General features: G+C 39.6%; 2 protein-coding genes across 4 annotated transcripts; one reads left to right on the top strand and one right to left on the bottom strand.

The window, feature by feature from the left end:
* Positions 1–4,844: 4,844 nt before the first annotated feature.
* Positions 4,845–44,145, bottom strand: SKP2 (S-phase kinase associated protein 2). The gene is made up of 10 exons (XM_055422171.2): positions 43,940–44,145; positions 43,171–43,442; positions 30,285–30,396; positions 27,857–28,000; positions 25,404–25,538; positions 23,153–23,251; positions 21,814–21,944; positions 14,560–14,611; positions 14,279–14,386; positions 4,845–7,433 (listed from the first exon to the last, which is right to left on the bottom strand). The coding sequence occupies exons 1-10, from the start codon at positions 43,981–43,983 to the stop codon at positions 7,220–7,222; spliced, it is 1,311 nt and encodes a 436-aa protein (XP_055278146.1). The 5' UTR covers positions 43,984–44,145; the 3' UTR covers positions 4,845–7,219.
* Positions 44,146–44,319: 174 nt separating this feature from the next.
* On the top strand, positions 44,320–106,550 carry LMBRD2 (LMBR1 domain containing 2). Of its 3 annotated transcripts, none has more exons than XM_055422176.2 (18): positions 44,320–44,671; positions 60,482–60,711; positions 60,967–61,064; positions 64,018–64,113; positions 66,964–67,131; positions 68,034–68,244; positions 79,188–79,262; positions 81,671–81,784; positions 82,144–82,327; positions 82,717–82,898; positions 83,457–83,590; positions 89,924–90,029; positions 90,843–90,940; positions 94,070–94,173; positions 95,482–95,528; positions 96,733–96,838; positions 99,615–99,744; positions 100,668–106,550. In XM_055422176.2, the coding sequence occupies exons 2-18, from the start codon at positions 60,538–60,540 to the stop codon at positions 100,726–100,728; spliced, it is 2,088 nt and encodes a 695-aa protein (XP_055278151.1). In that variant the 5' UTR covers positions 44,320–44,671; positions 60,482–60,537; the 3' UTR covers positions 100,729–106,550. The 3 variants fall into 3 exon arrangements, with proteins under 3 accessions (XP_055278151.1, XP_055278149.1, XP_055278150.1); XM_055422174.2 differs by having other exon boundaries at positions 100,644–106,550; XM_055422175.2 differs by having other exon boundaries at positions 44,320–44,888; positions 100,644–106,550.
* Positions 106,551–121,807: the final 15,257 nt, after the last annotated feature.

The following is a 121,807-nucleotide window of genomic DNA, read 5'->3' as shown; positions in this document are numbered from 1 at the left end:
TCATCACTTCAGTTCAGTCGCTCAGTCATGTCCAACTCTTTGCAACCCCATGAATCACAGCATGCCAGGCCTCCCTGTCCATCACCAACTCCTGGAGTTCACTCAAACTCATGTCCATCGAGCCGGTGATGCCATCCAGCCATCTCATTCTCTGTCGTCCCCTTCTCCTCCTGCCCCCAATCCCTCCCAGCATCAGAGTCTTTTCCAGTGAGTCAACTCGTCGCATGAGGTGGCCAAAGTATTGGAGTTTCAGCTTTAGCATCAGTTCTTCCAATGAACACCCAGGATTGATCTCCTTTAGAATGGATTGGTTGGATCTCTTTGCAGTCCAGGGGACTCTCAAGAGTCTTCTCCAACACCATGGTTCAAAAGCATCAATTCTTCGGTGATCAGCTTTCTTCACAGTCCAACTCTCACATCCATACATGACCACGGGAAAAACCATAGCCTTGACTAGACGGACCTTGGTTGGCAAAGCAATGTCTCTTTTTAATATGCTGTCTAGATTGGTCATAACTTTCCTTCCAAGGAGTAAGCTTCTTTTAATTTCATGGCTGTAGTCACCATCTGCAGTGATTTTGGAGCCCCCCAAAATAAAGTCTGACACTGTTTCCACTGTTTCCCCATCTATTTCCCATGAAGTGATGGGACCAGATGCCATGATCTTAGTTTTCTGAATGTTGAGCTTCAAGCCAACCTTTTCACTCTCCTCTTTCACTTTCATCAAGGGGCTTTTGAGTTCCTCTTCACTTTCTGCCATAAGGGTGGTGTCATCTGCATATCTGAGGTTACTGATATTTCTCCCAGCAATCTTGATTCCAGCTTGTGCTTCCTCCAGCCCAGTGTTCCTCATGATGTACTCTGCATATAAGTTAAATAAGCAGGTGACAATATACAACCTTGACGTACTCCTTTTCCTATCTGGAACCAGTCTGTTGTTCCATGTCCAGTTCTAACTGTTGTTCCTGACCTGCATATAGTGGACCCAGTAAATCAAAATCATATTACATGAATTGCTGAACTGGAAAGAATTATTTTAAATGCAGTTTATTCCTTAACATTAACCATGAAGGATTAGGGTATAAATCAATAAGAAGGCTTATATATAAGTTTTTTACATGAAGAAACATGAAGAATATTTAAGTGTCATAGGCTATATGATAGATTTTTTAGAAAATTACTGGCTAAACGAGGAGCTAAAAGGAAAAAATGGAAAGGATGGTTTAAGTGAACTTGAATATTTTATAGGCTAGCAAAGGCACGGATTATAACATTTTTTTCTCCCAGTTTTAACAATCATCAGTGGTTAAAAAAAATTCAAAACTTGGGATCCTGAAAAGACTATTTAAGAGCTCTATCTGAACAATACCCACCTTTTTATACCAGAAGATCGTGAGTTCACTGGGAGTAGGGATGTGTTTGATTTGTACTTGAAAACCTGCATAGCTCGAGAAGAAATCTGTTATAATAAATGATGGTTTTACATGTTGAAACAACACTGTTAGGGAGTCTGTGTATATCAGGGGGTGATGTATTGATAGTTGCAGTAAGTAGGACAGTATTTGAGGAACTTTTTTTTTTTTTAACCATTCTTTTAAAATGTTTTCCCCAACTGCAACTTTTTTTTTTTCTCCGTACACCTATTCTCTAAATGATTGAAGAAATGGTTTGTTAGGTTGTCATCATACTAGACTGGTTCTTTGCTTTCACAAGTGGCTTCCCTGGTGGCTCAGATGGTAAAGAATCCGCTTGCAGTATGGTTCGATCCCTGGGTTGGGAAGATCCCCTGGAGAAGGGAATGGCTACCCACTCCAGTGTTCTGGCCTGGAGAGTTCCATGGACTGTATAGTCCACAGGGTCACAAGCAGTCAGATACAACTGAGTGACTTTCACAAGAAAATCTATTTTTAAAATACCTTTGGTAACTAAGCTTTGTTACATAGCTATTTCCTCCTGCTTCAAAGCTTTCCTTCAAAGCATCATTTCATGATAAATGATTTTAACAAAATCATTCGATTCATCTTTGAAGTATTTCCATTAGTCTTTAAAATGGGTTGTTATGGATTATCCACTTACCATGTAGTTTTGGATTAAAATATCACCAAAGTCTTAACCCCTCCATTTTCTGGTTCTTGCAGCAATACCACTGCAAGTTAGCTTACAGTTACTATCCTGAGTAGTAATAATAGTTTTGAGTAAAAAGACATTTTAAAAGTCAATGTAAATGACCAGGTTTTGTTTAAAACACAACATGAAATGCATGGTAATGGTTGGGATATGATCAATTCCAGTGTGCCTGTTAATTTTAAAATGTGTGTCTATGGAAAAAAGTCTGCCTTCTTGTCTCTCATCAGTCACAGCCCCTGCCATCTGAAGACCTTACATATAGTGATTTTACTGCTCAAATGTACAAGGTAGATATTTTGATATTTGGTTTAAGGAATACCAAAATATCAGTATCTTGATATTTAGATTCACTAAAAAGTAACTTGAACACTAGAGCAAAACAAATCCATAAAATGAGTTTCGGCTTTAGGGTTTCAACCTGTATAAGGAGTTAGCGTCTTGGTGGAGAGAGCTTTTTGACATTCTGGGACCTTTGGCCAGGTGGGGATGGGGAGAGGAGAGGTAATGGGAGAGAAGGTTGCCTTCTGTTTGTTCCAAGGTCAGGTTATCCAGTGGAAAGGTGTTTCCAGATTTCCTGGACCATTTAGTGCCTTTCCTCATGTTCTAGACCTTGCCCTGTCCTCTACATTGTAGATCATTCGTCAATGTTGGATTGTAGTTAAGTTCGCCATGATAGAAGGGACACAGTCACTTTATCCAGAAATAAATATTTTGCATTTGGCTACAGTCTGCCTAATAATCTTGGGAACTTGAAGCTAGGGTATAGAGGAGGAATCAAGAGCCACAAGCAGACTGTTAACATTGTTGTTCAGTCTCTTAGGTCGTGTCCGACTCCTTGCAACCCCATGGACTACAACACACCAGGTTTCCCTGTCCTTCACTGTCTCCCGGAGTTTGCTCAAACTCATGTCCATTGGGTCAGTGATGCTATCTAACTGTCTCATTCTCTGCTGCCCTCTTCTGCCTTGTCTTTCCCAGCATCAGGGTCTTTTACAATGTGTCAGCTCTTTGCATTAGGTGGCCAAAGTATTGGAGTTTCAGCGTCAGTCCTTCCAATGAATATTCAGGGCTGATTTTCTTTAGAATTGACTGGTTTGATCTCCTTGCTGTCCGAAAGGACTCTCAAGAGTCTTCCTCAACACCACAGTTCAAAAGCATCAGTTCTTCAATGCTCAGCCTTCTATATGGTCCAACTCTCAAGTCCATAATGACTACTGGAAAATCCATAGCTTTGACTATATAGACCTTTGTTAGCAAAGTGCCGTCTTCTTTTGAATATGCTGTCTAGGTTTGTCATAGCTTTCCTTCCAAAGAGCAAGCATCTTTTAATTTCATGGCTGCAGTCACCATCTGCAGTCATTCTGAAGCCCAAGAAAATAAAATCTGTCACTGCTTCTTTTTCCCCTTCTATTTGCCATGTAGTGATGGGAACAGATGCCACGCTCTTAAGTTTTCTAAACGCTGAGTTTTAAGTCAGCCTTTTCACTCTCCTCTTTCACACTCATCAAGAGGTTCTTTAGTTCTTCATTTTCTGCCATTAGTGATATCATCTGCCTATCTGAGGTTATAGATATTTCTGCTGGCAATCTTGATTCGTGAAAAGAATGAAAGGCATGTGGTGTGTGCCTCTTGAAGACAGTAATACTGCTTATCTCCTTGCTATGATGTTCAAAAACACCTTGACAAACTAAGCCTCTCAATCAGGGTTTCTCAACACTGGCACTGAGGTTTTGGATCAGATGATTCTTTATTGTGGGGAGCTGTCCTAGCTATTGTGGGATGGTTAGCAGCATCCTTGGCATGTACCTGCTGGAGGCCAATAGCTCCTCTCCACTTGTGACAACCAAAGCCGTTTTCAGATGTTACCATTGTCTCTTGGGTGGCAAACTCACTTTTGGTTAGAAGCTTTTTGCTGCTAGATCTGACTACCAGTTTATGGAAATAGGGGACAAATGAACCTGTTAAACATTATTCCAGGGACGGATCACATCAGTAAAATCCAGAATGGGGAACACTGGACAAGCAACCTGGTTTCTTCCATACATAAATTGTAAGGATAATAAAGAAGAGGTACACTAAGATTAAGAGACTAAAGAAAATGTCAATGTCAACCAAATGCAAAGTATGATCTGTGTTTGGAGCCTGAGCAAAACAAATCTATGTAAGAAAACAGTTTTTAGATAGCAAGGGAACTTTCAACATCATCTTGATCTTTAATGTTTCAGAATTAAATCAGAAGAATATCCTTCAGAGGTAGATACTGAACTATTCATGAAGTCATGGGTCTCGGTTTTGCCTCAAAAATGATCTTGTGAGCATGAGATGTCCATGGGATGGGAGATGGGTGAAATGAGATTGGTTATGAGTTAATGACTTTTGAAAGCAGAAACTGAAGTTCATCATCTTTACCTTTTGCATTTGACATTTTTGATAACAAAAAAGGAAGCATGGTATTGATATTAAAAAGGAAGCAAAAAACTTGGTAATATTCAGGAAGAATCACCATTCTACCATTTGAATGTGTTCGAAAGGAGTTAATTCCGAGAAGATCTCTGAATATAGGGTAAACTATTCAAATAGTTTGCTAATGAGAATAAAATGCACAGCGTAGGCTAATCAAGTCTATTTAAAAAGTGCTACGAGCTGTTTTTATCGATAGTACTTGATACTTTATTGATAGTACTTATCACTTAAACTCAAATGTCTTATAAAATATGTTAATACTTTAAGAAGCACTTTAACCATAACATGCCTGTATTTAGTACCTTGTCAAAGAATTATAAACATTTTAATTTGACAACATATGAAGTAGATGGGACACAAGGGACCATGTTACGGCTTGTCTTAAAGTGCTTTGTTCAGAGGGTTGGGGCTTCCCTCGTGGCTCTGTGATCAACAATCTGCCTGCAATGCAGGAGATGCAGGTTTGATCCCTGGGTCAGGAAGATCTCCTGCAGAAGGAAATGGCAGCCCTCTCCAATATTTTTACCTGGGAACTCCCATGGACAGAGGAGCCTGGCAGGCTACAGTACATGGGGTTGCAAGAGTAGGACATGACTTAGCACACACACACTTTCAGAGGGCTGAGATAAATCTCACGCCATACCTAATGCTCGTTTTAACCAGAGTGCTTAAGAAAAACAGAGAAAGAAAAAAGGAATACAACTTAGCTGAAGTATTCATTTTTATAAAAATGTGTTTTATTTTAAAACAAGTCTATAAAAGTAGAAATCACATACAAAAATACAGATTACTCTGACGTGTTAGCAAAATAGCTTATGGCTGGACTTGAGTTTGGAAGTACTGTATGTGTGAGGGCATCTGGAAATCAGAAGCCAACCAGATTCTCCCTCCAGCCCGTGTCACTAATCTGTAAACAATAATTTCAAGTAGTATGTAGCACTTTTAAACTTCTACAAAATTGAAACCTAATCATTTCCCGTGTAACACTACTTTATAAAAATGTTTTTCCTTAGGTTTGAGCAGATAAGGGCACTTCATACCATTGTTTCTAACATTTGAAATATTTGATTTTTTAAAAAAGCAATGTTAATAGAAATGATGAGTTTGGGCTTTATGCTCCATTTTGAATATATGGGAAGGTCATTGATTTAAACAAGAAGTTAGTGTTTTGTGTGTTTTTTTTTAAGTAGAATTCAGTCCTTTTGCTTCTATGTATCATTAAAAAAAACACCACTGATGCTATCAAAAGGTTCAGCACCCAAGTCTTAACTTTTATGCATGTGCCAGCTGTGCTTATTGCTCTGAAACTGCACGGAACATACTTCTTCTTCTAGTGTATATTCCTAATTGAAAGGAACATGCAGTTCTTAGGGAACTCCAGGTCCAGAACTTTATAAAACGGGTTGCTAGAAACAATCATTGTGTGAGGCCATTAAAATAAAAAAAAGACAATTTAAAATACTTGATTACAGAGTAAAAATAACTTTGAGAACCTTAGCGAAAAGGAAAACGCAAGCATCTGCGGTTCAGGATTCCATCCAACATTTCAAGAATCAAAGAATGACTGGTTCCTACCTCTCTAAAACAAAATAAGTCATTTTAAAAGCTAAAGAACCCATGTTAACATAATTTGATCATAAAGTCCGAAGTCTACAATTCAATTTCCTCAGCTAATTCAAAACACTGCGAACACAGTACATAAAGGAAATAAAAGTATTAGTCGCTCAGTCGTGTCCAACTTTTTGCGACCCCATGGACTGGAACCCGCCAGGCTCCTCTGTCCATGGGATTCCCTAGGCAAAAATACTGGAGTGGGTTGCCATTTCCTCCTCCAGGGGACCTTCCCAACTGTATATAAAGGAGACTTCATTAATGTGCATTAGAGGATACCCCAGGTTAACCTGTTATAGAAAACTGTCTCTTGAGTCTTCAAATTCTGTACCAATTCTATACCTCTGGTTGGCCGATTGCTTGTTTCTTTATTTAGGTTTTAAGGTGAATGACCTGGGGCTATCTGTTTCCATCAACCTGACTGTGAATCTAAAGGCACAGTTGAAATGTCTATTTTTCTTGCTATCCTCAGAAGAGATTGCTGCAAATCTACTCTATGATTCTCATTCTTTTCAGCTTACAATACAAATAGCTTATTATTTTTGCAACCTATATCTTATAATAAAGCAGTGCTGAAAAATTAAATAGAAGAAAGTTCAGTTGCCATATAGGCTACGAAAATGATTTGCTGGTGATGATTTTTAAGCTTGATTCTAAATAGATTTATGAAGAATGGCACCTGGAAAGACGTGGCTCAAATTTGGCTATTTAAGGTATCTGGAAATTATAGGCTCACTCTCCCTAAAATTTCAAAAAGTGTAGCGCTTAGGCTTTTAAAGGTATAGCAGTGATAAAAGCTTTCATAGTCATTTTTAAAAAGCAACACTTCATAGTTTTCTGTCTCCAATGGTTCTCTAATATACTTGTAGAAGTAAGGCAACAGAAAACCAAGAATAAAAATAGCTGAGCTCTCCACAGTTGGGGTTCCTGCTTACTTGCCCTGTTCAAAGAAAAGAGAAGACACCATCTTGCAACAGAGGCTTCACAGACAACTGGGCTTCTCCAGTGAACAGAGGCTTCATAGACAACTGGGCTTCTCCAGTGACAGCCGGCATTTGATGCCCCATATCTCCTGGGTCTTCTTGTTGCCAGTGGTCGGCCTGGCGATGGTGGTGAAATGGGCGCAATTAATCTGTAGATGAGGGAGGGCTTCCTTTAACAGCTGAAGGGTACCATCTGGCACGATGCCAAAGACTTGTAGTGTTTTTAATGTGGGAATCTCTCCAAGTTCACTGGGAAGGAAAAGAGAGACTTTCAGAGTAGCAGTGTCTATGGTAACTGTGCCGCTAGAGCTACATGATCCAATTTTTACACACTGTATCATATTTTATACAATACAAACTGAAGACATCATTTGCAATCAGTGATTTAAGGGAACAGCAAAGGTGAATCAAACCACAAAGCACGGGCCACAGCTTGGGCAACATGGCCTTAGGAAACACACAAGTGCATTTCGTTGAATTTCTAATAACCAAAAAACTCCTAGGTTTATTTAAAATTCAAACATATTTTCTTTTTCCATTCCTGGTTTATATTCTCCCCCCCACCCCCCGCTTGGTTTATACTGAAAAATGTCACCATGTTGGGAGGGGAAGCCAGCAAGCTAGTGATGGTAAAAGTAAATGTTTTACCATGGCGTAAGCTGGAATCACGAAAGGTTACATGCAACTTAAGGATATGGACTTGATCTTTATTTGAATGAGGCCTGCCCTCTTGAAAGGAGATGTGAGCAGAGTCAGTAACTTCCAAGTAATGGTTAATAGTCAACAAGTCCATTACATATGATGAAACCTCACGGTGACTTCATGATACTATTTTAAGGTTGTGTGTCAGGTGCAGATATACACAACAGATATTTTACTTCTCTACATATTCGCTTTTTTTCTTTCTGTCACATGGAAGCCAGTCATCTTCCTAGGTATTTCACATTAAGTGAAACCTAACTATGTCAACAGTGATATTCTGGTCCACAAAAAAGGGAGCCTGTTTTCCCAAAGCAAATATGCTTTGGTAATGATTCTTTTTTCTTAACCTAGGTCTACAGGCTTAGAAATTCATCTCTCTGATCTATATTTACACCAGGTTGGGACACACAGTCCAAAGTCTCAGGAAAGGGAATATTTAGTTTGGAGTTTCAACAAAATCCCACAGCAGATCAATGAGAACATCAATTCCCTAGAATCAGAAGCATCCTTTATATTTTCATGCTGCCAATAATTACTTAAAAAATATCCCTTCCTTATAGTAATTGTCATCTTGCCTCTAATCTTGCCTCCTTTCAGCTTAGTCTATACACTGACGACCAAGGCATCCTCATAAAGCCTAGCTCAGATTAAGTCCTTCCCCTGTTTGAAATCGTTGATGCCTCCCTCTTTACAGAACTCAAACCAACTATTGGCCTTAAGACCTTCCATGCTAATCCCGCTCTCCCACTCTTCCCACTCCCCATTTAAGTATATTTATTCTACATTTAGGAGAGTTTTAAACACCACAGATGTTAACATATACTGGTTGAATACAAGAGGAAGGGTAATTTAGAAAATAAAAGTACTAACCAAATGAAATAAACATGCTTGGTGTTCCTAAGGGGGCAGTCAGATCTGGATGTAAAAGAAAATCAGCAAGAACAAATTGCTATTGTTCATAAAGTAAGCTAATCTCTGAAATGGAAACAAGAGTATAAGAAGTCAGCATACACAGATGTTTGTACTTATCATCACTGAAGATGACAGCAATCTGGCCCAATCTTAAATTTCTTTTATATAAAATCTGAATATATGAGAACTTTGTAATATCCATGAGAATCCTGATTCTGGGATCTCTAGATTAGCCAAGTTCTAAGACATTCTGCAGTGGAGAGTATTTAAAAGAAGAAACTAGAGGTGGGAGTGAAGAGGGGTGGCAGATGACAGAAAAGGAACTGTTCTTGCAACAGCACTTTGTAAGAGCCTTGGTGAGGAAGGAAATTATACTAGACACTTAGAAGACACTCAGGTGTCACACGTGAGAAAGGAGTGAGTGGAATATGATGAGATGGTGGATGAATGATCATTCCCAAGCCAAAAAGCCCAGGAAATCTTTAAAATTTTAAGGAGACCCCCCACCTCCCAAAAACAAGCCTCTTGTACGTGTATCACCTGTAAGACAGCAGAGAACGTACCCAAGTATCTCTTTGAAACTTCAATGGAAGAGACTGAAAAGTAAACTAAGGGAGAGTAAATAGAAATGAATAGTTTGAGAGCCACTATTTCTAACAAGCGTAAAATGACACTGATGTCTTAAGTGTCTCTATTTAGTTCTAGTAAACAAAAGGTATTTACAAACTGTTTCACCAGGTTCACTCCTTTGTTGTTCGCTGTTCAGTCGCTAAGTTGTGTTCCACTCTGAGACCCCATGAGCCTGGAAGCATGCCAGGCTTCCCTGTCCTTCACTGTCTCCCAGAGTCTGCTCAAACTCATGTCCACTGAATCACGTGATACCATCCAGCCATCTCGTTCTCTGTCGCCCCTTTCTCCTCCTCCCCCAATCTTTCCCAGTATCAGGGTCTTTTCCAGTGAGTTGACCCTTTGCATCAAGTGACCAAAGTATTGGAATTTCAGCTTCAGCATAAGTCCTTCCAATATTCAGGGTTGATTTCCTTTAGGACTGACTGGTTTGATCCCCTTGCAGTCCAAGGGACTCTCAAGAGTCTTCTCCAACACCACAGTTCAAAAGCATCAATTCTTCGGTGCTCAGCTTTCTTTATGGTCCAACTCTCACATCCATACATGACTACTGGAAAAACCATAGCTTTGACTAGACAGACCTTTGTTGGCAAAGTGATGTCTCTGCTTTTAAATATTCTGTCTAGGTTTGTTGTAGCTTTTCTTCTAAGGAGCAAGTGTCTTTTAATTTCATGGCTGCAGTCACCATCCGCAGTGATTTTAGGGCCCAAGAAAATAAAATCTGTCATTGTTTTCATCTTTTCCCCATCTATTTGTCATGAAGTGATGGGATTGGATGCCGTGAGCTTTGTTTTTTTGAATATTGAGTTTTAAGCCAGCTTTTACACTCTCCTCTTTCACCCTCATTGGAGGCTCTTCTGTTCCTCTTCACCTTCTGCCATTACAGAGGTATCATCTGCATATCTATTGTTGATATTTCTCCCAGGAATCTTATACTCCTTATAAAACCTTAAATTCCTCAACTTACAAATTCTCCTGTTAGTATTATTATTTAGTTTCTCTTAATCTCAGATTACTATCTCCAGCTTCAGTTTTTTCCGTTAATGAGAAATACAAGAGAAATCAGACCAATTAATAAGGAAGGGAATAAATACGAGGAGGGTGTGTCCTGAGGATAAAAAATCTAGTTTCCCAAGTATTTCAAAGCATTATCATTACAAAAGAAAGACACTCAAATTTTATGTTCCCACTTCTGAGACAAGAAATGAAAATTTTTTAGCATAAATAGCTTTTTGGAAACTATTGTTGAAGATCCTAGAATTCTTACTATGCATTTCATATACATTTTGCCTGGAGATACGTTTAAGGATAGGGTACCAGCAAACTCATCTTAATGAATTCACAAGGTAAACCAGTATACCATTCACTTTATGTCTTAAGAAACATACTCTTTTACCTTAAGGTTCAAGGATAGCATCTTTCTTCTGTTCTCACTTTATTCTGATGGTCTGACTTGTACTAAACTGATACCTGTTTCCCTTATTTCAAGATAATATTTAGACAAATTGGTTACAGTGCAGTCAGGGTTCGCACCTAGGTCTGTGACTTCAGACCCATGCCCTGACCTGTCAAGTCACATTGCCTGCAGATGACTGTGCAAGCTGTGGGAACTGGATATAAATATAAAAATATGAAGGCTCATAGCCTTCCCTTAGCTTCTGCTGAAGCGAATAGGTATTTCCTGCTTAACGTCTTACTCTTTGGAGAGAAAGAACAAAAGTAAGACACATAAATAGATTCCCTGAGAAAAGCAAGCAGAAAAGAATGATCAGTGTACTCCCAAGGGCGCTGCACAGACAGTGCAGCGAAAGCTCAGATGGCTGGTAGACACTCCAGGCTCCTAGGAGTTCTGGATGCTAGAGATTCAAGCGGCAGGAGATTTCAATAAGAGTTGCATGTATATGAATTTAGGCCCCAACATCTGAGAGCCCTGAAGCTAAATATTGGCATCCCTTCTAGGCAGTGCTTTTCCAAATGAGACATCAGCTCAGACCCTGAGCCCTAAGGATTAACTACAGTGCTTTATTAAAGATGTAATTACTGGATTCCCTAATTCTACGAGTTACTCTATATAGCTGAAGTGTCTGATTTATTCATTCTTTTTAATTCTGTTTCTTTAAATTGCAATATAGTTGATTTTTAATGTTGTGTTTGATTTTGGTGTACAGCAAACTGATTCAGCCATATATACACATCAGTTCAGTTCAGTTCAGTCGCTCAGTCGTGTCCGACTCTCCGCGACCCCATGAATCACAGCACGCCAGGCCTCCCTGTCCATCACCAACTCCCGGAGTACACTTAAACCCATGTCCACAGAGTCGGTGATGCCATCCAGCCATCTCATTCTCTGTCGTCCCCTTCTCCTCCTGCCCCCAACCTTTCCCAGCATCAGAGTCTTTTCCAGTGAGTCAACTCGTCTCATGAGGTGGCCAAAGTATTGGAGTTTCAGCTTTAGCATCAGTCCCTCCAATGAACATCCAGGATTGATCTCCTTTAGAATGGACTGGTTGGATCTCCTTGCAGTATAAGGGACTCTCAAGAGTCTTCTCCAACACCACAGTTCAAAAGCATCAATTCTTCGGCGATCAGCTTTCTTCACAGTCCAACTCTCACATCCATACATGACCACAGGAAAAACCATTGCCTTGACTAGACGGACCTTGGTCGGCAAAGTAATGTCTCTGCTTTTTAATATACTATCAAGGTTGGTCATAACTTTCCTTCCAAGGAGCAAGTGTCTTTTAATTTCATGGCTGCAATCAGCATCTGCAGTGATTTTGGAGCCCAAGAAAACAAAGTCTGACACTGTTTCCACTGTTTTTCCATCTATTTCCCATGAAGTGATGGGACCAGATGCCATGATCTTTGTTTTCTGAATGTTGAGCTTCAAGCCAACCTTTTCACTCTCCTCTTTCACTTTCATCAAGAGGCTTCTACATATATATATATACACACACACACATTATGAAATATGTGTCATTAGGGGATCCTCATTAGGGGATGAAAATCTGAATCATTTTCAGATTCTTTTCCATTACAGGTTATTATAAGAAACTGAATATAGTTCCCTGTGCTATACAGTAAGTCCTTGTTGATGATCAATTTTATATATAGTAGTGTATATCTGTTAATCTCAAACTCCTAATTTATCCCTCTCCCTCCACCCTTTCCCTTTTGATAGCCATAAGCTTGTTTTCAATGTCTGTGAGTCTGTCCCTGTTCTGTAGATAAGTTCAGATGTATTATTTTTTTAGATTCTACATACATGTGATATGATATCTGTCTTTGTCTGATTTACTTAGTATGATAATCTCTATGTCCATCCATGTTGCTGTGAATGGCACTATCTCATTCTTTTTTATGGCTGAGTAATATTCCATTGTATATATGTTCCACATCTTCTTTATTCCATCTGCTGATGGACATTTAAGTTGCTTCCATATCCTGGCTACTGTAAATAGTGCTGCTATATTCATTTTTTTTCTTTTTTGTTCCAAACCTTAAACTTTTTATTTTGTATTGGGGTATTGTATTGATTAACAATATTGTGGTATAATAGTTTCAGGAGAACAGCAAAGGGACTCAGCCACACATATACATGTATCCATTCTCTCCCAAACCCTCCTGCCATCCAGCCTGGCATGTAACACTGAGCAGAGTTCCATGTGCTATACAAAAGGTCCTTGTTGGTTATCCATTTTAAATATAGCACTATATACATCACCTTCCCAAAGTCCCAAACTATCCCTTACCCCCAGCACCCATAAGTTCGTTTTCTCTATTCATTAATACTTGAAACTAACTTATAAGACCCAAACTAGTAATTCAAGGACTACATAAATTCTGTGCTCAAATTCACCACCTTTCTTTGGTAGGAATCAGCTTGATTACCTTCATGTGGATAGTGAGCTTAAATAAGGTCAGCAGCCTCATTTAGGGGATGAGGAAGGATACCAGGCCAAATCCAAGATACTGACTTCTTGTGGTTTTTAATAAAATTGCTATACACTTGTATTTGACACAAGGAAGAACTCTGCAGCCCTTTGAAATATAGGAAAACTTCTTACAGCTAAAGAGATTATATTCCCAGAATGACTTGGGTATGGCACTTCTTAAAAGCAAGATAGATCCGATTCCTCTTTTGTTAGCATTGCTTTGATTTTGTGGAAGTTGCTGAGCAGTACAAAATCAACCCCTCAGAGAGCTACCAGATTAAACTATTCTGCACGTGTCCAAGAGACATGTGTACTGGGAAGTACATCCAGTTCAGTCAGTAACTCACTATTCAGCTTTGGGTAAGTTGCTTCACTCCTTTGGATCTTAATCTCCCTCCTTCTCAAAGAGAACATCACTCTTACAATATTTACTACTTAAAATATTTTTATTTTTCCCCATTCCTTGAATATCTGGGATAGACACCACTAGGAGACTTTCCCTTTAAGCTCAGATGAAGGTTTTTGGACTTAACTAGTTGATCTGAAAACTTTCAGAAACACATATACACACAGTCTGCCTCCTCCCGTTATACTCTGAGCTTCCTGGGACTAAAGACTGTCTTCTCCTGCTTTTATAAGTACTCCGCAAGTACTAACTAGAACAGTATTCTTACACCAGTTCACAGCCAAATAAATGTTTAGTAAACTACCTCAGTCAACTCAACTTTTCCACATGTTTTAAGCAAAACATTTTGCCTTGGTTCTTCTATTTTGCTAGTCCTTCCTAACTAGTTTGTGATACATTAATTTGATGTTTAAGCTTGAAACATCTGCTGCTAATAATAACGGATTTTAACACCAAGTGACATCTCTTTTGGCCCCTGCCCTCTGCTCATTTTAAGAAACAAGAGTACTCACAGTAAAGTTTCAGGTATTATGTCATAGCACCGACTGAGTGATAGGTGTTGGAGGTAGTTGAGTTGGTAAAATTCTGGAAAGCAGTCATTTTTCAGCATGACACTATCGCTGTAACAGAACAGAAGAAAAATTAAAAATCTATCCATCAATCCCAGATGAAGATAGGAACAGCTTATCATTCAGTTCCTTCAATTGAACATATTAAGATTCTTTCTTCATTCAATAAAAAATCATGAATTTTCATTAAATTTTTTTTTGTTTGAAAATAAATAAAAACGTACCTTAAGTCTAGGTGGACAAGATTGGGACATCTTCCAACTAAGGTAGAGACATCTAGCGAAAAAATAAAAATAAAAAGATGTCACTGTCAAATGAGGAATCACAGAAGGATACTTGCTGTCCATACATTTCACATTATGCTAGAAATTCAGGGTAGTACAACTAGAGTCATTCACTATTAGAAAAAACAAAATTATCATCTTGCCATGTAAGACTTTCTACCCAGGAAACAAGTAATCATCTGAAAAACTACTAGAAATAGTAAGAGAACTAATTGTGTAAAATGACTGGATAAGAAACTCCATAGCTTATCTATGTGCCAGCAATAGCTGGATGGAAAGATGGGGGGAAAGTCCTGTTCACAATAGCAAAAAGCAAAATCAAATAGCCCACTCTATAAACAAATATCAAAAAGTAGCACTCCAAACCAGTGAAGGAACATCACAGATTATTAAAAAATAATATGGCTACTACAAAAGAGAAAATTTACTTCAACTCAAATAAAATATCCAAATGAATTAATTCTACATGTTATTAAAAACTTCCAAATGCAAAAATGAATAATTATTCATTGGATCTTGGGATCAGTGAGGAATTTCTAAACATAAAAAAAAGGAGACAATGATAATTTACTACATAAATCTTTAAAAACTCTACCATGTTAAAACAAAACAGAATACAAGCAGAAAAAGAGTGGTATCAGAAAACGGACTAAATGTTTCCAATAGAGTTAATGCTCTTATTATATTAACAGTATAAAAAATAGTATATTAAGAGTATAAAAAAATAGAACATGGGTACAAAAATATAAAACTACTGCATAAAATATAGACACAATAAAAATGGAGCAAGAAATGCAAAATAAAATATTCTTTTTGTGCTATCACATGAAAAACAAATCCTATTACAATACCCAGAATTGATGAAATATCATAAAGCAGGTGCCCCTACACTAAAAGTACGTATTGAATTTTATGCAGCTTTTCAGAAGACCTCATTTTTTGAGGGTGAACTGATCTTTTAAAAGAAAGTTTTCAGGGCCTAACACACTTTGCTCTTTGGCTCAGTAATTCCACTTTTAGAAAAGTAATCAGAGATCCCAGGTGGCACTAGTGGTAAAGAACCTGCCTACCAAGGCAGGAGACAAAGAAACACAAGTCGATCCCTGGACTGGGAAGATCCCCTGGAGGAGGGGAAAGCAACCTACCCCAGTATTCTTGCCTGGAGAATCCCAAGGACTCTACAGTCCATAGCGTCGCAAAGAGTCAGACATGAATGAAGCAACTTAGCACGCATTCATACATGCACTAAGATATTCACTGTAGTGACAGTTATAAAAGCCCCTTTCCCTCATTAAATAGGTCGACCTTCATCCATTCTATGGAACACAATGCTAATAACAGCCATTAAAAAGCTATTTAATAACATTTTACAAAATGAAAAAATAACTCAGGATATATTGTATAGTGAAAACAAAATATATATAATGCATGATAATCTCGATTTAAACACACAAACATATATATTTACACACAAATTTACACACAGAAAGGAGGGGGTTGGGGGTTGGAAGGCTGGAAGAAAATATATCCAAATGTTAAGTGCAATTACCAAGGGTGGTGGGATCACAAATACCTTTTCAGAATTTGGAAGAAAGTCCCATGAGATACTTGCAATCAGAAAATGCATCAGTGAGTGTTATTTACTTTAAAGAAAGAGGCAAATTTTATTTATGTTTGAGGGTTCTTTTTTTCTTTCTCACAGCTACATCTCCAGCTGCATCCCCTCGTCTGAATCCTAGACTTGCATTTTCAACTGCCTCCTCAACACACTCGCTGGGCTATGTGATAAGCATCTCACATTTATGCCTAAAACCAAATGCTTGATTTCTCCCCTCAATCTGCTCCTTCCCCAAAGTCTTCCCCATCTTAGTAAGTGCGAACTTCATCGATTGCTGGGGCCAAAACCCTGGGAGTTGCACTCAAACTGTTTCCTCACATGGCACACCCCATCTGTTCCCCAGTCCTGTTGGGTTAGCTTTCAAACGGTGTCTGAAATCAATCACTTCTTACTTTCTCAAATGTGACCACCAAGTCTCCAGCAGCCTTTCCCCGGCAAGGGGACTTTTCAAAGGTGAGTCAGATCATTTCATTCCTGTTCAAAATACTTCAATGGCCTCCCGTCTTACCCAGGAAAACAAGGGAAACAGAGCTTCTGCCTTGGCCGAGAAAGCCCCCAGCTATCTCATCTCCTAACACGGGGCTCCCTGCTCCCTCTCCCACACTGGCTTCCATACTGAGAGGGAAAAAAAACCCTCAAACATTAATAGAGTTTGTCTATTTTAAAAAATAAATAACATTTATTGATTCATTTTCTGATTATAAAGTGGCATACGTGGCTTCCCTCCAAAGGTACTCGCTGGTCCTCAGTTCTAGAATGTTCTTTCCTTACGTATCTACATATCCTTCAGGTCTGTGGTTAAATCTCACTTCTACAGGGAGCTCTTCTCTTTGGCCATTCCATCTGAAAACAGCCCCCTTCCTGGTACACTCTACCCGAGCACCCTGCTTGAAACTTTTCCTCCTTGTGTTTCCACCTCCTTTCATCATATTTAGTTCCTTGTTGATTGTCTGGATTCCCCACCAGAATGGAAGCTTCACAAGGATGACTTTCTCTGTTTTGTTCAAGGCCACATGTCCCAAGTTTAGAACTGGGTTTTGTGCATTATAGCGGCTCAACAGACATTTGTCTCATGAGTTACTAAAAAAGGAATAACTGCACAACATAATTCTGAGTGACCCATCACCTCACTAGCCAACCACAAAATCCACAATCAGATACCATCTTCCTTTGCCACCACCTGAGAATTAAACCTTGGGGGATGAAACTGGTTAGTCTCTGTCTCCAGCCCTTGTTTAAGTCCCGTCTTTCTTTGGTGGGTAGAGTTAGGAACCAGTAGTGACTGCCAAGATTCCTCTTCACCGTCTCCTTCATTTCACTTGAGTTAGAAGGGATCTTAGAAATTACCTAATCTAACTCGTCATTTTAGAAGAGAGACATTTTTCGCTAGAGAAGTCCAAGTAAATCTAAGACCCAAAGCTAGGTCCTCCAAACCTCTTTCCATGCTCATCCACTGTTCCACAGAGAGGTAGTGATGAAGGAATGTAAACACCAAGAGCCAACAATTACCGAGCTCTCACTATGTGCCGAGAATGATTAAATGTCTTGTACATGTATTACATCATTTATTGCTTGCTCTAATGTTAAGAGGTAAGGTACTACTATTATCTCCATTTTATTGAGAAATGGAGGAACAGCTAGGTTAAGCAAATTGCTCAAGGCTACCCAGTGAATGACAGAGTGGGTACTTGAATCCACACGGTCTGCCACTGGTCTTGGAGGTAAAACACAAAATTTGTATTGTCTTCTACACAGTGAAATAGCGTATGCTATTGTTAAAGATATCCATTTAAAAATTCTTGAATTCCTGTTGTACACTTAAGGAAACTAACACTTCAACTCCTACTCTGCGTCCTATCCTCGCCCTGAATGTGTCCAGCAAGCGGGATTTTACTACCTATCATTCCTGCCAAAACTTGGTAGAAAGGCGATTTGTTCTTTTTCAGAGGAACACAGAAAAGAGTTTTAAGCCAAACGTGGAAACAATTTACAGTAGTTTGCCTACAGCTGAGTTTCTCGACCTTACACCCAGAACCTTGGTTCATTACAGAAAAACTCTGAATAAAGAACTGGGAAGTTCAGGTATGGGCAGAAATGTACACAAGGTTCCCTTGGGGTTGAAGAGGGAAGAACCACGGGTGAGATTCAATGTGAAGAGGATGCTCCCTGGTGGGAATTTAAAGTTCTTGGAAGGCAACTTGGCAACAACTATCCAAAGCTTGAGGATGAAGCCTAATTCTTGGCCTGGCAACTCCACTTACAAATGCACTCAACAGTTTGCTTCTGTCTCCTTGTTTATAAAAAGGAGAAACTGTAAAGACTCTAAACATTCGTTACAAGGAGATCAACTAAGTTATGAATGAATCAATAAATTATTCCAAATATATGATGGAATATCACATAGCCACTGAAAATGGCAGGAGGAGAAGGGGACAACAGAGAATGAGATGGCTGGATGGCATCACCGACTCGATGGACATGAGTCTGAGTGAACTCCGGGAGTTGGTGATGGACAGGGAGGCCTGGCGTGCTGTGATTCATGGGGTTGCAAAGAGTCGGACACGACTGAGCAACTGAACTGAACTGATAGCGACTGAAATGGGGTTATTTGAAATAAAACCATACTATAAAGTACTCCATACACTATGTCCCATTTTTTAAAAAAGCCACTTTTTAACAGGAAAAAAAGACTAGTAAAATGTTAGTAGGATTATTGATATTTGTGTTTTTACATATTTTAGGCATATTTGGGAATGACTATATACTACTATAACTAGTTATTTTTTAATTTTTATTTTTAATTGGAGGATAACTAATTTACAATATTGTATTGATTTCTGCCATACAGCAACATGAATCAGCCATAGGTATACACATGTCCCCTTCCTCTTGAACCTCCCTCCTAAACAGATTTAAAATTGTGTTTAAAGGGAAAAAATGCAGACTAGAAATACTGTGTGTGGAGGGGAGTGGTTAAGAAAAGCACTACTGCTGCTTTTGCAGATCTCTAAAGAAAGCCTTCGGGCTTCCCTGGTGGCTCAGAGGTTAAAGCGTCTGCCTCCAATGCTGGAGACCCGGGTTCGATCCCTGGGTCGGGAAGATCCCCTGGAGAAGGAAATGGTAACCCACTCCAGTATTCTTGCGTGGAGAATCCCATGGACAGAGAAGCCTGGTAGGCTACAGTCCACAGGGTCGCAAAGAGTCGGACACGACTGAGTGACGGAACGGAACGGAACGAAAAGAAAGCCTTCACTTTGTTATCTGGGTTCAAGCACCTGCAGAAGATTCCAACCCCTGACTACTTAGAAGAATCTGCTCCTGTCTTCTACAGTCTCAGATATGTGACTCACAGAGGACAGGTCATGTCCTGAAGGAGTAATTTTCAAATACTGCTTAGATTTTAAGAAGATACATTCTGCAAATATTTGGCTCAAATCTTTTAGAGTATGTTAAAAATTATAAGAAAAACACTTATACTCAGAGGGGCTCATACCACCATCAAGACATGAGGTTAGGGCTGAGGTGTGCACTGGCTTAATGAGGCTTTGTGTAGGCTGCCTGAGATCATGAGGGCAAGCTATTAAGTGAAATAAGTCAGGGGACTTCCCTGGTGGTCCAGTAGCTATGACTCCATGCTCCCAATGCAGGTGGCCTGGGTTTGATCCCTGGTTAGGGAACTAGACCCCACATGCCACAAGTTAAAAGTTAGTGCACTGCAACTAAAGGTCCTGCATGCTGCCAACTAAGACCCGGCACAGCCAAATATATAAATAAAAACAAATATGAAAAAAAGGGACAAGAGCAACTACTATATGATATCGCTTATATAGGGACTCTAAAAACTACAACAAATAATGGGTGGTGGTGGTTTAGTTGCTAAGTCATGTCTGACTCTTGCAACCCCATGGACTGTAGCCTTCCAGGCTCCTCTGTTCATGGGATTCTCCAGGCAAGAATACTGGAGTGGGTTGCCATTTCCTTCTTGAGGGGATCTTCCCGACCCAGGAATCAAACCCAGGAATCCTGCATTGCAGGCAAACTAATGGATATAACAAAAAAGAAGCAGATTCACAACAAATCAGTGGTTACCAGTGGGGAGAAAGGAACAGGAGAGGGATTAAGGCAATAAAGGGGAAGGTGATTAACAGAGACAAACTACTAAGTATAAAATAAGCTACAAAGATTGTACAACACGAGGAATACAGCCAATATTTTATAACAGCTTTAAGTGGGGTATAACCTTTAAAAATTGTAAATCACTCTTCTACGCCAACAAAGGTCCGTCTAGTCAAGGCTATGGTTTTTCCAGTGGTCATGTATGGATGTGAGAGTTGGACTGTGAAGAAAGCTGATCGCCGAAGAATTGATGCTTTTGAACTATGGTGTTGGAGAAGACTCTTGAGAGTCCCTTGGACTGCAAGGAGATCCAACCAGTCCATTCTAAAGGAGATCAGTCCTGCGTGTTCATTGGAAAGACTGATGCTAAAGCTGAAATTCCAATACTTTGGCCACCTCATGCAAAGAGTTGACTCATTGGAAAAGACTCTGATGCTGGGAGGGATTGGGGGTGGGAGGAGAAGGGGACAACAGAGAATGAGATGGCTGGATGGCATCATCGACTCGATGGACGTGAGTCTGAGTGAACTCCGGGAGTTGGTGATGGACAGGGAGGCCTGGCGTGCTGTGATTCATGGGGTCGCAGAGAGTTGGACACGACTGAGCGACTGAACTGAACTGAACACCTGTAACTTATATATTACTGTACAAAAACTACACTTTAATAACAAAGAAAACCCTTGCCATTTGTACCTATCTTTGCAAATCAAGATTCGGTCAATATTAGACAAATAAAACAAAGCACGCATAACTGAATGTTCAGGCTTATAAAGAATTTAACTGTCACACATCACCCTTGATTTTAAATGCCCGTGTTCATCTGAAAAACACCACTGTCCTCTTAGATTGAACTGAAAAAAGTTATAAATATGAACTCAGAAGGTTTATTACAGGGTGTTTCAACCTTGGCAGTATTGATATTTAGGACCAGATTCTTTTTGATGTGTTATTCTGCTGTCCTGTGTGTTGTTCACCAGCATTCCTGGCTTCTACCCACTAGATGCCAGTAACCCCACAGCTGTGACAATCAAAAATGATTCCAGACCTCGCCAAATGTCCTCTTGCAGGCAAAACTGTCCCCAGTTGAGAACCACTGCTTAATACTAATCAGACACTACATCTGTCAATTTTTGTGTTGGGGTTTTACCTAAATAAGTTAGTTAAATAAAAGAAGCCTTTCTGCTTAAACATAAATCATTTTAAAGTATAAAGGTTTTCACTCATGCATTCTGGATTCAAACCTTGCCACTAACCCACTAGCTGTCTGCATTTACCTGACCCTTCTGATCAGCTAGCTGTTACTTCATCTGAAAAATAGGAATAAGAACACACACACACACACGCTGGATTAAATGAGACAGTTTATGGAGGATCACGCCTAGGAGATGCTCGAGAAATCAAACCTGCTGTTATTGTTGGGGTTGCTGTTGTTAAGGGCCCAACAGCCAAGAGGGTCTTACCTGATCTCTGCAGATTCTTTCGGTACCCGCTGAGATTCAGCTGGGTGAGGGTCTCTGACACATGTGCAACAGCCACCTGTACATGCTTTTCAGTGAAATCATAGCACCAAGAGAGGTTCAGTTCATCCAATCTGCACATAAGAGGGGTGACAAGGACAGCGTGAAACCATTACCCAGAATGAATTTTCTATGAAACCCTGCCTGAAGCTGCAAATCAAGAAAATACAGGGCCGTTGATTCCTTACCATTTTCTACATAGAACCTCAGCTTCTCTAAGCCGCAACATTTGCTCACCTGAAACTGCTTTCTCCATCTCGGTCCAGTTTGTTCCAGAAAGTTTCCAAGGGATATGAGCCAAGAGCTTAGTGAATGCTGCCCTCTTCTGGAAGAGAAGGGAAGTACTCTCCTCTCCTGCTCATACCTCATTCCAGGACTAGAAGGAGAAATTCTAGCTTCTATGCTTTTTTTCTCAACCACTTGGGTTGTAGGAAAACAACTAACAGTATGAGCTTGAGATGTTTAAAAAACTGATAGGTTGTACCAGGAATTCCTAGTAAAGAGATGTCGACATCACAAAAATTCACTTTATCTTACTGGGCCTCTACTAGCTAAGTAAATGAGGGCTTCAAAAGAAAAGTCCAACCACTAAATTATACATCCCATTCCTGGCATTGCTGAGAAAATATAGGGCTACCATTTTATCTCATTGGTAACATTCTTATACAAAAGCAATCTTTTGTACAAGATCATTAAGAAGAAATAAGTACAATGCTATTAGCACAGAGACCAAGGGATATTAAAAAGGACACTCACAGTGCTGGGCATTCTGTGAATCATGTCCCCCCTCACTTATTAATTTCTGTAACTCTGTGACCTTTATATGCTGACAATAGACATTACTACCGAGTATAAAAGATGTTTTTAATGGAATCACCCAGATTCATGGTATATTTTGCAATAACAAACTTTTGACAAATAAATAGTCAAACCATTAAGTTAGGTCTACAGATATTACAGGGAAAAAAAACCTGACAGTATAGTCAGGTATAAAAGATACTCTTTGTACATACTGTTGATAAACATATTACCACAGTTTCCTTATTTTAATAAGTCAAAGGGAAAAAAAAAGGGATCATGACACAAGTAATCTTTGCAAACTTAATCGATTTGGCTCCTGAGTTTGGACAGAAAGTTTGGATGGTAAAGGGTACTGAGTTCTCCAACTCAAGAGCTCAAAGAGTTAGGAAAGCTTAAAAATGTTACCTGATTCTATCTTGAAGTGAAAGATAACTGTATGTTTGAAATCACAGTTCTAATTCAAATCTCAAATCTATCCTACCTGGAACAGCTGCTCAGCAAAGTCTTCAGGGCAGATTCAGAGAATCCAGAACACCCAGAAAGGTTTAGTCGCAGTAAATTTGTGTTCTGAGCAAGATTACTGGAAAAAGAGGACAAAGTTGTAACAATACTAACCAGACCCTCTTATTCAACCAACAAGAATGAAGCTAAGGGAGGCAGTTACAAGCCCACAGGCCTTTGAGTCAGAAGTGAGCTTAAATTCACATCTTACCATCTAGATGACACCAAGTAGGGTGCTTTGCCTCAGTTTACTCATCTGTGAAATGGCAAGATCAGTATCTTCTTGGTAGTGTTAAAATTAAATGATATAATACAAGAAAGGCCTCAGTACAATGCCCAGCACAGAGAGTAACTACACAATAAACACTTGGGAAATAGATGGGGAAACAGTGGAAACAGTGTCAGACTTTATTTTTGGGGGCTCCAAAATCACTGCAGATGCTGATTGCAGCCAGGAAATTAAAAGATGCTTATTCCTTGGAAGGAAAGTTATGACCAACCTAGATAGCATATTAAAAAGCAGAGACATTACTTTGCCAACCCAGGTCAGTCTAGTCAAGGCTATGGTTTTTCCAGTAATCATGTATGGATGTGAGAGTTGGACTGTGAAGAAAGCTGATCGCCGAAGAACTGATGCTTTTGAACTGTGGTGCTGGAGAAGACTGTTGAGAGTCCCTTGGACTGCAAGGAGGTCCAACCAGTCCATTCTAAAGGAGATCAGTCCTGGGTGTTCATTGGAAGGACTGATGCTAAAGCTGAAACTCCAATACTTTGGCCACCTCATGCGACGAGTTGACTCATTGGAAAAGACTCTGATGCTGGGAAAGGTTGGGGGCGGGAGGAGAAGGGGATGACCGAGAATGAGATGGCTGGATGGCATCACAGACTCGATGGACATGAGTTTGAGTGAACTCCGGGAGTTGGTGATGGACAGGGAGGCCTGGCGTGCTGTGATTCATGGGGTCGCAAAGAGTCGGACACGACCGAGCGACTGAACTGAACTGAAATATACTTTTAAAACTGAAAAAGAACCCACCAATGACCTAAACATATTTCTAGTTCACCCACAATTGTAATTAGTTTGTAAGTAAACGTCTACTTATGAAGTCACCAGGTTCCTTCAATTAAACATCTCTCAAATTGCCCACTCCTCTCCATTCCTAAATGCCTCATGTTAGTCAAACAGTGATTAAGAGCAAGAGTTCTGGAATCATACTGTATGGCCAGGTTCAAATCTTGGTTTTTCTACCTAGCTACTGTGTGACCTTGGACAAGTTATTCAGCCTCTCTGTTCCTTAGTTTCCACATCTGTAAAAAGGGGAATAATAAGAACATATTTCAGGGGGTTGCTATGAGGATTTACTCAGAATACCTTTAAAGAGCCTAGTTCAACAAATATCAAGCAGATATTATCATTATTCTTTTCTTTTCCCCATCAAGCTTCATCATTTCTTACCTGAATGGATACAACAGTATCTTAACTAATCTACTGAATAGTTTCTTTCACGTGTAATCGATTTTCTGAGATGCCCAGTGAGTTAATTTTCTGAACTTGTTTGTTCCATTCTCAGAACCATGCTTCTCTCTTCACCATGCTTCCCTCTTTACAGCCCACAACAAAGCCCAGAGTTCTTCCAGCGTGGCAGGTACCCACGAGATGTGGTCCCTGCCGACCCTCACCTGTCACCTCCCTCCACACTCCATCAATTCGTGACCACTTCGGAATTCAGAGGCACAAAGGCACCTTCACCTGGACTGCTTCCTTCGCCACATCACCTGGAAAACTCCTACCCACATACTTTCAATACTCAGCTTCAGAGTCACTTCCTCTTGAGACGAGAGGGCTGCCTTCTCGAAATGTAATTAGGTCTCTCTGTGTTGCCACGTATTCACCAACGCAGCTAGCAAACACACTGCACTGTAATTATCTGCCTCTCCCTTGAATGAGGGAGCAACCATGCCTCAATTCCTCCTTGTGCGTCTAGAACCTAGCATGAGACCCAGCAACATTTCAAGAGTTAGTACACAAACTTAGGTTGTCTGGGTGAGCAACAAAACCTCCTGGAAGGAGGAACCAAACCTCCTGGAAGGTTCTGCAGAGGCAGGAACACTGGATTGGCTATTTTCTGAATCCAGCTGCATGTGGACAGGACATCCCACATCTACTCGAGAAACAAAATTAACAAACACAAAACGAGTGCCCTTGTAACACGTTTCCAGGTGCCACTCACTCGACAATGGGATCTGAAAGTCGGAGGCCTTCCAGGCTGAGATTCTGCAACTTGGAGCAGTGAGACAGAAGGCCATGCAGGGTAGACACATCGATCACAGAGTTCGACAGGTCCAGGTGCTGTAGACGAAAAGGGCTGAACACAGAGGGAATAAAAAGAGGCTCCACAAGGTGGCTCACACCAGTATGTCCAGATTAGATCTGACCCCTTCTCCTCCCGTCCTGGGCAGTCCATCGAAACAAGACCCTAAACACGCATTTCAAGTATTAGCTATAGTTGTAGTCATAAAATAAATTGTTACTGACCACCTTCATTTGTTTTAAAATTCAAAAGCATTTTTTTTTTTTTGGCCAAGTCCAGACATTGTGCCAGCACAGTCCAACTTAGAAAACGAATTAATGAGCATCAGGAGAATGAGTTGGATGTGGGTGACAAGGAGGTCACGCCTACAATGACTCCTGGCAAGGATGAGTGGGTGGATGACCAAACCAGGGAAGACCGTGGAAAGGCAAGTTGTAAAGGGAGGCTAATACCAAGGTTCTTGGAATGGACATGCTAATACTAAGGTACTTGTAGGAAATTCAGCTGTGGTAGTTTTAAGGTAATTAGAAATAAGAGTTTGTTTGAAAGAGAGGGTTGGGCTAGAGATGAGGATGTGAAAGTCATGGCATAGATGTGGGTGTCTAAGACATAGCTTGTCTGAAGACAGAGTGTGGGTCGGGAGAGAAGGCAGCCAGGGACAGACCCTAGAGTGACAGAGCAAAGCGGGCACTTGAAGGAGACTGAGAAGGAAGAGCTGCTGAAGAAACACAAAACACCCGTGGGAGAGGAGTGCTGTCACATGACCGCAGCGAGAGGGTGAAAAGGCCTCGAGTCGGGATGCGTGTTGTATCCTAGCTCCGTTGCCTTTAGCTGATTTTTCTGTTCAGTATCCATTTATTCCACTCTAGCATGAGATGACTGGAGAAGGAAATGGCAACCCACTCCAGTGTTCTTGCCTGGAGAATCCCAGGGACAGGGGAGCCTGGTGGGCTGCCGTCTATGGGGTCGCACAGAGTCGGACACAACTGAAGCGACTCAGCAGCAGCAGCATGAGATGACACTAAACCACACTGCCAAAATATCAGTAAGAAATACATTTTCAGAAAGTCTAAATAACACCAAAACAGAGCATCTTTTTCAGGATGTAAATTGGCCTGTGACAAGATCAGGAACCCAGGGTGACAAAATCTGAAAAGACCCCTCACATTTTTTCCTTATCAGAAATAGGCAGTAGGGCTAGAGAAATGTCAATCAAAACTACAATGAGGTATCATCTCACACTGGTCAGAATGGCCATCATCAAAAAATCTACAAACAATAAATGCTGGAGAGGACGTGGAAAAAAGGGAATCCTCTCTTGCACTGTTGGTGGGAATGTAAGTTGATAAAGCCACTGTGGAGAACAGTAAGGAGATTCCTTAAGAACCAGGAATAGAACTACCATAAAGCCCAGCAATCCCATTGCCGAGAAAACCATAATTCAAAAAGAAACATATGTCCCAATGTTCACTGCAGCACTGTTTACAATAGCCTGAACATGGAAACAATCTAGATGTCCATCAACAGATGAATGGATAAAGAAGCTGTGGTGTGTATACATACACAATGGTCCTAAAAAGGAACACATTGGTTCTAGTGAGGTGGATAAACCTAGAGCCTGTCATACAGAGTGAAGTCAGAAAGAGAAAACAAACACCATATATTAACACATATGTGCGAAATCTAGAAAAATGGCCCTGATGAATCTATTTGCAGGGCAGGAAAAGCGATGCAGACACAGAGAACAGATTTGTGGATATAGCAGAGGACAGAGAGGGTGGGACAAACTGAGAGAGTAGTGTTGAAACATACATACATTACCATATGCAAAACAGATAGCCAGTGAGAAGTTGCTGTATAATACAGGAAACTCAACCCAGTGCCCTGTGACAACCTAGAGGGGTGGGATGGGATAGGGGTATGGGAGGGAGGCTCAAAAGGGAGGGGACATATGTATACTTATTGCTATTCATGTTCTTATATGGCAGAAACCATCAAAATATTGTAAAGCAATTATCCTCCAAATAAAAGTACATTAAATACATTAAAAAAAAAAAAAAAGAAATGGCCATTGGGGGAATAGCTTGGCTGCATGGCATCTGCTGGCGAGGACTCTGCTTGGCTCCTGCCTCATAGGATACTCAGGACACCCTCAGACACTGGGAAGAGCCCAAGAGCAGGCCTAGGCTAAAACGGGAATGATGTCACTGAAACCTGTGCCATGTCTCAACACAAAGGCCACATGGCAACATACACAACCAACGTCCCACGCTGCACAGATGGCCTGTCCTAGGGCATATAGCTGGAGAGAGAGGAAAGACATTTCGATCTGTGTTCCTCCCCAAGATTTTCTGGGGACTTTTCTTTCTTACCTGAAATGTTCAACTAACGGTTGGTCCATAAAGGATCGTGGACAGCGGAAGGCAACCACCCCTCGGGACAAGAGCCGACCAACCACATCTGGGTAGAGGTTTCTGCCCGCGAGGTCTACAGTCTGCCAGAGAGACTCGTCAAACCTGGAAAAGAGGTGCTCCGTTTGGTGAGTCAGGGCACCAGTTTCTGGAGGCCCTCGACGCCGCTACGAACAACAGGACACAGCTACTCAGCTGCCCTGAAGCAAATTCTAAAGGCATGTTTGTTTCTGACTATACAATTACCTATATTGTTAAGGCACTACTGAATATTTCTTGGTCCCATTATGGATAAGCTTTCATCTTCCTCTTTACATGGATTTCATAGCTAGTTCAATGCTACCATGAGCCCTGCAATGATCTGGAACAGGAGAATAAAATTTCAGCATTCAATTCAATTCAATAACTTTAAGACTGTTCAAATCACTCAACTGATTATTGAACCAGTAGGTAGGTTCATAATAACCTCACTTGCCATTTTTGTGAAGCAAGAGCATGCTACTGCAATTACCCTAAAAAATGTACCTAAAAGAAGGAAAGTTTGTATGACTTTATTATGAGATACGGTTAGCAAATATCTATTAGGAAAAATCATAGTTCAGCTCCATTTTACAAAACCTTAAAATAAATGCATAGAAATACAGGAATACCTATGAACTAACGTGAAGAAAAGAGGTAAAAATGTTTATATTTGTGTTTCAAAAGCAAAAAAGCGGTAACAAATATAGTAAACAACATAAAGAAGTTTGAATACCCATAGATTAATTCAATTTAACAAAAGAAAACATGAGCTCAAGCCCGTCAGGGAACATTTTAAATGTTTACAAGAATTTTACTTTTTAATCCTACTTGAGATAAGCAGACCACTGGCTGGAGCTTTGAAATAATTCTGCATAAACAAATTGTCAACCTCTATTCTTAAGAAGACAGGACTGCCGTGCCTGGCATATAACAAGTTCAGGTATGCCGACCTCTCTGTAGTTCTTCTAAGCAAATATAGTCAGCCCTCCCTATCCACAAGGCTTCCCAGGTGGCACAGATGATAAAAAATCCGTCTGCCAATGTAGAAGACGCAGGTTCAACCCCTGGGTGGGGAAGATCCCTTGGCGGAAGAAAGGGAAACCCACTCCAGTATTCTTGTCTGGAGAATCCCATGGACAGAGGAGCCTGGTGGGCTACAGTCCATGGGGTCATAAAGAGTTAGACATGACTGAACAAGCACTCCCTATCCACGGGTTCCACATCCACAGATCCACGGATCCAGAGCCAGACTGTCCTACCCCATTTTATACAAGGGACTTGAGAATCCGTGGATTTTGGTATCCACAGGGGGTCCCGGAACCAATACCCAGTGGGTACCATGGGATAATTGTAGCCAAGTCCTGTAAATATCTGGAGTGTATTATTTCCAGAACACCTGTGAATGGAAGGGCAGGGGTTCCTGCGTTCTCACAGTGAGAGTCCTAGATGTTTGGAGGGAGAACAGAGCTAGATGGCCTTAAGCACAGAGCAAAGGCTGGCCAGAGCTGATGAGTAGGAGAAAAGGTGCAGATGGAAAAGCCCGTTATCGCCTTCCCAGCTCACCAACATGTCCCATGTGGAGCTCACCGTTCACATATTGAGAAGTATGGCCCCAAACCCAACAAAACCTGAACAATGAGCTGGGCACCACTTGAGCATCTTCATATTTCATGTTCACAAGGGCCATCATGTGACCCACCGGAAGTGACTTACCCCATTTGGAAAACTTCTATTTCCTGTATTCAGCAGAGCTCATGTTTATTGGATGCTGGGCCAGGCAGTATACCAGGAGTGACAGGGATACATGAAGGTATAGCTGGTTCTCATACGCCCAGTGGGCTGGGTATGAGTGGTGGGAAGAGAACTCGGGACTCTGTGTGGGACCCAAGTGGGAAACCAGCCACTGCTACTTAGGCTTCATGGGACCTGAGTGAGGGTCTGAGTCCCAGTTCCCTCATATATAAAATGGGATGATGGTGTATCCCCAGGCGGTGTGAGTGGTAAAGAATCCGCCTGCCAATGCAGGAGATGTGCATTTGATCCCTGGGCTGGGAAGACTCTCTGGAGGAGGAAATAGCAATCCATTCCTTAATTCCCTCCTGGAAAATTCCATGGACAGAGGAGCCTAGTGGGCTACAGTCCATGGGGTCGCAAAGAGTTAGACACGACTGGGCACACACATACACCTCCAGTAGACTCCTCCCTTATCTGTGAAATAAGACGCTAATTACTATCAAGAATAAGAAAATACCTAGTGTGCTTTGTGCTACTATATTCTTCTTGGTTTTCAATGTCAGCAGACCCAAATGAATAAAAACCCTTCTTTTTTCCTCCTGCACATACACTAAATGAGGTGAAAAATACTTACGCTAGATGATACCATCTCTTACAAACACTGGAGACTTTCAGGAGTTCAGGGAGGCACAGACAGGAAAAGATTCCTAAGAGCAGCTCGTCTGGAAGGGAGTCCCAAGAAACACCTTGGAGGGGGAAAAAAAAAGAATTGCTTTCCTTTTACCATTCTTTTCCCCTATCAAGTGTACTGAGCTTTTTCCTGCACTTAAAGATATACAACATGTAGCTTAAAAAAGGGAATTTTATGCTAAGTGAATTCCTCATCCTCATAATTCTTTTTCTGTTCACCCATGGTCTATGTTTCCTAAAGTGGGTATTGCTCAGCAAAGGAGAAAAGAGTATCAAGAATACTTTTCATAATATTCTTCTCTTTAGTACCCACCAGCCAGTCTCAGGCCTCTCACATCTTAGACGACAATGTCTAAGATACACGATGCTTCTGGGTTGCTAAGGAATACCTCACTCCTCTCTGAAGTGGATTCAGTGGTGGATTTATCAAGTAGTGACCTTATTTAAAAGGCAAACTAATCTTCCTCCCTCTTCTTCCAAGTTTGAGGGTGGACTCAGAAGTCCATTTACCTAAAAGTATAATATCAAAAGGCTGTTCTCATCTCTTAATTCAACAGACATGTCCTGAGTGCTTAGTTTGATGCCTGGGATGGGTTAAGGTGTTGGGAGAAAGCAGGTAACGCATGAGACAAAACACTTTTTCATGGAGCTTATGTTCCATTGGGGAAACAATCACATGATATTAGAAGACATGTTAAAAACTGTTCAATATTTTTAAAAAATTAAGTGATATGTTAACATTGCTTTTAATTTGATGTATTAAAAATAAAGAAAATGAGGAAGGTGTTAGAAAGTTTAAACACACAGCATACATACACACACACACACTCCCTCCACCATCAATAGCAATAACCTCCTTGTTCTGTTTTTTGTTTGGGGTTAATAATAAATTATGATAAGGGTTATATATTCAGTTCTTTGATTAAAACAACTATTTTCATTCTATTTTGACTCAACTCTATTTGTTAGTCTACTGAAACTCATCATTCATAGTTAAGGAGACTAAGTCTGTATTAGTAAAGATTTGGTCAAAATATCTCCTTCCACATTTTAAAATAAATGCCTAATACAAAATTCTGTAATAGTGAGTAATTGTGACGTGAATTTCACCACAATGGTGGTTCCTCTAATAACTGTGAAGTTTTATAGCTGGAGTTCCCCCCCAAACTTTTTAATACATTTGCTGTGTTTTCTTATATTAAAAAAAATATTGCATTCTTATTGAGAAAATTCTTGAAGAAAAGTTCAGTTACTTAAAAAGTATAAAACAGTTCCATTTTTCAGAGATATTTTTAAGTTATCTGGTGCACTTACATCCATTTTGTAAACATACAGTTTCCCAAACTGGTATTTAAAGAACATTCTTCTGAGAGATGTTAATATCTGTTCCACTACAAACAGTGGTTTGTGGTGTAAAATGGTATAAAACAATGGGGAAGGCCTTACTGAGCTGGTGATCATTGAGCAAAAGCTGAACACAGAGAAGGGGCTGGCCCTGTGAGTCCCTGGGGTGTGTTCTATGTGCAGGAGCAGCAGGTCTGTTGTGAACAGCAAGGAGGCCAGAGAAGACACAGGGAGCAAGTTTCAGGGAGCGCGGAAGAGGTCGGAGGGGGCCAGGTCATCTGGCTCTGACTCTGAAGGTGATGATGGGCTGCCAGAGTTCTGAGCACAGGAATGACAGGCTCTCATATAGGTTTTAAAAGGATCACTCTGACTGTGTGTTCAGAATAAACCGGAGGGAGAAAAGGGTGAATGCAGGAAAACCAGTTTTCTTAGTTTTTATAAAAGCAAACTCTAATTGCTATTCTACAAGTATTAAACGCTTACATATGAATAGAATAACACACAAAATCAGGATAATATGACCACAGCCTAGAAGGAAACAAGCACACACCAAAGAAACAGTGAGTGTTTTAGGTTAGAATTCAGAGTGGTTAGCGGGGTTCAATAACTTGCCTTCTTGGTCTCTCTCTAACTCCAGTCCATCTGCTACACCAGTGCTACCACTGTCCTCTCTCCCCCGTGATGGCTAATTTTAGTGTCAACTTGACTGGGCTAAGGAGTACCCAGATATTTGCTTAAATACTATACCAGGTGTCTTTGGGAGGGTATCTGGAGTGAGATCAACATCTGATCGATCAACTGAGAAAAGCAGGTTGCTGTCCCCAGTGTGTGCCTGCCTCATCCAATCCAAAGTGGGGCTGGAATAAAAGGCGGATGAAGGGAGACCTGGCTTTCTCTCCCACCTTTGAGCTGGAACCTGGGTGTCCTCCTGCCTTCAGGCCTGGACTGAAACTAACATGATCTACTCTCTGGAATCTCGGGTCTTTGGGACCAAAGATCATGGGACCCTTCAGCTTCTAGGACTACGTAAGCCAATGCCTTATTAATAAGCCTCCCTGTATCTCTTTATTTGTTCAGTGGCTCTGACAGTATTCTTGGGCTTCCCTTGTGGCTCAGCTGGTAAAGAATCCACCTGCAATGCAGAAGACCTGGGCTCGATCCCTGGGTTGGGAAGATCCTCTGGAGGAGGGCATGGCAACCCACTCCAGTATTCTTGGCTGGAGAATCTCCATGAACAGAAGAAACTGGTGGGCTACAGTCCATGGGGTTGCAAAGAGTCAGACACAACTGAGCAACTAAACACAGAACACACACCCCATTTGAAAGGTGTCAGTGTGTACTGAACGCGGACATTGCGATGGGCTCAGGGAGAAGATGATGGAGAGCTGGAGACAGCATGGAGGTGAGTAATAAGCATAAGAGTCCTGGACTCTGTGGACTCATTCCTGGACAATCTTTTGAAAACACCCCTCAATCAGATCCCTTCAAAGGTGTCCCTTGAATATTCAGTCTGAAGTCTATACTGCTGAGCATGAAATTCAAAGCTTTCTTATCGGGGCCCCACTCGGTTTTCTAGATTCATTATCTAGAAATGTGTTCCAGCCATTTGGAGCTACTTGGAATTTTCAGAATGAGTCATTCTGTGTCATATCTCAATGCCTCCGTACATGCTGTGCCCGCCTCTGACTGCTATTAATTTAACATCAAGTGGCCATTAACGCCCCAACTCCTATGGACAGCCTCCCAGGACATCACCAAAAACAGGCCGGTTTTTTAACCACAATTTTGCTATTTCCTTACTCACCTGTGTAGGCCCCCACAAGGCCACGAGATCTTGAGAAGGAGAACCTGATTTTTCTTTTAACAATCTTTGTACTCTGAGGAACTAGCACACTGTCCGGTACATGCAACCATTTATATTTACTTAACATGTGCTATCGGAGAAGGCAATGGCAAGCCACTCCAGTACTATTGCCTGGAAAATCCCATGGATGGAGGAGCCTGGTAGGCTGCAGTCCGTGGGGTCGCTAAGGGTCGGACACGACTGAGCGACTTCACTTTCACTTTTCACTTTCACACATTGGAGAAGGAAATGGCAACCCACTCCAGTGTTCTTGCCTGGAGAATCCCAGGGACGGGGGAGCCTGGTGGGCTTCCGTCTATGGGGTCGCACAGAGTCGGACACGACTGAAGTGATTAGCAGCAGTAGCAGCAGCAACATGTGCTATATGCTGAGGACTGTTCTACAGACAGAGATGAACAAGGTATGGCCTGCTCAGAGTCTGAGACACAGACAAACAAGAAATTTCAATCCAGGGTCACAACAGGCTGCAGAAGGGCTCAGGGTGCTGTGCTACATTGGGGACTGAGCTGGCACAGTGCTTAGGGAAGGAGGCTCCCTGGGAAAAAAAGAACATGTAGCTGCTCCATGAACCTCTAGAGAATCAAATAAAGGACTGAGGCTCTGAAGCCGAGGGGTAGAGGGAGGAAGGCAGACGATCCGCACTGACCCTAGACATGTTCCGGGGAGCAGCTCCTCAGTGTGGCAACTCCATCACACCACAAGGCTCCTGGGCCAAGGTCAGTGGGGGCAGAGGGTCTCCAGCATGATTCCTGCTCCACAAATTGGAACAAAGTTTTCCTTCCATTAATTCTTAACTCCCTGACCTCTGCTATCTCTTGCGTATACAGATCAGATGTTAGCATTTCATTCGGCAAAAAAAAAAAAAAAAAATTATACTTAGCCACTTTGAATCTAGTCTGTTGAGATTTTTACTATGATCTGTAATGACTACCCTGACAGTAGGTGTCTGCCCTCCATCCCCGCCAAGTGTGAGTACTGGATCGAGGAAGGAGCACAGCCCCGACTGGAGTTTGATTGCATTGTCTCCACGTCAGCAAACCTTAAGCGAGCTACTCAACTCTTCTGGAGCTCAGTTTCATCTGCAGGAAAGGGACTAAAAAGGCTTATCTTGCAAAGTTGTTCACTATGAAGATTAAATAGCTCATGTCAAGGTTACAAAGCAGAGAGATAAACTGCCTCTTTTTTGCTTCTATTCCTCTCCTTTCTCCAAAAACTCTGTATGTTTTACTTTCGTGGCCTTTTCCTTTCAGTGCTGCTTAGAATCTTCACCTATGTGAAAACATCCATCTCTGAGTAGGAGTTGGACAAGGGCTGCCTGGTATGATTTACTGAGACCCCAAAACAGCCTTCTATCTAGGTTTAATTAAAGAATTAAATTAAATTAAAAGATGTTTGCTCCTTAGAAGTGCAATGACAAACCTAGACAGCATATTAAAAAGCAGAAACAAAGGTCTGTATAGTCAAAGCTATGGTTTTTCCCGGAGTCATGTATGGATGTGAGAGTTGGACCAAAAAGAAGGCTGAGTGCCAAAGAATTGATGCTTTTGAACTGTGGCGCTGGAGAAGCCTCTTGAGAGTCCCCTGGACAGCAAGGAGATCAAACCAGTCAATCCTAAAGGAAATCAATCCTGAATATTCATTGGAAGGACTCATGCTTAAGCTCTAATACTTTGGTCACCTGATGTGAAGAGCTGACTCACAGGAAAAGACCCTGATGCTGGGAAAGATCGAGGGCAGGAGAAGGGGGAAACAGAGGATGAGATGGTTGGATGGCATCATCGACCCAATCGACATGAGCTTGAACAAACTCCAGGAGATAGTGAAAGACAGGGAAGCCCGCTGGAGTGCTGCAGTCCATGGGATCACAAAGAGTTGGACATGACTGAGTGACTGATCACCTTATCAACAACAATCTAGGTTTGGGATCCAGGAAATACTGGAAAGAATAAAGAGAGACATTGAAGGGCAGGAAGCCAATGTGGGCATGTGAGGAAGCAGATTATAACTATGGGCTTTAATCTGCAGGGGACTCCCAGGAAACATACAGCACCTGCCCCAGATGCTGGGGCGCTTAATCCGTCATCTGCTGTCAGTCATTGGATGGGGGCTTCTGGGAAGGGGTGGGAATGTTGACTCCCCAGCATGCCTGCCCAGGGAAAGCCCTCAAACACAGAGTGTCATCGATGTGGAGAAAGCCCTTGGCATAAAAGGGAATGGTGAGCTTTAAGGAGCTATGGATGGGGAAGAAGTGTCAGGTAAAAATAGTGGGGAAAGGAGATAGGGAGGCTTGTTGCCAAGTAAAGGGCAGGAGAAATCAATAAATTAATGAATGTGGTGCTTCCCACTTTAATGGGAAGACATAAGAAATCAGCAACTTAGAATAAGAGATCAGTAATTCAAATGCTTCCCAGGTGGCACACTAGTGTTAACCCGCCTGACAATGCAGGAGATGTAAGAGACGGGGGTTCGACCCATTGGTTGAGAAGATATCCTGGAGGAGGGCAGGGCAACCCACTCCAGTATTCTTGCCTGGAGAATCCCATGGACAGAGGAGCCTGTTCATAGGGTCGCAAAGAGTCGGACATGACTGAAGTCACTTAGCACACAACTCAAATGCTAGAAGGAAAAATTTGGCTCTGTGATGAATGCAGGTGTTTGCTGAGGACAGCAAAGCAAGGCATTGAAGCCACACAAGGAAGCTAAGTAAGTCTAGAACTAGGAAGGCTTTGCATTGCAATGTCCATCTTCATCTGCCCAACTCCTACTCATCCTTCAGACCTCAGCTGAACTGTCTCTCCCTCGGAGGAGCATTCCCAGGTGACCAGCACAGCCCCCACACCTAGACAGGCACATGGAGACCCAGCACAATGCCTGGCACACCACAGACATTCTCAAAATCATTGCTCAATGCAGTATACCTTTTACTGCCCCTTCACACAAACCATGAATGTGCTAATTCTGTTTCCATTGACTGATTAACCTTCCTTAACCAATTAACTGCCACACCTGGTGCCTAAGACAAACTTGGCGACGAACATTAGAAAGTGTTCAATATTTCACAAGGAATGACTGACACCTAAGAGAAGAATGCTGGCTCTATTTCACAGACAGGTAAGAGTGTGGGCCTCTCAGGACCAGTTTCCTCATTTATCAAATGACAAGGCTGGCCTAGGGCTCCACTTCAACAAACATTCCTGGGTGTCTGACTAATGCTGGAGAGTGTAAGCACAGTCCCTGTCTGTTGGCCTCACTGGGAGGCAAACTAATAAACAGAAACACAACCCCACATTTACAACTGCCATTTACTGAAAGCCCTAAAGAGTCTCATACATTTATTAATGCCTGTGAGTCTAATGCTTGCCTTGTGTCCTAGGATGTAGTGCCCCATTTCACAGATGAGGACATTTGTCTTGGTAGGTTTATTTATTAACTGCACTGAGGTGCTAGCAACTATCAGGTGGCAGAGCCAAGAAGTTAACATGGGACTCTTCTGTCCATTTCCAAACCCCACAACCTGAGGTGAAGGCACAGAGCCACAGAGGAGAGTGTCTGAAGGCTGGAAAGGTGGCACAGGGCCTGCCAAGGAATGGCACGGCCCTGGAGGTGTTCAGGGGAATGAGGCTGAAGACTGAAACCCAGAAACAAAAGCAGTGTCCTCTATAAGTCAGGGGAGGGGCTTCAAGAGATGATGTAACTCCGACTAAAGGGATAAGGTCACACAACTAGCAAATGGCCCAGTGGTAATTCAAGCACAGATCTGACTTCAAATCCTGTCCTTTGTCTACCCTAGAATTCTCTCTCCTGTTCTGACTTAATTTTCTAAAATGAAGAGATATTAAAAAAAAAAATCACGCTTTTTTAAAAGGTGAGAGTCACCTCATACAACGAGTTGACTCACTGGAAATGACTCTGATGCTGGGAGGGATTGCGGGCAGGAGGAGAAAGGGACGACAGAGGATGAGATGACTGGACGGCATCATCGACTCAATGGACATGAGTTTGAGTGAACTCTGGGAGTTGGTGACGGACAGGGAGGCCTGGCGTGCTGTGATTCATGGGGTCGCGGAGAGTCGGACACGACTGAGCGACTGAACTGAACTGAAACCTGACTTGCTCTGGGAAAAGGAATCCTTCAGGGCTTGGGAGGGAGAGCGGAGGGGAGAGGGAGTGAAACAAGCTCTCAATGGGTCAGTGAGCATATGGATGGGGCAATGGCTGGGAAAAACGCACAGCCCCTCTGAGCAGCCAAGTACCCACACCTCCACGGAGCTGATCATAGGACAACACTGATTCTAGGGCCCCTGGTGGGAGTGAAGGCGGGGGAAGGGTGTCACAGCCTGAAACTGGATGCTGTTCCAACAGATGAGACAGAAGTCTGTCTTCATACAGCTGCCCCAGTGGCCAGTATCCAGGCTTGGGATATGCTCAATCTAATTTTACTTGCCATAGTTAATTCTCAAAACACCCACCATCTGTTTCCTGGATTCCTGACTGCACTGCTGCCTGGCCTGTCTGCTCAGAGGATGACAAAGTCCAGAGCAAGTCTTTCTTCTACCCACCTCTTCTAAAACCCCCGAGGCTGCACACCAGACCTGCACAGTAAGCAAAATAATTAAGCCCATGGACTCTAATCTTCAACAACATGAAAGCAATTAAACACACTTTGGAGCCATGAAAGGTGAAAACTGGCTAGATTCACAAACTTGCTAGTCACCAGCCACAGCCACCAGCATTTCCATTCATTCCTCTGGTGCAAAGTCAGCTGTCCACTTCTGTAACCTCATCATCTCCCATGCCTCTTAAAAGTCCTGGGGAAATAATGCTTGCTTAAGAGTTTTTGATGCATGAGGTCTTTACAGTATAGGTAACGTCTTCTTACTCGACATGTTTATTTCTTGAAACATCACCCACACTCAGATTCAAACTCCAGAGTGCCCAATATTTGACTCTTAAAATTGCTCTTTTCTTTAAGCACAGATAATTGTATCTGAAGGATAAGCATGCACTGCTGTTCAAATCTACTGCTTTTTTAAGAGTGGAGGTTCACCTCCTGTTTGCTTCTGCTTGCTTGTTTTAGGTATTAACGATCCATGCTTCCTTTCTGGGAGACTATAGATTCTGCCATCTGGGATGAGGTTTCCTTCCTCTTCTATAAATCATTAAGAGACAACACTCGACAATGCTAACTCTTGGTATTTTAGCTTTTTTATTTTTTGGCTGGTTGGACAAAACTGAAAAAAGCAAAACAGGAAAAAGCTAAAATAGGGGTCCTCAATGACCCCTTCAACCCCACACTTCAATGAGAGACTTTCTCAACCCTGGGATGTGAGAAGACTAAGAAACCATGGAAATTGGGATTCAGGTAATTAGGTACAGGATACAAGGTCAAGAAGAGCAGGATCTTTGGTCTGTTGTGTTCACTGCTGGATCCCCATCTCTAGAATGATGCTCTATCAACACTGCTGAACGAATGAAAGGAAGCTACAGGGTAAACACAGGTGCCTGGGAAGGGTCCGTAAAGGCTCTCATAGAGCTGAGTTTTGGAGCTGTGGGATAAGATTGAGTGGTGAGTCATGAAATCAATTTTGTCTGATTAGCGTTGTTTTGAAAGAATGGAAGAGAATAGGAAATACCTTAGTAAGGAAAAAACTAATTTTGTGCAATTTCAGTTTAAGATATACACCCAAGATTGCAATGGAAAATATATTTGTTATTGGTTATTAAAAAAAAAAAGAGGAAAAGCATTTGCCTGGAGATACTGAAAAAGCAGATTCCCATGCTCCAGGCAGGACTTCTGGGATGAGAATCTCTGGAATTTTGCACTTTGAACACGTTCCCTTGGGGATATCAGCAGACTCTAAACTTTGGAGTCTCTAGTCTGAAAACCACTGTGGGGCCTGGAATTTCAAGCAGTTTAACAGCCATGGGAAAGCTGATCAACAAATTAGTTTGACAGCATTTCCACAGCTATCTTCTGTTTGGGAGGTCGGAGTTGGGGTTGTGGGTAGGCAGGAGAAGACAGGGGACCAGGGCAGGCATTTAACAACCATGAATAAAACGCAGTTGTTCTCTTTCTGTTCATTACTGACCTCATCACCAGGCCATTTCCTCCCAACTTCTTCCACACATTCATCCCAAGGGCCACTCAGACCTGTCCTGGTACCGGTTGGCCACAAAGTTTCCATCTTCCAAACTGAACAGATGAAGAGGATTTAGTCACCAGATGGGAGCCTGGCTTGGAGCCGGCAGAAAAGAGAGACTGTGGAGTGAAGAACCAAGAAAACCCCACATAGCCCAGGGCCACTGTCATCAGATCACTATGGAAAGCAGGTGTGGTCCGTTCCAGCCTAATCCTGCAGAGCTCTCAGCCACCTGTCCTAACAACTGCAGACAAAACTCGCTACAATGATGATCCAGCGCCGCCAGAGGCCCAGGCTCCTGATGGCCCACTGGGAACGCGCTATACCAGCTGTTCCTCACCCTGCAACCCCCCTGCCCCCCATACCAATTTACCAATCACTATGGTGCGAATTCCACACACCCGCACAGCATACCAGTGGTTTCCCTCCCTGCCTCTCTCTGAGGTCACAACAAACAGAAAAGTCATGATTTTTTTCCTCTCACTTCCGATAAATACATCTGAAGTCAATTTTAACAATCTTGACACAGAGACTGAACCGTTTCCAGGTCCTTCTCTCTCTTCCAGAGCCTCTGCTTTGCTGAAGGGCAGGAGGAAGCGTGCCCACGTGCAGTGAGGATCACCATGAGAAGCTTCGGGTCATTTTGGTACAAGGGGCTCCCTTCCTCTGGCCACCTACAGCACTTGCTACCTGAGCCACTCAGCAGCTGCTAGTGTATGAGCTGCCATCTTTGGCTGTGAGCTTCTCTCACCGCGCATCCTCTTCTCTCAACTTGTACTGCAATGTCCTAGAAGACAGCAGCCATGCCTGAATCTTCCATCTTGTTTCCTTACTGCCTTGCTTTAGAAATGTCGTTTGTCTTTCCGTCTGTGTGTGTGTGTGTGTGTGGAAGGACACAGAGGACACACAGCAATCACCCTCCACGTCAGATGCTATCAGCGCTGGACAAAGTTGTCAAAAGCCGCTCATCTTAGCAGGAAGCGTCTTTCACCACATTTGGTTAGTCAAGCACCAAATTGCTCCTGCTGCATTCCTGACACTAAAAATAGCAGGGACATTCAATTTTGAAGAAAAAAGATCTACATGAACAGGGCCAGACTAACAGGATTAAGGACAAAAGATAAAGTGAAGTAGCCTCTCAGCTAGGTATCTTTTGTCCACCAAATTAACTGGGTTTACTTACTGTTACATGCAGGGAGCATGCTAGCTGTTTCATGTGTACTCTTTCATTTAATCTTACAGTACTCTATGACGCTGGCATTACTATCCCATTGCACAAAGAAACTAAGGAACTGAGGGCTCAAATAGCTTCCCAAGGTTGGTAAACAGCAGGATTTGGATTCAAAGCCGTATCTGTCTGACTTCACCACAATCCTTACTGCCTTTCTGATTAATCCAATACCTAATATAGATCCTCAGACCATAATTTGAAAGTTCTCTTTTCTAAAGAAAGGGTCAGAAGCCAAAATATCTTTTATTCCTTTTTTAAAAAAAATTTTGTTCAAGCAAGCAAGCGATCAACCAACCTTTCTCAAAGAAAACCAGATGGAGGAATTCAGGAATATACTTAATTTACCCTGGCTCTGCAAGACTTCATCTTTATTTCTCGACTGTCTCTTCTTCTCCATCATGACCCACGCAGTTTCAATTTAGACTATGATCACTTCTGCAATTTCAAAACCTTTCTCTGTCCACTCTAATGTCAAAATCTATCCAGAAGTTGCTTAGCACCACTCCCACACCTTTGAACAAGTCTCTAAGCTTTTTCCTCAAGTCCTCAAAGTTTAGTCTCAAGACACCAGTGTATCCTTTTCAAAGGTCACTCAGCAACTCTGCTCAACTACACCTCTAGCCCAATTCTCACTACTATTCTCCCCACTGTTCTTCTACTCTTGGAATATGGATGGCTTCCTTGCTGTTCCTTGAACAAACACAACATTCCCCTGGTCCAGGACCTTTGCACTAGCTGCTCCTTCTGCTTGGGGCTCTTTTCTCCAAGATAATTGCATGGCACATTCCTTCATTTCCTTTATGCCTTTGCTCACTGTCCAAGTGAGGCTTTCTTTCAATACCCTGCAAACCAGCTTCCCATTCCAGGACCTCCTGTCCCTCTTGGCTTGTTCTATTTTTGTTTTTAGCCACAGCCCTTATTCTAACATACTACACACCAGATTTATGCATACTGCATCCTCTTTCTAGAAGAGAAGCTCCATGAGGGTAGAAATGCTTTCGTTTTGCTCACTGCTGTATCCCCAGTACTTAGAACAATGCCTAGCACAATGTGCTCAGCAAATATTTTCTGAATTAATGTTTTACATGGCTTGCCACTAAGAAAAACTGATAACCCCAGGTCAACGCACAATGTTTACCCTATGGTTCTGAGTATTCCTGGAGCTCTGATCCAGTGTGGGAGGCAGTTATACATCACTTTGAGAAGCCTGGAAACAGAGAGCTATTTAGAGGGGAATGACGTAGTGGAGTTCTACATTTCAGTCAGTCCACTCTAGCTCTGGGGAATGGATCTGGGGAGGATAAGGCTCTGAATTATGAGTCCATTCCTAAATATGAGAAATATTTAGGAGACAAGAGGGAAAGATTCAATGATTGGCTGTATGTTGGGGGGATGGTGAGAATATGACTGACCTTTAGGTTATGGGGTTGGGGAAACTGAACAGATAACACAGTGAGTAATGGAGACAGCATAAAGAATAATTCCTCTTGGGAATGGATCTGGAAGGAAAGTCTTTTCCCCTTGGCTCAACATTCACTTCAGCAGTCCCTTGACAAATAACTAAAGTGATTATGGTAAAAGGCTCAACCACGGCTACAGAGCAGCCAAATATAAACAGAAAGAATTCTATGGATCATTGCTTTGTTTCCATTTGTCAGAGGTATTGAGCTGGCCTTTAACCAGAAAGAGTCCCTTCTAAAGAAAAAGGAAGGAATGTCTTTTCACGGGTTACAAGTCAGTTCTGTCTCTGAAGACACACACATACCACCATTTCTGTAAGCACAACCAGTTGTCTGGTTTCTTTGGAAAATAACTTAAGAATTGGGCAATTTTAAAAGGACCCTATCTGGGCTTCCCTGGTGGCTCAGAGGTAAAGAATCTGCCTGCCAATGCAGCAGTCACCGGTTCCATCCCTGATCCGGGAAGAGATCCGGCATGCAGCAGAGCAACTGAGCCCCCAGAGCCACAGTAACTGAGGATGTGTTCTAGAGCCTGGAACCCGCAACTGCTGAGTCCACATGCCCCAACTACCGAAGCCCCTCCGGCCTAGAGCCCGTGCTCCCCCATGAGAAGTCACTGCAACTGGAGAAAAGCCCGGGCAACAATGAAGACCCGGGACGGACCAAAATAAATAAATTTAAATAACAATTTTTGAAAAAGGGCCCCATGCTAAAGACCCCTAAACAAAGGTTTACCGACAAAATATTTTAATACACACTGACTGGGCTTGTATTTTACCCTCATACCTTACCTGGAAAGTTCTCTCGGTTTAGCTTAGGTCTGCGGACAATCACAAAGTCCTTGTCATTCCCTTTGCTTTTCAGCCGTTTTCGTGGGGGGCTCTGTGGGTGGCCCAGGTTTGAAAGCAGTTCCTGGGGGATGTTCTCACTGTCCACCTCCTCCTTCTCCAGGGCGGAGACCCCCATTCCTGAAAGCAGTTCAGAAGTCTTGCTAGAATCCCATCCCCACGTGAAACTGGTGGTAACGTTGCTACTCTGGTCGGGTATCTCCTGGAGGTGTTTCCTGCAGAAACGCACAATAGCCCCACGTTCCTTTCAAAAACACGCCCGTAAATAATTCCCAGACAGGCCTAAAGGAAGCTGCAAGCTATGCACCGCAGAAAGCTTTCACAGCAGCTAACTGAACTGCATTTTTACATGCCGGCGGCGAGTTCCCAAGAATAAAAGAGAAAATAACCGAATACATCGAAAAGGCTTTTCGATTTCCGATCATGCAGAAGGCCTCAAGAATTCCTTAAAAGTGGAGGGAACATACAAGGAAAGAGGCAGGGCAATCACACACTGATTGAAAACAGCAGCAGGAAAGCCCAATAAGGGAAGACAAATAACATCCACGCTGATCACCGCAATAAAGCATCCACCCATCCACGTTTTCCCAAAGAGGCTAAGCAACCATTCACATTACAGCATTACTAACAATATTAGCAAGTAGCAAAACACGTGGCCTAAAAGAATTAAGATGGTCCATTCATGTTCTGTCTCCTTCTGCAATCGGTTTACCTGTGCATGGCGTCCGCAGGTTCGGGAGTTTTAAATGCGTGCATTAATTACAGAGGTGCCCGCCTCCCGGATTCCCGCTTTGGCGCGCGACGGCGCAGTGCGTGCGGCGCAGTGCGTGCGGCCACCGGCTCGCTGCAGCGAAACCCGCGAACTCTATCAACGTTCCATCCCAGCAGCGCGCGCAGAATTCTCCAGCCAGCAGACTCTCCTCCGCAGCCGTCGTCTGAGGCCCCGCTGCCTGCTGGGAATTGTAGTTTCTACCCAATCTGGTAGTCCGGCTGCCTCGCCACTACTTCCTTTCCTTGCAGCTTTGCCGCCTTCGAGATACCCACAACCCCGCGCGGCTGCGGGACCGGACGACCCACAGGGTAGGCGGGGAGGCGGAAGCGGGCGGTGCTTCGGCTGACGGGGGAAATGTCAGCTGCTTGACTGGGGTCGGGGTTTCCTTTCTCGGGGACCCCTCCCCCGGCCTTTTGGCGACTGCCACCGCTGTCGCCAAGGAGTGTGGGTCCCCAGCCCTGTAAGGCTGTAGCGGCCGCGGGGTTTCCAGGCCCTTCTGGACGCTGTCCGGCGAGATCGGACGGTGAGCCCGAGGAGGAGAGCGTGAGGCACTCTGAGGTGGGGGCCGAGCGCGGACTGAGAGAGAGGGGCCCGGAGACCCCGAGAAGCCGCCGTCGCGGGGCCTCCGTCCCAGGCAGCCGAGTGGAGGCCGTGGCACGCCCTGCCGGCCAGGTGAGAGGCCGCGGCGGTGGGCGTCACACCTGCTCCCCTCTCTGCCTGGAGCTGCGTACTCCACCCGGGTGAGGGCGGCCCTGAGGACCAGGTCTGTGGACAGGACCCTTTCCTTCCGTGTGAAATAGGCACCACGGCAACGACGCTCGATTCACAGTCGCCGCCAAATCAGAGGAGGCTCGTGAGAGCGTTTTGTAAACGAAAGCGCGGTTCAAAGGTGAGGCGGAGGTTTAATTTTAGGGGAGCAGGAGATTCCGGTGAGTACCATGGGAAAGCTGAGCATCCCCCGGCAGCCTTGACAAGCCCCATAAATGCTAGCATGAGAACAAATAAGGTGAAACTATTGTTTGCAAAAGGCTTTCCGTGCCACGCCAGCGGCCACCAGCAAAGCCATTCGATTGCTGTCTCAAAAAAAATTCTGTTTGCCTCACGTCCTAAAAGCCAGCTGCTTGCTGTTAGACTATATCCACGGAGAAAAGTTTGGAGATGGTTAGGGAGTGCCATTTTCTGGTTAGGATGACCGTGCGAAATCCATTGTGCAAATGTTCTATTACTGTGACCCTGGGAAAACAGTGGAAGAGAGAAGGGGAATAACTTCCAACCCTAATAAAAATGGGGAGGATTTATAAAGTTCAGAAATAACCACCCAGCGTCATCACAAAAATACTAGAATATCACTTAAGCATGCTCTGTGGCATACCTTCTTATTTCTTTAAAAAAAAAATTTCAATTTACACTGGAGTTAAATCTCCCTTGCTTGTGTATCAGCTTGTTTCAGGCTTGGTGCATAGCTTGAAATGGAACCATCTCTTAACAGAGGAGGGCGTTCGTGATCCTTTAGTAGTTTATTCTTGAAACTAGGTAAAACTGGTGTAAAGAATGGATCTGTTCACTGATTGATTCTAGTTGAAACTAGATGAAGAATACTAAGCTGAATGTTTACAATTCATTAAGTTAATGTTACATGGAAAATATTTTAAATGCAGTGTTCTGACTTATTACATGAAGTTATCGCTATGATATTTTGGCTAAGGAGAAAGCAGTAACCTGCTTGAAGTCTGCATCCTTTCTCTTAAAATTGCAATTCAGAGGAAATATTTAGTCTTCTTCAGGAAAGTGAACAAGACAGAGGGAGCTTATAAACTAATGGAGAAGAAGGAATTAACAACAAAAAAAATTTTAATGCCATGGTGAGAGTAAAGTTTTGAAATATAATTGAAAGAGGGCACTTTAGATAGAGGTCTTATAAAGTGTTAGTCGCTCAGTCCTGACTCTGGGACCCCATGGACGGTAGCCCTCCAGACTCCTCTGTCCATGGGGATTCTCCAGGCAGGAATACTGGAATGGGTAGCCATTTCCTTCTCCAGGGGATCATCCCGATCCAGGAATCGAACCCATGTCTCCTGCATTGCAGGTGGATTCTTATTGTCTGAGCTATCAGGGAAGCCCAATAATTGAAAGAGGGCACATAGAGCTCTTATAAGGAAGGTCTAATAGGATGATTCTAAATTTAAAAATGAGAAATATCCTTGTGCTAGGATTTAGCCTGAGAGCTAGGAAACGTTTCTAGTTTTCAGAATATTTGAAATATCTGAATTAGTGGAAACAAGGTCCTTTACGGGGCTTCAGAGAGAGCCTGTCAACTTGGAAAATCAAAGTGTTCAAATTCTAGAATAGATATTGCTCTAATAGTTAGCCCTGGCAGCAGAAATATTTTAGCTTATGAAAATGGAATCATTTCTGCATTGCTTCTAATCATGGCTTTTCTCTTAATATATTAAGGAAAAGGTTAACTTGGTAAATTGGTTCTTTAAGGAATTGTGTCCATTGAAGGTTTGAGATTATTAGCTACATAGAGTTTCCTGTCTGGTCTTTCCAAGAACTGCATTGTGATTGCTACTGATGTGGATTATTTTGTTTTCCTGATTAAGGTTATTTATTTAATACACTCAGCACACCCCAAGTCCCATTTTAGTGAGAGAAGTATACCATATTTCTAGAATTACTAGATCAGTATCTAGGACAAATACATTTTAAATATATCTGCAAATGTCATTAGAGTGAGTAATTTCTAATTTGAAAGTTTCAGGTAGAGTACAGAGTGACTTTGTAAATTGGAAAGGTGTTTCTCATACATGGGACAAGAACATAGTTACAGGATGATCCATATTAGGGCATAGAACTAGCTTATGTGTACATATTTACGTATACATATATATTCAATATTCAGTAGTATATTATTGGGGGTTCCCTGGTGGCTCAGATGGTAAAGAATCTGCCTGCAGTGTGGGAGACCTGGATTTGGTTCCTGGGTAGGGAAGATCCCCTGGAGGAGGGCATAGCAACCCACTCCAGTATTCTTGCCTGGAGAATCCCTATGGACAGAGGAGCCTGGCAGGCTACAGTCCATCGGGTCGCAAAGAGTCGGACATGACTAAGAGACTAAGCACAGCACAGTATGTTATTGTTTTTGAAAATCAAATGTGACAAAGGAGATTCTATTAAATAGAAGTGTGATGTGCTTTTTCCTTAGTTCCGTAATAGCATGAAGTAAATCTTAAGATTCCTTTAGTTTTTTTACATTATTTAGCTTAGGTGAACAAAAGACTAACAACAGTTACATAGCAAGAAGTATCTATCTGCTCATCAAAATTCAAAAGATTCTTTTTCCTTCAGTTAATTTTAAAGTAGATCTTTTAGTTCTTTGCAGTTTAATGTTCTCTACAATGGGCAGGTTGGGGCAAGAACAGAAGGGTTCTTTCCCAATTCTGTTTTGCTCTGTGCTTTCTTTTTTACTTTCATCTTGTAACAGTCATGTTTTATCCTTGTTATGTCAGACTTACCTGCAAAGTTACACAGTTAGTTAGATTCTATATTAAACATGGCTTTATTAGCACTCTATCTTGATATATCTAAAAGAATAACAGGAGAATGTGTCTTTGTTCACGGACATGAAATTAAATGAAAGCTGAGCAAAAGGAATAACTTAAACAGTCTAACTTGCATTAGAAAAGTATGTCTGGAATGGATTAAAGACTCCAGTGTCCGGTATCCTAATTGTGAGCCTGGCTCTGTAGTCAGGATGCCTCTGTTTGAATCCCACTTCTTACACTCTCTTGTGCCATTTTCTCTGTTAAACGGGGATACTAATAATCCTTTCTTACTGGGTTGTGAAGTCTAATTCGATAAAGCATGTTAAGTGCTAGCAAAGTGCTTGGAATCTATTTAATAGTTGGAATCTATTTAATAGCTAATTAAAAGAGTCTGATGCTGGGAGGGATTGGGGGTGGGAGGAGACGGGAACGACAGAGAATGAGATGGCTGGGTAGAGTCACCGACTCGATGGACATGAGTTTGAGTGAACTCCGGGAGTTGGTGATGGACAGGGAGGCCTGGCGTGCTGTGATTCATGGGGTCGCAAAGAGTCAGACATGACTGAGCAACTGAACTGAACTGAATTCAGTATTAGTTACTTTTTTAAAAAAAAATTATTTTGCTACTGGGAAATAGTCTATGGATTATTTTCTAATTACTGAAGTGAATCTTATAATCTCTTCACTGAAAATCTTTAAGAATTCATTGTAATGGATCCAGTTGTTTTCTTCTTACCTACTTAATGATTGCTGCCTCTCTCATGCCTTGCCAAAGGTGAAAGTTTGAATATGTCCATTTTTCTTCAAAAGGGCTTGTTACACTTTGGAATTCAGTTCACCTGGTTGGTTTGCTAACTTGGCTCATTTATTAAAGATGGCTTCAAAAGATGTTATGCCTTTTTTACATTTTTAGAGTGGGAGTTAACATTCTCTTGTGGTAGCTGAATTGTCCTTATACCTGAAATCGTTTAATGTGGAATTAATGATTATCTTTCAAAGATTTAAATTTTGACTGGCAGTACTGTTGACTTCTATTACTCACATCTGGTTCTGTTCTAATTCTTTTGATTTTTCATTTTTTGGATCTTGAGTTGTCTCCTAGTTCTTATGCACATATCTGAGTAAAGATACATATTTAAGTTAACACAACCTATGTGATGAATCATTAGGTCTAGTTGAAATTTTTTTATTCAATTTCAGAGTCTGGTTTTGACAAGATGTTTGTCTGTGTTCTCTTGTTCAGTTGATACCAATCTTTCCTTCCTATCTCCCTTACCCCCCTTTTGGAAAATATTTGGGATGGGATGTTTCAGATTCCAAAATGATCTTAACCTGTAAATTTTCTACTTAAAGTGTGTTTAGTCTGAAAAATTATTATCAGCCATAAAGTACTCAGGAAATAGTACTCCAAGTCAGTAACATAAACAGTACTCAGTCCTGACCAACTCTTTGCCACCCGTGAACTGCAGCGCGCCAGGCCTCCCTGTCCTTCACCATCTCCTGGAGCTTGCTCAGACTCATGTACCTTGAGTCAGTGATGCCATCCAGCCATCTCATCCTCTGTCGTCCCCTTCTCTTGCCTTCAGTCTTTCCCAGCATCGGGGTCTTTTCCAGTGAGTCAGTTATTCACATCAGGTGGCCAAAGTATTGGAGCTTCAGCGTGAGTCCTTCCAATGAATATTCAGGGTTGATTTCCTTTAGGATTGACTGGTTGGATCTCTTTGCAGTTCAAGGGGACTCTCAGGATTCTTCTCCAGCGCCGTAGTTCAGAAACATCAGTTCTTCGGCACTCAGCTTTCTTTATGGTCCAACTCTCACATAGTGTCTTGATGATTGGTAAAAGACTTGAGTTGAGACTTTATGAATTGGTCTTTTCAAAGGTAGACTGTGCCTGCATATCAGGTACTAAACTTTGAGTGAATGGATTGGCGTTTTGATTTTTGAGTAAAACCTACTTTTGCTGCTGTGGTGTTAATGTCCACTTATGATATTAATAGCTTTATGTCTCCTTTTCATTTCTAATCACGTGAAACTAACTTTTGATTTGCCTCTAAATTTTAGTGTTTTTTTTTTCCTCTTAGCCTAAACACGCTGTTTAAATAAACAGTAGTATTTTAGAAGGACCATTGTTCTCAAAGAAATATTTGCCCTTTTGTCTCTGATTGTGTTTTTGCGTAGCTACACCTCATTGCAGTTCAGCAAATGATTCATTTTGATTCGCCTCCATTTTCATAATTTGCCTAGACGAATGGATGACATTGGTGTGTCAGGTCTTCCTCTTGACGTGGCTTTGAGGAGTATTCTGTCACTTCACAAGGGACAGAACACAATAGATAGATGAAAGGGTGTTTGGCCAACTTGTAGACCTAGAGAGGTAATCTTACTTTGTCAGGGGAGGCAAGGAGAGCCATTTCTGTGACCATGAAGCTCGTTTTTTGTTTTATAGGAATAAGTGTGACACAAACTGTCGAAACCACAGAGACTGAGGAGCAAAAAGCCTTTGGTATCCACTCATTGGTTTTTTGGGGGGCAGGGGGGCTGAGATGGGGAGACCATTTAGGGTAAAGCTATGTTTTGAGACCATTGAGGCAACTAGTTATCTTCTAGAAGCACAGGATGTGAAGGAGGTGGAGATTAACAACTGACATTTGTTGAAGACCTACTATGGAACTCTTATTTGGTGTTTTATAATTCATTTGATCATCATAGCAATGTGTGTGAGGTGATCATATATTCTCATTTAACAGCAAAAATAACTAAAATTACACAATTATTAGAGTTGGGATTTGGAATCCAGGTTTACCATGATATATAATAAAACATTTGTGTTTAAAAATAGTTCTAATTCTAGGCACTTAATAACACCACAGCAAAAATTTTCATTGCCTAGTTGCTATGTGTTTTGCTTTTGTATTACTACACTGATTTTTAATTGTACTAAAATTACAAAAATGCATGTTTATTAGTTTAAGTTAAAAGCACACACATACCAAAGAAAGCACAAGGAAGGTAGAAGAAAGTAGAAGTCATCTCTTGATCACTTTGTGACAACTGCTGTTAGTTTTTTGATGCATATTTGTCGATGCATATATGTGTGTTTCTTTTGTATACTCCCTAAGATCCCACTTAACATCTCTAAAGTGTCCCTCTGGATCTCATCTTTCTTCTAGACTGAAGGAATCTGGTGGGCTCCTTTCATCATTGTCTTTCTATTAGGTGGTCCTTAACTCTCACAGATTCCTGCTCCCATAGGTCATGGCTAGGTTACCAAGATTAGTGATTTATGAAACCTTTTGTCAAAAAGATAATGTACAACAATGAGACTGGTGGATATTCTTAAGACTTCCTGAATTATTTAGTACAGATACTTAAGTTGTTTCTGTGTTTTTAATGTTCAAATAATGTTGCTATGAAAAATAATATTGTAGATGAATTTTTACCTGATTTTGTTTTTTGTCTAAGTTATTTGAAGAGGAGTTGCTAGGACAAAGAGTATGTACCTTTTTTAAGATCTTTGATACATACTGCCAAATTTCTGTCCTCCCTGGCAATGAGTTTTTTTAATATTCCAGACTTGAATTGTTCAATCTTTATTTTTGTTAGATTTTAATTGACAATTATTTTGTGAACTTAATATACAGGTAACTAAATAAGATGGAGAATAAGGTGCCTCCAGCTTTGAATAGAAAATCATTCATTTAAAACAACCAAAGCAGGCTATAGGAATTCATAAGGAGCCTTGGAAAGTACTATCATTCTGCACTGTAAAAAAAAAAAAAAAGAGTTCCTTGCTTGAAGTTAGTTACAGGGTCAAATGTATGTACTTTTAAACTGTTATTTTCTCATCTCATATTAGGGTAACCCGCAAGTTTCATTTCTAGTTTCATGGGACGCCCTAGGCATAACATTGTGTCAAAACAAGCCAACAAGTATTCAGTTTGAAGAGAAATAGATGGTGTGGTAAACAGAATAATAGAGCCACCAAGGGTATCTATGCCTTAATTCCTGGAACCAGTAAATATGGCTATTAATAGATTATTCAGGTGGGCTCAGTGAGGTCAGGTGAACCCTTAAACGCAAACCTTTCTCCCAGCTAAGGGCAGAAGAGAAAGTCAGCGATTTCAAGCCTGGGAAGGATTTGACAAGCCATTACTGGCTCTGAGGTATATAGGGCCACATGCAAAGACTGGGAAAAAACTTCTAGAATTAAGGGCAAATGCCAGCAAGGAAATCAGGATCTCAGTCCCATAGCCAAAAAAACTGAATTTTCAGTTCAGTCGCTCACTTGTGTCTGACTCTTTGCGACCCCATGGACTGCAGCACACCAGGCCTCCCTGTCTATCAATCAACTCCTGGAGTTTACTCAGAGTCATAGCCGTTGAGTCGGTGATGCCATCCAACCATCTTTACCAACAGCCTAAGTGATCTTAGAAATTGGTTTGTCCCTAGAGTCTCCAGAAAGGAACACCTGCTGACACTTTAATTTCAGTCTTGAGAATTCAGTTGAACCACACTAAGCCTAGATATCTGACCCACTGAAACTGACTTGTGGGTGTTGTTTTAAGCCAATAAGTTTATAGTAATTCTTTACAACAGCAATCCGTTCAGTTCAGTCACTCAGTGGTGTCTGACTCTTTGCGATCCTATGGACTGCTGCACACCAGGCCTCCCTGTCCATCACCAGCTCCCGAAGTTTGAGCTCTTGCTCAAACTCATGTCCATTGAGTTGATGATGCCATCCAACCATCCCATCCTCTGTTGACCCCTTCTCCTCCCGCCTTCAATCTTTCCCAGCATCAGGGTCTTTTCAGATGATTCACTTCTTCGCATCAGGTGACCAAAATATTCGAGTTTCAGCTTCATCATCAGTCCTTTCAATGAACACTCAGGACTAATCTCCTTTAGAATGAACTGGTTGGATCTCCTTGTAGTCCAAGGGACTCTCAAGATTCTTCTCCAACACCACAGTTCAAAAGCATCAATTCTTTGGCGATCAGCTTTCTTCACAGTCCAATTCTCACATCCATACATGACTACTGAATAAACCATAGCCTTGACTAGACGGACCTTTGTTGGCAAAGTAATGTCTCTGCTTTTTAATATGCTAGCTAGGTTGGTCATACCTTTCCTTCCAAGGGGTAAGCGTCTTTTAATTTCATGGCTGTAGTCACCATCTGCAGTGATTTTGGAGCCCCCCAAAAAATAAAGTCAGCCACTGTTTCCCCAAGTATTTGCCATGAAGTGATGGAACCAGATGCCATGATCTTAGATTTCTGAATGTTGAGCTTTAAGCCAACTTTTCCACTCTCTTCTATCACTTTTATCAAGAGGCTCTTTGGTTCTTTGCTTTCTGTCATAAGGGTGTTATCACCTGCATATCTGAGGTTATTGATATTTCTCCCGGCAGTCTTGATTCCAGCTTGTGCTTCATCCAGCCCAGCGTTTTTCATAATGTACTCTGTATATATGTTAAATAAGCAGGGTGACAATATACAGCCTTGACGTACTTCTTTTCCTATTTGGAACCAGTCTGTTGTTCCATGTCCATTTCTAACTGTTGCTTCCTGACCTGCATACAGATTTCTCAAGAGGCAGATCAGGTGGACTGGTATTCCCATCTCTTTCAGAATGTTCCACAGTTTATTGTGATCCACACAGTCAAAGGCTTTGGCATAGTCAATAAAGCAGAAATAGATGTTTATATGGAACCGTCTTGCTTTTTCAGTGATCCAGCAGATGTTGGCAGTTTGATCTCTCATTCCTCTGCCTTTTCTAAAACCAGCTTCAACATTTGGAAGTTCACAGTTCATGTATTGCTGAAGCCTGGATTAGAGAATTTTGAGCATGACTTTACTAGCGTGTGAGATGAGTGCAATTGTGCGGTAGTTTGAGCATTCTTTGGCATTGCCTTTCTTTGGGACTGGAATGAAAACTGACCTTTTCCAGTCCTGTGGCCACTGCTGAGTTTTCCAAATTTGCTGGCATATTGAGTGCAACACTTTCACAGCATCATTTTTAGGATTTGAAATAGCTCAACTGGAGTTCCATCACCTCCATTAGCTTTGTTCGTAGTGATGCTTTCTAAGGCCCACTTGACTTCACATTCCGAGATGTCTGGCTCTAGGTGAGTGATCACACCATCATGATCATCTGGATCATGAAGATCTTTTTTATACAGTTCTGTGTATTCTTGCCACTTCTTCTTAATATCTTCTGCTTCTGTTAGGTCCGTACCATTTCTGTCCTTTATCGAGCCCATCTTCGCATGAAATGTTCCCTTAGCATCTCTGATTTTCTTGAAGAGATCTCTAGTCTTTCCCATTCTTTTGTTTTCCTCTATTTCTTTGCACTGATCACTGAGGAAGGCTTTCTTATCTCTCCTTGCTATTCTTTGGAACTCTGCATTCAAATGGGCAACAGCAATAGGAGACACATAACTGAGTATGGGGAGAAATGTAACCAAATCATTTCTTTATTACTAGAATAAAGGATCCGTAATTCTGCTTATTCATCTATAACATTAAAAATAGTATGAATCAAGCTGAAAAATTGACAGCCATTATAAAAGAATAATTAGTAACTATGGGGAAGTTTGTAACTGATTGTGTTGTTTGCTTAAACTATTATCTTACTATCTAACTATTCTTTGGAACTCTGCATTCAGATGCTTATATTTCTCCTTTTCTCCTTTGCTTTTCACTTCTCTTCTTTTCACAGCTATTTGTAAGGCCTCCTCAGGCAGCCATTTTGCTTGTTTGCATTTCTTTTCCGTGGGGATGGTCTTGGTCCCTGTCTCCTGTACAGTGTCACAAACCTCCGTCCAGAGTTCATCAGGCACTCTATCTATCAGATCTAGTCCCTTAAATCTGTTTCTCACTTCCACTGTATAATCATAAGGGATTTGATTTAGGTCATATCTGAATGGTCTAGTGGTTTTCCCTACTTTCTTCAATTTCAGTCTGAATTTGGCAATAAGGAGTTCATGATCTGAGCCACAGTCAGCTCCTGGTCTTGTTTTTGCTAACTGTATACAGCTTCTTCATCTTTGGCTGCAAAGAATATAATCAATCTGATTTCGGTGTTGACCATCTGATGATGTCCATGTGTAGAGTCTTCTCTTGTGTTGTTGGAAGAGGGTGTTTGCCATGACCAGTGCGTTCTCTTGACAAAACTCTATTAGCCTTTGCCCTGCTTCATTCCATGCTCCAAGGCCAAATTTGCCTGTTACTCCAGGTGTTTCTTGACTTCCTACTTTTGCATTCCAGTCCCCTAGAATGAAAAGGACATCTTTTTCGGGGGTTAGTTCTAAAAGGTCTTGTAGGTCTTCATAGAACCGTTCAACTTCGGCTTCTTCAGCATTACTGGTTGGGGCATAGGCCTGGATTACTGTAATATTGAATAGTTTGCCTTGGAAACGAACAGAAATCATTCTGTCGTTTTTAAGATTGCATCCAAGTACTGCATTTCGGACTCTTTTGTTGACCATGATGGCTACTCCATTTCTTCTAAGGGATTCCTGTCCACAGTAGTAGATACAATGGTCATCTGAGTTAAATTCACCTATTCCAGTCCATTTTAATTCACTGATTCCTAGAATGTCTATGTTCACTCTTGCCATCTCCTGTTTGACCACTTCCAATTTTTGCCTTGATTCATGGACCTAACATTCCAGGTTCCTATGCAATATTGCTCTTTACAGCACCGGACCTTGTTTCTATCACCGGTCACATCCACAACCGGGTATTGGTTTTGCTTTTGCTCCATCCCTTCATTCCTTCTAGAATTATTTCTCCACTGATCTCCAGTAGCATACTGGGCACCTACCGACCTGGGGAATTCCTCATTCAGTATTCTATCATTTTGCCCTTTGATACTGTTCATGGGGTTCTCAAGGCAAGTATACTGAAGTGGTTTGCCATTCCCTTCTCCAGGGACCACATTCGGCTGTGGTCCATGTGATCAGATCGACTAGTTTCCTGTGATTATGATTTCAGTGTGTCTGCCCTCTGATGGCCCCTCGCAATACCTACCGTCTTATTTAGGTTTCTCTTACCTTGGGCGTGGGATATCTCTTCAGAGCTGCTCCAAGAAAGCACAGCCGCTGCACCTTACCTTGGATGAGGGTTATCTCCTCAAGGCCTTGAACGTGGAGGTGCTCCTCTCGGCCCAAAGAATAGCAAGGAGAGATAAGAAAGCCTTCCTCAGTGATCAGTGCAAAGAAATAGAGGAAAACAACAGAATAGGAAAAACAAGAGATCTCTTCAAGAAAATTAGAGATTCCAAGGGAACATTTCATGCAAAGATGGGCTCGATAAAGGACAGAAATGGTATGGACCTAACAGAAGCAGAAGATATTAAGAAGAGGTGGCAAGAATACACAGAAGAACTGTACAAAAAAGATCTTCACGACCAGGATAGTCACGATAATATGATCACTGACCTAGAGCCAGACATCTTGGAATGTGAAGTCAAGTGGGCCTTAGAAAGCATCACTACGAACAAAGCTAGTGGAGGTGATGGAATTCCAGTTGAACTATTTCAGATCTTGAAAGATGATGCTGTAAAAGTGCTGCACTCAATATGCCAGCAGATTTGGAAAACTCAGCAGTGGCCACAGGACTGGAAAAGGTCAGTCTTCATTCCAATCCCAAAGAAAGGCAATGCCCAAGAATGCTCAAACTACCGCACAATTGCACTCATCTCACATGCTAGTAAAGTCATGCTCAAAATTTTCCAAGCCAGGCTTCAGCAATATGTGAACCGTGAACTTCCAGATGTTCAAGCAGGTTTTAGAAAAGGCAGAGGCACCAGAGATCAAATTGCCAACTTCTGCTGGATCATGGAGAAAGCAAGAGAGTTCCAGAAAAATATCTATTTCTGCTTCATTGACTATGCCAAAGCCTTTGACTGTGTGGATCACAATAAACTGTGGAACATTCTGAAAGAGATGGGAATCCCAGACCACCTGACCTGCCTCTTGAGAAACCTGTATGCAGGTCAGGAAGCAACAGTCAGAACTGTACATGGAACAACAGACTGGTTCCAAATAGGAAAAGGAGTACATCAAGGCTGTATATTGTCACCTTGCTTATTTAACTTATATGCAGAGTACATCATGAGGAACGCTGGGCTGGAAGAAGCACAAGCTGGAATCAAGATTGCTGGGGAAATATCAATAACCTGAGATATGCAGATGACACTACCCTTATGGCAGAAAGTGAAGAGGAACTCAAAAGCCTCTTGATGAAAGTGAAAGAGGAGAGTGAAAAGGTTGGCTTGAGGCTCAACATTCAGAAAACAAAGATCATGGCATCTGGTCCCATCACTTCATGGGAAATAGATGGAAAAACAGTGGAAACAGTGTCAGACTTTATTTTTTTGGGCTCCAAAATCACTGCGGATGCTGATTGCAGCCATGAAATTAAAAGACGCTTGCTCCTTGGAAGGAAAGTTATGACCAACCTTGATAGTATATTAAAAAGCAGAGACATTACTTTGCTAACAAAGGTCCATCTAGTCAAGGCTATGGTTTTTTCCGTGGTCATGTATGGATGTGAGAGTTGGACTGTGAAGAAAGCTGATCGCCGAAGAACTGATGCTGTTGAACTGTGGTGTTGGAGAAGACTCTTGAGAGTCCCTTGGATTGCAAGGAGATCCAACCAGTCCATTCTAAAGGAGATCAGTCCTGGGTGTTCATTGGAAGGACTGATGCTAAAACTGAAACTGCAATACTTTGGCCACCTCATGCGATGAGTTGACTCACTGGAAAAGATTGATGCTAGGAAAGGTTGGGGCGGGAGGAGAAGGGGACGACCGAGGATGAGATGGCTGGATGGCATCACTGACTCTGTGGACATGAGTTTAAGTGAACTCCAGGAGTTGGTGATGGACAGGGAAGCCTGGCGTGCTGTGATTCATGGGGTCGCGGAGAGTCGGACACGACTGAGTGACTGAACTGAACGGAACTGAACTGAACTGAACCTAACTATTATTAAGGTCTCCACGTATTTCATTGTTGTTCATTCATTCTTATTTTTATGCATATTATGTAAAAATGCATGAATCTAGTTTTTCTGTTAATGTTATGGTAGTTTTCTAATGTTATTAAATAATCTTAACAAATATCATTTCTTATACTTCAGTAACACTCTATCATTTCATTCTGCCATGCTTTAGCATCTCTTTGCTTATCTCTGATATTCATTCTTTTTTCCTACGGTTGTCATATTCCTTGTGTTGAAGAATTTCAGGCAAAAGAAATATCTAAGTCAAACCACAAGAGGATTTTCATATGATAATTATATTAAGTAAATTCACACTGAATAATTTTTTTTTCTTAAAAGAGCTGTATCTTAAAGATGTAATGCTTTTCATCAGCATATTCTTCTTCTGGCTGTTACTTAATCTATTCTTGGCTTAAAAATAAGATTTGGCATACTGTAATGATACAAGATTTTCCTTTGATATTGAAATTTGAAATTTTGAGTAGTCGTTAGCAATGAGCAGAATTTTAAGCCTTTTGAGTTGTAATATTGTATAGTTGCTAAGTCATGTTTGAGTCTTTTGTGACCCCCATGGACTGACTGTACCTTCCCAGTCTCCTCTGTCCTTGGGAATTCCCAGGCAAGAAGACTAGAGTGGGTTGCCATTTCCTTCTCCAGGGGATCTTCCCAGTCTAGTGGTTAAACCTACATGGAAGATCCCCTGGGGAAGGGAAAGGCTACCCACTCCAGTATTCTGGCCTGGAGAATTCCATAGACTGATAGTCCCTGGGGTTGCAAAGAGTCACACGACTGAGTAACTTTCACTTCACTCCTGCATTGGCAGGAAGATTCTTTACCACTGAGCCCTTGAGGGAAGCCCTCAGGGAAGCCCTTGAGTTGTAATAAATATATGTAAAATCAATTTTGGAGATAATAGTGGGTGTTATGTTACCTTTGAAGTCAGCTGTAATAAAAAAAATAGTGTATGTACTATAGTATACAGTAATGTTTTTTATTCATTTACTTATTCACTTGACAGATATTTTTTGAATAGCAACTCTATGCCAGACACTATAATATAGACATGGGGTACAGTACTGATTAAAACAGTGGAGTCTCTGCTCTCATGGGGCTTCCCAGGTGACGCAGTGGTAAAGAATCTGCCTGCCAGTACAAAAGATGCAAGAGACTTGGGTTCGATCCCTAGGTCAGGAAGATCCCCTGGAGTATGAAATGGCTACCCACTCCAGTATTCTTGCCTGGAAAAATCCATGGACAGAGGAGCCTGGTGGGCTACAGTTCGTGGGGTTGCAGAGTCAAGACACAACTGAGCATGCCTGCCCTCTGCTCTCATGGAGAGAGAGAGTGTGTGTTTATGTGTGTGTGGTGGGGGTTTTTACAGGGAAACAATAAAGAACATACATTGTATCAGGTAGATAAGTGCTTTGAAGTAAAATATAGAGGAAATGGAGATAGAGAATGACAAATGGGTTCTATTTTAGATACTTAAGAATGAAAATATTGGTTGAAATCCATAGAGGGATGGAAGGAAACTACTTCAATAATATAAAGAAATAATGAAGTAAATAGTTTATTAAATGTGATTTTCATTTGTGATATTCCATATAAGAGTACTTCTTATATAAATTTAAATTTAGCCTGTAAAGTACTCAGACTTTATTCTTTTAATAACTAGCTTTGGTTGGGAATGTTTGTTAATTTGACATATTTTATTGGTTCTACTTTATTTTATTTTGGTGGGTTGCATCATGATACTGATTCTCTATGTTAAGATATTAATTTTTCCTTGGGATATTGTAGTTAGTCTGCAGACAACTAGAAATGCCTGACATTTATTTTACAGAGGTGGAAAGCACATATATTGTCTTCAGTTAGTAAAGATAAATTATTTTATAAGAGTAGAGAGATATCAAATAAGCCATTTTCTGATGTCTGTGTCATCAACATTTATAATTAAAATATTTTCAAATGTATAACTTTATTCACTAAACATTGATAATTTTTTCTGCCTATAAAATAGGTGAAGTAACTTTAAAGACAATAAGATTTATATAGATAGATGGAAAAGATAAGTATATTTTGTGACACAGGAGATGAATAAGAATTTCAGGTCCTGAAAGTTAGACAAGATTCATATGAAAGAAAAATACTGCTTCAAACAAAGGAAATGTTACTTTCAAATGGTCTTTCTCTTTCTGTTTCTCCCTCCCTCTTTTAGAAAATCTGAAGTAATGATTATGAATGACTTCAGTTCAGTTCAGTCCAGTCGCTCAGTCGTGTCCGAATCTTAGAAACCTTTATTTTACAAAATATCTAATTTTGTAGATAAATACACTAATCAGTCAATAGTGTATTTATATAAAATATTGTTCCGTTCCGTTCAGTCGCTCAGTCGTGTCCGACTCTTTGCGACCCCGTGGACTGTAGCCTACCAGGCTTCTCCGTCCATGGGATTCTCCAGGCAAGAATACTGGAGTGGGTTACCGTTTCCTTCTCCAGGAGATCTTCCCGACCCAGGGATTGAACCCGGGTCTCCCGCGTTGGAGGCAGACGCTTTAACCTCTGAGCCACCAGGGAAGCTCATTAAAATATTGTTAGGACTTATAATATTAAGGAACAACTCCAAGTGACACTGTATTCAAACTGTTCATATCTAGTATTCTTACTTTGTAAAATTTTTGGAACTAGTGTGATTTTTGCTAAAATAGTTTTTTTCTAAAGATATAATTTATGCAAAATTTTCAACATATGCTTTAAAAAACAGAAGTACTTGAGAATAGGGTTTATCCTTTTTATCTTACTCAAAGTCAGGTGTAAAGCCTGACAGTTTTCTAAAGAATTTATTAGTACATGAATAAAAAATAATTAGGAAATTTCCAAGTGGTCATTTCATATGTTAACACTGCCTTATTTTTTTTCTTCTTGGCTTGTAGAAATGATCCAGGCCTATATGTGAATTACTTTGGTGAATCAGAGGAAACATTGAATAATGAGTGGTGCAGCTCTGGGACTCGAGATTGTTTTTGTCTTTTTCCTGGCGTTATTCCTACTTCATCGATATGGAGACTTTAAGAAGCAGCATAGACTTGTCATTGTTGGAACACTGCTAGCTTGGTATCTCTGCTTTCTGATTGTCTTCATACTCCCTCTGGATGTTAGTACGGTAAGAGGCGAAACTAATTTTCACAATTTAAAAGGCAGTTGTAATCAGACAGTATGTTTGAGATATGTTTTTAAGACCGCTCAGTTGTGTAAAAGTTAACTTATATTTTAAGCAAGTGTTATTGTATGAATTAGATTACTAAAAAGCATGGCCAGGAAGGTAATTTCCAGTAAAGAGCTTGATACATTCCAGTATCCCTTAAGTACTTGGTAACTTTTTGGTTTTCATTTTTAAACCATGCCTTTATTGCTTTAGACAATATACAACCGGTGCAAACATGCTGCTGCAAACTCAAGCCCTCCTGAGGGCAGCAACGTGACAGGATTGTATGCAACTGCCACCCCGGTTCCAAGGTACTTCCTTACTTTTTAAAAAAAGTTGTGGGGGCAATTTGTTTAAAAACTGTCAGTTTTACCATCTGGATTTTATATTTATAAGTTTATCCTCATTCTCTACTCATCTCCCTTCTTCCTCCTTTGCTAATAGACTTTTCATTACCTGTATCCTATTTAAATTTTAATCTTTAATACATTTAAAATATTTATTGGCATTCAAGACCTCTCAGTAGATGCTAATAGAAACTTGGAGAGGACCTGATTTTTTTGGTGCCTTACTAAGAATAGATTCCCAAAAGCTGTTTTTCCTCTCCAGTAAAAAAAAATAGGGTGTGCATTTTCTTGTTTTCCTAATTAAGCGATCAATGCAAAGAAATAGAGGAAAACAACAGAATAGGAAAAACAAGAGATCTCTTCAAAAATTAGAGATACCAAGGGAACATTTCATGCAAAAATGGGCTCGATAAAGGACAGAAATGGTATGGACCTAACAGAAGCAGAAGATATTAAGAAGAGGTGGCAAGAATACACAGAAGAACTGTACAAAAAAGATCTTCACCACCGAGATAATCACGATGGTGTGATCACTGACCTAGAGCCAGACATCTCAGAATGTGAAGTCAAGTGGGCCTTAGAAAGCATCACTATGAACAAAGTTAGTGGAGGTGATGGAATTCCAGTTGAGCTATTTCAAATCCTGAATGATGATGCTATGAAAGTGCTTCACTCAATATGCCAGCAAATTTGGAAAACTCAGCAGTGGCCACAGGACTGGAAAAGGTCAGTCTTCATTCCAGTCCCAAAGTAAGGCAATGCCAAAGAATGCTCAAACTACCGCACAGTTGCACTCATCTCACATGCTAGTAAAGTCATGCTCAAAATTCTCCAAGCCAGGCTTCAGCAATACGTGAACCGTGAACTCCCAGATGTTCAAAAGCAGGTTTTAGAAAAGGCAGAGGCACCAGAGATCAAATTGCCAACATCTGCTGGATCATGGAGAAAGCAAGAGAGTTCCAGAAAAACATCTATTTCTGCTTCATTGACTATGCCAAAGCCTTTGACTGTGTGGATCACAATAAACTGTGGAACATTCTGAAAGAGATGGGAACACCAGACCACCTGACCTGCCTCTTGAGAAACCTGTATGCAGGTCAGGGAGCAACAGTTAGAACTGGACATGGAACAACAGACTGGTTCCAAATAGGAAAAGGAGTATGTCAGGGTTGTATATTGTCACCCTGCTTATTTAACGTCTAGGCAGAGTACGTCATGAGGAACGCTGGGCTGGAAGAAGCACAAACTGGAATCAAGATTGCTGGGAGAAATATCAATAACCTGAGATATGCAGATGACACTACCCTTATGGCAGAAAGTGAAGAGGAACTCAAAAGCCTCTTGATGAAAGTGAAAGAGGAGAGTGAAAAAGTTCGCTTGAAGCTCAACATTCAGAAAACAAAGATCATGGCATCTGGTCCTATCACTTCATGGGAAATAGATGGGGAAACAGTGGAAACAGTGTCAGACTTTATTTTTTGGGGCTCCAAAATCACTGCGGATGCTGATTGCAGCCATGAAATTAAAAGACGCCTACTCCTTGGAAGGAAAGTGTGACCAACTTAGATAGCATATTAAAAAGCAGAGACATTACTTTGCCAACCAAGGTCTGTCTAGTCAAGGCTATGGTTTTTCCCGTGGTCATGTATGGATGTGAGAGTTGGACTGTGAAGAAAACTGATCGCCGAAGAACTGATGCTTTTGAACTGTGGTGTTGGAGAAGACTCTTGAGAGTCCCTTGGATTGCAAGGAGGTCCAGCCAGTCCATTCTAAAGGAGATCAATCCTGGGTGTTCATTGGAAGGACTGATGCTGAAGCTGAAACTCCAATACTTTGGCCACCTCATGCGACGAGTTGACTCACTGGAAAAGACTCTGATGCTGGGAGGGATTGGGGGCTGGAGGAGAAGGGGACGACAGAGAATGAGATGGCTGGATGGCATCACCGACTCTGTGGACATGAGTTTGAGTGAACTCCGGGAGTTGGTGATGGACAGGGAGGCCTGGCGTGCTGTGATTCATGGGGTCGCAAAGAATTGGACACGACTGAGCGACTGAACTGAACTGAATGAGGGAAGAGGAGGTTATTCAGTACATAGGATATTCCTTTGATATGTTGCATCCTTTAAAAACATTATGGTTTTAGACTGAGAATGAAGTTCAGATTATCAAAAGTTTATGTTGAATTCACATCAAACTTGCCAGTAAAAAACTAGTAAGTATTGGCTGTAGCTTTTACCAGTGCTTTAAGTAGTATTACATACTTCTTTATGCAGCTTTTAGTTATTTATTTTTTAAATCAAAGCTAGATAAGGGTGAATTTTAAATGTAGTAGTTATTCCCTTTTGAAACACCACTGAGGATTGTTGGAAGCCCTTGGACTAAAGAATAGCTTTACAATTTAGGAATGCTGACAATTACTGAAAGAATCTATGGTCAGATACACATGTTTTCAGAAAATTCAAACAGAATTATGTATAGATGCTGGCATCTGTCTCCATAGGACATATGCTATAGTGACTGATAAGTTAGGGTTCCAGTTTCTAGGACTTAATCACCTAATACCTTTTTTTTCTTGCCACCATAACCAGCCCTTTATATTTTAAAGGTAATCATCTTAAGAGTTTGATTTCATAATGCATTTACTTTTAAAGCTGTCACTTCATTAGGCTATTAGTACATTATGTCCTCTTTTTATTCAGAGACTTACATTGAAAATTTAAACACATTCCTCCTTAAAACAATTTTGTTCCCTTTGTGTGTTTTTTGACAGTTTTGAATTTTAATTTTCTATAAAATTTTACAAGTTAGAATCCATAATTTAAAGCTGAATGTAAGGGAACTTTGCCAACACAAATTAATTGTGCAATTCATTTAAGTAGCATTTGATTAATTGGCTTTAAATTGTTATTAAATAGCCAGCATCCGTGTTTCAAGCCATGGAGTTACATTCCTGATGGAATCATGCCAATTTTCTGGAGGGTAGTATATTGGACTTCACAATTTTTAACATGGTAAGTGGTGGTGAAGGATAAAATTTTTGATATTTTGGCTAAATTTTAAAAAGTGATTATTCAGTGAACTTTCATATTTTAGGGCTTATTTATGTCATATTTTCCCTTAAGTCTATATGCTTTCTCTCCTCATTCAGGTCTGTCTTATCTTAAAAGGAATGAAAAGAAATAAACAAGAAATAGAAAACAGAGACAAAAAAATTCTCCTTGTCACCATTTCATTTTCATTACTGCCTTCTTTCTGGACCTTCTTCAATTCAGTTTTCTTCAAGTCCCATTATTATGTGAAACTGGTCTCTTTCTAAGGTCATCATTAACCCCTGGTTTTCTGTGTGCTTAGTGCAAACTTCTGAATTTCCTTTATATGCTCCATTTCTGTGGCCCATTTTCTAAATGTTGGTGTTCCCAAGGGTCCCATCTTTGGTCATCTTGTTATCTGACTCTCCCTGAATAACTGTAATTATAGCCATGGTTTCATTAACCTGTGATGCATTCCAAATCTTTTTTTTTTTCCTACCCTATAATAGCTTTGTCTTTCTGCTGTGCTCCAGACTCATTCATGCTTTTTCTACTGCCTATTGAGCGTTTTATAATAGATATAATACAAGTAAACTGGAGGTGGAGAACATGGCAAGAGAAAAATCACAGAGCAGAGTGTAGCATGCCTGTAGCATGCACATTGGACTCGGCTAGTTCTTCAGCATTGCCAAACTTTGATCCTTTGATTTTCTCATCTGTTTGCTCTTCATTCTCCACAACAAATCTTTCCACTCACTGCAAACCTCAGCAGTGATTGTGTCTCTCTCTGTCTTACATCCTAGAAACAGCCACCTTCTCTCCTTGCAGATGACTTTACTTTCTCCCATCCAGTGAAAAAGGAGTCATCAGGGCAGTTGCTGTGGTTTCTGTGTTGGGGTGGTTTGGTTTTCTTGGGAGCGTAGGTTCACAGACTTGGCGTCCCGCGTCCACGTCCAGCTGTCTTTGGCCGACGATCTGGAGGTCAGGAGCTCAGCTTCCCTTCTTCGGACCAGCCAGACCCCTGTTTTGCCTTCGCTAATTGGTGCCCATATTTAGGTTGGCTTTGGCGAGGCTGAAAAAAAAAATGAATCATCAGATGGCAGTTCTTTTCAGCTTCTCACCAACAAACCTATCTACCTATCCTTTCTTTCCTTCCCTCCAGGAATGTAAGAGTCATTCTTACAGTTAATCCCTCTTCCTGAAATAATGGACCTATTTCCTTCAACTCTTGTTACAAAACTCAAGTCAGAACCCTTTCCAACATTCTGTCTTCCCCTCGATGATCTACTCATCACTGCTGTATTTTTTTAGAGAGACTTAAGTATAAATTAGTAGAGAAAAATCCCACAGACTGTATTTAGTTTGACTTTTCTTCAAAGTGAGTACACCCATATAATGAGCACTCAGATTGTGATATAGAACATTAACAATATCCCCAGAAGCTTCCCACATACCCCTTTCCCCAAAGGTAACACATGATTCTGACTTCTGTTACCATAGATTAGTTTTGCCTGCTTTTTCAGCTTTATATAAATATGAAGTTACACAGTATGTACCTTTTTGCTTCTCTTTTTGCTCATATATTTGGAAGACTCTTCTGTGTTGTATGTCTCAGTATTCTTATTTTTTTTTAATTTCTGTAAAGGGTTCTTTTTTAATATACCATAGTTTATCCTACGTAGCCAAACTTCTAGAATTGTCTGCATTTTGTGTCTCCATTTGCTCACTGCTTATTCTTTCCACAACCCATTGGACCCTGTTTTCTATCCTCCCTTCTTCACTTACATGTACAGGCTCTTAATTTACTCACCTCTTGGCAGCCTTTGATTTTGCTGTTTCCTCTCTCCACTTTCAAACACTTTCTTCTCCAGGTACTTCTTTGTTTTCTTGCATATTTCTTGACTGTTCCCTCAGTCTACTTTGTTGGCCTTTCCTTCTGTTTGTCTGCCTTTCATTTAAAAGTTGATATTTTTGAGGTGTCAATCTCAGATCTTTCCTTTTCATTCATTCTATGTATATACACCCTTCCAGCTCTCATCTACTGATGTTATTTCAATACCGTTGATATGGTGATGACTCCAAATCTGTCTGTATTTCTGTTCTTTCTCCTGAATTCTGAAGGGCTTCCCTGGTGACTCAATCAGTTGGTAAATAGTCTACATGTGATGAAGGAGACCCGGATTCAATCCCTGGGTCGGGAAGATCCTCTGAAGAAGGAAATGGCAATCTACTGCAATATCCTTGCCTGGAAAGCCCATGGACAGAGGAGCCTGGCGGGCTACAGTCCATGGGGTTCCCAGAGTCAAACAACTGAGGGACTAAACCTACCTATACTTCAAAATCAGTATACTGCCAACCACCCTTCTCTCCTGCTTCTTACCACACCACCACCCCTTACCCATTCTAAATAGAGTTTTGTTCCATGTAAGCCCATTCTCCATGTTGAACCCTTATCAGTCCATAGAAAACAAAAGTTTGGTCATGTCTCCCTTCAGTTAAAGAAAATGATTCCTCACTATTCTTTGGATGTAATCTAAATAATTCAGAAAAGCTTTAAAGGCCTTTTCCAGATTCCTTGTAAGTCAGAGAGTACTGTTGTACTCTCTGTTGATCATTGTTTTTGCTCCCAGGAATATGCTTTTCTCTCCCTAGAATTTAATGTTAGAAAAATATTCAGCCCTCTATTATAGTTTGGTTCAGTGTTATTACTCAAAATCATATTGATTCATGAGAAGAACTACACATTAAAATTGAGATTTAGATGTTTCCAGTATTTTGAAATTATACAGACATGTCAAGTGTTTCTTAATCATTTTTTTTCTAATCATCCAGGATTCTGTTACCTTTCATGCAGTCATATGCAAGATCAGGAGGGTTTTCCATCACTGGGAAGATCAAAACTGCACTAATTGAGAATGCAATCTATTATGGCACCTATTTGCTGATTTTTGGAGCATTTTTAATTTATGTAGCTGTCAACCCACACTTGCACCTAGAATGGTAAGATAAACCGTGTTCTTAACATTGTTTCTGTGTACAGAACAATGTGCATTTTTTAAAATTAAATTTTATATCATATGCAAGCGAACATTTTATTGGGAAACCTACCATGACGTGTTTTATGTGTTCCCCCAAAAGAATATTATAATCATATTACTGAGAAGGAAAATATGGAATAACATCTTTGAATATACGTATTAAACAAGGGACTGATGTTTTATCAAAGAGCTATGTTAAAGTATTAACTCATGATTTTTACATAGACTTTAAAATTTTGTGTATGACTAAATACCTAGATTTATTTTTCATTGTAAGTTGTGAATATTTTCTTTTGTTCTGGTTATAATATGAGGGCATAGTTCTCTTTAACTTTAGATTTATCATTGCAGTAAAGTTGAAATCTGTGTTATGCTTGTAATGTGTTACACTGATATATATAAAGAGTCATATCTGAAAAGTTTAGAAAGAGAGTAGCAGTGATAATCTTTACTGTTGGATTCTTGAGGTTTGTGTGTGTCTGTTTCAAAACAAAATTTTTCAGGCTTAAAATTCTTTTCAATCTTCTCATGGTTAATATTAAATAAGAAAATGCCTAATGAAAAATGTATTTTCTTCAGGATAATTTTTGCCATGAATTTTCCAAAGATTCTAATTTTAACTAATAGAAGCGGTGCTTGCTGTGTCTATTTCTGCAGTCACACTCTAACTTTTCCTTACAACACAGATTATCTGCTGTTACTAAAAGAGAAGCTGAGATTTGAAGGTTGAAACTTTTCATATAAAATGGAATCTATATCGTAGGGCAGTTGTTTTCTGAAAAACCCTTTAACACTAGTTAGTTTCATTTTACGTTTTTGTTAGAAAAATTTATCACAGCTATCTGCTTGTTTTCTCTTTCTAAGGAACCAGCTTCAGACAATTGGGATAGCAGCTGCAAACACATGGGGTCTGTTTCTTCTTGTGTTGTTGTTGGGGTATGGCTTGGTAGAAATTCCTCGGTCATACTGGAATGGCGCAAAAAGAGGTTATCTACTCATGAAAACTTATTTTAAGGCAGCCAAATTGATGACAGAGAAAGCAGATGCAGAAGAGACTTTAGAAGATGTTATGGAGGTAAGCAAGTTTAAATCCTGGAGTCAGTAGTCATCAAGTTTTATGTATCACTTTTTGTATACACTGTTGGTTTTGTTGTTGGTGGTGGTGTTAACAGCATACTAATGGACTTTAGATTGAAAAACTGGTGATGTGTAATTCTAAAGAATTTCTCACCCATTCAGATGACTCATTGGCAGTTCAACTTCGTAAGATATCATCTCCATCTTCTAATTGACAAAGATGTAGGGTGAATGTATTTAACAATGCAGGCTTACGCTTGTTGTCCTGGGATAACTTTTAATAGTTAAAAGTTGAGACTTAAAAAGTATCCAAAGTTAAATGATAAGTTACATAGTTACCATGACATAGTAGAAATGAAAATTGCAATTAAAGGTTGCCCTTTTTCCTGAATGTTTGACACAAAGTAATCCCATCACGTCTGGAAACCTCTTGGCTTCTGCTGCTGCTAAGTCACTTCAGTTGGTCGACCCTTTGCGACCCCATAGACGGCAGCCCACCAGGCTGCCCCGTCTCTGGGATTCTCCAGGCAAGAACACTGGAGTGGGTTGCCATTTCCTTCTCTTAGAGAACAATATTCATGGGGGTTTGTATGCCTCAGTTTTATTTCTTGTCTATACTCTTAATAAGGCACTTCATTTTGCTCACTTGTAATATGCATATAATTTGAACAAATCTCATAAAGTTGTTGAAAGTGTGAATTTCAATAATATACATGCAAAAATGCAACAAAGTGCAAAATTTTGCTGTTTAATAATTTGCTGCTGCTGCTGCTAAGTCACTCCAGTCGTGTCTGACTCTGTGTGACCCCATAGACGGAAGCCCACCAGGCTCCCCCGGCCCTGGGATTCTCCAGGCAAGAACACTGGAGTGGGTTGCCATTTCCTTCTCCAATGTGTGAAAGTGAAAAGTGAAAGTGAAGTCGCTCAGTCGTGTCCGACCCTTAGCGACCCCACGGACTGCAGCCTACCAGGCTGCTCCATCCATGGGATTTTCTAGGCAAGAGTACTGGCGTGGCTTGCCATTGCCTTCTCTGGTTTAATAATTTAGTTGATTTTAAAAAAGAATGTAGTCACCTCAGATTTTGCTCTTCTGTGAAAATATGCTATTCCAATAATGTTATTCTTCAGCTTAAAACCTTATACTAAAGGCTTTCATTCATGTTAGAGTATTCTCCAAGATGTAATGTGGCCAGTCAGAAAATGATTTGACTCATGTTTAGTTCTTCAGCCTTATCTCAATCCCCTAAAGTCTTCCTAACACTGGTCAACTTTGGTTTCTCAAACTTATTAATGGTGATGATAATAGCAAACATGTAGGCAAACAAGTATAGTGACTTATGGACGTATTTGCCTGTGCCTTTCTAAGCACTTTATGTGTATTAGTACATTCAATTCTCAAAACAACCTTATAAGGGAGGTTTTTTGTCCTTGTTTCTGTAAAGGAAAATGAGACACAGAGAGGGTAAGTTTCCCACGTTAGTGATGGAGCCAGGCAGTCTGACTCTAGTTTGTGCTTTTATAGGGACAGGCCCTTTTTCTGTCAAGGGCCAGAGAGTAACTATTTTAGGCTTTCTCTGCCGTATGCTCTCTGTTGCAACTGCATCACTGGCTGCTTTAGCATGAAAGCAACCATACTCAATATGAATGAGCAGTGGATATGTTCAGATAAGAACAGATGGTGGACTGGATTGGATCTGGTTTGCCGACCCCTGCTCTTAAACATTATGTTCATTGCTTTCTTTGTTCTGTTTTTGAGTGTGGTGTTCCCAGATTCTTGGAACCCTCTTTTCTCCGTTCTCTTTCACTAATTCCTACTTCATTTTCAGTTCTCAATACAAGTGAGATTTCTTCAGGGAAGCCTTCTCTGGTAGTTTCCTGGGGCTGCCATAACAAAGTGCATGAACTGGGTGGTTTAAACAACAGAAATTTTTTGTCTCAGAGCTCTGGGGGCTAAAGTCCAAGATCAAGGTGTCATCATGGTTGGTTCCTTTAGAGGGCTATAGGGAAATTTGTACCACATCTCCGGTCTTCTGATAGTTAACTGACAATCTTTGATGTTCCTTAGCTTGTAGATCTCTGTCTTCATATTCACATGATATTCTCCCTGTGTGCCTGTCTGTGTCCAAATTTTCCCTGTTTATAAGGACACTAGTAAGATTAGGGGCCCACCCCATTCCAGTAAGCCTTTACTTAATTTAACCAGTTAAAACTGTGAAAGCCCTATTCCCAGATAAGATTACATTATGAAGTACTGGGTGTTGAGACAACGTATGATTTTGGAGGGAACAGAGTTCCAACCCATAACACCTCCTTGGTTCTCTAAATTCTTAGATATTCAGCAACATTTTTTGAAAAATTAATTAATTTATTTTACTTTACAATATTGGTTTTGCCATACATTGACTTGAATCCGCCATGAGTGTACATGTGTTCCTCATCCTGAACCCCCCTCCCACCTCCCTCCCCATCCCATCCCTCTGGGTCATCCCAGTGCACCAGCCCCGAGCACCCAGTATCATGCATCAAACCTGGACTGGTGATTCATTTATCATATGATATTTTACATGTTTCAGTGCCATTCTCCCATATCATCCCGCCCTCACCCTCTCCCAGTTCAGTTCAGTTCAGTCACTCAGTCGTGTCCGACTCTCCACGACCCCATGAATCACAGCACACCAGGCCTCCCTGTCCATCACCATTTCCCGGAGTTCACTCAAACTCATGTCCACAGAGTCGGTGATGCCATCCAGCCATCTCATTCTCGGTCATCCCCTTCTCCTCCCGCCCCCAACATTTCCTAGCATCAGAGTCTTTTCCAGTGAGTCAACTCGTCGCATGAGGTGGCCAAAGTATTGGAGTTTCAGCTTTAGCAGCAGTCCTTCCAATGAACACCCAGGACTGATCTCCTTTAGAATGGACTAGTTGGATCTCCTTGCAGTACAAGGGACTCTCAAGAGTCTTCGCCAACACCATAGTTCAAAAGCATCAATTCTTTGGCGATCAGCTTTCTTCACAGTCCAACTCTCACATCCATACATGACCACGGAAAAAACCATAGCCTTGACTAGACGGACCTTTGTTGGCAAAGTAATGTCTCTGCTTTTTAATATACTATCAAGGTTGGTCATAACTTTCCTTCCAAGGAGTAAGCGTCTTTTAATTTCCTGGCTGCAGTCAGCATCCGCAGTGATTTAGGAGCCCAAAAAAATAAAGTCTGACACTGTTTCCACTGTTTTTCCTTCTATTTCCCATGAAGTGATGGGACCAGATGCCATGATCTTTGTTTTCTGAATGTTGAGCCTCAAGCCAACCTTTTCACTCTCCTCTTTCACTTTCATCAAGAGGCTTTTGAGTTCCTCTTCACTTTCTGCCATAAGGGTAGTGTCATCTGCATATCTCAGGTTATTGATATTTCTCCCAGCAATCTTGATTCCAGCTTGTGCTTCTTCCAGCCCAGCGTTCCTCATGATGTACTCTGCATATAAGTTAAATAAGCAAGGTGACAATATACAGCCTTGACGTACTCCTTTTCCTATTTGGAACCAGTCTGTTGTTCCATGTACAGTTCTGACTGTTGCTCCCTGACCTGCATACAGGTTTCTCAAGAGGCAGGTCAGGTGGTCTGGGATTCCCATCTCTTTCAGAATGTTCCACAGTTTATTGTGATCCACACAGTCAAAGGCTTTGGCATAGTCAATGAAGCAGAAATAGATATTTTTCTGGAACTCTCTTGCTTTCTCCATGATCCAGCGGAAGTTGGCAATTTGATCTCTGGTGCCTCTGCCTTTTCTAAAATCTGCTTTTGAACATCTGGGAGTTCATGGTTCACATATTGCTGAAGCCTGGCTTGGAGAATTTTGAGCATGACTTTACTAGCATGTGAGATGAGTGCAATTGTGTGGAGCCTTCTTTGGCATTGCCTTTCTTTGGGATTGGAATGAAGACTGACCTTTTCCAGTCCTGTGGCCACTGCTGAGTTTTCCAAATTTGCTGGCATATTGAGTGCAGCACTTTCACATCTTTCAAGATTTGGAATAGCTCAACTGGAATTCCATCACCTCCACTAGCTTTGTTTGTAGTGATGCTTTCTAAGGCCCACTTGACTTCACATTCTGAGATGTCTGGCTCTAGGTCAGTGATCATCTTATTGTGACTATCCTGGTCGTGAAGATCTTTTTTGTACAGTTCTTCTGTGTATTCTTGCCACCTCTTCTTAATATCTTCTGCTTCTGTTAGGTCCATACCATTTCTGTCCTTTATTGAGCCCATCTTTGCCTGAAATGTTCCCTTGGAATCTCTAATTTTCTTGAAGAGATCTCTTGTTTTTCCTATTCTGTTGTTTTCCTCTATTTCTTTGCATTGATCACTGAGGAAGGCTTTCTTATCTCTCCTTGCTATTCTTTGGAACTCTGCATTCAAATGCTTATATCATTCCTTTTCTCCTTTGCTTTTCGCTTCTCTTCGTTTCACAGCTATTTGTAAGCCCTCCTTAGACAGCCATTTTGCTTGTTTGCATTTCTTTTCCATGGGGATGGTCTTGGTCCCTGTCTCCTGTACAGTGTCACGAACCTCCGTCCAGAGTTCATCAGGCACTCTATCTATAAGATCTAGTCCCTTAAATCTATTTCTCACTTCCACTGTATAAAGAATTTGATTGAGGTCATATCTGAATGGTCTAGTGGTTTTCCCTACTTTCTTCAATTTCAGTCTGAATTTCGCAATAAGGAGTTCATGATCTGAGCCACAGTCAGCTCCTGGTCTTGTTTTTGCTAACTGTATACAGCTTCTAAAGAATATAATCAATCTGATTTCGGTGTTGACCATCTGGTGATGTCCATGTGTAGAGTCTTCTCTTGTGTTGTTGGAAGAGGGTGTTTGCTATGACCAGTGCGCTCTTGACAAAACTCTATTAGCCTTTGCCCTGCTTCATTCCATGCTCCAAGGCCAAATTTGCCTGTTACTCCAGGTGTTTCTTGACTTCCTACTTTTGCATTCCAGTCCCCTAGAATGAAAAGGACATCTTTTTTGGGTGTTAGTTCTAAAAGGTCTTGTAGGTCTTCATAGAACCGTTCAACTTCGGCTTCTTCAGCGTTACTGGTTGGGGCATAGGCCTGGATTACTGTAATATTGAATGGTTTGCCTTGGAAACGAACAGAAATCATTCTGTCATTTTTAAGATTGCATCCAAGTACTGCATTTCGGACTCTTTTGTTGACCATGATGGCTACTCCATTTCTTCTAAGGGATTCCTGCCCACAGTAGTAGATACAATGGTCATCTGAGTTAAATTCACCCATTCCAGTCCATTTTAATTCACTGATTCCTAGAATGTCTATGTTCACTCTTGCCATCTCCTGTTTGACCACTTCCAATTTGCCTTGATTCATGGACCTAACATTCCAGGTTCCTATGCAATATTGCTCTTTACAGCACCGGACCTTGCTTCTATCACCGGTCACATCCACAACCGGGTATTGGTTTTGCTTTTGCTCCATCCCTTTATTCCTTCTAGAGTTATTTCTCCACTGATCTCCAGTAGCATACTGGGCACCTACCGACCTGGGGAATTCCTCATTCAGTATCCTATCATTTTGCCCTTGGATACTGTTCATGGGGTTCTCAAGGCAAGTATACTGAAGTGGTTTGCCATTCCCTTCTCCAGGGACCACATTCGGCTGTGGTCCATGTGATCAGATCGACTAGTTTCCTGTGATTATGATTTCAGTGTGTCTGCCCTCTGATGGCCCCTCGCAATACCTACCGTCTTATTTGGGTTTCTCTTACCTTGGGCTTGGGATATCTCTTTACAGCTGCTCCAAGAAAGCGCAGCCGCTGCACCTTACCTTGGATGAGGGGTATCTCCTCAAGGCCGTGCCTCCTGACCTTGATCGTGGAGTAGCTCCTTTCAGCCCTCTTGCGCCCGCGCAGCCACCGCCCACAGAGTCCAAAAGACTGTTCAATACATCTGTGTCTCTTTTGCTGTCTCGTATACAGGGTTATCGTTCCCTTCTTTCTAAATTCCATATATATGCATTAGTATACTGTATTGGTGTTTTTCTTTCTGGCTTACTTCACTCTGTATAATAGGCTCTGGTTTCATCCACCTCATTAGAACTGATTCAAATGCATTCTTTTTAATGGCTGAGTAATATTCCATTGTGTATATGTACCACAGCTTTCTTATCCATTCATCTGCTGATGGACATCTAGGTTGCTTTCATGTCCTGGCTATTATAAACAGTCAGCAATCATTTTTAAGTGAACAAAAGAATAAATACTGATTCTTTGATTGTGGTTGAAAATTTTTATGTTGACTTTTCAGCATTTGTTTATAAAATGTTAAGAACTGTAGTATTCCTTAGGCATATGATGGATATTATTATATTTTTCAAAAGAAATTATATTTGGTAATTTTTATACTTGCTATAGTTGAAAATTTTTAACTGAAGATTTGAATTTTTTTAAAAAAATTGAAAATTTATTTTTGATAAAATAATTTAAAGATCATTTGATAGCGTTCCGCTCAAAAGTTGATATTAAAATTCAGTTCTTTCATTTTTAAGGAATATAGATTTCACGAGTTTATTCAAAATTCCTTGGCCAAGTATAAATTAAATGCAGTTTATTATTCTAGATCTGGGTTGTGCCAGGAGGAACCTTCAGTATCTTAATAAAGATAGATTTTGTTACTGTTGTTTTTATGTAGGAGTCCTGTACTTAGAAATAGGCTGTGGTAAATTAAGGATTGGAATTGATTCTTTCTTTGCTATTTTAGTATAGGTTTAAGGTGTGAGGGATTTAAAAAATTTTAGATAAGAGAAAATTTTCCATGTGAATAAGAAACCACTTTTTTTTAATGAATATATCTGATGTAAGTTCAGTTCAGTCAGTCTTGTCTGACTCTTTGCGACCCCATGAACTGCAGTACGCCAGGCCTCCCTGTCCATCACCAACTCCCAGAGTTCACCCAAACCCATGTCCATTGAGTCAGTGATGCCATCCAACCATCTCATCCTCTGTCGTCCCCTTCTCCTTCTGCCCTCAATCTTTCACAGTATAAGGGTCTTTTCCAGTGAGTCAACTCTTCGCATCAGGTGGCCAAAGTATTGGAGTTTCAGTTTCAGTATCAGTCCTTCCAATGAATATTCAGCACTGATTTCCTTTAGAATGGACTGGTTGGATCTCCTTTCAGTCCAAGGGACTCTCAAGAGTCTTCTCCAACACCACAGTTCAAAAGCATCAATTCTTTGGCACTCAGCTTTCTTTATAGTCCAACTCTCACATCCATACGTGACCACTGGAAAAATCATAGCCTTGAGTAGACGGACCTTTGTTGACCAAGTATTGTCTCTGCTTTTCAATATGGCTTCTAGGTTGGTCATAACTTTCCTTCCAAGGAGTAAGTGTCTTTTTAATTTCATTGCTTCAGTCACCATCTGCAGTGATTTTGGAGCCCAGAAAAATAAAGTCAGCTGCCACTGTCTCCACTGTTTTTCCATCTATTTGCCATGAAGTGATGGGACCGGATGCCATGATTTTAGTTTTCTGAATGTTGAGCTTTAAACCAACTTTTTCACTCTCCTGTTTCACCTTCATCAAGAGGCTCTTTAAGGTGTACAAAGTGTTAATTTGATCCATTTTTATATCGTAAGAGACACTTTTCTTAATGGTTGTTTTGAAAATAGCAGGAAGTTCCCATAGATAAAAGAACTCTGGACCTTTCCCCCAACCCCAAAAAATTAATCAGATATGGATTTCTTTGTCCATGTAGTTTAAGGGAATTTGGGGTCCTTCCTGTTTTCTGAATGTCTGAAAATTTATAAACTTATGGAGAAAATTTTTTTATCATTTAATAAATACCTAATATCTTCCTGCCGTCTGAAGTGTTATGTGGAACTAGCTATTAGGATACTAACTGTCTAGAGTACAAAATTGTACAGTTCCTCACAGTATATGGCAAATGCAGTGTAAATGATGCATGCTCTAGTGTTGAGAAGTTTCGCTTCAGAGTAGCAATCAGTGGAGGAGATGAAATGGAGGAAGTGAAATATGACCTGGGCCTTGAAGGAAGTGTAGAATTTTCATAGCTGACAGCATTATGCTCAGATATCAGGAGATTTTAAAACCAAACTAATTAAGCATAAGATAAAATATAAAGTTTGTAAAGTTTGAAAGATATACAGCCAGATAGGAGGGCCTTGAAAGTCAGACCGAAGTTCAGACTATTTTGAAAGCAGTGAGGAATCATTGACACCTTGTATATGGTTTAGCATAACCAATCAGATGGAGTTGTGCAGAATAAAGCATGGAATGAGACTATTGATAACTTTGATAGAAGACTTAAAATACACAGGTTTTGAAAACATCTTTTAGCAGATCACAGTCACCTTTTTAGGGGATAATTATTATATTTTTCAGCTATCCATAAAATCTCCCAAATACGTTTTATAAAAACCAGTTTAGTGTTTTATGATATGTTTTCCATGGAGTGAATGATATATATCTTATGTGTCCGTTGCTTTTCTTTGAAACATTAATAAAACTTAAAAGCTAGGTCAAATCATTCAAAAGAAATTTTTGCTAGATGGCCAGAGGTCACCTCTACCTGCTGTCATTTTTTGAGGCAGACATTTTGGAGAGGGAAAAAAAGCTAGTTATTTCCACTGAAAATTGCCTTTTAGTCTGATTTGATGTATTTTGTCTGGTGAAGAGCTGTCTATGGGCTTCCCTGGTGGCTCAGAGGTTAAAGCGTTTGCCTCCAATGTGGGAGACCCGGGTTCGATCCCTGGGTCGGGAAGATCCCCTGGAGAAGGAAACGGTAACCCACTCCAGTATTCTTGCCTGGAGAATCCCATGGACGGAGAAGCCTGGTAGGCTACAGTCCACGGGGTCGCAAAGAGTCGGACACGACTGAGCGATGGAACGGAACGGAAGAGCTGTCTATAATGACACAGTAATGACAGAGTTCAAATTATGTTGAGTTGACTAAAATGACACAATGACAGAGTTCAAATTATGTTATTTTATATGAAGAAGAGAAGCTACTATTGCAAATACTTTCTGCACTGTATAAAAATTATGAACTTTGAAGGAAATTTAAACTCACAAGGTATAGCCAATATCAATGTTTTATACTTAAACTTTTGTATAATAAGCTATTATTATAGCTAAAGAATTTAAATGAAAAATACTTTCATATATCAAATATAAACAGACTATAGTTTATATTCAAAGTTATGGTAACAAGTCAACAGAACTTTAAGGTAGCTTAGAAATGGAAAATTGTAGTGAATACTTCAAGCACCTTTTAAAAAGCCAAATCTTTTCATTCTGTTTTTAGGCCTGTTCATTGACCTCAAAATGAACTGCTCCTAAGGCCTTCTGGAGTACTTTGCTCTTACTCTTCAACCTGATCAAGCAGTACTCAGGCCATTACTCTGCTTTCCTGGTAGTCACTGGATTTCTTTCACTTTCTTGAAACTCCTTGTTCTCTTCTGCTTGGAGACTTTCATACATGCTGTCCCTCTGTCTGGAATATTCTTACTCTTTCCTTTGGTTGGCTGACTCCTATCCTCAGTGTAGCTTTTTATCTAAGTTTAAATAATCAGTTCATCAGAAAATTTTCCATGTTAGATTATAGAGAAGTTTTCACACCATTTCTGTTTGAATCATATCTGTTTTCTTCACTGAGCTAAGCTCTTTGACAGGAGCAGGGTCTGTTGGTACAGATTATTCATGGGTCTGCATATTTTAAATTTTGGTGGATATTGCTAAGTTATTTTCCAAATAGGTTATTTGACATTTTATTGTATATAGGAAGCCTTTTCCCCTACAGTCTTACCTTATTATAAAATAGCAATTTTTTATAATTTTGCAAGAAAATTGTCCTCATTTTAAAAACTTGTAGTTTTTTTTAGTGAGATTGAATATTTTTTTCAGTGATTTATTGGCCAGTGGCATTTCCTCTATAGCTTCCCATTTTTCTATTGATTATTAAAAACGCTTCATATATTAAGGGTAGTATTTTTTTTCCATATATATTTTATTTTTTCACAGCTTTGTCTATACACTCTATGGTTTCTCTGCCTCCTTACATCCCTTAAGGCCATTCTCTGCCCTATAATCAGAATGTTCTTTTTAATATCCTGGTTGGTTCACTCTTGCCTCCCAGCCTTTGAACATACTGTCTCTTCTTCCTAGAACAGTGGTTCCAGCTTTTCAAAAATTTCCTGTAGTATTATAGGATATTGTGATTCTTTGAGAACTAGTGCTTCTAAAGATTCCCTTCCCTAATGCCTTCATGCCTTTCTTACTCTTTAATTGTTTATTTAATTATCTCATCACCACACTGTAATCTTAGTGAAAGACTTATAACACGTCTTCCCACTCCACCCTCCAGTTTGGATTGTGGTGACCTTTCACCTAGGACAGTGCTGACATATAATGTACTCTTAATCTTAAACATGTGGAATGAATCATTAGTTGTGACTGCTGAAAGTACTCTGTTGTTGGAAAGGAGCAGGTGCTTTGTGATATTTTTAGCCTATTCTGCTTCTTCTGGTTTCTTTGCTGCATTTTAGATAATGAGATAATTGAGCTTGAGGAGCAAGGTGGAAGAACAAAGTCTTGTTGTTTTAGAATTGCAAAGTTTGACTGATTCTTCAAGAGTTTTTCTAATGCTTATTCATCTTTGTATGCCAGATGATAAGGCAGTAGATTCAGAAATTTATAGAAAGTGTGAGGGTGTAGATAAATTTCTTCTATAATTTTATATTTTTATTATTACGAACTTTTATTCAGAGAATGGAACTTTATTATATGCTGAGTAATTTAGGTTGTTACTAAACTTGTGAGAATATATATAGTACTTAGAGCATCCTGATTTGAAACACCTAATCTATAGAAATGGAAATATTTTTATTTCTCTTACTGTTCTTATAGGAAGTTCGTAAAGTGAATGAAAGCATCAAGTATAACCACCCACTGAGAAAATGTGTTGACACAATACTTAAAAAGGTAATTAAATGATATTCTCATCTACTTTCTTTTGAAATATAAATCTACATAATGAAATATTATAATAAAAGCATGAGAAAAGTGTACAGTGTATGATTGATGTCTTCCAGCCTTTTCCATTTTTATGTTAACAGTAAATTAATAGTAATTTGTACATAAAATTTGTTCATTATTATATGTTTAACATTATTTATTGGCAGTATTTTCCATTGAAATGTGGCTATAGAGATTATGTTAAATAATGTAAAATCATTGCTGTGACACAGTGACGGAGATGGACCTTTATAGGTTGTAAAAATGTCATTAAATGTAGTCACTGAAGGCATATCTCCTGGAAGTAAATTAAGTTCTCAATAATCACTTTTAAGCAGCTTTGTACATGTTATTTTATAAGCATATTTCATAAAATAAATGATAAGATATTTAATATAAATATTTAAAAATAAACTATACAATAAAGATTTTGATGCCTTAGTATTGAATTGGAGGTATTCATATACTTCCAAAAATGATTATTCCATAAATGAGTTTCCCAGTTATCTTCTCAGCAACCATAGAACCACTGAACTATTCCTTTTCTTGTTTATTTTTAAAGACTTGTATGTAAATCTTTTTTGAATTCAGGTAGCATTGATTTATGACATATTTTAAGTTTTATGTGTACATTATATTTCTACTTCTATATACCCTATACCATCCTCACCACCAAAATATATTTTCCATTAGTTTCCCATACAGTGGAACCCCTTTACCCATTTTACCCTATCCCTATTACTACTTTTTTCTCTGTATCAGTGTTTGTTTTTATTTAGTTTGGTTTATTCATGTATTTTGTTTTGTTTGTTTATTAGTTTTTTTATACTCCACATATGAGTTAAATCATGTAGTGTTTTTCTTTATCTGACTTACTTAACATAATACCCTCCAGGTCTACCTGTGTTGCAGATGGCAAGACTTTGACCTTTTTGATGGCTGAGTAGTATTCCACTGTGGTGTGCGTGCATGTGTGTGTTCACATATACCACATCTTCTTTATCCTTTCATTCATTGATGGGCACTTAGATTTTTTCTTGGCTATTGTAAATAATGCTGCAGTGATCATAGGGGTACAGATATCTTTTAGGATTAGTGTTTTCTTATTCTTTAGATAAAATCCCAGAGGTGAGATAGTTAGATCATATGGTAGTTCTGTTCTTAATTTTTTGAGGACTCACCATACTATCTTCCATAGTGGCCTGCATCAATTTACATTCTCACCAATCATGTGTGAGGGTTCCGTTTTCTCCACATGTTCACCAACACTTGCTATTTCTTGTCATTTTGATAATAGCCATTTTGATGATTTTCTTTTCTCTAATAATTAGTGATGTTGAACATCTTTTCAAGTACTTGTTGGCCACCTGTATGTCTTCTTTGGGAAATATCATCTATTCAGCTCCTCTGCCCATTTTTCAATCAGATTATTCATTATTGAATTGCATGAGTTCTTTATATATTTTACATATTAATCTCTTATTGGATATATAATTTGAAATTCTTCTCTCATTTGGTAGGTTGTCTTTTCACTTTATTGATGGTTTCCCTTGCTATACAAAAGCTTCTTAGTTTGATGTAATCACATTTGTTTATTTTTGCTTTTGCTTCCCTTGCCTGAGGAGACATAAAGATATTTGCCAACAGTAATATCAAAGAGCATCCTGCCTATATTTTCTTCTGGGATTTTTATGATTTCAGGTCTTACATTCAAGTCTTTAATCCATTTGGGGTTGAGTTTTGTATATGGTGTGCAATTGTGGTCTAGTTTCATTTTTTTTTAAATTTTTTGCATGTGGCTATTCAGTTCTTTTCCTATGTTTTAAATCTGTCATACTAATCATTAGCTAGTGTCTCTTTTGATTAAGATGACAGTCATGAGAATCAGTTCTCTAATCATTTCTCTTCTATTTGCTACCTTTTAAGCTGAAACTGCAATAATTTGGCCACCTCATGCGACAAGTTGACTCACTGGAAAAGACTCTGATGCTAGGAAAGGTTGGGGGTGGGAGGAGAAGGGGACGACAGAGAATGAGATGGCTGGATGGCATCACCGACTCTGTGGACATGAGTTTGAGTGAACTCCGGGAGTTGGTGATGGACAGGGAGGCCTGGCGTGCTGTGATTCATGGGGTCGTGGAGAGTCGGACACGACTGAGCGACTGAACTGAACTGAACTGAGACCTATTTATGGAGGTTAAATAACTTGCCCAAGTTCATAGTTGTATTAAATGACTAATAGAGTAGGTGATTCTACATCTGGAAGATATTTGCAAGAAAATTAGATATGCTTAAGAATGAAAGATTCTTAACAAAAATTAAATTTTTCATCTTTTTTCAAATAAAATTTCTAAAAATCTACTTGTTCCTTTCAGTGCCCTATAGAGTATCAGGAAAAAATGGGCAGGAACATGGATGATTATGAAGATTTTGATGAAAAGCATAATACCTACCCAAGTGAAAAAAATCTGGTAAAACTACATAAACAGGTAACTTTATATAGCCTTTTTACCTTCTGATGATTTTAGTTAGATTTACTGCCCACAGAAAAGGAGTTTTGAGTGAATGTATATCAGATCAAACTTCCTTTGATCTTGTCCTTATCATTATTCCTGGAAGTGTTTTAACTTCCTGTTTCTTGACAGGAGTACTGTTGGCATTTGGGGAGGAAAAATTATTCACTGAGCAAACTGTTACATATATTACAAAATGTTAACATCCTCAGCCCCACCCAGTAAATGCCATTAGCATTTCCCTGTTGTGACAACCGAAACATACTCCTTAGTGGGGAGTTGAATCATTGTTGTTTCAGAACACTGACAGGTATACCCCTTGCTGTCTTTTACAGGTGATTTATTCAGTTCAGAGACATCGTCGAACTCAAGTACAGTGGCAGATTCTTTTGGAACAAGCATTTTATCTAGAAGATGTAGCAAAAAATGAAACAAGTGCTACTTGTCAGTTTGTTCATACCTTTCAATCGCCAGAGCCAGAAAATAGATTTATTCAATATTTTTATAATCCTACAGTTGGTATGTAATTTTTGATATACATTTCAAAGTTTGATGCTGATAATTATCTTGATGGAAAGTGTATATTTTCATCAATGCAGAGTTGAATTATAATTGTGTTTTTTGACTAATACAAATTGGAGTTTGATGTTTCCTCATGATCAGATGCAGGTTCTGCATTTTTGACAGGAATACCTCAGCAGTGATGGTGTGTTCTTCTCAGAGCAGGAGGCCCATAATATCAGTTGGTTCTGTTACTGGTGATCATTTGTTTAGTATGGTGTCTGCTTGTTTTCACCAGTATGTCTCTGTGCAATTATGTATCTTGTGTGGAGGAATTTTGAAACACTGTAAATACACTGTTGCTTCTTTATGGTTTTCCTAATCATTTTTTTCTTTTTATCTTACAGAGTGGTACTGGGAATGTCTCTTGCGACCCTGGTTTTATCGGATACTTGCTGTAGTGTTGTCCATATTCTCCGTGATAGTTGTGTGGTCAGAGTGCACATTCTTTAGCACTAGACCTGTCTTATCCCTCTTTGCAGTCTTCATACAGCTGGCTGAAAAAACATACAATTATATTTATATCGAGGTCAGTTTATTTTATCTGTTATAAATAAATGTCATTCGTGGTTTAAGTTTAATCCTTACCTGTTGTATCTTTTCTCCACATATTTCTTCTAGTAATAATGAAAGCAGTGAAGTTCCCCTCAGTGTTGTTATTCAGATTTCCAAAAATGAGCTTCATTATTTTACCCAGACTATAAAAACTAAGAACTGTATTTGAGGAGAGATAAATGGATGCAAAATAGTGCACAGTATTTTTATGAGAATATTTTGATCCTCTTTCTGCCAGTGAAACGAGATAAATTATAGTCTTCATGTGAAGAGTTGCCAAGGGAATGAGAGAACAGGCTCACTTCAAAGGGAGGTAGATTTGAAACTTACGGATAGGATGTGGGACTGATTAAGATCTAGATTTTTTTTTCCAAAATTTCATTTTCTTAGGTGGTTAAAAAGCTGCTATTACTGTGTTTAAATTTTAGAATGTCAATAAATGTTAGTTGGAATGAAAAGATAATGCTTATAATAGTATATAAAGTACTGAAGTCTGTTAGTCTGAAACTGGGTTTTTGTTTTGTTTTTTCAGATTGCTTGCTTTCTTTCCATCTTCTTCCTCAGTATCTGTGTTTATTCTACTGTGTTCAGGATTCGTGTATTTAACTATTACTACCTGGCTTCACATCACCAGACTGATGCTTATAGCCTTCTTTTCAGTGGCATGTAAGTAGACTGTGTTTAGAAACAAGGAGAATGTCTCCGTTATATGAATGTCTCTCTTATTTCTTGTTGTTTATGGCTCTTTTGCTAACATCTATATTTCTATGAGCTAGTTGCTTAGGTTTAAGTATTAATTAAATGCTTGTTGATTGCTCGCTAAATCCTGCTTGAAGTTTAGGGTTAAAATAGGTATACTAGATTAGGAAGGAAAAGAAGGGCATAGTGAGTCTAGATTTACCAATTAGAAGTCAGTAAATATGTTAGTAATAATAGAAACATTTGAGATTTTGGAGACTAAGTCTAGAAAGTGTTTTGAGAATCAGAAAAATTCAGTGGTCTCACACTGAATTGTGGAGGACTAGGATGCAGTCCATGGGGTCACTAAGAGTCGGACACGACTGAGTGACTTCACTTTCACGCATCAGAGAAGGAAATGGCAACCCACTCCAGTGTTCTTGCCTGGAGAATCCCAGGGAAGGGGGAGCCTGGTGGGCTGCCGTCTATGGGGACATGACTGAAGCGACTTGCAGCAGCAGCAGCAAGAAGACCAAAAGAATAATTTTTGCCAAGCGATTTAGCAGAATTTTAGAGAGATGGCTCCAGCTTGGGCTAAATTGCACAATCTATTGTTTGTCCATATTATTAAACTAGTTATATTAGTTTTTTAGGGCTGGACTTTGGGAACTTCAAGAGGAATTAATATCTGAAGCATCTCTAAGACTTTTTTTTAACCTTTTTTCCCCAAATAATTACAGATTCAAAGGAAGTTGCAAATACAATACAGAATCTTAGTATCCTTCACCCAGCCTCCCCCAGTGGAAACATTTTATACTGCTGTTGTACAATATCAAAAGCAAAAAATTTAGAGACACATTACTGTTAACTAGGCCACAACAAACTTTATTAGTTCTCACTATTTTTTGTACTTTATTCATTTGTGTGTGTGTGTGTGTGTGTATTCCTGTAACCACCACCGTGATCGAGATACAAAACTATTCTGTCACCACAAAATAACTCCTCATATCACCTCTTTATATTCACACCCTCTCTTCATTTTCATCTCTTCCTGTTCTCTAACTCCTTGTTTTGTAAGGTTCTCTTTTTATCTAGTCACAACTCTCCAGAAAGTAGGCATAGAAGGAACATACCTCAACATAATAAAGGCCATATATGACAGACCTACAGCAAACATTATCCTCCGTGGTAAACAACTGAAAGCATTTCCTCTAAACTCAGGAACAAGACAAGGGTGCCGACTTTTATCACTGTTATTCAACATAGTTTTGGAAGTCCTTGCCATCACAATCAGAGAAGAAAAAGAAAAGGAATCCAGACTGGAGAAAAAGTAAAACTCTCACTGTTTGCAAATGATATGATTCTCTACATAGAACACCCTAAAGATGCCACCAGAAAATTACTAGAGCTAATCAATGAATATAGTAAAATTGCAGGATATAAAATTAATCCACAGAAATCCCTTGGATTCCTATATACTAACAATGAAAAATCAGAAAAAGAGATTAAGGAAACAATCCAATTCACCACTGCAATAAAAAAAATAAAATACTTAGGAATAAATTTACCTAAAGAGACAAAAGACTTGTATGCAGAAAACTATAAGACACTGATGAAGGACATCAAAGATGACATGAACAAATGGAGAGATGTTGGCACAAAAACAGAAATATAAACCAAAGGAACAAGATAAAAAGTCCACAGATAATTCTACACACTGTGGGCACCTTATATTTGACATAGGAGGCAAAAATACACAATGGAGAAAAGGCAGTCTCTTCAACAAGTGGTGCTGGGAAAACTGGTCAGCTGCCTGTATAAGAATGAAATTAGAACATCTTCTAACATCATACACAAAAATAAACTCAAAATGGATTCAGTTCAGTTCAGTCGCTCAGTCGTGTCCGACTCTTTGTGACCCCATGAATCACGGCACGCCAGGCCTCCCTGTCCATCACCAACTCCCGGAGTTCACTCAAACTCATGTCCATTGAGTCGGTGATGCCATCCAGCCAAAGACCTAAATGTTAAACCAAAAACTATAACAATTTTAGAGGAAAACAGACAGTACTCTGACATAAACCACAGCAAGACCCTCTATGTTCTCCTGCTGCTGCTGCTAAGTCGCTTCAGTCGTGTCCGACTCTGTGCGACCCCATAGACGGCAGCCCACCAGGCTCCACCGTCCCTGGGATTCTCCAGGCAAGAATACTATAATGGAAATAAAAATAAACAAATAAGACCTAATTAAACTTAAAAACTTTTGCACAACGAAGGAAGCTATAAACAAGGTGAAAAGACAACCCTCAGAATGGGCAAAATTAATAGCAAACAAAACAACTGACAAAAAATTAATCTCCTAAGTATAAAAGCAGTTCATGCAGCTCAGTACCAGAAAAACAGCCTAGTATAAAAGTGGGTAGAAGACCTAAACAGACATTTCTCCAAAGATGACATAGAGATGGCTAATAAACACATGATAAAATGCTCAACGAAGCTCATTATTAGCGAAATGCAAATAAAAACTACAATGAGGTATCATCTGACTCCAGCGAGAATGGCTATCATCAGAAGGTCTGCCAACAATAAATGCTGGAGAGGGTGTGGAGAAAAGGGAACACTCTTACACTGCTGGTGGGAATGCAAACTGATATAGCCACTAAGGAGAACAGTGTGCTGTGCTGCTGTACTTAGTTGCTCAGTCTTGTCCAACTCTTTGCAGCCCCATGAACTATAGCCCACCAGGCTCCTCTGCCCATGGAATTTTCCAGACAAGAATACTGGAGTGGGTTGCCATGCCCTCCTCCAGGGATTGAACCCAAGTCTCCCACATTGCAGGCAGATTCTTTACTGTCTGAGCCACCAGGGAAGCCCAAGAATACTGGAGTGGGTAGCCTATTCCTTCTCCAGGGAATCTTCCTGCCCCAGGAATCGAACCAGAGTCTCATGCATTGCAGGAGGATTCTTTACCAGCTGAGCTGCCAAGGAAGTCTGGAAAAACAGTATAGAAATTCCTTTAAAATCTAGGAATGAAGCTACCATACAACCCAGCAAGTCTACTGCTGGGCATATACTCTCAGAAAACCAGAATCAAAAAAGACACATGTACCCAATGTTCATTGCAGCACTATTTACAATACCTAAGACAAGGATGTGAGAGTTGGACTGTGAAGAAAGCTAATCGCCGAAGAATTGATGCTTTTGAACTGTGGTGTTGGAGAAGACTCTTGAGAGTCCCTTGGACTGCAAGGAGATCCAACCAGTCCATTCTAAAGGAGATCAATCCTGGGTGTTCATTGGAAGGACTGATGCTAAAGCTGAAACTGCAATACTTTGGCCACCTCATGCGACGAGTTGACTCACTGGAAAAGACTCTGATGCTAGGAAAGGTTGGGGGTGGGAGGAGAAGGGGACGGCTGAGAATGAGATGGCTGGATGGCATCACCGACTCTGTGGACATGAGTTTGAGTGAACTCCGGGAGTTGGTGATGGACAGGGAGGCCTGGCGTGCTGTGATTCATGGGGTCGCGGAGATTCGGACACGACTCAGTGACTGAACTGAAGACAAGGAAGCAACCTAGATGGCCACTGACAGATGAATGGATAAGGAAGTTGTGGTATATATACACAATGGAATATTACTCAGCTATAAAAGGAAATGCATTTGAGTCAGTTCTAATGAGGTGGATGAACCTAGAGCCTATTGTCCAGAGTGAAATAAGTCAGAAAAAGATAGACAAATATATGTTAAAACAAATACGTGGAATCTAGAAAGATTGTACTGACAATCCTGTTTGCAGGGCAGAAAAGGAGACAGACATTTTGAATACAGTGGGGGAAGAAGAACGTGGGATTATATGAGAGAAAAGCACTGAAACATATGCATTACCAAATGTAAAATGATAGCCAGTGAGAAGTTGCTGCAGAACACAGCCCAATCCAGTACTCTGTGACAACCTGGATGGGTGGGATGGGGAGGGATGTGGGAAGGGGGTTCAAGAGGGAGGGGACATGTATGCCTAATACTGATTCATGCTGATATATGGCAAAAGCTGTCACAATATTGTAAAGTAATTATCCTCTAATAAAATAATATATAATAAAAAAAACCTGAACGCCAACAATTATTTGTATCTGTAGTTGTCAGAGTTGACATAATGTGATACAACTTCAGATCTTTTATGTACTGAGTACAATTCACCTTGAGGATTGAGGTAAATTGCACAGAAGAGGCACATACAAAGCCACTGTACAAATTGTTGCGATAAAGCAGTGGCAAACCTCACCAAAGGAGGCATCCTGAGGCTGGAGTTTTGTTTTGTAGGTATTGATGTTTTTCAGGAGACTGTGGTTAATAGGACTTTCAGAATGTCTTCCAAGTAAGGGCAGTTAAATAATCAAATAGGACACTTACAGATGGAGAAATATACCGTGTTCGTGGATTGGAAAAATAAATATTGTGAAAATGAGTATACTACCCAAAGTAATTTATACATTCAGTGCAATCCCTATCAAGCTACCAACGATCTTTTTCACAGAGCTAGAACAAATAATCTCACAATTTGTATGGAAATACAAAAAACCTTGAATAGCCAAAGCAATCTTGAGGAAGAAGAATGGAACTGGGGGAATTAACCTGCCGGACTTCAGGCTCTACTACAAAGCCACAGTCATCAAGACAGTATGGTACTGGCATAAAGACAGAAATATTGATCGATGGAACAAAATAGAAAGCCCAGAGATAAATCCACGCACCTATGGACACCTTATCTTTGACAAAGGAGGCAAGAATATACAATGGAGAAAAGACAGCCTCTTTAACAAGTGGTGCTGGGAAAACTGGTCAGCCACTTGTAAAAGAATGAAACTAGAACACTTCCTAACACCATACACAAAAATAAACTCAAAATGGATTAAAGATCTAATTGTAATACCAGAAACTATAAAACTCCTAGAGGAGAACGTAGGCAAAACACTCTTCGACATAAATCACAGCAGAATCCTCTAAGACCCACCTCCCAGAATATTGGAAATAAAAGCAAAAATAAACAAATGGGACCTAATTAAAATTAAAAGCTTCTGCATAGCAAAGGAAACTATAAGCAGGGTGAAAAGACAGCCTTCAGAATGGGAGAAAATAATAGCAAATGAAACAACTGACAAAGATTTAATCTCCAAAATATACAAGCAGCTCCTGCAGCTCAATTCCAGAAAAATAAACGACCCAATCAAAAAATGGGAAGAACTAAACAGACATTTCTCCAAAGAAGACATACAGATGGCTAACAAACACATGAAAAAAATGCTCAACATTGCTCATAATCAGAGAAATGCAAATCAAAACCACAATGAGATACCATTTCACACCAGTCAGAATGGCTGCTATCCAAAAGTCTACATGCAATAAATGCTGGAGAGGGTGTGGAGAAAAGGGAACCCTCTTACACTGTTGGTGGGAATGTAAACTAGTACAGCCACTATGGAAAACAGTGTGGAGATTCCTTAAAAAAACTGGAAATAGAACTGCCATATGATCCAGCAATCGCACTCCTGGGCATGCACACTGAGGAAACCAGAATTGAAAGAGACCCATGTACTCCAGTGTTCATCGCAGCACTGTTTATAATAGCGAGGACATGGAAGCAACCTAGATGTCCATCTGCAGATGAATGGATAAGAAAGCTTTGCTACATATACACAATGGAGTATTTTTCAGCCATCAAAAAGAATGCATTTGAATCAGTTCTAATGAGGTGGATGAAACTGGAGCCTATTATACAGAGTGAAGTAAGCCAGAAAGAAAAACATCAATACAGTATACTAATGCATATATATGGAGTTTAGAAAGATGGTAACCTTAACCCTGTATACGAGACAGCAAAAGAGACACAGGTGTATAGAACAGGCTTTGGGACTCTGTGGGAGAGGGTGAGGGTGGGATGATTTGGGAGAATGGCATTGAAACACGTATGTTGTCGTATGTGAAACGAGTCACCAGTCCAGGTTCGACGCATGATACAGGATACTCGGGGCTAGTGCACGGGGATGACCCAGAGGGGGGATATGCGGAGGAGGGAGGTGGAAGGGGGGTTCAGGAGGGGGAACACATGTACATCCAGGGCGGATTCATGTCAATGTATGGCAAAACCAACCAATATAATATTGTAATTAGCCTCCAATAAAAATTAAAAAAGAATTCAAAATACAAATAGATGAGAATAATAGAATGATCTGAAACATTCTCAGTGTATTTCAAGATAACATAAAATGTGTGTTGCTGCTTTATTCTTATATATTGTGTTTGTTTATGCTTTATTGCAGGTTATTTTGCCGTTTGACTCCTCCTTTATGTCTTAATTTCTTGGGTTTGACCCACATGGATTCATCCATCTCTCACCAAAATACACAGCCAACTGCTTATACATCTGTAAGTATGGTAAAAGAGTTCTTTAGATCCATTATCTATATGGGATGCTATTATTGTGAAATTTCTTTTTACTACTGGCAACCAGTTCTATTGCATTATTAGAATCTTTGTATATGTAGTTAGGGCATCCCTGGTGGCTCAGAGGTTAACGCGTCTGCCTCCAATGCGGGAGACCCGGGTTTGATCCCTGGGTTGGGAAGATCCCCTGGAGAAGGAAATGGTAACCCACTCCAGTATTCTTGCCTGGAGAATCCCATGGATAGAGAAGCCTGGTAGGTTACAGTCCACGGGGTCGCAAAGAGTCGGACACGACTGAGCGACTGAACAGAACAGAATGATTGGGTAAAGGTGATATTGCTTTTGTTTTATTATAAACAAAATTTTTTTGGTACAGCTAAGCATATTCACAGACCTCACCTATAATAATATTAACCTTTATGTTTATGGTCTTAATGTAGTTGATGATTGTCAGTAATATTTATATAATATTAATTTCTTAGAAAATAAGCCATATCAAGATATAATAGACACATAACATTGTATTATTTTAAGGTGTGCAACATAAGTAGTATGTGTATATATTGTGAAATAGTTATCACAGTTTAAGTTTAGTTAACATTCATCACCTCACAGTCAGTTTTTTTCCTCTTGTGATGAGGACTTAAAAATCAGTCCATTTAGTGCTTCATTTCTACTTTTTTGAAAACTCCAAATTTATTGATATAGCTGGTTATGGATAATTTTCTAATGATGAAAAAGAATGAAATATATAGAGCGATACTGATTTAACTAATTTTTTTTCTTGCTCCTCAGATTATGGGTTCCATGAAAGTTTTATCCTTTATTGCAGATGGATTCTATATATATTATCCTATGTTGGTGGTAATTCTCTGCATTGCTACGTATTTTAGGTAAGAAACTTAACATTGCTTGTTTTTTCTTATATACATATCCTGATCTGGATATCTTTCTCCTTAAAACTCTTAAATATTTACTGATTTGGTTTTAGTTGTTTGTTTTATTGTGGCTTTGGGAATGCTGGGGATAGTTTAAAGAGATTGCTTGAGTGCTGGGTCAGGTTCTTTCTCCAAAGATATTTTCAAGAAAAGAGAGTTATTCTATGTATTTGGTCTACAAAGTGATAGGATTAATAACAGAATGTTAACTCTGAGTCCTGGCCTTTGGTCATGGCAGCCAGTGTATCTTATCAGACACCTGTTTGCCCAGCTTCTATTTGGTAACATGTATTAGTCTTAGGGCTTTCTGCGTAGTAATTTTTGGATTTCTGGATCTTTCAGACCCTAATCAGCACAAAAGATCAGGTAAGGAGCAGTCGTAATCAGACAGTTCATGGAAAGTACACGGGCTACTCTTTTTATCAGATCAGAAAAATTGGTAGAACCTTGGCAGAGATCAGACTCAAGAGGAGTTAAAAGACAGGTGTCCTTGGCTTCTAGCACCTTGTCTTCCCTACTTCCACATTAAGTGCCTTCATCCCGTACTCTGCCTACCTTCTTCACTGCTTCAGTGCTCCATGACACACCAAAAATGCCACTTTAAAAAAATTTTGTTGATAATAAGTTTCATCCAACCACTTTTCATTTAAATCTTTCAGTATAATTAGTTACTACAAATAGTTTACAAATAGCATATATTATTATACTGATATTCTAACACTTGGATATTGAGTAAAAAGATAAATATTGTTTGAAATAAATTCTCTGTTGAATTTTTTTAAAGCATCTATATTTTGTTTTCTCATAAGTAAAGGAGCCAAAGGATTATCATTTAAAATAAAACTTAATATGAACTGGTGAAAATGAAAGTCGCTCAGTCATGTCTGACACTTTGCGACCCATGGACTGTAGCCCACCAGACTCCTCTGTCCATGGAATTCTCCAGGCAGGAATACTGGAGTGGGTTGCCATTCCCTTCTCCAGGGGATCTTCCTGACCCGGGGTTTGAACCCAGGACTCCTGCATTGCAGGCAAATTCTTCACCAGTTGAGCTATCAGGGAAGCCCATGAACTGATAAAACAATATAGTATTTTCAGCTTTTTTCTGTAAGGTAGGAAAGACAGAGGTTTATATTTATTATGAAAATGATGTGTTAAAAGTAATAGACCAGTCATCCTTTGGATATCCAAAACTGAACTTTTTTTATGTGTTTATTAATTTTAAAAGTTTATAAACTACAAATGGAACATTAAGAGCTTGTGATGTATAAATCTTATCTCCTCATCTTAGTGGTTATCTTGGTAAGACTGGCATCTCTACTTAAAGTTAGCATCTTATTAGATTGACATATGCATCAAGGAATAGATGGATGGGATAGTGCCTTGTCAACTATAAAATTTTAATGTAAGGAATTATGTCTAAAAGGAAAATTGTTTAACTTTAAAAATATTTCTTTATAATTGTTTTATAATTAAGATAAACTTTGCTAGTTTGTCTTTAAGGAAAAGAAAGGTCATATACATCAATTATCAAATTATATTTTTATAATTTTTATATATTATATATGTAATAATAGATAATATATATAAATATACTGTATTATAATAATATTTGAAGAAATGCCTTGCAGACATTTCAGCAGTAACTTGACTTTATAGGTCGATTTTCTTTTGGAATGCTGCCATAATAGTCTAATTCCTTTATTACTAGCACATAACCATACTCAGAGCTATTAATAATATTCAGACTTAGCTGCCTAGAGCCTATAAAGCTGTTCCTGACACTTTAGACAAAGCTGCAACCTTTCCAGAGACAACGATTTCATCCTGCAGTATAGTATTCCCACAGGTATATAAGGATGGTAGGGGAATATTTAAAGTCACAGAATTAGCATGACCATCTACCTGAAACCCCAATTTTACTCACTGGTAAGTCATACAAGCATTCCTTATATATTAAAACAAGCAGATAACTTATGAACTAGTCAAATTTTTACACATCACTGATGTAAAATGTGAGATCTTTACTTTTTCTTAATTGCTTCACTGTTTTCTTCCTAACACACATGCGTGCGCGCGCGCACACACACACACACTCCTCCCTTTCTTTTTCCTCTCTCTGCCTTGCTTCATGTATGGTGTTCAGAATTCTGCCATTAAAAGTACATTAGTGAAAAAGTTTGAAAACTAAGGTAGTAAAAAGAACTTAGTCTTTGTTTTGTTTTGGATTTAAATCCTCAGCTCTAAAATTTATTAATTGGTCTTTTCTTGCCGGAAGAATCCCATGGACGGGGGAGCCTGGTGGGCTTCCGTCTATGGGGTCGCACAGAGTCGGACACGACTGAAGTGACTTAGCAGCAGCAGCAAAGTATTTAACGCCCTTTGCCTCTGTTTCCTTATCTGTAAAGTAATATTTATCTCTTAGAGTTATAGTAAGAATTAAATAAGAGTATCTGTAAACTATCTGATGCATAATAGTAGTTTAACAGATATTAATCCCTGCTTCCTTATGTACCGTATTTTCAGAGTATTCCTGTCCTGCACAACAATGAGGTTTAAAGTAAAAACCAGATAAGATATAAATGATAGCCCCCAGATAAGCTGTAGTAATCAATTCTGAATTTATAGTAACACTGATTTAAATAGAATTGACTAGTTCTCAGGATAAAAAAAATAGAACATGAAAATCTGTTTGCATAATTAAGACTTTCTAAGCCAAGAATATTCTGCACTTGTAAATACTGGTTGTGTATGTGTATTAAAATTGCTGTTTGAATACAAGAAAAGAATAAATTGGTTTTGTATTATAGCTATTGCTTAGCATCCTGGTATAATAATCTTCTGAAAGTATGCTGTGGCCTAACTTAATTTGTATCTATAAGAAGTTGGGCTTTGGTGCATACCCTAGTCAGTGGAGTACTGGGCATTTAAGTTTCTTAGAAAGGGAAATAAGTACTTCTTGAAGAGAGACAGATGTAGCGCTGTATAACTTGACATAATAACTAGAAATACAACAGAGCCTTCCAATTTAAACATTTACAGTATGAAATAATGCTTATCTTTTTGAAAATCTACTTTTATTAGCTTGGGAACTCGTTGTTTGAATCTCCTTGGTTTCCAGCAGTTCATGGGAGATAATGATATGACATCAGACTTAGTTGATGAAGGAAAAGAATTAATCAGACGAGGTAAGATTTGTCTTTTAAAATAAATGAAGAGAAAGTACTGATTCAAAATACAAAATTAATGTTTGTATGATTTGAAACTTCTAATCTATCTTAAGAAATTACAAATTAATGTGTTTTAGCTAAAATTCTCTGGAAAACCTTCATAGCAAAAAAAATCTGAAAACATACATGGTTATTTCATCTGTCTTTAAGAAATTCTGTAGCAGAAATTATTCATATGTCTGCAGCTAAATAATACCCTTTTTTAGTATTGGAGTCAGTTTCTTATTTTCTTTGAAATAGATTTGTCAAATTGAATACAATATAAAACTCATTAAAGAATCACCATTAGTTTAATGCCGCATAGTTTTTCATTCAAACCAAGGCTGGTTTTTAGAATGTAGTGATCATTAACAGCCTGTTAGAATGCATTGTGCTCTACTGGAATCTAATCTTAAAACTGAGTGTATCAAATTTCTTGATGTTCAAGTGATGGTAGAATAGGGAGGGAAAGAAGAACAAAACTTGAGTTTTGGGACACTGGTTTTTAGGCATTCTTCCTCCTTGAGCATGGAGTTCTTTATGATCTTATTTAAACATGAACCCCAAATGTACTATGCCTCTAAAATATGCTAGTGTAGCCTTCACATACCCACTCCAGTGTTCTTGCCTGGAGAATTCCAGGGATGGGGGATCCTGGTGGGCTGCCGTCTATGGGGTCGCACAGAGTCGGACACGACTGAAGCGACTTAGCAGCAGCAGCAGCAGGCTTCACATGCTCTCACAGGACGGTGGTGTCTAGTTAATGTAATAGTTCTTTTGTTGTTTGCGTTAATCAGACTTCATCTGGAGTATCATATCCAGTCCTGGATAAGATTTTCAAGAGTAGGACTGATAAGTCAGAAGGAATCTAGAGGAGTGTAGGCAGAATGATGAGTATGTCAGGTATATCCTATGGGAAAAAAACCACTCAGTATATAGCCAGAAGGGAGCAATGGAAAAAAAACTTATGCAGAAGTATGAATTTAATTTAGAAGACGAAGAAAAAGAGAAGCTGCCTTGAAGCAAATTTCAAGTCACCATGGGGAGGAAGTTCTTCCTCACTGAAACTGTTTAGATAGAACCTAAAGAGCGATCTCCAGTAAAAGTTGAGAAGGTATCCTCTACAGAGTTAGGTGACCTCTCCGGTTCTTTCCAACAATAACCTATTACCTTTGACTTTGTAGTAATTTAAAGGAAATTGGTCATAGCCTGATACCTTTACTTCAGTTACTCTACATCTAATTAAACCATATTATACCAAATTTGAGACCACTTTTCTGTCTCTAGAGAAGAGAAAAAGGCAACGGCAAGAAGAAGGAGAAAATAGAAGAAGAGTAAGTATAGTACTTACTGACTTGCTATAACCTAAAGATTAATGTGAAATATCATAAGAATCTAATTGACTTTGGCTGAAAACAATGGGACAATGACATAGGATGTATTTTTACAGAAAGGCAATTTTAATAGTTTGAGATATACATGCTAGAAATTCTGTCAGACCTGTTCTAAAAAGTCATTAGTAATAAATTACTTCATGTCCAACATCTAGCAGTTTCTTGCCTAAGGTAGGGGCAGTAAATATTTATTGAATAAGTGAATAAATTCATGCAGTCTTGCCGTTGAAGTGATTTTGATTGCTTGAAAAATATGCTTTTTTTGTCATGACATTTATTTTATTCCTCTTTAATTTTTCTTTAGTCCTTTGTTTGCTAAGGCAAACTAACCTCCTAGAGAATTGAAAAGTCTAGTCATAGTCACTACAAATTTTCAATACCGAGTGTGTCCATACTGGAGAAGTAAAGACTCAGGAGACGTGATAGTTGTCTTTGTGTATTTTAGTGTATGTCATGGAAAGGGAGACTTGTTCTTTATTTCGGAAGGCATAACTAGCACCAAAAATTGGAACAGGATGATCAAACGTAGAATTTTTCATGTCTTCTAATAAGAGAGCCAAATAGCATCTGGCATGGCTATTTTAGCGTGAAACTCTGCACTGCATGGGTTCCTTTCAATTCTAAGAATTTAATGAGTAGAATTCCAGTTAATAAGATTTTAGTGCAGTTAAGACACAATGCCACATGAGTCATTATCTAATTATGTTTATCTACAACTTTAATTTTGCTATCAAAAATGACTTTTTGGGTCTCTAAGATTTGTAGTTTATTTGGGTAGAATAAAATTTTATTACCATCTTATTAATTAGAGTTTCATAATCCTTCCATGGTCAAGAAAACCTTACTGTAGTTATAATATTATTTTGACATTTTAGGTGGAAGTCAATAACTTAAAATAATCATAGTTAGCAAAAATGTCTATAAATGTCTTCAAGTTAAGTTTGATGACTATTAAAATCATTTAGAAATAAAGGAAATTATGATTTCTAAAGGCACTGTGCTAATTATACTGATTATCTGACAAATTCCTGATGAAAAAGAATTAGATGATATTACTCTACATATATAATCTAAATCTGTTGTCATTGATGAATTATTTTCTTACTGTGTATTCTCATGTTACATATTCGTGTTTCTTTTCTAGGAATGGAAAGAGCGTTATGGACACAGTAGAGAAGATTCCACTAGAAACAGAAATGTTCATATTGACCCGAAAGAATCAAACTTCTCAGAAATGAGTACCAACCGATGTAAGTAGTTTATTATCTAGTTTTCTTAAGAAATTTTTTTCTTATGCTTGCTTGTGTAGAGACTGAGAAAATGCCTTTATAGAACAATAAGTGAGGTTCTGCAGTGACTTTCCTGTTTTCATCCCTCAGTATATGGGAGGAAGAGGAAAATCAAATATGTATTAGGTAGGAGAAAGAGACATCTGGGACATCAAATGAATAGTTGTCATTATACTACCTAAATTAGTACTTATCCCAGGCATATTTTTGGCAGGTATCAGTTTCCATTAACCTAGATGTGTTTCAGGCTATTTGGTCATTTTTATAATAAATTACTGACTGACTCTTAGGTGTCAGCTACTTTCCCAGGAGTTCAAAGAAGATACTTTCCATCCTTGGTTTGCCCTTAATTGAATGATGAACTGATACTAGGCAGAAGACATTGGCCAGTGGGTTGAGTCAGGAAGCCTCCCCACGTTCTGGATTTTGTCATAGGCTTCTGGGAGGGTGACAAGAGACCTATCTGTGTGCAGGATCCAGCACTGAGTAGAAGGCAGAGGAGGGATGCAGGGATGCGGAGAGAGTGTAAGGCTGCACACATGATGCTGAAGGACTCAGCTCAAGGGAGGAAAAAGAATTCTTCACTGGGAAAGGGTGGTTTCTGTTATAAAAAATACTATTTAGGAGTGAGTGGTACTTGGCCAGTTGAAGGGGTTTTTAGGCAGAACAAGGAATGAGCAACATGAGAGAACTTTGGGGAAATGTAGATTTTCCTTTGTGACTAGAACCTGAAGTATGAGAAGCTTGGTGAGAGGAAAGGCTACAGAGATAGTTGGGACACATATCACGCTTAGAAGTTTGGATTTTATCCCAAAGGTAAGATTTCAGTATGGAAAGAATCATGCTCAGATTTTTGGTTTAGAAAGATGAATTTGACATCTATATAAAGTATTATTTCCAGGGAAGTGAGACACAACCCAGTTTAGTGTCTGTTGTAGTAATGTAGTTAGAAAATGATGAGGGCATTAATACACAATATTTGTTTTATGGAAGAAACTAACACCATTGTAAAGCCATTATCCTCCAATTAAAGATAAATTAAAAAACAAAAAAATGATGAGGGCTTAAAATAAGCACCCTTGAGATAACCCTGGAGATGAAGAGAGGCTGTGTTTGGATGAGATTTAGCATAAAAGAAATGAGAAAGCTGAAGTTTCAATTAAAGCTAGGAAATAGAGGGATAATTCTGCAAAGATATTTGGAAGCTTATCTTGGATTTGGACTTAACAGAGTGCAGAGATCTGGGGGATATAGAAGAATGGTTAAGAGGAAACACAAAACCTTGGGATGATGAGTTAGAACCTGGCATGTGGGAGGCAACCAGTATTTGCTGAATGAATGAGAGAAACAGTGGAGGGCAGAGTCCAAGATGACAGTAATGTAAGGTAAGAGAGAATTGGCTTGCCTTAAATTTTCAAAAAGAGCTGTGTCATGGTTTGTTTTGAAGCTGTTGAGCTGCTCAAAATAACACTGAAAATTGAGGTTTTTATGGAGAAAACATCATTCATATAGGGAAAGGAGAGTTAGTTTTCTAGATCTGTGCTGACCAAGGTGGTAACCATTAGCTACATATGGCTGTTTAGCATTTGTAGGGTAGCTGGTGCCCCATATTGAAATGATAATATTTTGGATATATTGGGTTAAATATGTTAAAATTAATTTCAACTATTTCTTTTTACTTTTTAAATGTATTTACTAGTAAAAAGTAAATACAGGGCTTGCAATTTATTTCTGTTGGACATTGCTTCCCTGAATTCTTGCCCCATGGAAAAAAGAGTCCTTTCTTGGAGAGTCTGAGTTGATTGCACATTAAAATCATAGCTGAGAAATGAGATGTAGCAGCCCCTGGATTCACTATGAAACCAGCTGAAACTTATTTAATTGTGAACAATTTCACTGTTATGATTGCTGTTGTTATTCACTCGCTAAGTCGTGTCTGATTCTTTGCAAACCCATGCACTGCAGCATGCCAGGCTTCCTAAGTTCTTCACTACCTCCCAGAGTGTGCTTAAACTTATGTCCATTGACTCATTGATGCCATCCGACAGTCTCATCATCTGTCGTCCCCTTATCCTGTTATCCTCAATCTTTCCCAGCATCAGGGTCTTTTCCAGTGAATCAGCTTTTTGAATCGGGTGACCAAAGTACTGAAGGTTCGGCTTCAGCACCAGTCCTTCCGATGAATATTCAGGACTGATTTCCTTTAGGATGGATTGGTTGGATCTCTTTGCTGTCCATCACCACAGATGGAGAGTCTTCTCCATCACCACAGTTCAGAAGCATCAGTTCTTCAGCACTCAACCTTCTTTATAGTCCAGCTCTCACATCCATACCTGACTACTAGAAAAACCATAGCTTTGACTATATGGACCTTTGTCGGCAAATGATGTCTCTTCTTTTTAATATACTGTCTAGGTTTGTCATAGCTATTCTTCTAAGGAGCAAGTGTCTTTTAATTTTGTGGCTGCATTTCCATCTGCATTGAAGTTAAATACTAATTCTGTTGCTGTAGCTGCTTCTGAGCTTAGACTACATACAAGGGAGAACTCTTCTTTGTTATTTTCTATCATACTACTAATCATTTTAATATAAGTTTAAGGTAACCATGTAGTTATCCTTTCTTAATATTGTCTTCACAATGAAAATTCAGATCCTTTATAATCTTGACTTTCTGTGTGTCCGTAGACTGTGACCCATAAAAACAATAGAAAGTGGAAATTCTTTTCTTCTTTTGCAGCAACATCTAAATATACCAGGGCTAATAACAGGACTGAAAGGGACCGAATAGAACTTCTTCAGGATGCGGAACCTTTGGATTTTAATGCAGAAACGTTCACTGATGACCCTCTTGAATCTGAAACGGGAAGGTAAGTTCCAGTTTGTCCTTTTGGCTCCAGTATTCCTCTAAAAATTTGATAACATTCTGACTTGACAAGATGAACATAAGGAAAATATTCATCTTTATTGCTAATGTAAAACATATTAAGCAACGTTTGATACCTTTTAACACCTGCTAATCTTTTATATTTAAAAACTTATATCATCCAGTAGTAGTAATTGAAATTAGTACCTTCATAAATTATTACTAGTAGTGTGATAAATAAAAAAGAATTGAAATCATTTTGTAGAATCTTAACAATATTTGTATTCCTATTTCTGACAATTCCATTTATGAAACGCATCATATTTGGCAGTAGTTACATAGATGTGACTGGGTGGCAGTGTATTCTGAGCACTTTAACAACAGTAATCGTATTTTATGGCTGTAAGTCCAATTGGAATTGAATCTAGAGAGGCTCAGTAACTTACCCAGGATCACACAACTTTTAAGTAACAAAATCAGGCATTTAAACCCAAGGAATCTGGCTTCAGAGTCTCTGCTTTTAGCTGTTATACCAAGTAGAAATAATTAAACAAAAGCAAAGCATTATGGGCAGGAAGATATTTGCTTATAAATAGCAAGAGGAATATTCTGTTTATATTCAACAATATAGAGTAGTTATTAAATCCAAATTCCATGATGTGTTTTATATCTCTCTTCTTTCTTTTTTACATCTCTCATCCTGCCCTATGTGTCATATCATAGGCTGTAAAACAGTTATTGGTTGATTTATAATTATAGGTAAATCTCTTTGGGATAATATCCTTGGAGAATAAGTTTCTGATTTCAGCTACTGAATAGATTTTACAGTTCTTAAAAATTATGTACCCACTTCCTTTTAATGTGTCCTTGTTTTTCTCTCCTTCTTTATTTTTGATGCCTCAGATCATTTCTTTATCCACCTTTCAGGTATCAGCCTGGTGGACGATACCTCTCAATGTCTCGCAGCAGAATATTTGATGATGTTTAAAGTCTATAGGAATTTATGGAATAGCTAACCAAGATCAACAAACAAGTTCAGTCTTTATGAACATCCGTATGCTCTAGAATTTACTACTGAATTCCCAGTGAAAAGTGGCAGGATAAAAAAGGCACTAAAAATTAATCTGATCTTAGTGATAATGGCTTATTATTCACTGAATATCGTCTTTATTTCTAATAGGATTTGTTGCATACCATTCCTGAAATGTCTGCCTTAGAAGTACAGTTACAATGGAAGGATTTAATTCATGATTAAGATCAGTATATGTTGAAAACATGTAGTTCAGTTTGTTTCAGATTAATTTTTTTCAGGAAAAATTGTTTTAAAGGTTCAAGGAAGCCATAGTTATAACTGAGTAATATTATAGTTTTATTATTGTGATTTACATATTCTTTCTAAAAAATAGGTTGATCCTTTATTTCTCAAAGAGATGGAGACCTCAATAATAACCATATTTACAAAACCCATGTCTTAAAACAAGGCTTACTTACCAGACATAACTGAATGTAGAAAGCCCTTTTTCAACACTGTATGCAAATTAGTTAGGTTTTTGCATGAATATTTAAGACTATACTTCAACTGATAGTGTTTGTATCTTCAGCATGTGTACTTTAATCAGGTGGTGAATTATTCTTTCAGTCTTTGGTAGTAACTGGAAGTTGTCTTATGCTTTTGGTATTGCTTTGTAAAAGATTTTCATTTCAGAGAGGAGTGTTCACCTTTACCATTTAGCATAGTAATTTAAGTGTTGATCATTCCATTCAAGGAGAGTCATAATTTTTAATGGTAAATAGTGAGCTTTTGGTGGCTCAGATGGTAAAGCATCTGCCTACAATGCAAGAGACCTGGGTTCGATCCCTGGGTCAGGAACATCCCCCTGGAGAAGGAAATGGCAACCCACTCCAGTACTCTTGCCTGGAGAATCCCATGGATGGAGGAGCCTGGTGGGCTGCAGTCCATGGGGTCACAAAGAGTAGGACACCACTGAGCGACTTCACTTTAATAGCCAAAGAGTCCCACAAAATTCTGAACTGTTCAAAGGTGCCTGTTTATTCCTTTTGAAAAAGAATATCTGGTTATTCAAAGATAAAAAGTGAGTCCATTTACTGTTATTACTAACACTTAAATTGTGGTTTATAGAAAACTACTTTAGAGTAGAGATATGTAAAAACTTGTTGCTTAAGCATGTTATCATTTTAAATTGAGTTTTTAAAATTTTGTTTAAGCCAGAGTTAGGTATTACATTTTAAGTCATCAGTGTTTATGCACAGTGAGTATAGTTCAGCACAACATTTTGCAAAAAGAGTTGTTTATGTCCCTGAAATATTTGCAACTCTGAGAACCCATACTATGGGTTCATCCAGTGGTGACTGTACTTGAGCCGCCCCATAGCCATCTTAGTTTCACCTGTTATCCTTTTAGTAGTGCTCATTTTCACTCTTAAGTATTCCAGTTTGAGGATGAATTATATAGTCACATGACAATTTGATTATGTTTCTTGAAGGTCATTTTTCCCTGAATCATAATTTTGAATGTTTTATTTCCCTCTTTTCTTAGTGTTATCATGTAAATACATTAGAAGCCACAGTTTTAGGCAGATACTGAAAGGATAGTGTATAATGCTAATTATCTCATTTTCTTAAATTTTTATGATCTTTAAGATTAGATCCCCTTTAAAATAATTATCAGTCAATAGATTTTCCTCTCAATCAAAATTATATAGACTACCCATTAAAGAAAACACACAAACATCCTTTTATTGTGAAGCATGGTCAGAGAGCAGTAGGCCAGGAGCAGAGATAATTTAACACTGTAATTTCATGACTGACCATTGAAACCTTGGGCAAATCATATAACCTTTCTGTGCCTCAGTTTCTTCATTTTCCAAAATGAAGAGGATGCTTGCTATTTACCTACTGATCTACCTCACAAAGCAATTGTGAGGGTATTGAGTTGATGTTTATATAGTGGCCCTTAAAAAGACAAAATAAGTTGTTAGCTATGCTAGTTTTCCACACAAATGGTATTTGAAGATATTAGATAGGAAACAGATCACCCCAGAAAGTGGTCCAGTTTCTTATTATTACGGAGAAGCATACAAGTTCCCAAAGCAAAAACTCTTTCTGGAATAAGTAATCAAAATCCTGTGAAAATAATATTGTTTTATTATTTAGTCTTTGAGTTTACTTTGGAATATGTTCCTTAAGAATAATGTTGTTTCTCATAGGTTTTATCATGAAACTCAGATGCTATTGTAGAAGTAGAGGCAGAAAAAGAGAAGAAATGATCCAGTTACTTTTATAATTTATAATACTCTAAGATATATTGATAGAAATATGTAAAAGATGTACTACTTTATTATTAATTTTTAAAATGATTTTAATAATTGGAGTGTATCTAATACTTCTATAAAACAGTATAGATCCCCTTTATGACTTTTGAGTTATTTCCAAAATAATTTTGGTGGTTTAAGTGATCCAGAGTATTCAATTGTTTAGGCAGAATTTATGTTACAGGATTTCATACATGATCATATAGGAAGGTTACCTGGCTGGGTAATTTTGTGTTTAGAAGTTAATTATTTAATCCCTGAAGTCTTAAGAGTTTATTGCTGGGGAGCTAAGTTAATATTTGTTTAGCAACTTTGTAAAAACTGTAATATGAACAAAAGTTTTCTGTTTTGAGAACCTTACTAAAATGACATCTACTGCAAAACATTACTACTAAATTCATATACTTTACATGCAAAGTACATTTCTTGAAGAATTACTTCTGACAGTTACTTTTTGAGTGTTTCTTATATTGTAATAGATTCCTAGTTAAACTTTCTAAATTATTTTTTTAAATAATTATTAGAATATTCAGTAAGCCAGTGTTCAGTAAGCCACTGCAGAAAATAACAATAAGTAATTATTAATTTCATGGATCTGTAAGTTGCTATTAACTTTTGTTATTACATCAATAATTTGTTACTCTTAGAACATTTTTTAAAAAATCATTATTAAAATAAGAGTAATTATTAGACTTTGTTCTCTTACCAAATGAACAGGAGCTTTGGAATAATTTCATTATACTCGAGGCCCTCATTTCACAAGAGTCATAAGAACTAAATAAGAACTTTGAAGGGTTTTCAATTTATAAAGAATAGATCAGAGGATTGGACAATCAAAACTTTTAAAAAGATTGCTGCCAATTTGTTTTTGGACACTACTATCTGATTAGATTATCAGTTCTTAAATGTATGCTGGTTGTATACCCAAATGAAATTAAATGTGGATAGGAAAGTCAGTGTGTGTTTTTTTAAGTATATTTTAGAATATTAATGAAGGAATTCATTGCTATACAACAGCAAACCTCATTTTTGTATACATGTAGTAGATTTAGAGAATATTTTTGATTTTTGTGTAGATTACTGTTTTAAAGGAAAAATAAACTCTCCATAATTTTAATTCATACTGTTCAGTAATGTGAGTTTTATATTTGTGATTTGTGTGGGCCATGCCTGAAAATCACAAGGATAAATATATTTGCACTAAGACGCAGAACGTATCCCTGAGAAATCTTAACGTACTTGAATCTCAAAAGTGTAATGGATCATATTTATTAAATCCTAAATGTTAATAAGTAAATGGATTTAGACTTTTATCTTTCCTTTCTTTTCTCCCTTCCTCCTTTCATTCCTTTTGTACCTTCTTTCCTTTCTGAAGCCTGTGTTTATAGTATTGCTTATAATGAGCTGACATATTTTTCTTCCGTTTGTTTGGTGTATACAGTTGTTTTTGATGGTCAGTACACTCAAAAGGTGGTAGTTCTGACTACAGATCCCAGTACTTGAATGGCAGTATTGCACTTAAAGTAGTTCAACAGATTTTGCTAGACAACTAAGTAACATCTGGATGTAAATATGAGGGATGCTGGCTCATTGTGTTGTCTTTTTCACCACTAAGTAGAACACTTCAGTAAAATGAAATATTCTCAGTGTAGATGTTTTAGCATAAAGTTATATTTCTAAAACCAGTGATTATTAAAAACAAGCAAACAAACCCCAAACATTAAAAACCTCGAGACCTCATTTTATGAAAAGGAGTTTGTAAATAACATACATCGTTGTCAAAGTTTTCATTAGAAGAGGTTGAAACAATGTAAGAGTGTTACAGGGAGCCTTCTGAAATATTAATTCCCTTTGTGTGGGTTACTTCTTTTCAATTCAGTGACTTATTTTTCTGCTCAGAGACCTGGAAGACTAGGCAGTGTTATTCCCTTTACTAACTCCTGGAGACCAGGTCCTGTGAGCCATCTCTACCATCAGAGCAGCTATTAGCCCTGCCCCATCCCAGTCCTATTGCAGTGGGAACATACCCACACCCCTAATTCCTTTTATGTTCAGCTTGGTTTTCCTAACATTTTATATCCATTGTGGTAGATTGAAGCCTCATCGCAATTTTAAATTTGTTAATGAAACAATAATGGCATGTTCTTCTTCTCATAGATATCCTAAAAGACTTTTGTTTTTAACACTCTGGAGAGAATTTACCTTTTTTTCTATGAAAATCTTTTCTTTTGTGGTTATCCTGATCTCACATCATTTTGCAAAAGGAGATTTTTTACTGTACTTAGTGCAAAAGAGTAGAAAGAATGGTTTACTGTGGCAGACATATGTAAAATAAAGTCATAATTTGTTAATCTGACTGTACACACCATTTTAATTTGGTATTATTGACACAAATCTTATCAGTCTAGTCACTTAGAGCTGTATTTCTCAAAAGAATGCTGGCTAGCATCTTCCCTATTTAATACACCAAATTGTAGGGGAGAGACTATGTATTTTTTTTTTTAAGCAATCCAATGGATTTGTTTTTGTCCATATTTTGTAAACAATTGAAGAACTTTTCTCATTTCGAAGATAGAGAACATGTGGACCTGTCTTTTAAATAATTGTAATCTAATATATATATATTTATAAATTATAGCATTGGAAAAAGAGCTCTAATAATGATGTTGTTACTTCCTGGTATTTAATTTTTATAAAATGTTTTTGTAAGTAACTAATTGTAGTATTGCTTTTAAGTAGTTTAAAAATCTTTCTCAAATAAGTTCTACCCAGGATTTCCTTGGGTCAATATTCTAAAGTTCAGTAGTCTAGTATGAATTTGAAATATTCCTACATCTCTTAAGTATCTTTTTATATATACCAGTACTCAAGCAAAGTATACCAAAAGCCTAAGTTCTGTGTTGCATTAATAAAGTACTTGTTATTTATTTTATTCAGTGGATTAGGTGAAGTAGAGAGTAAGTCTTTTCAAATGTGTATCTGATCATAAATTTCAAAATGTTTATTATGTTCATTTTTGGTGCATGATGCCAAATTTATCTTTACTCAGCCACTACTACCTGGTTGTTGTTTAGTTGCTATTAATAAGTTGTGTCTGACTCTTTTTGCAACTCCATGGGCTGTAGCCTACTAGGCGCCTCTGTCCATGGAGTTCTCCAAGTAAGAATACTACCTGGTATGTAATGGCAAATGTTTCCCTTTCTGATCAATGGGTTGTAGATATAACTATTTTTCTCTGCAGATTCTCACTAAATATGTATTTGAAAAAAGCCTGCAAAGTGCTACCTGTAATTAAGTTAGCATCTTTGGCCTTATTTATGAATAATGTTCTCTCAGTTTGGTTTTGACCGACTCATGGACTTGGAATTGCTTTGTAGTATTTTAACTTATTGTAATGAATTTTTTGAGATGTTTATTTGATTAGCTGTTAAAATATAGGAAATTATGTAGCTTTGCATGAAATAAAGTACATTTCTACAAGTTACTAAGAACTTTGCTGGTCATTTTTGTGTTTTCCTTCAACCATCTTTGAGATTATACTCTAAGATTTTTTTTGTTCCTTTCAAATTATTAACAGGTATCATGAAAGAAATGTTTTAAGATAAATAACTAAATATCTATACTTTAGGCTCCACCTTACTTCCTTCAGTGAAGTTGGAAACAGGAAAATCAATGAAACCAAATACTGAGTGTTTGAAAAGATCAATAAAATTGATGAAACCCTAGCCAGGCTGACAAAGGAAATAGAGAGTTGCTTTCCCATATACCAAAAATAACAAAGTAAATTTGAGATTAAAAACACAACATCATTTGTATCTGTTCTAGTTAATACAGTAAGAAGAAAAGGAAATAAAAGATATGCAGTTTTGGAAGTAAGAAATAAAATTGTGTTTGTGTGCAGATCATATGATATCATATGTAGCAATCTAAAGGAACTGGCTAAAATAATGAAAACAAACAATAACAACAACAAAACAACCTAGAATGAGTAAATGATTATAGCAGGTTTGCAGGATATAAGGCTAATGTAAAAAAGCGAGTCCTTTTCCCTTTTACCAGCAATGCAAGAGTAGAATTCAAAATTTTAAATACCATTTACATTAGCATCCCCTAAAATGAAATACTTAGGTATAAATTTAATAAAATATATCTAAAATCTTTATGAAGAAAACTACAAACCACCGATGAAAGAAATCAAAGAACAGAATAAATAGAGATTCCATAATGAGCAGAAAGGCAGGAAGACCCAATATTTCCAGGATGTCACTTCTTCCCAAACTGATCTATTGATTCAATGTAATCCCAGTTAAAGCCCCAATAAATTATTTTATGGATATTGACAAACTGATTCTAAAGTTTATATGGAGAGGCAAAAGACCCAGAAGAGTCAACACAATACTGAAGGAGAACAAAGTTGGAGTTCTGACACTGGCGAATTTCAAGACTTAAAGCTACAGTTATCAAGACATTGTGAGATTGGTGAAAGAACAGACAAGTAGACAATGAAACAGAACAGAGAGCAGAAATACACCCACATAAATATAGTCAATTGATCTTTGACAAGAGAACAAAGGCAATTCAATGGAGAAAGGAGTCTTTTAACAAATGATGCTGGAACACGACAACCAAATGCAAAAATAATCTAGACACTAACTTTACACCTTTTACAAAAATTAACTCAAAATGGTTCATAAACCTAAAACACAAAACTTCTAGAAGATAACCTAGGGGGAAACATAGGTAAACATGGGCTTGGCAGATAATATATACATCATACAAAAATGTGTGTGTATATATATATATATGTACCCAGAGATATGTACAGGAATGGCATTATTCATAATAATTTCAACCATAGATAATTCAGTCAACAGAATAGGTTTATTTATTCATCATGATGGATATGTGCATGAATAAGTGGAAGTAATTAAATATTAATACAACTATGTAATAACATGGATGAAACAGATATTGTGGATCCAAACAAGTCAGACATGAAAAAATATAGTGTGATTCTGCTTATATGAAGTTCAAAAAAATATTAAATTGTAGAGTTAAAAATGAATGTAGTAAAATCATAAATAATAAAAAACAAGAAATTACCATACATATCAGGCTATTGCTTACCTTTGAAGAGAAGGACGGGATTAGTGACTGATGAGCACAAGAGAAACTTTTGGATTGCTACCTGTGTTCCCTTTCTTGGGTGGTGGTTTTACAGGTGTCCACTTGGTGGTAATGAATTGCTAAACAGTACGTGCTTTTATGTGTGCTTTGCTATGCATACATCTTGTTTTATAATGTTTAAAAATATAGAGATTTAAATTACATAGCTTAAAAGTTGGGACTGGAAGTAACTGCATTATAGTGTTCCAAGGTCATGATAATATTCAGGAGGAGTAAAGATGTTGCTTTAAGCTAGTTTTCAATTGAGGATGCATGCTACAGTCTTCTTTGGTAATCATTAAAAGAACAGAAATAGGATATAGCAACAAATAAAGGAAAAATTAAGTGACAAAAATTTTTAAGTCAAACCAGCAAAAGAACAGAAACTACCTCAGACTAGAACTTTTTGTTTAGAAATGCATACATAGTTGAGAAAACTATAAGTAAAGTCTTGGGGAGTGATTTAGTATAGAAATCAGAGTATGCCTCTGATAGGGATGGACATCACTATCACTATCACTCAGAAAGCCTCTGGGATACTATGGGCAATGTTTTGTTCCTTATATGTGGGCATTTTGTACAAGCATTTTTCTATTTATACTTATCTACTATACATTTGTATTTTATGCACTTTTCTGAATATGTCTATATTTCAAACTGTAAAAGTTTTCTGAAAAGAAAAATCTGTAAATCATATTAATAATCAAAAGAGTAAAATCACATCTCAAATAGTTGCATAAAATATTTTGATATAATCAGCACATATTAAAGTTAGATTTTTTAAAAAGCATTTTTTCTGATAATGCCTATCTGCATGCATACATAGAGACATGTATGTATGTAAGAACCTAAAACTACTGCAAAACAATCTTGGGAAAGAACAGAGCTGGAGGAATTATGCTCCCTGACTTTAGACTGTGCTACAAAGTTACAGTAATGAAAACAGTGTGGTACTGGCACAAAAGCAGACATAGATCAGTGGGAAGGAATAGAGAGCTCAGAAATAAACCCATGCACTTACGGTCAATCTGACAAAGGAAGCAAGAATATACAGTGGAGAAGAGATAGTCCCTTCAATAACTTGTGCTGGGAAAACTGGGAAGCTACATGTAAAAGAATGAAATTGTAATTTTCTCTAACACCATATATAAAAATAAACTCAAAAAGTATTGAAGATCTAAATATATGACTGGAAACGATAAAACTCCAAGAAGAAATCATAGGAAGACCATTCTTTGACATAAATTGTAGAAACATTTTTTTGATCTGTCTCCTAAAGCAAAGGAAATGAAACCAAAAATGAATAAATGGGACCTAACTAAACTTAAAAGCTTTTACACAGCAAAGGAAACCATAAACAAAACAAAAAGACAGCCTACAGTTTGGGAGAAAATATTGGCAAATGATGCTATTAAATACCAACAAGGGATTAATATCCACAGCTCATCAAAAAAAAAAAAAAAAAAACAAACCCAAACAACCCAATTAAACAATGAGCAGAAGACCTGAGTAGACATTTTCCCAAAGATGATATATAGATGGCCAACAGGCTCATGAAAAGATGTTCAACATTGCTAATAACAATGAGATTATCACCTCACACTTAGAATGGCTATCATGAAGAATAACACAAGTAACAAGTTGGCTAGATGTGGAGAAAAGGGAATCCTTATAACACTGTTGGTAGGTAAATTTGTACAGCCGTTGTGGAAAACAATGGAGATTTCTAAAAAAACTAAAAATGGAACTACCATATGACCCAACAATTCCACTCCTGGGAATTTGAAACAATACACTCACCCCAGTGTTCATAGCAGCGTTATTTACAATTGCCAAGATATGGAAGCAACCTGAGTCCATCAGCAGATGAATGGATAAAGACGATGTTCTATATACATACAACAGAATACTACTCGGCCATTGAATGAAATTTTGTCATTTGCAACAGCATGGATAGTCTTGGAGGATATTATGGTAAGTGAAATAAGTCAGGCAAAGACAAATAATGTATGATATCTTTTACATTTGGAATCTAAAAAGGACAACAAAGTGAATATAACAACAAACAGAAAACTAGACTCATAGAAAACAGACTAGTGTTTACCAGTGGGGAGAGGGAAAGAGGGAGGGGCAATATAAAGGTAGGGGGTGAAGAGGTACAAACCATTATGTAGAAAATAAGCTACAAGGATACATTGTACAATACAGAAAATATAGCCTATATTTTATAATAACTATAAATGGAGTATAACTTTTAAAAATTGTGAATCACTTTTATACTGTAACATATGGCACATCAACTGTATTTCAATAAAAAAATAATAAAAAATGAAAAATAAGCATTTTTTCTGATAAAAGAATACATATATTCATACATATATATTAGACATATTATGTATAAATGAAAGCAAAACTACTGCAAATGTCATCCTTTATGTTATAATCTTTACCTTTAAGACCCAGAGGAAGCCAATGATACCTACCATCACCATTTCTATTAACATTATATGTTCCATAATCATAAGAGAAAAATAAAAGGCCTAAGAATGAGAAAGTTTTGTTTACTCTGACATGGTTATGTATGTGGAAGATCCAAAAATACACAAATTACTAGAATTGATAAGAAAGTGGCATCTCTTCTTATGGTGTTTGGGGCCCCTGAACCCTGGTTAGGTCAGAGACTCCCCAGTAAACCCAATCCTCAGACTCATATTTATTTAAAAAAAGGGGGTGGGGTGAGTGTTGGCTTATAATACAGTGCTGATTAGTGTGAGGATTATAAATAATGGAAGTACCAAGCAAAATGCTGCCCCACAGAAGATTCTTGTTATTTAAGAAACACGAAGTATCTGTGTGGTTAAGTTGATCCTCTTCCTCCACTTATCTGGAAGTCATTTCTGAGGGAACATCCCTTCTTAATTTTTCTTCTTAGCACTTAGCAAGAGGAGAGTGAAAAAGTTGGCTTAAAGCTCAACATTCAGCAAACTAAGATCATGGCATCTGGTCCCATCATTTCATGGGAAATAGATGGGGAAACAGTGGAAACGGTGTCAGACTTTTTTTGGGGGGACTCCAAAATCACTGCAGATGCTGATTGCAGCCATGAAATTAAAAGATTCTTACTCCTTGGAAGGAATGTTATGACCAACCTAGATAGCATATTAAAAAGCAGAGACATTACTTTGCCAAAAAAAGTCCGTTCTAGTCAAGGCTATGGTTTTTCCCGTGGTCATGTATGGATGTGAGAGTTGGACTGTGAAGAAACCTGATCGCCGAAGAATTGATGCTTTTGAACTGTGGTGTTGGAGAAGACTCTTGAGAGTCCCTTGGACTGCAAGGAGATTCAACCAGTCCATTCTAAAGGCAATCAGTCCTGGGTGTTCATTGGAAGGACTGATGCTAAAACTGAAACTCCAATACTTTGGCCACCTCATGTGAAGGATTGACTCACTGGAAAAGAGTCTGATGCTGGGAGGGATTGGGGGCAGGAGGAGAAGGGGACGACAGAGAATGAGATGGCTGGATGGCATCACTGACTCGATGGACATGAGTTTGAGTGAACTCCGGGGGTTGGTAATAGACAAGAAGGCCTGGTGTGCTGTGATTTGTGGGGTTGCAAAGAGTTGGACACGACTGAACGACTGAACTGAACATACTGTGCTTAGTCGCTCAGTCGTGTCTGACTCTGCGGTCCCATGGACTGCAGCCCTCCAGCCTCCTCTGTCCATGGGGTTCTCCAGGCAAGAATACTGGAGTGGGGTGCCATGCTCTCCAGGGGATCTTCTCAACACAGGGATTAAACCAAGGTCTCCCTCATTTACTGTCGGAGTCCCTAGGGAAGGGGATTCTGCCTGGCCAAATTCTGAAAATCATCAGAACTTAGCTGCTAAGTCACTTCAGTCGTGTTCGACTCTGTGTGACCCCATAGACGGCAGCCCACCAGGCTCCCCCATCCCTGGGATTCTCCAGGCAAGAACACTGGAGTGGGTTGCCATTTCCTTCTCCAATGCATGCAAGTGAAAAGTGAAAGTGAAGTCGCTCAGTCGTGTCCGACTCTTAGCGACCCCATGGACTGCAGCCTATCAGGCTCCTCCGTCCATGGGATTCTCCAGGCAAGAGTACTCGAGTGAGGTGCCATTGCCTTCTAACATACTATATGCTATTTCTCACCTCTTTCCTCAGACAAAGCTCCAAAAGGAATCATTTTTGTTTATAGAACCACTTGTGCCTGACCCATAATAGATACTCAATTTGTGTTGAATCAGTAGATCAATTTACTCAGTTTCCATCCTGCCCTGATCTGAACCATTTAATAGACAAATGATAAACAACTGCTGCACTATCTAAAGATCAAGATTTATAGATATATTAAACCAAAGTATAAATCTTTCTTGACTAGGATTTTGCAGTTAATGAAAACCTTTGAAATTGTTCCAGATATAACTTGGAAAATTATCCTTATTCACTCACTGAGTTCAAGAAGACTCCTTGCACTATTGCTTTCTGGCCTTAAGCTAGCTATCTGCTTTTTTTCCGAATCCAATCAGAAGACGCTCATCAACCTACTATAGCCTAAACTGACTATGCATTTGGTCATATTCAGTTCATAACCATTCATAACCTCACTCTTTTGGAAGAAGCCTGCTGTACATGTCTCACTGATGAGATGTCAGTTTCCTTTTATTTGCTGCCAATAATTATCAGTAATCATCCTTAGAGGAAGGATTTTTTCATTGAAACAGAAGTTTCGACACCATTTGTCCCAACATTAGTTCATTCCATCTTCTTCTTTCTCCTGAAACCAATATTAAATATACTTGAACCATTTAAACATATGTGAATGGTGATATATATACTCTGTGTCCTTACGTATTTAGGGTAAATTCGTGTTTGCCTTCTGTCTCCCTCCAGAACTGATATTCTCAACCCTGGCTTCATATTAGAATCACTTGAGGAAATTTGAAAGCATACTTAGGTCTGGGTCCTATTTCAGAATGTCTTATGTAGATTACTTATGGGGGAGTCCAGGCAAAGATGTATTTGTACAGCTCCAAAAATTACAGTCCACAGGTAGAGACTCTCCCTCCTACAACCACGTCTCTCTTTCCTCCAACTTCACTTAGCAGAACACACAGGGTAGGGCTCTCTCCTCAGGGTTTTCTCTAGGTGTCAGGCCTCTTTAGCAAAAGGAGGTCAGAGTTGACTGCTGCTCATTAGTTTTGTCAGCTGACTGCCTGATTCCTGGGCTTGAAAACTAGGAATCTCACTTTTCAGCCAATTTGTCTTGAGATTTTTAAGTGTAGAATCCCTTAGGTGGGGGCATTTCTCAAATGCTGTATAAATTAGCAAATGTTTAAACATGAAAAGAAAATGAAGCCCCAGTAAAGCAAAGTAAAACCTCAATTAAAAGCTGACACAGGATATTACTCCTCACCAGGGTTTTCAGAAACTATTACAGAAGAGGCCCTTGGGATGAAGAGAAATATAAAGTCCTCATTCACTGGCTCTTAAACAGGAGTCGCAGGTGAACAGTGGCTTTTTTTGAAGAATTTGCTGCCGATGGAATGTGAAGACATCTGTTGGCCCAACAATTGAAAGCAAGGGACCAGCAGATGTCACTGGCACACAGCTTTTAGAGTGGTTTGTCCAATAATAAAAAAAGAAAAATGCTTGAGTTTATGAGACTCTGTCATCAAGGAAACAAGTCCTACACACAGGTACATTTGAGAGCAAAGTTAGCATAGAATTGAAGGTAATACCTAGCATCATGAATGAGCTTCAGTATTCAGCCAGTAGAGAGAGATTAGAGGCACCAGCCATAGCTGGTAACATCACCTGGAGCAGGAAGAGCATTAAATGATGGGTACCATTTAGATTAGGGGAAGAATGGCAGAAGGAAGAAAGCTAGAACACTCCAAACACCTGAAAGAATTGTAGCAAAGACAAAAATGGAAATGAATAAATGTGGGCTTACCATTGAAAGAAATTGCTAAATAGTTCTCCAACCTTTGGCCATATGTACATCCTTGCCAACACTGGTGTTGTTAGTCTTTTTCATTTTAAACATTCTGGTGAGGGTGAAATGGTACCTCTAGTTTCAATTTTCATTTCCTTTATGTCCAATGATGTTAAACATTTTTCTGTGTGTTAACAGCTGTTTTTATATCTTCCTTTTTGAACTGTCTGTTCATCTTTGCTCTTTTTTTTTTTTTTTTGGAGCGATCCTCACATTCAGATCCAGAAACCTCCACCATAGAGGAGGTCATGTTGGTCTACCTCTTTCCTTCCCCCTTACCCTATAAAACAGAAACAAAGAAACGCCCAATTTTTAGTTAGGTTGTTTGTCGTTTTATTCAGTTCAGTCGCTCTGTTGTGTCTGACTCTTTGCGAACCCATGGACTGCAGCACACCAGGTCTCCCTGTCCATCACCAACTTCTGAGTTTACTTAGACTCATGTCCATTGAGTTGGTGATGCCATCCAACCATCTCATCCTCTGTCGTCTTCTTCTCCTCTCACCTTCAATCTTTCCCAGCATCAGGGTCTTTTCAAATGAATCAGTTCTTTGCATCAGGTGGCCAAACTATTGGAGTTTCAGCTTCAACATCAGTCCTTCCAATGAACACCCAGGATTGATCTCCTTTAGAACGGACTGGTTGGATCTCCTTGCAGTCCAAGGGACTCTCAAGAGTCTTCTCCAGCACCACAGTTCAAAAGCATCAATTCTTCGGTGCTCAGCTTTCTTCACAGTCCAACTCTCACATCCATACATGACCACGGGAAAAACCATAGCCTTGATTAGACGGACCTTTGTTGGCAAAGTAATGTCTCTGCTTTTTAATATGCTGTCTAGGTTAGTCAGAACTTTCCTTCCAAGGAGCAAGCGTCTTTTAATTTCATGGCTGCAGTCACCATCTGCAGTGATTTTGGAGCCAAAAAAATTAAAGTCTGTCTTTTTATTAATAAACTATTAATCTATTAATTGTTTTGTACGATGCTTTTGAACTGTGGTGTTGGAGAAGACTCTTGAGAGTCCCTTATACTGCAACGAGATCCAACCAGTCCATTCTAAAGGAGATCAATCCTGGATGTTCATTGGAGGGACTGATGCTAAAGCTGAAACTGCAATACTTTGGCCACCTCATGCGACGAGTTGACTCACTGGAAAAGACTCTGATGCTGGGAAAGGTTGGGGGCGGGAGGAGAAGGGGACGACGGAGAATGAGATGGCTGGATGGCATCACCGACTCTGTGGACATGAGTTTGAGTGTACTCCGGGAGTTGGTGATGGACAGGGAGGCCTGGCGTGCTGTGATTCATGGGGTCGCGGAGAGTCGGACATGACTGAGCGACTGAACTGAACTGAACTGAACTGAACTGACAAGTTCTTTATATGTTCTGGAGTAAAGATCTTCCATGGATAGCCTGTTCGCTTTCTTACTTGTCTTTTGATGAACAGAGGCATTTGTGTTTGATGAACCCTGGTTTATCAATTTTATTGTTTAAGAAATTTTTGCTGTCTCCAAGTCATAAGGGTATTCTCTATGCTTTCTTTTTCTTTAAGTTTTATGGTTTTAGATTTTTACGTTTAGGCCATGATCCATCTTGAATTAAAGTCTGTATATATATGATTTAGGGGACTATGGTTTTTTAAAAAAATATAAATTCTTTTGCTTCAAACCAGCTTGCTGGGAGTGTCTGAGTGTTGAATTTATAGATCAATTTTTGGGAGAATAGAGATCTTAACAATTTTGAGCTTTTAGAGCCAGTAACTTTGTATATCTTTCAATTTCAATAATCCTTTGTAGAGTGTAGAGGTCATGGACAATTTTTTGCTAGATTTAATCTTAGGTGTGTAAAGTTTTTGGAGTTTTTTAGATTTTAATTCCAATAGTTTCTGCTATTAGAAATACAACTGATTTTTATATGTTGACCTTGAGTCCTGCAATTTTGATAATCTGACTTATTTTACTGGGAATTTTTATCACTTTGGTAGTATTTTCTATGTACACAATGGTGTCTCTGATGGATATCAGTTTTCTTTCTTCCTGATTATTTTATTTATGTATTTATGAATGAATGAACTAGCTGGAGTTTCTACCATATTGTCGAATACAAATAACAAGAGCTGGCATTCTACTTTGTTCTTATCTTAGATGGAAAGAGTTCAATGTTTCATCATTAAGTATGATTATAGACCAAGATTTTTGAAAATACATGCCTTTTATCACATTGAAGAAATTACTTTCAGGACTTCCTTGGTGGTCCAGTGGTTAAGACCCCAAGCTCCTAATGCAGGGGGCCCAGGATTCAACCCCTGGTCAGGGAACTAGATCTGACAGGCTGCAGGGAAGATCAAAGATCCTGCGAGCCGCAACTAAAACATGGAGCAGCTAAGTAAATATTTTTTTAAAAAATTGTTTTCTATTCCTAGTTATGCTGAGAGTTTCTATAATAAAAGGGTAATGCTTTTTGTCAAAATTTTTTTCTGCATCTATTGAAAAGATCATATGGTACTTCATTTTTATTCTATTATTGTGGTGAGTTGCAATAATTCATTTTGTTGATGTTTCCTTTGCTATGCAGTGCTTCCCTGATAGCTCAGTTGGTAAAGAATCCGCCTGCAATGTGGGAGACCTGGGTTCGATCCCTGGGTTGGGAAGATGCCCTGGAGAAGGGAAAAGCTACCCACTCCAGTATTCTGGCCTAGAGGAGTCCATGGACTCTATAGTCCATAGGGTCACAAAGAGTCAGACAGGACTGAACGACTTTCACTTTCACTTGTTATGCAAAAGACTGTAAGTTTAGATAGGTTTATTTTTGCTTTTGTTGCCTTTGCTTTGGGTGTCAAATCCAAAAAAAAAATCATCACCCAGAACTATGTCAAGGAGCACCTAGTTTTCTTCTAGGAGTTCTCTGGTTTCGGCCTTATATGGAGGTCTTTTCTGTCTGTTTCAGAGTTGCACTGAAAACCAGCATTGAAACCAGTCTTGTTTTGAGGGTAGAAAATGCAAAGATATCTTCTGGGGTTTTCAGGCCCTGTCCTTCCCAGGGTTAACATTATAAGGCAGCAAAATTACAAGATGACCTCAACTTATACATCAGGAGACTGTGGAAAGACCCCTAGTCCAATTTTATGAAGCTTATTCAGAATTAGAGTCTCAGCTTTAGAGGTTCAGTCCTCCAGGTAAAGATGTGGACTTCAGAGTTAGGACCCTGATGCCTATTCAGGAACAATGACCTTTTAAAGAGGCCATCAGAGCAATAGTCCTGGAATGGTAGGTCAAGTTCCCTCGGGGATTTGCCTAGGGTTAGTTTGAGTTTCACAGGTGGTACTAGTGGTAAAGAATCTGCCTGCCAGTGCAGGAGACCTAAGAGACCTGGGTTCAATCCTTGGGTCAAGAAGATCCCCTGGAGGAGGAAATGGCAAACTGCTTCAGTATTCTTTCCTGGAGAGAATATCATGGCCTGGTGGGCTATGGTCCATGGGTCGTAAAGAGTTGGACACAACTGAAGGGACTTAGCACTTAGCAAATCTTGAGTTTGCTACACTAGCAGAGATTTTAAGCAGGTATCTGCGGAAACGGAGCTTGACTCTTTGCAACCCCATGAACTATACAGTCCATGGAATTCTCCAGGCCAGAATACTGGAGTGGGTAGCTTTTTCCTTCTCCAGGGGATTGTCCCAACCCAGGGATCAAAACCAGGTCTCCTGCATTGCAGCTGGATTCTTTACTAGCTGAGCCACACGGGAAGCCCAAAAATACTGGAGTGGGTAGCCTATCCCTTCTCCAGTGGATCTTCCCACCCAGGAATCAAACTGGAGTCTCTTGCATTGCAGGCGGATTTTTTTTTACCAACTGAGCTATCGGGGAAGCCCTGGATATGGGCAAGACGAAGTGATTAGAACCGTTAGGTGGGATATCAGAAGTTTGGGGAAAGGGTCCATAAAACAGGTGGATCCAAGTTACTTGGAGGTGGGGCTGTCATCCACATGCTCTCTAAATGTCCTGACCATTACTGGTTCGGAGTGTTTTCCTGGCAGGGAGGGTGGAGGTGATGTGGACAGCACTGGATTAGCTCACTAACCCCTCCTTCTGCTGGCCAAGGTTAGGGAGGGTGAGGACAAACTGGTGGTTTACTCACAGAGGGAGGAGGGGCTGGAGAGCAAGAGATGACCAACAGAAAGGAAGACAAAGGGATACCGCATCTCTCACCAAGCTCCCAGCCAGCGCCTTTCCTTCCCTGCCTGCGTGTACTCCGGGTCTGTGTGTGAGGGCACAGGGCTCGGCTCTGTAGCCTCTACAGGAGCCAGGATGGCAGGGCAGCAGGTGCTGCTTCTATTTGGATAACTGCCTGGGCTCCTGTTCTCAGAGGCTGCCAAAATCCTAACTGTGTCCCTGATGGGTAAGTGCTTGACTGAAGATCGAGAGACAGGCAAAGGCCCTTGGTGAGAGAGTCGCGTGTTCTTCCAGTCCGAGGCAGGATTTTTACCCTGGCTGACTGATGAAGAGGTAGGAGCCATCCCTGTGGGTCAGATGTGGGGCTGGGACTAGAAGTTTGAGATCCAGCCCAGTGCAGGAGGCCCCGGGCTGCCTCCTCCAGGGCGTGAGCTGGATATTCAGAGGCTCTCGCTAAATATCTGGAGGGCACACAGCAGGTGCAAGTAAGGACTGTGGCTAACTAGTGGTTTGCAGAGAGGTGGGCGTGTGTATGTGTGGGGGGTGTTGGGGAGAAGGAAAGGGGCCCCTGATGGCAGCAGTAACATTAAGAATTTTCTGAGGCTGCACGAGAGCCAAGGTGGAGCAGGGAAGAGATTACAACGACAATTACAAGAGTGGAGTGTTTTACCCAGAGGAATACATCAGGATACAGGGGTAATCAGAGATGGAGCTTCTCTAAGACTTCATTTTAACCCACAGTGGGCTGTCTTATATCACTGAGAACCTTTGAGCTGGAAAAAGCCATAAACTATCTAATTGAGTTCCCACTAGGTTTTCCTGAGCAGGAAATTGAGGGTCAGGAAAGTGAGGCATCTACCCCAAGAGCAAACAGAAGCCCCTAATGGAACACACCAGATATTTACTCAGGAGTTCCTATCCCCGAGACCATCTTCAAGCTTCCACTGTCACTCATTTTTCAGTGGGGAGTTTTAAAAAATCACTCTTTGTCTCTATTTGAAATCTTTTTTCTTATTGGTTGTTTGTAATGATAATGCAAGACAGCTTTCTCACCCCCCCTAAGAGTACACTTTTCCCTAACCTCAGACTCTGGGAGGGAGCTGGTGTGGTTTGTGAGAGGCTGGAAGCCCAGAACGCACTGGGGATCCCCAGGACCCTCCATGAATGGACGCGTGTGTGGTTGCCCTTCATTTTGCCCTTTCTCCCAGGTCTAGGGATTGACACGTGGGCAAGAGGTATGGGAGATTTGTACTTATCATTTCCTGTTATGTTATGTCAGACTTTACATGTTTGTGTTTAAAAAATATTGAGAAATAGGTATACGCTATTTCTCTAGCACCATGTCCCTCTAACCTCAGTCTCCAAACATTTGCCATTTGCCACTAACTCCTCTCCTGATTGGCTTTCTCTACTGCTGAGACCCTTAGATTCAAGCAGCATCCCTGTGTTGGTGCAGGTTCTAACAACAGAAGAACTTGGTGTGATGGAGCTCGAACCTCTCCCAGGGATTAAGCTTTTCTTTCCTTAGGATACAAGGACTGTCCTTGGATGGATAGTGTTCCAGTCTCTCATGCATATAAGATTCTGCAGGCCATCCCACAGTTATCCCACAAGTCCACCCCCAAGTCCTGATGAGTGTGAAACATTTAGGCCTCCACTGAGAAACTTCCTGCTAATTATATTGGAATCTCAAGCACTTTGACTCTAACTGATGGCTGCACATCCCTCTGCTTCAGTGTCTGCTTCCTGGACTCACATTCAAGCTCCCACAGTTCTTGCTCCTACTCCAGCATACATTTCCAAAGAGAAGAATCCCAGAAATAGCTCTGATGTCCATTAGGAACTCCTCACACTCACATTCATGGCACTGGGCCAAAATTTCTACCAGTGCAGTTATTTTTTCAGGATATGGTGTCTCCCTACGCCCCTGGCTAAAAGGCGGTGGGTACCTTAGGATCAGGAACTGAGAAGCTTATCACACTGACATGGAGACCAGAGTCACAAGAGGAAATCTTTGATGGAGGTTTGCCACTTGTCAAGGAGCTGGGCCAGCAGGCTCTGGGGGGCGGGGGGGAAGGGGTTGGGGGCGGGTTGGACATACTCAGAATGAGATGGAGAGACTGACTGATGGCACTCATTGCCTCCACTCCCAGTCAGCTCTCTGCTTCCCTACCCCTCCTCTCCTGGACTTATCAGCCCATCAATTGTAGAATCTCTACTCTCATCACTATAAAAATGAACTTGTGCTTTGTTCCCAGGTGGAAGCCATTTTCTACTGATGAATCAGATCTCTCAGAGTCTTCAAGATCATGGTCATAATGTCACCATGCTTCTCCAAAGGGGAAATTTATTGCTACCAGGTACCTTTCCCCATTAATTATTAAAAAAAATTTTTTTCCCCCAGTAATCCTTGATTTCCTATATTCCTGGAGAGAAACTAATACTTTTTGCATAGAAGGGCTTTTCAGATAGTTTCTTTTAATTGGATTAAAAGAAGGAAAAGCATGTGTGTGTGTGTGTGTGTGTATCTATGTAAGCTATAGGAAAACTTCTTGGCTCTGTTCACCAGGACTCTGTGTGGGCGTCCCAGATGGCTCAGTGGTAAACAACCCACCTGACAATGCAGGAGATATAAGAGATGTGGGTTCAATCCCTGGGTTGGGACGATCCCCTGGAGTAGGAAATGGCAAACCACTCCAGTATTCTTGCCTGGAAAAGTCCATGGTCAGAGGAGCCTGGCTACAGTCCATGCGGTCGCAGAGTCAGACACGACTGAAGCAACTTAGCATGAGCATGAAACTCCATGTTCTGTGGTCTTATGTTCTCTTCCCTTGTGTTAAGTCACTTCAGTCATGTCTGACTCTTTGTGACCCCATGGACCATAGCCTTTTAGGCTCCTCTGTCTATGGGATCCTCCAGGTAAGAATACTGGAATGGGTTGCCATTTCCTACTCTACGGGGTCTTTCTGATCCAGGGATTGAACCCACATCTCTTTTATCTCTTGCATTGGCAGGCAGGTTCTTTACCACTAGCACCACCTGGGAAGCTAGTCCCTTACCTGACTTCTGCATCTCAAGCAAACCCTCCACACATTCCCACAGACCATGTTGGTAAATACTACTATTTTTTTTAATTGGAGGCTAATTACTTTACAATATTGTGGTGGTTTTTTCCATACATTCACATGAATCAGCCATGGGTGTACATGTGTTCCCCATCCTGAACCTCCCTCCCACTTCCCTCCCCATCCCATCCCTCAGGGTCATCCCAATGCACCAGCCCTGAGCACCCTGTCTCATGCATCGAACCTGGACTGGTGGTCTGTTTCACGTATGATAACATACAGGTTTCAATGCTATTCTCTCAAATCATCCCACCCTCGCCTTCT

The sequence above is a fragment of the Moschus berezovskii genome, chromosome 18, assembly GCF_049115385.1.
Source record: "Moschus berezovskii isolate FMDL1 chromosome 18, NW_MosBer_1.0, whole genome shotgun sequence".
In the NCBI taxonomy this organism is placed as follows: domain Eukaryota; kingdom Metazoa; phylum Chordata; class Mammalia; order Artiodactyla; family Moschidae; genus Moschus; species Moschus berezovskii.
The sequence above is the reverse complement of the archived record's forward strand: the minus strand, read 5'-3'. Positions and strand labels throughout refer to the sequence as shown.

What these genes read in the sequence shown, in the direction of transcription:
- SKP2 (XM_055422171.2), bottom strand. Translation starts at nt 43,983, where the DNA reads ATGCACGCATTTAAAACTCCCGAACCTGCGGACGCCATGCACAG. An exon ending in AAGAGATGGTATCATCTAGC is followed by an intron (nt 28,001 to 30,284) that starts GTAAGTATTTTT and finishes CCTCTTTTCCAG; the next exon opens with GTTTGACGAGTCTCTCTGGC. An exon ending in TTGCTGAGCAGCTGTTCCAG is followed by an intron (nt 21,945 to 23,152) that starts GTAGGATAGATT and finishes TCTTATGTGCAG; the next exon opens with ATTGGATGAACTGAACCTCT.
- LMBRD2 (XM_055422174.2), top strand. Translation starts at nt 60,538, where the DNA reads ATGAGTGGTGCAGCTCTGGGACTCGAGATTGTTTTTGTCTTTTTCCTG. An exon ending in TCCCTCTGGATGTTAGTACG is followed by an intron (nt 60,712 to 60,966) that starts GTAAGAGGCGAA and finishes TTATTGCTTTAG; the next exon opens with ACAATATACAACCGGTGCAA. An exon ending in ACTGCCACCCCGGTTCCAAG is followed by an intron (nt 61,065 to 64,017) that starts GTACTTCCTTAC and finishes GTTATTAAATAG; the next exon opens with CCAGCATCCGTGTTTCAAGC.